The sequence below is a fragment of the Mycetomoellerius zeteki genome, unplaced genomic scaffold, assembly GCF_001594055.1.
Source record: "Mycetomoellerius zeteki isolate Tzet28-1 unplaced genomic scaffold, Tzet1.0 scaffold232, whole genome shotgun sequence".
Taxonomy (NCBI): domain Eukaryota; kingdom Metazoa; phylum Arthropoda; class Insecta; order Hymenoptera; family Formicidae; genus Mycetomoellerius; species Mycetomoellerius zeteki.
This window is the reverse complement of record NW_017257208.1, coordinates 1,359,839-1,504,017: the sequence shown is the minus strand read 5'-3', so window position 1 is coordinate 1,504,017 and position 144,179 is coordinate 1,359,839. Positions and strand designations below refer to the sequence as shown.

Genomic DNA, 144,179 nt, shown 5'->3' with positions numbered 1-144,179 from the left:
CGTGTCTCCAGATATAACAGAGATCCGAAAATTTCGGTGAATTTTTGAAGTTTTACCAGATCAATGCTGAAAACGCCCTTATTCCCTTCGGTTGTGAACCCTCGGCAGATGTTTCACCCCACCATGTAGCGCAGAGAGCCAAGTACGACCCCCGTTGCATTTATGAATCGTTCAAGGATTCTGTACCCGAACACATGTTAGGCGTAGCCACAGCGAGCTATACGGCGTAAAACAACATACGTGATAACAACGCGAACGTTTCATTGTACTTATGACGCACAAAATGTTGATCCTGTCCCTTCAGAAACCCCATCAAAACCGTTTTAATCGATTAAGTCGCGCAAGGGTGACGCCTTTAATGCGTCGGTTAATTGAATGTGCTGTTAATAAAACGTCATACTTATCGATTGATTAAAGCTTTTATTGTTTCATCGATTTCTCGTATTTTCAAAGTTCCCACACAAATTTCATTTACGAAGCTTAACGCCTAAGGATATTGTCTGTCGCAGCAGCCTTATAACAGCAACAATTGGACAACATGATTATTTAAATTATTTAATATATCGCAAATGAAATAGATATATATACCATTGACTTTTAATTACGCCATGTTATGACATCTTAAAAAGTAGGTATTTCAGGATATGCGCTTTATACATTATATATAACAAAAGATTTCAACCCCGTACAGGTGATTTTTCAAATACACGACGTCTGGGAGTGTTGCTTCAGCATTATAACAACAATAATAAGGATAATGTGATTATTTAAATTATTTAATAATCGTAAATGAAATATATACATCGCATACACGGTTTATTTTAATTAAATTGCGCTATGTTGCACATTAAAAGGTATTTCAGGATGCTTTGTGCGTTATATACAACAGGAAAGACTATATAAATTTGCAATCGTACAGGTGATTTTTAAATTTTTACTTTCTTTTCTATTACAGAATACGATACAAGCATGCATATTTATGTTACGTTAGTCGCATGATTTTCTATTCCATTTATGTGGAATAGGATAAAGCCGTTACATTCAACATATAGTTCAACGACGTAAGAGATCCTCAGGTAAGATACTGGGCACCGTTCAGAAATTTTGAAATGTCTCGAATATGGCGGATCAAACGGACAAATTCTTAAGGTAGAATAAGATAGATATCCACGCATCTTATTCTAACTCACGCACCTATCTCATTCTATCATTTTAAACACCGCCCTGAATATGGCGGACTAAACGGACCAATCAAAAATTGTCTAAACGGTGTTCAACCGCTGTCGAGGATCTTCAGTTCAACGGACATTGAAAGGGTGTCCGCAAAAAAAAAACCGGATCCTGTTTTTCTTCTGTTACATACAGAGAGCGTTTTCAACCCTCGGACGCAGATATTCCGTTCACAGCCTCTGTGTGACAAGCGGTCTAGCTATCTACAGGCTCGATATTTCCGCAATAGCACGTTTCCCCCTTTCAATCGTGCAAGTACGACGTCGGCGACGATCTATCGTGTACGTCCCACGCGGAAATCCCGCGCGACACCAAGGCTGCGATAAGACCCGCCGTAACGAGAACGGATCTTTCGTAACCCTTGCATCTCGAATCGAATATCCATGCGTCACCCTTCCGCCCGCGTTCTGCCCTCTTTCCCCTGTCGCCGATCCGCGTCGTTCCCCGTCCGCGTTTTGCGATTCGCGCTTCGAGACAAGGCTCCCCCCCTCCCCGCCCCCCCCCGTCCCGGAGATGTGGCGGCAAAAGCACGTGTGTACCGGCGCGGCGTTGCGGCGCCGCGAAATATGACCGACGGTACGTGCCATTACGTGCGCCTGAATTTCGACGATCGGTCGACCGCTCTGCTTCGCTCCTGTGGAGACAGTCAAGTCAGTCGTTTCGAGGCTGCCGAGTTGACCGGATCGAGAGCCGTGGAAAGCCGCGTCGTTCCGGGCTGTGTGTCTCTTTCTCCCTCTGGAACCATCACTTCTCTATCACGCCTGCCCGTTCCTTCCTTTGTTAGCCACCCCATCGAAATTTCGAGGGCGAGAACCATGGCGAGTACCACGATCCTGACAATTGTACTGCTGGCAGTGATCCGTAAGTTGAATATAACGCAGCCGTTTTATAATATATTTAGAACAGAACTGGATTATCATTCGAACGAGATATTTTTCCGTGAATCTTTAAATAAATGTAATACTGACCAATAAAAAAAGACTGAAAGACAGTAATTAATTATTTATTTTAAGTATTAAAAGCATTATTGTTCAGTACTCCAAATAATTAATTAATTACTGTCTTTCGGTAATAAATCAATATTAAATTTCTGTAAGGGAAGGGGGTAAATGTTATGGTTCATCGTGCTCCAAAAATAAATGACGGATTTTTATTGTGGGACAAAGGTCGTTTTTTCTTGGAGTCAGTTATTAACGAATAATTTAAATTCATATTATTTTATCCGTTAAAAAAATATTGAAAGATATTTGCGATAATATTAAAGTCAGAGATTCGTTTATTATTCTGAATAGAAACACTGTTTTATACGTTATTCCGATAATAAGAAATATTATTGAGATGAATGTTAGTTCGTAGAATATTAGAGACTCGGTCTCAAGCGACATTATACGTGGCACAAACCTAGTTTGTTGACAGTTCGCTTATGTTAGAACATAACAGTCGTTACGTTCAGGCACGAGAACATAAATCACCGTGCGAGAATGGTCTTGGTCGTTGGCAAGCAGTTCGAAACATAGCTCCGCAAAACCGAACGTTGTGTATCGATCCTATTTTAAAGCCGCATCCTGTACGACGGTTACGAGTCTGACACTTAGCAGATCGTGAAATCGAGATCTGGAGTATCTTTCTCGACCGCGGTATCGTAAAACGTGGCCTCGCCTCGTGCATCGAAAAACCAAACGCTCCTCTAATAGACGTATCGATTTTCTTTTTTTGTCGCGCTGCTTCTCCTCGCCTGTCCATCAGAAGAAAGAGCTTCTCGGAGTGTTAAGTCGTGTGAGTAAGGTAAAGTTTACGTTCGAGGGAAGTTGGGTGGAGTTTTCAAAGCCGAGACTTAGTGACGTAGTCCTGCGTTCGGAATTCTTTATTCCAGTGATGCGCAACCTTTCTTCGAGTCATTTTCAAAGGGCCATTTTTTAAGAGTCATTTCCAGAAATAAATAAAATCTTGTAGGTCGCATAATGTTCATTTTGTTTTGCAAAAAATAGAAAATATGATTTTATATTTTCGATTATGAGGCTGGTGGGCCGTAAAAAATTCACAGGCAGGTCGCAGATTGCGCATCACTGCTATGTTCAATTTTACAAGTGGAAATCAAATAAAGTTCGAAAAATTCTCCCGCGACGAAACAATGAAATTAACGTGGATCGTTGTAGACCTGGACGAGCGAATCGGATCATGACTTTACACTGAAAAAAATTTCTGGTTGAAAATGGACGAATCAGAATTTTCTGATTAAATTTATTAGAATTCTAGTTGAGATAACAGGAATTCTGGTTGATACAATATTTCTGGTAAAATCTACTAGAATTCTCATTTTTACCAGAATAATTATATCAATCAGAATTCTAATTATCTCAACTAGAATTCTAATAGATTTAACCAGAAAATTCTGATTCGTCCATTTTCCACCAGAATTACTATTTAATCCAACCAGACCATTTTTCTCAGTGTACGATCGAAGCTTTTTATAGATCACGTCGATTCAAATGTCCTGGCATGTTCGACGTCGTGACGAGCAAATGAATAATTTCGATAGCAAGACATTGCTTCACGCACAACAGAAAGTTTTGCAGTTTTGATTAGTTTGCAATATACAATGTTTCAATTAGAAACGAGCAGGACGAGAGTTTACGGAATACGATAACGAGGTCTGAGATAAAGGAATGGTCGCGGCAACTTCCGTTAAATTGTAATCAATTACAAGGGTCAAATTGAAACTAATAAACAACATTTTTTTTATAAATTGAAATTTTATGTTATTGGAAAGCCAAGTAAACCATTTTAATCCACATTTTGATGTAATTAATTTAATATTCTAATTCCAATTTCTTTATATATATGTTTTTCCCATTCTGGGAATTTGAATATTCCGTTGTAGAAAATTCCCTTTCGTCCTAACCGCTCGAAGACAGTGATGCACTGCTTTGTGGACACGTCGTTAGCCTTTACCAAGAGGAAGATAATCGGAGGATGCCGAAGCAGGACTGTAGGAGGGGTAAGGAAGAATTTCCTACCCCATTTTCTCAGTTTTGTGTGAGGTCAATGAACGAAGTTGGGGCCGAGTATTAGTGCTGCAGGATGATCTTCCTTCAAGAGAAGGTTGGCCAATATTACGAAATGATGGAGGCAATCTATAAAATAGTGCGCCACTGTCTTCAGACAATAAAATGGAGTTCCACCAATGGAACAATGCAACGAAGCAAAGGAAAATTTAAACTTTCAGAATAGTGAGAAAAATATGTACAAGAAAAAGGATTAAGTAAAAAAGTAGATTGTAGATTAAAATGACGTTAGTATTTTAATTTAAAAAATCCTAATTTCTGACAAATTGTTGCTCATTACTTTCGATATATTGAAAATAAATATATAAATATATATTCTAAATTTTAGTAGATCACTTATTTGAGTATTAACTAAATATTTACTAAATATAATGATGTATTCATTTGGTACAAGAACCATTAATTTCATTTAACAATAATTTTTTATTGATTAAATATTGATTTACTGTAAGTAAATGTTTAATTGGCACTCTATTCAAATAAATATTTATTAAAATTTAGTATATTTCTTCTCAGTGTATGATCGTAAATTTTCTTTCACACTCACAGGTCTCTCTCTGCTACTACATCACAACAGGATTTCCTGAGAGATGAATTTAATCTTTGTCATGTTAACTCCTCCAAACTGAGAGAATAGTTTATAGGATTTAAAGGAAATAGAACGATGGCATATAATATATTCTCTTCATCTCGATCCGTCCCTCAATCGATCGCTAATAATAATAATCTCACGTTGACGCACGTCGGTCGACGTATATACCCGCATGCTCGATCAGCCTTTGGCGTCTTACATTAAATTAGTCCTTAATTTTAGCCGTCGCTCAATTGCGCAAGGGGAGCACAATTAATCCCGGGTTAATAACACACATATAGAGGCAATATTTACCGTGAACGACCGACGTGCGTCGCGCGTCGCTTTCTTCCGTCTGTTCCTTCCTGCTTCTGTCTCTGTATACGTAAGTAGGTCACAAGATCTATTACATATTTTTTTTCAATTTCTTCGTTTTGTCTCCGAGAAAATACTTGTCTCTCATTTCTGATATGCAAACAGTGTAAATCGACTGATCCGTCAACGAAACAATTACGTGATCGTTTGCTATTCAAGTGAGAACAAATATTTTTCAAATACATTTTCTCGTTGTGTCAATACCTGTCGCTAGAAGGGAGGGCAATTGGTACTCTCAAAGCATACGATACGATGGCTATGCTAACACGGCTGTTGCTTATAAAGCGTCCGCAAAAATAGATTAACGCCGTGACCATGGCGATGGTGGCATGTAACTTACATACCGTGCAAAAATAGTACGAAAATAAACTGTTTTTAGCACACCTTTGCTTGTCCTGTACGTCCGCGGTTTATGTGGTAAGAGTACAGGAAGATACAAAAATAACAAGGCTGATGTAATTTCTTCTAGTCGGAATTTCGATCGCAAAATTTCAAAACAATACAATAATGAAAAACGTAAGTTGCTGTATAAAGATAGGATGTTTTTCTTTAAGACTGAAGAATATGTATACTTTTTTCGAGGACACTACCGATAAAGATAAAAACAGCCGCGTGACACACGCAAATAATTAGCGTATTATAGTTATCATTTACTGACTAGTTTTGACCTGGTTAGTTTCTAGCTAGCTGTTAGCCGGTTCTTCCTAACCAATATTTTTTGACCACTTGCTGTAGTTATAGTAAATTCAAAATGGTAAAAAGTTTCTGGAGTGAGTTTCATCTAGATATTTTTTTACTTGAGTATACTGTTAAATATCAAAGGAGCCAATGGTAGTCTGAGTTAAATAACAGTTTGTTAATTTTGAACTTATGCGTGTCAAAATGTAAATCAATTCATTTCTGTGTTTTAAAGTAAACAACATCCACATTAACATATGCAATTAGGAAATAATAAATGAAATTTAAATTAAATTTAATATATTTTTTTTAATTAAATAGTTTAATCCTATTATTTTAGTCCATTAAATTAATGATATGTAGATTAGGAGCAATAGTAACTTATAGAAATAATTAAAAATAACTCAAATTATTGGATATAACTTGACATTATGAATTTAATAGTGTAAAAAAGATTAAAACTTTCATGATGTGTTTCTCGATGTAAAAATGAATGATGTAAGCAGAATGAGTAGCTAGGCGGCAATTATAATAGTTTAGCTGTTTATTAATGATCTTGCATATATTTGTGAAATTTACAACTCAAGACAATTGTACATGATTCCGCGATATCAAAACGTCAAAAAATGCTCGTGCAGAAATCTCGTTATGGTCTGTTATTATAGTAAATGTTTCAATATTATAAATAATTTACAAACAATATTGATTTATTACATGTCGCAAGCTATCACGACTATACTTGCGCAAGTATAAACATCAACGTAGAAATGATAGCATTAAATGTTCGCATATTACATTTCGCTGTAACAGCAAAACACATTTACTAACAGTGATGAGAAGCAAAATTGCTTTGGTCATCGATTATACAAACTGAATGGAGGAAGTACAATGACTCGTCGTAAATAATTATATCAAGACGTTAAACGATGAAAAAGAACACAATAAACCTCGGCATTGGATCGCGATGTTATTTTTGCAACACGCAGCGTGTTGCAAAGCAATTTCGCGACGCGGTGTTTAAACGCTTGAATTCTTTGCGAACTAATTATCAAAGATTATCCGAAACAAAGCAGAATCTCTACCACGTGACTACACGTTACAATTTTTTAATAAATATATAAATTAATAACAGGCGATTGAGAGCAAAAAATTACGACGCAGTTACAACTTGATCTTTATTTATTTGTAATTTATTCATTGATTCTTGTTTTTTATCATTTCGATAAAGGAAATATGTTTTATATGCAAAGCTATCTGTAGACATGAAGATAAAATTTCGTTCTTATCTGAAGCAAAAGAACTGGTTGTGAGTCACCGGTCGCGATGTCGTCATTTAACAATTTTACCTACATGGAACTCGCTCGAAATAATAATTCCAGTCTACATGAAATGGAAAAATAAATGCTCTGATAATAACATGTTTATCCATGATAAGCGGAGCAGAGCACTCATCGTTTGGTTGTATGCTGCAGCTGTACTGCAAGTGATACACTTGCACTTCTCCCTGTATCTGGCGAGCGTGTCCGAGCCGACGTGAATTCGACTGAGATATAGATTGGAAATTTTCTCCGACTTCATAAATGCGGTCGTTGACTTTAGCAACAAGAGTGCAACAACGCTAGCGAATCGATTATGTGAATCTATGCTCAAGCGTGAACGATCGAAATCAGGACAAAATCGTCGTTGCGTGAGAACCGGTATGGGCCTATTAATCCGTTGAACAAAAAAATTCTTTAGAGAGAAATATAAAAATATTTTAAATGCTCCTTTTATGCAAGCAAATTCAAACACTGCAGTATGTTATAAAACGATGAAATGAAAATATTCATTCATATAATCGTGCTTTTTTTTCTGTTTTTTGTATACAAGGTAAAAATGAATTAATGTCAAATATCATAATTTGACACTAATTGTGATTCCATACTGCCTCAATTTCTAGTCGCAACCGAAAAAGAATCACCCCTGAATTTATTATTACGCGTGTATAACGTTTGAATTTGTCAGGTAACCATATCTTACATAATTAATCGGTTTGTTCGACAAAGTGAGATTTAATATCAAACACAGTATTAATATCCTACACGTGTCCGAGGTCAAGTTCCAAAATTTTATCAAACTTTTACGCTCGAAATCAACAACAAAAGTTGTTTTTGTTTAATCTTAGTCGATCTTTATAAATACTTCTTATTTTAATATTGTATTATATTAACATTACAATATGATACAAGCATATGAATACAGGACATAGCACGTACTCCGAAAATCAATCGATGTATCTGCAAGTTAAATTAGTATATTCGCCGTGTTACTCCACAACAGTATTGAATACATTTTGCCGCGTAAATTCGCAAAATGAACGAGCGGTCCATTGCATTGAAGTTCATTCTAGCATGCGAATGGTTAACATCTGCTGATGCCAAAGTGCTTCTGACTCTACCAGAATCGTACGCGAGAGAATTCGGTAAATATTGGAATAATTAAATTACGTTCATTTTTATTATTGTAATATACATTAACTTTCATCTCGATTTAACTCATCTTTATCTTTTTCTTATTCTTAGAACTAGAAAAAGATAAACAGTAAAACCGAGATAAAGTCTACATTAATAACAATAGATAATTAGAGAAGGACGCGCAATATATCACACTTTACCTAAAAATATACGCTTGCCAATTTAAGTTTAAACAGCTGGAAGTGTGACAAGTGGCTAATCAAGCCACTATTCATCGAATAGTACGCGTTATTTGTGAATCATCAACTCAATATTATATTTGTGTAGTCTTATGACACACATAAATCATTCTTCAATGCGCACACGGAAAAAAAAGATTGACTGCTGCAGCAAATTAGATGGTAAAATATGGCATAGCATTTTTAATTGGCTGCAGCAACTAATTTTTGATTGCGTTAGCCTATCCGCAATGTCAGTATAGGATTTCGATAGGCTAACACAACCAAAAATTGGCTGCTGCAACCAATTAAAAATGCTATGCCATATTTAACCATCTAATTTGCTGCAGCAGCCAATCTTTTTTTTCAGTGCAGCTTGTGTGTCATGGAATTACACTTGAAAAAAGTCTTGCAATTAGAATTCTTACAGATTTAACCAGACAGATACAAATCAGATATAGTTAAACCTATCAAACATCCAGTCGAGCTAATCATACATTCAATTATAAAACCAGAATTCTGATTCTTATTTGTACGTCTTGTTGATACTAGAACTATATGACTTTTTTCTATTTTTCTTACAAAGATTAGAAATACTGGATACATCAAAAAAGTTTTTTTTTAATTCTCGTGAAAGTTTCAGATAATTTGCGATCTAATCCGTGATTCCCCATAAAGATCTAAACTAGCTGACGCGAAATTCCGTTACGCAAATCCGAGATATCAAACTTTGTTCGAAGTTCCAAATTGCTGTTCTCAACCGGACGATTCTCACCTTAATCGAGACTTAAGTTCCGCGGTAAAACACGGCCATAAGTCACGCTTTGTCAGTCGGCTAACTATAATTGTAAGGCGAAACCCGCTCTCGGGATCCGCCTCGCCGGCGAAACAATTCGAGCCATCGAAAGCGTGTTCTAAATGGAAGAGAGATCGGCAGTAGTCGCGGTTATTTGCAAACTCTACGGGGTGTAGTGACGCGTGAAAGATGCTTTTATCAGCCTACGCGGGGCATCGTATTCTTTTATATCGCAAAGGCGGCCATATCGACGGTACTTGTTCGCGGGGCTGGAAACCCGACTCGATATCCCCGTTGCATCCTCGTCATATCCTTATGATTACGTCGCATCGATGTACAAGCTAAGAAAATATATACCACGATAAAGCGCCGCTCGAAACGTTGCGCAGCTGAAGGACAGCCGATAAACCGTTCATGACATTTGACATCCTCCGATGAGGCGAACACGATAAGACTGGACGTTTGGTTTAGAAATATCGAAAGTCGCTTAAACAAAATTTTACACGGAATAGGAAGGCAAAATTTTATGCTCATTTCATTTCCTACACTCTAAAAAAATATCAATGTGGATTTAACATCCATCCGGTGTCTGTATAATTCTCACTGTGATGGTGTTACCTAATATTAACATCAACATGGTGTAGATTTCAAATTTCTGGTGTTTATATTAACACCATCATGGTGTGAATTTAAAACCCATGGAATTAACACCGATACAATGAGAATTATATAGACACCGCTATTTTTTTAGAATGTGTACACTGAAAAAAAAGATTGGCTGTTGCAGCAAATTAGGTGGTAAAATATGGCATAGCATTTTTAATTGGCTGCAGCAGCCAATTTTTGGTTGCGTTAGCCTATCAGCAATATCAGTATAGGATTTCGATAGGCTAACACAACCAAAAATTGACTGATGCAACCAATTAAAAATGTTATGCCATATTTTACCACCTAATTTGCTGCAGCAGCCAATCTTTTTTTCAGTGTAGTTTTCCATGTTCTTAGGAGAATACACTTATATCACGTTAGGTATATATTAACAAAGATTTTCTCGATTGATTTCCTTGTTGCAATATCGTTTTTTCTTTTCTTTCTAATTTTTCTACGCATAAATATATATCCTCATCACATAAATAAATACGAAGATCATACTGAAAATAACAAGCAATCATTTTTTATAAATTAGGATTCTTTGCTGTTAAAAAAGTATGTCGTCTTAATCTACAGATTTTTTATTAATTTTTTACATAATTCTCACTTCTATGTGCACTTTTCTCCACCATTTTGCAAGCTTGACTATTGCCTTGCGATAAAACTCCATTGCAGTTGCCTGAAGTCAATGATACTGCTACACAAAGCATGTTCTCGCCAATGTTCTCCTAAAGGGAAGATCACCCTACAGCACAATGCTCGACCTTCCTGCGGCCATTTCATCTCGGAAAAATCGAGAAACCGCGGTAGACAATTCTTCTTTTCCCCTTACAATCCTGATCTGGCATTCTCCGATTACTATCATTTTGGTGAAAAACTAGATGCAAGGCCAACGTTACAAGATGACAACCCACTGTCTTCGAATAAGTGGAACGGAGATCTACTGCAAGGAAATATTCAAACATCCAGAATGGTGAAGAAATGTACAAAGAAATGAAGATTATGTAGAAAAGTAAACAAAAGACTGAAGATTAAAATAATGCAGTTTTCATTAACAAAAAATTCTGATTTATAAAAAATGGTTGCTTATTACCTACTTTCTGTACTACCCTCGATTATTCCTCGCCTTAAGGAATTTAGTTTCAAAATTAAAATCAATCAATTAGAATTTATATTTTCAATTTAAACTGATTCGTTTTATTTCACGAACACGTTTTTTTGTAAAAAGCTTTATTGTAGCGCCACGTTACATTACAAACGTGGAAAATGTTGCGATTGTTTTATTGCAATTTGTATATTATGTATCACGGCATTATTTAAAAAGTTGTACATTTCCGGATCAATAAAAATATTTCGAGTGTACACTTGTTGTGACGTAAATACTCTGATACATAAAGTTGCATCAATTTGGGTGTATTCAAGGTGTATGTATCGTATATCATGATTGGTTATTTGAGAAAAGCAGTTTGATCTGACAGCTTGATAGTTTTATGTCCGACATGTGTCGATAAAGCTAAAAGACAAGTAACAGATTATGCAATTCATAAAAAATTATAACCATAGATTCAAGATTTAATTTAATGTTAATTTTGAATTTAATGTCCTCTCTTATTTATATCTTACGCAAATCGCATAAATTATGAAATTATAGTATGATGAATAAGAATCCAGTATGAATGATCGAGAAAAATGTGTAATCGAATATGTGAAAAGTTGAATGTAAAGAGAATGTGAGAAAGTAAAAAGTGTGTATTTTGTAAAACTGAAAATGCCTGACAAAGACAGTTTCAGTAAATTAATTAATAAACAAGTACAGAGCACAAAATCCTATAAGAGGTAATCCTATAAGAGGATTTATTCTATGGCATTTTGCAAGAATTTAATATACCATAAAATTGTAAATTCTTAAAAATCAATAAAGAGACAGGAGAATAATAATTAAAAATTTGAAAATCCATTAGAGTAAACTCGAATAAGATGGCCATACGAGGAAAATAGAATGACAGAGAAAGAAGATAGGCTTTTAGAATGACTACAAAAATGCTCTATTTAGCAATTATTGAAAAACTTGCAATCTATGGCCACACATCTTTTCCGTATGGTCATAATACCCCAGTTTACCTTACATCGAGATATTTATAATGATATCGAAATATAATATTTATAATATCTGATATATGTGTTTATATCGCATTGTGTTTTGAAACAAATGTTTATTTTTATACTATATCGTACTAGAATATTCCTTTTAATATGGAGAAACCTTCGCACGTGAAGATAAAGTTCCCGGAAAACGTAGTGCAGTGACGTATCCTATTATTACAAAACATTGCACCTTGAACGAACAAACAACCAGTTGTCCGACTGAATAATTTACTTCGAAAAACAGTCTGGTTGCATTAATTGAAATTCTAGTGGAAAATAGACAAATACGAATTTTCTGGTTAAATCTATTATAATTCTAGTTGCAATAACCAGACTTCTGATTGATATGATTAGAATTTTCTAATTCGTTTCACTTTCAATAAGAAATGTATGTCAGTGTGAGCTCGGTCGAGGTCAGTTCAATTGCCTCGATTCCATAGCGTTCGGCCGCGTGAGTGAACCTCGACCGCTCGTAACAAAAACGAAGGTTCGCTTGAGATTTTCCCCCATAGTCAGACCGGTTTGAACACAGTATGGTCTCTATGTGAGATCGCCGGGCCGGAAACGTTCGTTCCAAAGACATTGTAGCGGCGATATGTATGTGTGCGATATGTATAGAGGAGAAGGTGGTATTATGGCACCCCAGTTACATTTTACAATAATTCGTTAATAATCAATATTTAAGTTTAAAACTTGATAATTAAATTCATTAAAATGTTGTTGAATCGATTCTGTACTCAAAGTTACGAAATATTTATTACTTAGGATACTATTAATAAAAATGTTGCGACATTGCATAATAACTCTAAGAAAAAAATGGGTGATAATGTGGCCTTCCACAAAAATAGTCTTAAAATATTAGTTTTGTTTAGAAAACAGCATTTGGTTACAAAATTAACAAAAAAGTAAAACATTTTAAAATGTATGCAAATGAATTGTATATACATTCACATAACTTCTGCATATAAACTGCTCAGTATTAAAAATCTCAGCACTAAAAATAGTATACTTAATATAAACAATAGATTAACAGCAAAGTTACAATTGATTATCAAATAATTATTTTGATATGAAAACCTCAAAAAAGAGATCGTGAGTAATCAATATCCATAGAAGGCTACATTAGCAAAATGCCATTGTTTAAATTTGCATAACTCAAAATATATATAGTCAAATAAAATGTTAAATAGCAACACAAATTTATTAACACACTCAAAAATACATAGGATAAGTGGTCCAACAATGAGCCATGTAAATTTCAGAGGCTTATATCTCTCTCAATTATTGAGTTGAAGATCTGAATTTTGGCATACAGTTTACGAATTTAGTTGGCTGCGTACTGTAAATAATAACTCTTAAGTTATTTTTTAAGTTTGGCCACAATTTCGATTATTTCAAAAAACGAGAAGTGGTTCATTGTGTATAAGAGGTGTGTACACAATAAACCATGCTATTTTTAACAATGAACCGCATGTTTTATACTGCGAATTGTTGGGATTATTTTAGTTTTGCTATATTTTAACATATTTATTTAGAAAATAGAAAATTATAAGATGATAAGGATTCTCAAGAAGGCTGACCACCGCGTTTTTCTGCCAGATTCTTTCGTTTTGAGTGAAAATGCGTCGAATGAGTACATTTTTATTAAGATTTTAGATGGGGAAAAGGGCCGTATTCTAATTAATTACCACAATGAATTATTATTTTGAAGGTTATCTGTAAAAAGGTTATGTGCCATGGTTCATTATTCATTACATCAAAATGATTCATTGTAGACCACCTAACCTTTTCCACAATAATCTCCAAAATAATGCGGTAAAATAATACAACAGAAAAAAGTTGCTTACAGAATAATAAAGCCAAATGTGCACACAAAGCTATTGCACAATGAAAAAAATGATAGGTATAACAATAAAAACATAAAAAATGCGTAAAACTTACGGAAAAAATTTATTTTGCAACCCAAAATTCTTAAAATGTGATATTACATGGCCGCCTTTGGCGCAATTTGTCAGCCGACTGAGGAGCCGAGGGGGAGTTCAAATGCAAGTCATTGCATGATAACAGCGCAATCTGGTAACGTCGCATTTACGAAATATCGCAATGGTTCATAGTGTACTATTGGTTCACTGTCGGACCACCTACTCTATATTCGTGTGATAATATGCTCAAGTTTAAGAAAAATGAGGAAGTAAGTGTAACTAAATGCTAAAGTGTACTTCAGAAACGTTTCAAAATACTTGGAAGTAAAAATGCATTATAAGTGCTGGTTATTGAGTATTGGTAATATTAGCGTCATGGTGTAACGGCGAGTTACTGAACTAATAATTCCATAAGTAATCATTAGGATTCGCTATATAATAGCGGAAATATTAAGGGAGGCCACAATATATACATAATACCATCTTCTCCTCTATATGCTGCTGGAATGTATAATAGATGAGAGTTCAAATTTTTGGTAAGGATAAAGTTTACGGGTACTGTAAACAGTAATATTTTTCTTGAACGATTCGGATATCTAAAAAAGATAATATTCGAAAAGTTGCTCTAAATGAAGCACCATAGGTGACGAGGATCAAAATGAGTCATTGCGTGAGCAATACAAGTACTATTTACTGAGTCATTCCCTTAGTATCGTATGTCTAAAACACATAGAGGTATTAACTCTTCGTAGAAATGTCATTACATTAACCCGGGAGTGGCCGCAAAGCTAACTTTATTACGGTGTCATTGCTCAAATGCAATTCACTGTACAACAGTTCTTCCATAAGTAAATTAGGCTCGTTATTGTTATGTAACGCATTCTCTCTATAACTCTTCTCTCTATAATTCTATAACTGTTTTCAAAATTCTTTTTGTTCGTCGCAGTGTAGATTTCATTGAAAGATTAAAAATTTTTATAGATACATAGATAGATAGATAGATAAATCAAGCCTATCCAATTTAACTGCGGAGCCAAAACGCAAAGCTATCAACAAAAATCAATGTGAGTAAGATTTCGGGGACTGTAAAGTGTCTAAGCGACGCTTATCAACATTTTAGAGTCCCCGAAATCTTATTCACATTTATCATTTTTGCATTGATGGCTTTGCGTTTTGGCTTCGCAGCTAAAGTTGCACAGGTTTGAGATAAATACAGATAGATTAGAAAAAGAGAAAGAAAGAGAGGGGATATTCGTAGTACATGAGTATTAACGTAATTAAATAGCGATGATTATTAGCTATAAAACAAAATACAACGGAAATGTACGAACAAAATGTTGCTATTAATATTTAAAAAAAGATCGGTTCAGAGCATGTCTCTATTGCTCAACATGAGTCTAGGTTTATCTCGTGATCGTTGGACCAGAAACGAATCGATCAGAATCATTGGCGCGGCTGCATGATTATTGATTTTTCGTGAGACCTTTTTTTTTTAGAGAAGTCTGTAGAAAATTCCGAGCAACTTAACGAACCTAGTAATATAATCACACCAACCTGCGGGCTATGTAGGAAAAAGCTAAAAAAGGGATCGTCGCGAAGTTTTTATGCTCCAGTTGCAAGCTAGTAGTAGACAAGGAACAAGCACTACCTTCCAATTGTAAGCTGATTAGCCGCTGGAACTTTCTTACTACAGTCAATATCAGTACTAGACTTTAAATGACGCTCTGGCATTGTCAAGTATAATATGTCTGCAAAACTTTTGTTGTTGTAATTCTCTTTCTTGACAATAACAGAAAGAAATTTTTAATTTATACTTGTAAAAGGTATTTATTGCGAAATTTTTCTTATTTTTCTGTGAGAATTTTCGTAAAATTAAAAAAATAATAACATAATCCATTTTCAAACGGACCTCTCCCCACAATGATGCAAGTCGACGATTGTTGATTGTTTATAAAAAATGATGTTGTCAAAAGGACTCTGCAAGAAGACCAATCGCCCTCGGAATCTGCTCGGAGGGATCACTCGGCGTGCGCAAAGTTTGCTCGCCACATGGCCCCTGAGATATACCGGAAATGATCTAATCCACAGGGGAAAAAGAACCGTGGAATTTTCCACAAATGCGCAACGACATAAAATGCAACTCAATTCCATTATTAATTCATTCTAACTAATATGGTCGCGGCTTTGTACATAACCTGCTTCTATTCATATCCAAACTATCAAGCAAATTAAAGCAGAGAACAAAAAAAAAACGAAAGAAATAAGCGTCGTCAGAAGAAACAATAGATCTGTTAGCGTTGCTTGAAATCCCTCAAAATTTTTGCACTTAATATAAAGTAAATATACAGGATGTCGGTAAAGACGTGTAACAACGTTCAGGGTAGATTCCTGAGACGAAAATCCTAACACGAAAATGTCGAAATTACAATAGTTTTTTTAATTATAAACATTTAAAGTTAGCGCATCGTATTGTCTAAAGTTCGCATGTTTAGATGTGATTAGTATTTTGTACCATACCTGAACGCGCGAACTTTAAGCGGTATGATTCGCTAACTTTAAATATTTATAATTAAAAGACTATTATAACTTCGACATTCTGATATATTAGAATTTTCGTCCCAAAATCTTAGGAATCTACTCTTAAGCATTGTTACGGTTTTTATCGGACACCCTGTATATTCGGGCGTTGAAGAGAGAAAAAGTGAAAATGCTAGGGGCAAAAAGTGCAAGCAACGCAAACAGACCTAATATATCTCTCAGCTGCTCTCAGCGAGATGATCTCCTGGATTCGTTCTCACTGATCACGACGATTTCACAAAATACTGTTGGCTCGATGACGGTTGGGAGCCTCTCGGAACGAACGTGACAAATGAACGTGATTATCGATCGAACAGTATAATAGGAGGAGCAGATGGAGGTTCTCGGTCGCCGTGCCGCGCGAGGAATTCTCGAGTTCTCGCTCAATTATGGAGTGAACCATGAGTCGAATATTGAGATCATAGGTCGAGGTGGTTTCAAGAATATCGATAGAGAAGGTCAAGACCGTCTATCGCGCGAATGTGAAACGCGACTCTGATAATAATAGTCAAAGGGTTTCTTATGTTTCAGAGACTGCCATGTGCAAAAACTGCTCGAATTCATGCTATCCAAGTGAATTCTTTCCGAATATCCAAGGCAATCTCACGAAAATCATCTGGGCGCACGGTGTTAACAGCTTGATGGAATTGGACAAAGCACTCGCGTCAGGTAGGTCACTCGACACTGCAACCCACGAAGCGCGACCTGGGTTTCCCTTCGTCCTTCGTTTACTGCATCTCGAGAAATGGAGAGACAAACGACGCTACTCTGGTTACTATCGCGTGTTCAAATATCACGGCTTTACCGAAAACATCGATATCGTCTTGAAGATGTTCTACGCGCGTGACTTCACTAAAACATTCTTTGAATCATAGATAAAAGAGAGTAAAAAAGTACAATTTAGGACAGAATACTATTAATAGGCATTATTATACGTAATTAAAGTACTAGCTTTAAATTAAGCTAACTTCAAATTAAACTACATATACCTTTCTCTTAAAGATATTCGGCGTGACTTTAAAGTAAAACGTTCCTTAAAATTTAGATAAAAAAGGATTTAAAAATTTTGATTCGAGACAGAATACTAATAGACATTATTATCATTAAAGTACTAATTTTAAATCAAGCTAGCTTCTTATCAAATTTCAATTGAATATTTAAATACGGTTCGTTGCATGTCGAGAGTGAACATGTATTGTTAATAGTTGAGCGGACCTACCCGCGGGTGATATACGTTATTTTTTGTCGCTTTTTATTCAATTTTCCGCTCTGTCGACGAAATCTGTAACTTGGGAGATTTCGAATAAAGCAACGTTGCAATCTCATATTAAATGCAAAACGATGTACATATAGGTCGACATTTGAAAGATAATTTCGTGGACATTATTTCAACGAAGTTTGCTTTCAAGACGTAACCACTCAAGAGTTAATATTAACAACGTTATTTACATTAATAAAATTGCAAAAGATAAAGTTGTACAATGATAAAGTTGTGCAACTTTTTAAATGATCACCAACAAACAGTGATATAGTTTAACGGTATCTGACAGAAAAATAATAATAAACTGCGAAGTTACAGTAATATGAAGCAATTTAGATATCTATCTAAAACGAAACTATTTGCAAATGACTCGGGTAAATACCTAATATTGAGATATACAGTCGAAACGTAACTTCGGGGAAAACGTTCGCATTTCGAAAGAACACTAATTTACCGTGAGTTTGCAACTTCCATCGACCGTCAACGTATTATTAGTTAATGAACTACGTGGCATTTTGCACGACTCTAGCCTTCAATGCCGACGCTTGCGTTTGTCACTTTCATGGATATTCCCATATATGAATATCGTCCAATTGTGTGCGCCTTTGTATACACAACCCGCATCCGATGGCGCGTATTTTTATATTGGCGCGCTTTAAATAATAGCGGGATGTCCTTGAAAAGTGTGCATCCAGAAATATCGACAGCGAAGGAAAGAGCTTCACGATGATGTCTACATCCCTCGAGATTTCTTTCAGGCGCTTTCGCGAAGCGCGATTCCGTGTATAAGTCATATCGAGATTAATCTCGCGTTTTTCGACAGCCGTCTTTCCCTCTGACACGCGCACATTTCGTATCACGATTCAGGATGGATGCAGTATATATCAACTACTTTATAATCGGAAATTTCTTTCAACTTCGCACTTGAGAAAAAAAGATCCGAACTCTCGAATTTAAATTTTCTTCCTCTATGTACGACTGGATCTTTCATAGGCAAGTCATTTGTATACAGTCACGTTCGACGCGGAGTTTTCGAAAAGCACATCCGTGCCTCTGTGCTGAATCTCAATGAGACGTCAAAGTAGCCAATGGTCGAAAACGGAAGTTCGACCTTCATTGTTCAATTTAGTGACTAAGTGCGTCGCTCAATGATGAAAACCGTATTAAAAATTCATCACGTTGATTGTACATCCATTGCACGTTTCTAATAAATCTTCCACTGTCTTTTTACTATGTCAGAAGAATGTTCATCCCTCGTTCGAAATCCTTTGCAAACCTCCCTCAAAGCGCGACGGTTGCAAAAAAGGGATACCTGCAAAGGGACGTCGCACGTCCCTTCGTGCTATAAGTCCTGACCTAACGTGAGTCTATCGCCACGCTTTCGATCTTGGAAAAGCTAAAATTTTCGGTCGTTCGAGCGTTAATACTGGCGGATATATGGATCCGACAGTCTCCCAGCCTCTTTAGGCGTGATCGATATTCGCCACACGTGTATGCACATAGCTGGAACCCGCCCAATCGGTCGTCTCAACCACGGCTGCTACCTCACACTCTCACGCGCATACAAACACACGTACTCACAGACAACCGACTTTCCTTTTTAAAGTGGATGTCATGATGCTGGAGGGCGACATCGTGATGGGGAGACATACCGTCAGCAATACCACCACCGATAATATCCCGATAATGGCGCATCCACCAGCTACGGAGAGTGATCTATCGCTCGAGGAGTTCCTCAATATCATTCTCAATAACGGTACCAAAGGCATCAAGCTGGACTTCAAGTCTAATGAAGCTTTCAATAACAGCAAGCCTATCCTTAGAAAGTTCCAACCATCCGTGCGTATACATAAATGCATCGCTTAATTATTTAGTATGTAGGTAATTACAACGTGATAAATAAATAAAAATATATTTATTTGTTCAGGTGATGTGTCCAATTTTCCTCAATGCGGACATTCTTCGTGGACCAATCAATGCTACTGCCCCTGTGATTAATGCAACGTTCGTGAATGAAGCTAGTAAAGTCATGCCGGACTCTATTCTCTCTATTGGTTGGACAACCAGGTAAACAACTATCAACATGCACTATCAACGTGAACAGAGTAGCAGTTTCTAATATGTAACCTTGTAATTAATCAGCTGTATAAGCAAAGAAATATATGTGACCCTCATCGCACAAGATCTCTTATAAAAAAGGGGTTATAAATATAAAATCCCTGAGAGAGGAGATAATTCAACTTAGAGCGCTCTAATGAAATACGTATTGAATGCACGTCAATACTAGAGATGTATATTATAACGAGAATGCTTCAGCTCGGTTCTATGTGAATGTAATGTTAACTTTAATCTTTGTTCAATTTATTCATCACTTTTTTGTAATTTTAGAAAAAGATAAATAGAACTGGGCCTAAAGCTTAATTGGCTGAATAATAAAGAAAAAATTTTTAGATTTAACAGCTAAAAAAATAATTTATACTATTTGCACCTACAAGGTTTTAGTGAAATGTGATGCTTTTACAAACAAATAATGTGCACAAATATTTAGCGCATTTGCTCACTGAGAAAAAAATTGTTCGTTTAAGTGAATTAGTTTAATTCGTATCTTTATCTTTCTTTTGATGAAGAATGTACGTATTTAAATCAAACATATTATATTTGACTTATACATGCATTATTCAAGGAAATAAATAAAGATAACTAAATTAATTTAATCAAATAAACAATTAATTTAATTAAATAAACAATTTTTTATCTCAATACGAAAGAATTTCTTTTTGTTAGATCCATTATACGTTAATTCATTCATTACATATAATATTGTATAATAAAGCAATCAAAAACTAATTTTAATCTAATCGCATGATGTGTGAGAGAAATTCAACAATTCGTCAATATTTTAGGTACGGAAAGGAACACAACATCACCGAGGGTCGATATAACATGAAGCAGCTCAAGAAAATGATCGAGATTGTAACAGAGAATCATATCAAACTGCCGATAACTTATCCAGTACGAGCTGGTCTCGCAACGAACGATATCGATGGTATGAAGGCGTTGTTGAAGAATACAACCGACGCGACCCTAACAATCTGGTCGTTAGAGGACGATTATGTCGATGTCGCGAAGCTTTCGAAACTGATCAAAGAAGTGGGATTCGATAAAGTCTACGTCGATGTGCCGAAAGACTTGAGAAACCAACTCAATCTCTCGAGCGCGTCCACGATGACATCCGCAGTGATGATAAATTTGATCGCGTCGTTGGCGTTTTTGGTCCTGCCGAGGATGCTATAAGAAGATGTAGATAGTAGATATTTGCGACGAGATTCGAGAAAAGGAGGGCTTCGTACCCTTCATTTCGGGGGTCTCTCGATGGAGAAACGAAAGTACGAGCGAACGACGAAATCCGATTATGATCGCACGTCGTGAATATCATTCATATATCATTCATGATCGCCATCGCGACCGTTTAATCGGATCTTCCAATTCGACTACATTTCTTATGACGTATCTCTCACGACGTCGAAGTTGTTGTCGCAGCGAACAATTTCCATAGCGAGATATTTTCCAAGCGAGACTCCCTCTATCCAAGAAAAAAAAACCGTAAAATTGCCGATACAATTTGTACTTAAATGAATCATTCAAATGACACGCAAAATAATCCGATTGTATAAAACACACTTTCTTTTTTAATATATCTGACACAATAATAAAAAAAGATTCATAAAAAAAGAATACCTGCATATGCATAAGTAAACACGTTTCAATTATATCGAGAGTAACTTTAATACCGTTATATCGATAAACAGTAACGCTTTACCTATTGTTAATTAATGTCTAAAAAGTTTCTTAATATTACAGTATACGTATGTTAATAAATCAATCATAAACGTAGCAACTACACATCATACATTCGAAATACTTATTGCATAAAAGACAACAGTTACATATGAAGGACGTGCGTCTAATAAATTGTCCTCAAATTTTTTATTGAAGTACAAACAGCGATATAAAAAGAGTGCGCTTTATTTAATGTAATTTCAAATACCAAACACATTATACGTGCGCGCGCGCGCTCGTGTATTAATATTCCTTCATAATGTTCACCACCCTGTACCTGCGTTAACATATCTCCGATTTAGATGCAGCAAAAATTATATTAGTCTCTATATAAGCTACATATTAAATCCAAAAGATTTAAAAAATTGAAATATGCGGTGCGAGAACGTACTGCGTTTGATAATGAGTCAATAAAACATGTAAAATTATCTAGGAAACTGGACTAAATTTATTTATCCTGAATGTCGAATTAGTATAAAGCTTAATCTGGAAAAAAAACAAATCTTTAAAAAAAAAAACAAATATCTACAGAGGCTCAGCGAATTAAAAATTTTTTAATCATGTAATAATGGACAATATCTTAAATATGTAATAATTATTAAAAAGGGCTTTTTATTTATCAGAAAGGGTAAATGAATCAACACAAGTTAGCGCTAAATAGCAATACATTTTTCTTATATAAAATTGAAATTAGATGACATTCAAATATTTTGATCTGTGAGATTGAAACGTTTGAATATTGTTTAATTTTAATTTTATATAAAAAAAATATATTGTTTATTAGTAGTAACGTTTTGTTTGGCTCATTTGTCCTTCTCAACAAATAAAAATCAGGTTAAATAAAACCAGCTTAAAGTGAACCTAGAAAAATTACACTGTTAAATCTATAGTGTCAAATTTAACCTAACGTGAGTCGCCACTGCTTCTACTAAACATATCGTTATTTTTTACCAAAACAATAGTTATATATGACACTGTATCGTGTCAATTTGACACTATATAGTGTCAACTTGACAAGTGTAACCATTGTTTTAGTATAAAATAACGATATGATTGAGAGCAGTGGCGACTCACGTTAGGTTAAATTTGACGCTATAGATTTAACAGTGTAAAAGATCGCAATCTCATAAGTGTCGTTCTACGTGTCGTGTAATAAATTAGTAGAATAAAATAGCTAGTATTGTTTGCTAATTCAATAGGATACCTGTTTGTCATTGTTATACGTAATTGTCTGTGAAGATGGAATGTGCAAATGCCCGACGCATAGTTGCAGGTAATCTAACAGATTTGTCAGAATAAGCGTATATTGTTACAATGACATTCTCTTTTATGCTGATGCTGCGTTTTTATCTAGCAATGCGGAAGATTTATGTATGACATTGAATACACTAGACTGCGCAATTTATGCATGATAACAATTACCGTTTTTTAAACCTCCATTTTCCATTTTTATGATGCAATAAAGAGTATTACAAAGACCCGCTTTCTTCACAAGCTACTGGCTGCGAGTTGTTCCTGTTAACTATAAGGGGGCTAAAAAGGTTGGAGGAGGTTAAAAGGTTCTCATGAGTGATGTTTGCATTTAAGATACAGGATGTAAGTTATAATAGGGAACGCGCTATTTGCTCTTCTCTGTTTGTTATCTAGTTATCTTCGAAGCGCTTCCGCTTGCGCTACCCGGAAGATGACTATAGCGACGATAAATTCTAGAAATATGTATCATGAGACAAGGGAACGTTTACAAGATTTTCGGATGGTACTTCATAGAGACCAACGACTTGGTCCTTCTTGCGATAAACACCCCACAGCGGAAACGAATGAAGAATCTTGCGGAACGACAAGACCGGACACTTTCCCTCGCACGAGAGATACACGCCTCTGGTATTTCAAGGTAAACGTGGTGAAAGAAGAGGAGTATCCGCGAGAGTATCGCGGGAGGTGTCTCGCCGGTCGAGCGCGGTCGAGGTGTCAAAGGTCGCGCGACGAAGTGCCGGCGGCCTTGGGATTACAGAAGAAGCTATTCCGGTTATCACAATCGGACTCCGACACGCGTTCCTCGTCGCCCATCTCACGTGGCCACTCAGCAGGTGCGCCGTGCAAAATGGGATTTTCTACGTGTGCGAGAAGCGGCGACCATCAGACGAAAATGCATCTCGGAGATTGCAGCCACGGCGGGTGTTCCGCGCTTTTTTTTTCCTTTGAAGCGAGAATCCCAGTCCTCCCATCTCTTCCCTCTCGACTGCTTTTAGCGTGTTGAACGTGATTTATTTCTGTAACGAAGAAAGTCGTGAGTACTTATGGTAAATCTATTTGGGACGCTTGCGCGGCAATCTGCTTTCGGTCGAGCTTTTACGAACGTCGGAACTATCTAAGTGTGTTATATGTCATGTAAAGAATAAAGCAGGTTTTCTGGAAGATTTCTAGAGTTTCTTTATACGTAACACACAAAAGATGAAAATCCAATTGATTGTCGCAGACGGAAAGTGAGATTTCTCGAAATAGCAAAGTAGCCCAAAAAAGCACAATCTTCATCGATAACCCGAATAAACCTGAACGAAAGATGTGAAATTGGAAGAAACGTACGTAAACCATGCCGATAGAGAAATCGCGGAATTATTTTTCGCTTGTAAATTCACCGTTCGATGTGTCAGACCTGCTTTTTTTATGCTAAGCTTGTTTACCGCGAGTTTCATTTTTGTTACATTTTTGTTACATTGGTTATATTTCACATGATCTACGACATTAAATTATCCCATATCCATATCAACGTACGGAATGTCCAAATAATCTGATAAAAGATTAATGTTTCAACGTGTTGACTTCATAAAATCAAGGAAAGCACACATCACACGATATATAACTAGTATAGTAGCTTTGATAATCATTATGAATATGATAAAGCACCTATGATTTATAAATACGTAATACTTCTAAAGATAAATGATTAATCACTCTTTTTCGGATGAATTTTTCAAAAGAAAAAAGTGCATTTTAATGTGTTTTCATTCAGAGAAAAGCGTAATGATAGCAAATAAAGGTAAATTTTAATGTATACATATAGTTCAATAAATTATTTTATATAAAATATTTATTCAACTATGTATATTAACTATGTATATTATCTACGTATAAAATTATATAATTGTTATCTTTATGGTTGCTACCACTGTCTTTTTTCTGAGTGTTCTTTTCACATAATTGTTGATAATAAAAAGTTTTTGATTCTTTTGAGTTTGTTAATTCCATTAAATTTTCAATATTCATAATTAATCAATAGTTTACGCTTATATTTTAAGCAATCCGCGATTATTTCGAGTCACGAATGTCAGCTGTATAAAAACGTAAAAAAATGTTCGTGCACGAGAAATCAATAAAAAGAACGAGACGGAACGAGATAATGTCGGCGACACGGATCTTTAAGTCGACGTACGAAAAACTACATGTGCATTCGGGCTCACGCTACGCTCTGTAAGTAGAACAAATCGGTACCTCGTGTCCGTCTCTCTTCTGGCACGAAAGGCGCGCTCTAATCCGCGTGACTAATCTCGTTTCGTGTTCACGAAAATCTTGATGAAACCCCACATGACCACGCAAGCTGCCTCTGAACGTTCTTTATCTGGACGATCATCGCTCGAGTCCTATCGCCAGAATGAAGTACTTGCAAACGCATACTTATCGTCCGGTCGTATGGAACACGAAATGTGTTTCACGATAGACTATTTGTAATAAAAAGCAAATAGTAAAACGTGAAGAAGAATATTATCGCGCGTTGCACTTTACGATCATGCGTGGCGGGTATTCATTTCATCACTCGCGGCGAAAGTCACGCAACGCGTCTTCGAAATGGCACGCGTATAAAAGATTCTTAAAAAGAGAATTTATCCTCCCAGCCCGCTATTCATTTAACCGGACGGACCTCTCACCTCGTTAATCTACACGGCTCGCGATTACACGCGTTCCACGCAAATTCCGTCAGACGGATGTGATTTAATCGCCGTTTTAACGAGTCGACGTTAACGAGAGCCCGTTTGTTCAGCCCTTTGCTAGTCCCGACAAGTGGATATACAAATTAACGCGGACATGAACGCCGACGGGGCGTGAAAGCGAAATAATTAGAGAAATCCACCGTCGCCGACGCTAAACGCCGCGCCGCCGCGCCGTGACCGATAGATTCCGCGTTGTAAAATCAATTTTTCCGCCTCCGTGCCACGGCCTCCGACGCGTATTACACAACTCACTCCCGACATTTAGGAAAATGAGTGTGGCGCGAATTATTTCAACGAACGTGCGACATAAGAGCAATTTTGACGCTCTGCGTGCATCCGATGTTTCGTAAGATAATGCATGCGCGGGAAAAAAACAATAATAGTTAATTAACAACATATGTTTGGTTAAGCAAATTTTTGTGGCAGTAAACAGAATTTCTGATTATTGTAATCAAATATTTTGATACGCAACATTTAGGTATGATACCAGTTAGAATTTGATTAGTGCATATGTAGTAGGTATATTGGAAAAACAATGGTTAAATTGATTGGATTTTCTAGTTAAAAATGGACAAATCAGAATTTTCTGGTTCGTTCATTTTCAATCAAAAATTTTTCTCAATGTAATACTATCGAAATATCTTATAGTTACTATGATTAAAATACTGAAAGAAAATAGTTATGGCAACTATAAATTTGGGAACATTGAAATTATAATATCTATAACTACTTTTGAATTATTAGTATCAGTGCGACCCTCGCTCTGGTGAAGGCAAGGTTCATAAAACGTTGACATTAGCAATGAATCACGGCGATAACCCACAAACCCTTTGGCACCTCTGAATATCTATAATTAGTTTTATAGAGTATTAGCAGCTATTGTGACATTCAACACTATAAAAACATAGTATAAAATGCTACATTGTTAAATCTATACTATCAAAAACTTAATTTAAGTCATCGCTCTTATTAAATATATCGTTATTGTATACTAAAACAAGGGTTGAATTTAAACTATATAGTGTCAGTCTGACATCATAACGTCAAACTAACACTATATAGTGTTAAATTTAGCTATTGTTTTAGTATAAAATAACGATATATTGAGTAGGAGCAGTGACGACTTAAATTAGGTTAAATTTGACACCACATAGGTTTAATAATGAGTATAGAAAATATAAAAATATACAACGTGTGAGCGTGCAAAGCCAACTCAAAATGTGTCTGGTTGCCGTAATCAGGATATATGCAACCAAATTTGTCTGATCATTTTAACCAAAATTATGGATTGTTCATTTTTCAAAGTCTGTTTTTATTATGTATGTATTTTAAGTTAATTCAACCAATTTTTTTTCAGTGTGTAGAATGCAAATTCCGATTTCCGAAGCGTGTAACGATCGCGCGTAAGATCGTGCATCGTGCATCATGCGTCAATCGTTTCTCAGAAAAAAGGAAACTGAAAAGACTTGATTTCAAATACCGCCTTGCTTTCACCGATCTCTCGTGCACGGCAAGCCGGCAAAACGTATAGCTTGTGAAAACGCACGTGCGGCACAATCAGTTAGGTGACTCTATTTCCTGACAGAGATCTGACGCGGTCTTCAAAGACAATTTCAGATGCAAGAGCACGATCGTTTCCCCTTTTCCAGCTTCCTGGCACGCCGGTAAAGGCCCGGTTGGCATGTTCCGCAGTGACATTTCTTCGCGACAGATCGCGCGTTACAGATCGATCAATTGGATCTGGAATGGGGCGCACAGCGTGACAGCCGCGAGGGGAGGGCCTGCCGTGTTTATTTATCACCGTAAGCACCGCGGCCGGCTTAAAGGGACGACAAAAAGCACCTGCCGACCTCCGTACGCGACGAAAAACCAGTCCTCGTTGTACCGGTTGCAAGATCGGCATCAACGACTGGTGTCTTCCTCCTCTTCGCATTCTCTCTCGCGGCTTCCTCCTCGATACCTCACTCCTCGACATATCACGGCAGGAGTTCTCCTACTCTCTTTTTTATCGGCACGAACTTCTCTTCCTCTCCTTGCGGCTCGGATTTCGCCGCATCGTCCTACTCCGAATCTCATCTCTGAATGGCGGTGCGAAAGTGAATGGGACGCCCGGCGAAAAGGCCAGCCGGTCGACTGTCGTTCGACCTGAACGATCGTAAAATCGAGAGATGCGACAGAAACGTACGTTCCGCGCATTATACATGTCGTGGACGTGGACGAAGAAGATCGTAGCAAGGAGATTTAATCCTGCGAGGGATTAAAATTGCAATGCTCTTCTTAGCGTCGCTCGCCTGATATCTCCTTCAGCTAAAAGCCTTGGCGACTGTTGGATAATCGTTCGCAAAAAAATATTTTTGTGCAAAAGCGCTAAATGGATAGCGGTCCGGTCTCGTTTTTAACATCGATCATCCATTAACTCTAAACCTAACTATATATATCCTTCTGTAAGATACATCTGTGCTTCTGTCATTTAGATTTGTAGTTTCTTCTTTGTTTAAATTTTTATATTTGCATGCAAATATTGTTGCCTCTCTCTCATAATTTATTATAATTTATTATATGAATAATTCATTGGTTTTTATTCAAAAAAGTAAATATAAAACATTTTTAATTTGATATGCAGTCATCATTACGATATGTGTATCTCAACTGTGATTTAATGAAGAGCTTTTAAAAATCAATCAGTGTTTCTATTTCTTAAATAAGACTTTACTAGAAGATAAATATCATTCTTATCTAAATCCACTTCATAATCGCTCGTGATTAAGATATATTCAAATAGAACGACACGCGTACTACGGGCCTCATTCGATATTAAATCAATTTAATGCCTTTTATCGCAGACAAGAAGCAACTTCTATGAGAGTCTAATGTGGATAATGCCGTGTCTATTCGAAATAAATTGAAAACCGGTTTCGACAAATGCGTGACACCAAGGACCACGAAGTCTCGCCACATCAATCTACCTTCGATTTTTTTCCAACTTTCTGCACGGCGCAACATAAATCGTTACTAAAGCCCAATGATCCCTACATTTAAAAAATACACTTAGATCGAAATATCAGTTAGCTCTTACGCCATTTGTACATGCCATTTACATTCTGATGCGTGACCACACCTGTGTTCACAGTTCTCCAACCTCTCTCGGCAAAGCGTGACAAGGCTAAGCACATCGTTTCCTTCTTAGCTGTCGCACTTTATATTAAATTTGTCTTACAATAAATAGAATAACTGAATAAGTTTCAATTTATCTGTTTGTTTAATAAAGAAAACCACTTCCGGAAAGATTTAGCACCAGAGATCCCATACGTATTTAGAAGTGATGGCTTTTAATCCAGAAATAGTCACCTGGGATATTTTGATATCTCAGTAGTAAAAAAGTGTAAATTGTTGCAAAATATTGTTAAGTAAAGATATTGTTTAACATATTTTTTCTCTTTTAAGAATTATTTTTTATGAAAATGTAAATTTTTTATATGCAATATCATTGAAAATCCGCGATAAAAAACCTTATACTAACTAAATCTTTATTTTTTTAGAAATACCGTCATAATAATCTAACGTGCTTATTCCGTTAAATATTTGTTTGAATTCTACTTCTTTCAGAAAATTGTGATTAAATCCATATCCATAATGTTTTCAAATATTAATGAATCGGAACATCAATCAATAATATACGATATGTTGTTGTTAATAATAAATTTTAATTGAGATGTAAAAATACCCCAGATAATCGTTTACGTAAAAAATCAGATGACTATTCCCGGGTTAAGGGGTACGTCTCTCTCGTACCCCTCGAAGTACATCCGGCGGAGATGCGGCCCATCGCGTCCACGAACTTGTCTCGCTTTCTCTCTCCCCTTGCCATACCGATGCCTATTGTTTCACGGTGCATCATCGCGGGGTCCGTGAAACACCGTGCGCGGAGGTTTCTTGCAGAGGTAAAGGCGAAGGACGAAGGGGCGAAGGAGACGACGGCGAGTACCACGGCCGGTGCGGCACAAGGGGGGCAGTGGAGGCGAATATCGCTCGTACGCATGCGCGGTGCGTTCCGCGATCTCTCAGACTACCGGCCAGGCCGCCAGACTCCGGCTGGCCTCAGTCGTCCGCGACATTCTGTCCGCGATACGATTCGGCGAGAACGTGTCGTGTCTTCCTCCGGGTTCCACCGAATCCATCCGTGCCCGGTATAGCAAACTACCCCTTACAAAGAAACTGATGGTGAACGGAAAAGACTCGTAACACTGCCGAAATCATCAGAATCAGATGATACATACGAAGGATATCATTTAGGGGATGTCCTTTTGTGAAAAATATCCTAAGATAATAATCTGGTGAATGAAAAACAATCGCGCAGAAGGTTATTGAATTATCTGGAACGTGGTGAACAAATCGACTTTTAATCAGTCGTGGACTCTTGAATTGCAGAGCTTAAGTACGGACAATACTTAATAATTGTTAAAAGATTAAAAGAATAGATTCTTGTTTGAGACCACCGGCAATTTGCAAAAATGCGAAGCAGTGTGAAATGACACTGTCGACGAATCATTGTTGACGAATCATCTTTACGAACTAATTCCGGTATTTTATGTGACATTTAGGTGATACAAGCGATTAGTGACGGACTCCGTTTTATAGCGGTTTTCATCACCGATTGCACTGGAGTCGCGCCAACAGGAGTCGCCCTCGGGATTGCTCCGTCGTTTCAGGTTCCGCGGTCACCACGTGGTCACTGCAACCACGACGTCGCCGCGACGTGCGGTTAAATTGAGAGGGAGAGATAGAAACGAGCCTGCGGTCAGGGAAAATTGACGGATTGAATTGTCAATTGATCAGCAGAAATCGTTCGGCAGAGCGCGACGCCGCGGCGTCCCGTTTCGGTTCGATCGATGGAATGATCGACGTAACACCGATCATCACGAGTGCTGTTGCTGCTGCTCGACAGTCGAGCGGGCTCGATGCGCCGTTGAGGGGCACGCGACCGGTGAGGTATCGAGAGGTGATCGACAGGTGCGACCGCGCGAAAGCCGCAGTCACGTGGCCCGTGATGATGTAAGGTGACCTGAGAAAAACGGTGCTGACGAAATGACGCGCGACAGGAGGCTGCTGCTGTTGCTGGGTCTGCTGATGGCTTACGGCCTGTTCGTGGTCGAATGCCGGTACCATCAGCACGAGGACGCGACTACAGAGACCAAACACCGACATAGGCATAGACACGAGTCCTCGAATCGAAGAAACCACCACGAGCTCGATAGAAAATCCTGGCAGGAGGTGGATTATGAATACGAAGGAGACTTCGAGGATCCGATCGACGAAGATGATTATGAGACGCGATCGTATTATGATTATCCCAGGTCGCATCATCGATCTGCACAGAAGAGTTATCACAATCGGATGCTCGAGCCGCGCTATCCATCCAGGTATCATAACGATGGATATCACGCTGGAAGCGGCTGGTATGATGAGAATAACGACAGACGCAGGATGCCATCACGGTATAATACGAAGAATCATCGATACAGACCCGGCATAGGGTCTAGTACGAGGACTCACCATAGACCCGCGTATTCGCGCAATCGCGACGTGTCGGACTTCGACGACACGGAGGAAGATTACGACTATGAAAGGCCGTATAGATACGAAAACGACAGGGCAGATAAGCATTACGAACGATGGAGAAATTCCAGGCGATACACGTCTTACAGGAGAGACTGGAGAAATAGAATGAACGGCTATCATGGACCGAAGAGACATCGTTTGGAAGATCGCGAGGACGTCATCGATCGTGGCGACGTGACGAGATGGACGGATAACTGGAAGAGAAAATTGAATTCCTCGGACTCAAAGTCCTATTTTGCGAAGAAAAAAGACGAGCAAAAGACGGAGGAGGACGAAGATTACGAAGACCATGGCGGGCTCGAGGAGGACGATAAAGATGAAGACGACGACGATATCTGGAAAGATATCAATGAGAGAAACGAAGATAATGGGGAAGAAGAATTTGATAACGATTTTTACAAAAACAGGACAAAGCCACTTTTGAAAACCTACGATGATATCATCAAAAGACTCACGTCTGACGATCCGACTACTCCAAAGACCACTGTCAAGAGGGATTATCGGAACATCGAATCGAATAAGCACGTGAAGCGCGATGGTTACAAAAATCTCAAGTACGAACCGAGAAACGTTTCCAAATCGGTAGAACTCTTCACGAATGCGCCTAATGCCACTAATACCACATCCAATTATTTCGTAAATTCGACCGTCAAATCCGTCGGACATAAATCCTCGAAAAACACAATCAGTAGGATGGTCAAGGGTCACGATCGGCAGGAGGCAAAAACCGATACTCAGACTAAAAGCCTCGTACAGGATTACGACGAGTACCTGAACAACCCGGATAACGAGAAGGAAGACGATCTCGTCAAAACTGGAGTTGACGACGATTCGGCCATGCAAGCGGATGTCACTAATACGGTGAGTAATAATCATTGCGAAGAAAATTGATTTTTTAAAAATTTCTTAATAACTGAAGGGGGTAACTAGCGAGATTTTTTAATTGTCGGTATTCCTTATATCGCTAATCATGGCGTAATGAAGAGATTGCGCAACCATGATAATAACAGGAAATTATTTAACAATTATCAGCACAACATGCAACACACGCAATCCACGTGTATTGCATGTTAATTTTAAAATGTAAATATAATTGTTACAAAGTACACAAGTAACATAAAATTATAGCAAATGTATTTCTAGTTGAAGAACAGACTTTCAAGATGCGTTATGTCCAAAATTTGTAATTTTCAGAAAATGGTAAAGAAAGAAACTCCGCACATAAAAAAATTACGCACTCTTTTTACAGAAAATAACAATATATCAATCAGTAAGATGTGAAATATTAAATAAAATTGCTAAGCAATTGCTAAAAATGTTAAACAAATGCATTTTGTTTGTCTCTAGTTAAAAAACGTAATGCACATCGAAATGTCTGTTTTTTTTCAGTATATTAATTAATGATGAAAAAATACTTTTTAAACATCTCAGAGTAGCTTATAATATGAGTCTTTCAACACTAAATACTATGTCATTTCTAACTAAAAAAATAAAATTTTGGACAAAATACATTTTGGAATTCTGCTCTTCAGTTATTCTCACTCAATAAGATTCATGTTTAAAAAAAGGTTGCGTTATTTAATGAACGGTGAATTGACACGGAGAATTGTCATAAATTCAATAAAAAAAATGTTTCTGATTACAGCTAATTCTGATTAGCTGAAATTGCATTAGCTACTATAGCAATGAAATTTGCTAATACAAAGGATTTGCTGCTATAGTTAATATAAGGACGCAAAATATGCATGTCTGTTACAGTCAATTTATTTAGCAACATGAAGTTAGTTATTATAGTTATCAAATATGTCCGTATAAAAGAAAATTGTCTCTACAACAGCTAAATATGGTTTGCTGAAACTATATTTGCTACCAAATTGTCTGCTACACAGAAAATGTTTGCTGCAATGATCAATACATCGACATAATAGCAAAATGTTTATCTGTTACAATGATAATATTGAGGCTTCACAGCTAATAGAAATTAAACCTCCTCGCAGACACGACGTTAGGTGTCCTTACATCACTACTGAATTTAGCTGCCACCTAATTTTTAGCTGTGGCAGCTAATCTTTCTTTTCTGTGTATTGTTATATGTTACGGTGATAGGCCAACTCCAAATCGCGAATAATTCGTTTTCTAGGAAATCACGGAACGAATGAAATAACGTATACGTCCGATCACGCTGTCGTGAGAGCTGAAAGCCGTAAAGTCGGTTACCGTTGAGTTCTCCCTCGGATCGATGATGGAGATTAAAATCGAGTCAAGGGTTCGACTTGGCAAGCCACGTACAATCGTACACGCGAGCTCGAGCTATCGATGCTTTTCCCCTTCGCGAATGTGCCGCTCCGTTTGCATGAAATACCCGAGGAAGAGCACGTGACGCAAGAGACCATTCTGTAACTGTACCCGAAGAACCCTCGCAGATCTATCGACGGCAATTGATGATCGTCTTCCGTATCTTTCCGAATACGTACGGTGATACCGATCGTAATTCTCATCGAATGCAAGATCGGATATTTTGTGATCGCTGCTAATTTACAGGCTATCATTATTACAGACGAACGTTTCTTCGTTACATAGCGATTTGTGTTTTCATTTGGTTGAGATCTCTGATAGAAATGTATACCGTTTTTCTAGACATTCATTGAATTACTGTCTAGTATTACTGTATTCTCATTAGTTGTAATGACATTGCGTATAAGAAATGAATAAGAACTTGATAAAGCTTTATTCAGTGGCCGAAGAAGGTTTTCTGAGAAAAATGCTGTGCAACACTTGTATAAACATCTGTCTAGTTATTGTCTAGTATTAATAGGTTACATTGTTCGACAGAAAATAATTTTTTTTCGAACACTGGAACAAGACTAATTATTTTTCATAGTCTGAATATGAATGCTTTCCGAATTATTTCATCACGTTACAATTTTGAGAAAGTTGCAATTCAATTTGCAAAAGAGGAATGTGAATCCGATGTCAGAATTAACAAATTCAAAATGGTGGGTTCAATATGATGAACGTCAAAACTCGAAAAATGTTCGAATTGTTGCAAAATGTATTGTTAATGATTTTGAATTTGTCAAGTTTGACATCGAATTCGTGTACATAGCAGCCTAAAAAAATCCTATGTTAAACATAATAGAAAGCTATTTGATAAATCGTTAATGAGGGTATATAATTCGCTTTTTCGCAATAGACTCTATATTTAACTATGAATATCTTATTAACCATAGTGGATATTAAAAAAATCTTTTTGAAAATTGAGAGAGAGAGAGTTCTAACAATTTAATACTTAATTTTGATGGCAATTAAATTTCTCTAGCATGACACATATCATAGTTATGATATGATAAAATATGTGAAAATAAAACAATTTGGAAGTGGGATGGAACAATTTGGAAACCGGATTCGTATTCAGCGTCCAAAAAATTACGGGAAATAACTATAGTCTTATTCTGATATTTTTCTACCGAACAGTGTTGTTATTAAAATTACTGCGTCCGTGGTGATTGCATTGATCTGCCTAGGCAGCTTTATTATCAGGAATAATTCTGTTTAATAAGAAGCGGATCAATCGCTAAACGGTATTTGCTACGTACATACCTCTTCTTGAGCAATATTCCAATACAGTTTTGGTGCAGTACCACACGCCAATGCTTGATAAGTGCCATAATATGATCGACATAGATTGCACGGGTAGACAAGCAATATCTAAGTCGTGCTTATAGAAAATTTACTTTAACCTCGAATTCGATCGAAAGACATGACAGGTTGAGCATTAAAAAGGTCATGCAACAATAAGGATTTCATCTATTGACAATATTGACTCACGTAATTATGTACGGACGCATGTAATTAGCGGGCGAATAATAAACATATTGAAATACATTTAAATAAAGTCTTTTTCAATCCTCTGCCGCAACTTACTAAATTCAGCATTTCCTAAACAATTTTATTGTTCTATTTTTGTTCAGTAAATAGAATTAGATTGTACATCCCTTTTGTGTGCAGTAACTGCAGACAAAGCACTGTATCTTGATTAAAATCTAAATAATTTTACTTCTGTTATTAAATTCCTTAATATAATTGTCCAGTACACTGTAAATCTATACTGTTAAATTTAACATAACGTTAGTCGCCATTGCTCCTACTCAATCATATTGTTATTTTATACTAAAACAATGGTTATATTTGACACTATACAGTGTCAATTTGATACTATATAGTGTCAAATTGACACGATATAGAGTCAAATTTAACTCGTTTTGGTAAAAAATAAAGATATATTAAGTAGGAGCAGTGGCGACTCACGTTAGGTTAAATTTGACACTATAGATTTAACAGTATAATTACTCGAAAAATGTATGAAATTTCTACCAAGGATAGACAGAGCAGAATTATAGAACGCAACGTCCTGTAGCTTCTGCCAGCAATTTGTTTCGATAAAATGGAACGTATTTCTGAAAACTTGTCATACCGAAAATAACATTGTAATAAACAGTGATTTACTGTTATGACGAAGGCGGTGAAAAGATTTATTTCCGACACGTTATTTGTACTGGCCTGTTAGTGTTTACCATTAAAACTAATTTTGCCAACGCCGGATTGCGCAATGCCGGCATGCTTGGCGAACGTAAGACAAGGATTACGAATCAATCGCTTCAATATCTACATGTCGACAGAATATAATAAGATCGATGGGATAGCACATTAGATTTGCCCGTCATTCGCGTAATTCACGCGGAACGCGGGCCAAATCACGAGATTGCTCGTTCCGCCCTGCCGAACTTGAGATTAACTTTCAGGAGGAGCATCGACGGCGCTGAAGATAGCACCGACTTGCCTTGAAACATCACTTCGAATCATGACAACAGTCATATTGCACGAAACGACAGAAGACACCTGCCTGTTGTAGGTATAGCTGTAATACTGCCATTCTCGTCAAAAATCATTTTGCTTCGCGGAAGACATTTAATATAACATCTACATTCATGAGAACATCTTTTATTCGTCAATATTTCATTTTATATTACGTTTATAAATTTATAATTGTTGATAACATATATTATAAATTAGGTTTTGTAATAGATACTGAATAATCTATAATAAATATTATATTAATTATTTTAATAATTAAATATGTATAAATAAATTATATTATTTATTAAAAATAATTATTAATATTAATTAAATTATCAGATTAGTCATACATTGAGTTCTAACGTGTGTAAATTCGCAATCAAAGAACAAATTAATAAGACAATCTGTAAATTAAAATCTCTGACCGCAATATTGATTATTCTCATCAGTGTACGTTGCCAAACTCATTTCGCGCTTCTTTAAGATTGTTCAAGTACTGCTTCTGAGAACTGGTTCGGATGCGTTCTATCATGGATGCTCAACGTTATTAATGACCGGCATATCTGCATGCGTCGCGATGTCGGTGATTCCCCTCACCTACACAGAGCCAAGATTAGATTGACCTTGGCAATGAGAACCAACGGCGTCCGGCAAAACTTCTCTTTTCATTCGCGTCAAAACTTTTTGAATTAACGTTCGTAGGATTGACCTCGGAAGTCGCCGCCCGCTAGGCGCCAATCGTCTGCAGACTTCGGTATCACTTATCGTCAAGACCGATGCAATAACGGTCGGAGAATATTTACAGAACGCGAAATGCCACGGGAGAAAAGCTTTCTAAATAATTTTACAAACTATTTGATCATTACATCCAAACAAACAGAGAAATATTATAAATTGTATAGGGACTCTCGATAATGTAAGAATGTAACAATTGACAATAAGAGTACAGCGCGGTAAATGAGGCGCAAATTATTATTATTATTATTTAATTAAATTTAAAATTATATATATAATTTAAACAATTGAACCTTCTGGCTTTGAACCATTCTCAGAGAAACATTGAGCAAAATGTTTGAAAATGGATGAATCCAGAAGACTCTAATTATATCAATAAGAATACTGATTATCTTAACTAGAATTATAGTAAATTTAGTTAAATGTAGTTAATAAGCAGAAATTTCTGATTTGTCCATTTTCAACCAGAATTTCAATTAATCTAGACATTTTTCTTAGTGTATATAAGCAATTTTTCATGAATAAGTACGTTTTTCATGAATAAGTTACAGCATATTCCAAGAAAAAAATCTAGTAAAGTTAATATATAAGCATAAAGATTAATTCGTTACTTTAGAAGAACGAGCTCGTCGCTCCGAGTCTTACGTGCTCCGGAGTCAAACGAGAACGCGATGCGTGTACCTTAATTTCGCGGTATAGCTCGCAGCGACGGCAGCCCAGACGAGCAAAACGACGATGCACGTCCACGGCGGCTGTCGTCGCGATCGTGCTTTGCCCTTTTTGCACCAATTTACAAAGGTAAACTCGCCACGTTCCATCGACTTCTGCATGCCGGCCGGAGCGGAATTGCCGCGCTGGGGTAATTGAGCAATTCCACTGCATGCACGTTGTCCATTCGTGGTTTTCCGTCGTAAATTCACGTGCACCGATGCCGAACGATCAAAGGGAATCCTCCGTCGCTACCGGCCGATCGGGCTATCAGATATTTTCGGTTTAAGCGATCACAAATTTCATCGTATTACTATACGAAAGGGAGATGTATAGTACGTATAGTCAGACTTTGCATATTTAGATGATGATTAATCCCGGTGACCCACATATGTGACGGAATATTCAATTAACGTTCACGCGCGGTAAAATTAAATTAGACGCGAATAACTCGATGCCTTCGCACGGCGGCGACTTAAAAGAACTCCCCAATTTTCTCGTATACTTTTTACTCACGGTTCCGGTTTACTGCGTATCATCAAAAGCCGTACAACTCGCGATTTGTGCGAAACTGACTGGCGTTTAATTTCATTACATTAAATCCTTGAAAGATAAATATAGTTTCAGGGCATTATTTACATGCAATATGCATCTTCAAACATCAAGGGACATAGTGATATATTGGAAGGAGGACCACGTACATTTTATAAATAGAGAACGTAGAGAAGGTAAAGAGATGGTACAGACATTAATATTTGTTATTTTACATCCTAATAGCAATTAGTTCTTATTGATATTGAACTCAAAGAATTAGCTTCCATAATCTTTTCTTATAAACAACACGCGAATGCATCGTTCTTAATCGCTAATCCAGCGTTTCTTTTATCGCTTCGCACGTCTATCTAAACGACACTAGGTTAATCCGCAATTGACCTACCTCTTAGCGAAAACATCTTGTGCAACGCAAAAAGTGTCAATTTTTATCCAGATATTACTAATATGCTGATAAATGCACATTAACTTTATCTCGCTTCTTAAGATTCTTGTTAAAGCTTCAAGAGAATAACGTTCGAGTATTCCTTATCAAATCGGGAAAAACCATAAAGTTGTGCAGAATTTTATGATTATCGTCATACGCTATCTGTTGAGAATGATGAACGCTGGAAGTTAAAGTTCGCGCGAATGGATCGCAAATATGTCGTTCGCCGAATCGAGAGTTCAATTTATCTGCCATATACGTATTATGAAGCGGTTTTTATCGTATTAATGCAGTCTTCGCAAAATAAATGTTTCCTAGTGCGAAAGATATTAAAAATAAGCAAATAATTTTTCGAATTTGAAAGCATTTCAGTACATACAGGGTGACGAAAAAGTACAAGTTTTGTAAGCTGCAAAGTTTTGTGTTTATCAAATCATGAATAACATATTTATAAAAAAACTCTGGAAAATGTGTTAGTTATATCTTATTAACAAAAAAACAATATATAATAATTAACATTCAAAATGGCATCTTTATAACTTTGATACAAGCTTGATGCACTTCGCATCGATTTTTGATCGTACACTTTTCTCCACGAATAAATTCTCCTATCAGACAGCCAATAAAAACGGTTTTCAATTCATCAACTGATGAAAATCTTTGGTAAAGAGTTTCTTTTTGATATTTAATAAAATGTAATAGAATTTGCTTTTTACATTACTATAATCATTTAAACATATAAAATTCTGTGGGCAGACTCTTTTGTTACCCTGCAGTTGTTTAAAAAATACGTCTTTAAGTTAAAAATTAACATTTTATTTTTTTACAATGTATTTTTAGATTTCGATAATTCTATTTACATAAAGTTTGGAGAATTTGTAAATTCTACTTCAACATTTTATATACACGCAAATAAAAAAGAGAATTACATTCTCAGTGATTACAGACTAAACATTGGCATGTTCCCCATAGTTTTTCCAGCGATGTGCAAGCGATGCTCGTATTTTACCTCCGGCACATATTACATCCGGAGAGCTCTATAGATGCATAGCCTCTCAATCCCGAGGGAGAAGCGATACATTTCAACAACCTTCCTCGCTCGATAAACAGTCGATGGACTTCGCGGAAGCGCTGTTTACGCGAAGATCTTTCGGTGTTTTCTTTTTCGATCCATCCGCTCCTTTCGCTTCCAGACCGCCTCTCTATGCGTAAGCCTTCGTCTCGATTACACGCAGCCACATGCCTGCACTCTCTCTCTTTTCTCTCTCGAGTACGCATCGCCGAAACATACCCTCGCTCGATGGTACCGGGCATTAAGAAACGACTTTACCACCTGACCGCGGCGAGGAGCGCTCATAAATCCACCATAAAGCTCACCGCGGAAGCTCGTTACCACGACGCATAAAATGCGGCCGGCGCATCGCGAAAGATCGCATCCGCGAAGGAAGGATTCGGCGAGGGAATCCACACGAGCGTGGATTTACGGGCGACATGTAACGCAACGAGGCATGAATTATAAAGCATCAGGATGTACCCTTTCCACAACCGCGAAAACCGCTTCCCATTTTCGGCGACCGTAAAACGCCGAGGCTATTTTCGTAGGTGGGTAAAATACGCTGATGGCACGATGGTGGTTGCGTGCGCAAGTAGAAGATTATCGCGGATGGATGCATAAATCGGCATGGACCATTTAAGGCTGTAGTCAGTGGATGCGTGAAAAAATTTACCATAACCGAGACGTATCTCGTAAGAAATGGAAGAAGATTAATCGAGAAATAATACTTATTGTTCATGTTTTAGTTTTTCCACTCACAAGTAAAATTTTTAATAATGGATTTTCCAAAAAATATATCATGGATGTTATCCATCTTGTATAGTTGCCGATATTCTTAATTTCGATTTTTAAGATTACAACAAGATTATCTTTCATTAGAATACGCATTTACTATCATCACCTTTCTATTTTTAACGAACAACTCGGACGAATTCAGTCAGAGAACAAAAGTTCGTCAGAACACGCATCCATTGTAACTGTAGATTCCCCCAAAGGAGAATTCGAGGTATCGTTAAATGTGCCTTGGCGAGATCACGAGATTACTTCGTTATCTTCTACGACTTGCAATTAGCCGAACACATAGTTCGTGCAACTGTGTGATTTTAACATAGATATTTTGCTTTCTTCGTGTTATCAGTCACGTGATCTTTTATGAATAATCCGCGCACAATTAAAATCAACTTTCCTTTCTCAGCAACACGATATTACACATCGCGCGATAATCGCACGCTACTTATTATTTCTAAAAATATAACATAGTCATCGATGATTAGTCAAACGATAAATAACAAGCACAAAAAAAATTGACCGGACATCGGTGACAGGTGCCAAAGATCGCCGAACCACTGACCTGCCGAGATAATGATTCATCGTTGTCGGAATTACTTTAGAGTCTGATTTATGCGTGCGGCAGTGCATCTACGTATACCTACTTGATTGGCGAATCGTCGTATACGAGGAAAATTCTGACGAAATCTAACAGTTAAGTCTACTTTCTGCTTTCAACGATACAAGAACAAGCTACAGATATACAGTTTTATTAATTATTCATAGCGACGAGATTTAATATTTCACCATGTGAGATCGCAAGTAAACAAATTACTTATCTGACTTCATATTCTGATAGTGAAAGCACGAAAATTACTACCGTATTACCTGCCACGTGTTTTACGTAAATCAATAAGTTTACAGCTCTCATTTAAACTTGTTGGTCGTACTAGGGGAGACCGGGACCGGTTGTCAGTTTTTGATTAATGATTTTTAGAAAAAAGTGGATGTCTGATTTTGAAATATCAAATACGTTATAATATATCTACATCTTCTAGGTATTAAAAAAAATATTACTCTTAAATTCATCATATCATATTAAAAATAAGTTATTTAATTTTAAATGAAGCTACGAAAATGTGACACTTAGCCCGTGTTCTGGATTGATTCACACGTTCTAGGATTGGCAGTAGCATATTTGTTATGGACATATAAAAAATACAATTTTTATTTTAATGTCAGTTTTATATTTTAAGAAATAATAGTAATTATGGTATTAATATAAATAAAATAGTTATTTTAATCATAAAATACGTAATTTCTTGTACTTTGTTTCTTGTACTGTAGTTTCTATATGCAAAATGAAAAAAACGTATATCTATATGAAATATATTTGTATAAGTATACTCTCTAAGAATGTGTTGATCTACAAATATTAAAATTAATTGTCACTTAACCCCATCTCATTTTAATCAATGTACTCCACATAGCCATTTTAAATAAAAGGGATTGTATTCACAAAACTCTCTCTCTCTTTGTTAGAGTAATGATTAATTAATTGTAGAAAAGATTTTCTGAGACCTCATTTTCTATGAATACAAAGATATTGCGATTAATAATGCCAAAAACTTGTCGGACCACAAAATAGATGATAAGAAAAATTTACTCACCAACTTCATTTTCTTAAAAGTCGTTATAAATAATATATACAATGCTTTTGGTGCAACCATTTTACACAACAAGTTAATATTATATCAGCAACCTGCAGTAAAAAGAGATTTTTTTGCCATGTACTGATTGAGTTATAACTGTTATAAACATTTTGACAATCAACCCCATACAACAACCAGCCCCGATCTCTTCTATATTTCTTTCCCTAATTCAATAGTGAACAACATATGAGGATAACGAATAATTAAAATAAAGTCGTGAAGGGCGCAACTATTATTAAAAACTTGTTTCTAAAATTAATCAGGAATCATGACCCGCTAAGATGACGATTCGTCGTTGTCGCGACGCAGTGATTCAGATAGAAACAGTTAAGTACATATGAAGGATTCTTCTTCAGCCCGAACTTGTACGTTCGGTAGAGACGTATTTTAAGCTTGGCACTTGTGTAGCATCAATTCGTGGTGTGAGGCATACCATTAGTCTCCTTCATTGAGCACTTGTAAAGCGATCTATCAAAGAAGCTCGCGGAATCACAATACAAAAGTCGGAGAACGCTCAAGGAGAACAATCAAGCGCGAAATGAACGAGTGGCGATAAAACTTATCTTCGCAACAAAGTCTCTTGATCTGACAAGGAAAGTTCGACAAATGTAAAAATAAAAAATGCAACTTTGCATGAGAGTTGGTAAAGTAAATAGACCTAATTACGAAACAATTTTGTGAATATCGCTGAAACAATGAGAAATATGAAAAAACGTTTCGAATAGAAATTTATGGTTTCAAAAGCATTTTATATACTGAGAACGAACGATGATCAATAGCATTATTATAATTAAAAATAATTTTATAATTCAATAATATTATTAATGAAACAAAGATGTGATGCTCTTGTTTGGATAAAATTGTATTTATTTTATGAATACTAATACTGTGAATTAACGAGATTATTTTCAATTAAAATATTGCTATTGATATAGCATTATATTTTTCAGTATAACGATGCGATTTGATTTTTTTATATTATATTTTCTCATTATTTCAATGATATTCGCTTAGAAACATAAACTAATTTTTTTAAAGACGGTATTTCCACCCCTAAAAAACTGAACATCTATACTTATGCAAAGTTCCACATTTTTTTTATCTTATACATTTGCTGAACTTTCCTGAAATTTCTTTCGCCCGGAACATCAAACGAACGCAGAAAAACTGAAATCAGAGCGCAACTTCATTTAAACGCAAACATGACTTGATACGACGCATCTGTCGTATAAAAATGTCAGAAAATATCTTCTGTCGTCCTACCTAGTTACCGCGATTTATCAAGAATAAGTCGTTTTGCTGACGTAAGAATAAACATGGACTTTATTGCTAGAGAGAAAGAACGAGCTCGAATCAGAGGCTTTTATTCCTGAATACTTTAGAAAATTATATCGAATTATATGATTTTGCGTTTTCTTTTTCTTTTTTACAATTTACAAATCGCATTATCCTTGCTGAATTTCGTATTGCGCACGTAAGCAGGCTGGTAAAAACGGATAACTACTCGGAATCGTTGTTATTAATAGCGATTGTTTTGGCTCGACTTATGCCTTCGGGAAAACATTCGTAGAATTTTCTACAATATAGTACTTCTATTACTAAAAAGATCGATGATATCAATATTTGATTTATTTCTACTCCATGGTCGTTATTATTCAAATCACGATAAATGTTATAAAAATATATTTTCATTCGTATGTTAAATCGCCTGAGAATGCAATGAATCGCGCAATATCATTTCGCGTGCATTTCACCGCACGTTAATTCGAATTAGACAAGAAGATTGGTGACTCACGAGTTTCGGCAAGTCACTTCATTTCGGCTCGCGGAACACTCGTGCGGCGTACCGACTCGACTAATTAATTCTTGGAACCACATTCGCAACGAGAATTGTCCAACAGACGTGGTATTTGAAGTTGCACACCCGTCTGGATTTACGTCACGGCGATCTCTGGCTGTCCTCCAGAATCAAACGCAGTTAATAAAATCTGAGATATTCATTTAAGCCCTTAATACTCTTGTGCGTACAGTTTATTTTCGGCACATTATCTCAAGATTTAAATTCAAGAACGTCTGCAAGACCCTCCGGAATTTCTTATGGTATCTTCTTGAAAACTGACAGCCAATTACAACGAGTTATCCTATTTAATGAAATAGCACACAAGAGGTCTTTCGAGTTAATTCAAGGTCGACAATTAGAGAAAAGTGCACATAGTAACTTTCACGCCGCCAGCTACTAATTAGAAAGTTAATCCCTGCGATGCTACTTAACGTAAATTAATACGTCGTGTATTTACCTAGGGACATGAAATGTTCCCTTATTATTATGTCAGAAATATTTATCCTCATCTCTTCTAAATCTATTCCGACATTTTTATTGAAAGTCGCTCCTGGCGATTTACCAAATGTACCGAATGCGGTAGGTAGATTTCGTTTTTCTGCAACCAGGTGCAATTCGTCGGGCATATTTTGGCGACTGTCCAGGTCAGATCGAATTCCGATTGAATTACATCGAGCTCGTTCCCGGAGATAAATCGATCCTTATTCATTGCGCAGGACGATACTGTCGATTCCGGATGCGAGACGTGGCGGGTGGGACAACGTCGAATTTTCTAGTTGGGTTTTAGGTCAACCCGCGTACATTTGGAGAACTTCCAAACGCTACGCATCCCCACGAACGCGAGTCGCATCGTAATCCAAAAATATTTCTCCGGCGTAACTAGACGAAACTGTCGTTCGAATCCAAGAGGAATTTAACGCCATCAGAAGTAACAGGTTTAAATAATCGTGTGATTTCTCGCGGACATACATCTCTATCGATTATCGAACAAAATGTAACAGAAGAATTATTTTCATTATTCTTTCATCGCCACATGGAGAAAAAAAATTGTTCATTTGACTAAATTAATTTAATTATTTATAATTTAATTATTCATTTGACTAAATTAATATAATTTGTCTCTGTTTCTTTTAATAAAGAATGTCTGAATTTTAATCAAACATACATATTGTTAAAAATGTAATGAAATTGAGAGAGAGAGAGAGAGAAAGAGAGAGAGAGAGAGAGAGAGAAAGAAAGAGAGAGAGAGAGAGAGAGAGAGAATGTACTTTTAAGTTGCACAAATTGAATTCAATTTCGTAACGTTATATTAAATTTTATGCATCTGTAACTGAAAAGTATATTTGTGTACATGTACATTAAATTTAGTGTACGTTTCATAAAACTTCATAAAATTTAATGTACTTTCCATTAAATTCTATGTGAATTTGCATAAAATTTAATACATGTGAACATTAAATTTAAGTTACTAACTTCATTTTCGTTGACAATATTAAATATTTTTAATGTTCTTGCTTGAAATTTACATGTAACGGAAGCAATTTTTTTTTAACAGTGTATTATATTTGGCTTAAATACATACATCCTCCAACGAAAGAAAAAATATCTAAATTAATTTATTTGAATAAATAATTAATTTATATATATATATATATATAGTCATATAAATATTTTTTTTCTCAGTGCACATATCAGTAATAAAATCGCTTATTACTGATAAACTTTAATTGAGAAGGAAATTACGACTTAATAAATATCACTGAATGTCTCGTGTGAGGTCCGTCAATTACGCGATATATAACATAATCAATAATTTCGACCGCAATTTCGGCCGGCATGGGGCGTGAGACTCGATGTCTTCCTGGGACCAACGATCAGGATACTCATCAGGGTATTAATTCTGTTTACACTGTCGACGTGGGGGACGTACCACGAATCGAGCCGCGCCACACCTCGGTTTCCATTAGACCCTTCAAGGAAACGGGAAGGGAAGGCAATTTTGTTCATCGCTCGAAAGGTGCGATCGGTCAAATAACACGTTACCACCTTCGGTTTAAGTTAATGCTCACACATGGGGATGAAGCCATTATAAAAATTCAATGGATACGAGCCCCGATAAGAAAAACAGAAATCTTGTTTGCTTTACAGTTATCGGACGCGTGTGCTTCGGGCCTTAATAAAGTTTACATTATCAGGATTACCCCATTAAGTTCCGATGAACGCGTATATGGTACTTCCTTGTATTTTTTTTTTTTTTTTTTTCATTTAATAAACTACCCTAGTTTTTATAATAGTCTACCATGTTTTCCTTATCGTCAATCGATCGTAGATAAATCATATTATATATTCTCATAGTCGATTCTCCGAGATCTTATTATCATTGGAAATTAACGCCAAGCTGCATTATATAACGTCGCTTTCAGGCTCAGTTGTAGTAGTCAATATAAATCGACTTTCCAGTTTGATAATAAGAAAACGAGGAACGACTGGTTCTATAATACGTCCGTACGATTTCGCATGGATCGCAGCATCGAAATACAAAGCAGCATCGACGGGGCGCTCGTACAGAAATGAAAAGAAAGAGAGAGGCAGGTAGGACGATTCTTTCTAAGAAAGAAAGAAAGAACGCTCGCTCACGCATAAAGAGATGGGATGTCTCTCACAGAGAGTTCGGCGTGTCCCGCTGCTTCTTGCGCGGATTAGGTGCACAAATGGGAATACGAATTTCCATTTGGATCGAAATCTGCCGTAACGATCGATTCCCGCCGCTTGCAATGCGAAAGATTCGTCGAATTTCTGCGCTGAGATTCTTATGGCGCTCACGTTTTAAATGGCGAGACACGTGAGGCAGCACACGTTCCGCGGATAGCGTGTTAACGCTCACAAAACATACGGCCGTAAAAGACAAATACGCACGAAATTCTGTCGCGGCCTCCCGCGGGTGGTGCATTCTATTAACGGAACGCCTGCGGAATTGGAGATTTAATCAACTGAGTGCCATGCAATATTCATAAGCGACACGACAATGCCGCTGCGACTCGGGGAATTATTGATCCACGAAACGATCTATTTCTATAAATTCATAACTAACCTTACTATTAATAATTTGCGCATGTCGATCTGACTTATAATTCGTCGTTTCTGAAAATATATTTCAAGGAAAAGATATTGCATTGTTAAAAATGCTATTACCATGTCAGACGAAGCGTTGATGGAAATTGATCGCCGAATTAGTGAACGTTACGAGACGGCGGCGCCCGCTTCTCATCGTCATTCATAAAGCCAACAATGCGACTCGTTGCGCAATCAACGGTGTATTACGAAATCGCGCCTCTCGCGCGCGGCGCGTTTGACGAGCGGAATTCTGGCGCCAAGATCTGCGATATGAGCAATCGGCGTGACGTTGCGACGCGAATGTATGCGAACGCGCGCGACGATCGTTAATCGGCAGAGATTCTCGCAATATATAGGAGGACATCGGCGCGGCTCCTTAATGAACGTACCGTCCGTTGAATGAGCGACGATAATCGCTCATTACGCCGCTGCTAAGTTTCCCCAGAAACACCCCGGCCCGATGTAAAACGTCGTAAAACTCACCTCTGATTCGTTTTTACGACCACTCGAGTTCCCCGCGTATTTACTTATGCTATGTGTGTACTTTATTACGTTCCGCCGTTTTATTTCCTTTTTATACAGCAGACGGAGCATTAACTTTTCTCGTTGCCGTAGAATTCCTCGACATTGACGTATCGAACGATATAACCGTAGATCGAGATAACGTACAGTCACATCATACAATACGAATACCTGTCGCGACGAGAATCCAAAGCTCGCGGTAATCACCACGCGAAATTACGAGTGATTCAGTTTTCATACGATTCTCGAGATTCTCCGAAAAATGAAGCGTGCACAGCCGTGATTTGTTCATCAAGGAGATCAGAGAGGCCTCATGTTTAGAACTCTAGATTATAAGAGTATAGCGCAAAAGTTCGCTATGTTGGAACTAATAATCATATCATATTAAAGAATTACTGAGCTTATATTTATTTATTAGCTTATTTACTAAGCTTACTTATTATTTATTACTTACTTGTTGGACGATTGTTGATCAAAGAGATCAGAGCCTTCATTTGTCTACTCCCTAAAATTTTAGAGTGAATTGTCGCTCTAAAAAAAGAATGGAATCTCACTTTTAAAAATTGAAAATTGAGCCACTTTTTCAAGGCTAACTCAATTTTCACTCTTTAGAGTGAGATTCTATTCCATAAAATTTAGACGGTAGCGCTCTAGATTATAACCGCCATGTTTGACCTAATACCCATATCATATTAAAGAATTACTAAGATTATTTATTATTTATTACTCACTTATTGAATGATAAACTCATCAAATCAAAATAGCGGTCGAAATAGCCAATAGAAAAATTGTCGGCATTCGGCTCAGATAAAAGGACTGCGTTACTTTTATAATCTAGAGCTCATATCACATTGAAGCATATAATTACAAAATATTCCTATGTGATACCGCACCGCACTTAGAGTGCGTTCCGAGTTACGCATGAAGCGCATGATGCATTATTTGTTTTTGTTGTTTATCAATTAATAAAGAAGGATACAACGATACATCATTCGCTTCATGCGTGACTCGGAACGCACCCTTAGATAAAACGCAACCGATTAATTGTGACTTTTTACGTAATTTATCCCGATCACGTAAAATCAATCGCGTAGTTAATGCATCACTAAAATATATTAATGATCAAGACACGCCTCCATCTTTAGTCATGATCCCAATACAATGATTGCGCCAGTAAAACAAATTGATCTTACATATTCGATAGATTAATGCACTGAGAAAAAAATATCTTAATTTCAAAGAAATATTTCTTTGCTCGTATTCAAACAAATTATTATTTCGGATTAATGAAAATTTCTTTGAAATTAAAGCATTTTTTTCTCAATATGTTACATAACACGTTCGTCAATGATCACGTAAAAGCGTAACTAATTAATCTCTTTTTCAAACATGTAAACGCGATCGCTGTGCTGATAGAATTAATATTATTAATCAGTGCCAGAGCGAGTCTTTGTGCATCCTGCGGCCGATTTATCCTCGAGTCGACTGCGATCTTGGGTGGCCTAAAAAGATGCACTCGAGGCATGAAAGCTCGCTCTTCCCGCATACACCGGTCATAAAAGAAGCTCTATGCTGGCATAGGGTTCGCTAGAGCAATGCGGCACGACCGTGAGAGACGCTCGTTTTGGACATTACCATAAAATTAATCGCCCATCTAATTTATCCCGATAAGGAAGACCGACTATTCGCACTCGATTATGACGTGTGATTCATTACAATTTCGTCTATATATCATATGTCAACGACATGCATTTCGCATGGTGAAGTGAGACTTCTTTGATCACGTTACGAAGACGTGTTAGTTTAGTTGAAATATGTTTCGCGAAACGCGCGCGTTATACATTCGCTCCCGAGACGTCCTGCGCAACTAAACTGATTAATGTATCGCTTTAGACATGCTTAGAACGAGTAATTCGACCGGAAAGAATGCAAAGAATACTTCATCGAGCGAATCGCCGCGGTTGATGTTCCCGCTTTGTGAATTGACGAAGTTCGAGGCTGAGAACCGTGAGAGTGAACCGTTTCGTGCGTTGCCACAAGATCGGTCCGCATAATTTGCCTGGATCGCTTTTGATCTCGCGATGTCATGACCCCAGAAAAACGCTGCTCGAGTTGATTCACGCAAGGCGCGTACGTGGGTGTCCCCCTAAAATTTACGATCATTTTCATTGGCCCTCGTTGTTGCGTGCGGACCCAGAGAAGACTCGACGCATTTAAATCGTCGTCGTTTACTAAAATTTTAATAGCCACCAGCTTTCAACGTCGCTCTCAGATTGACGCTTGTTTCAACGCAACGCACTGCTTTCAAAAAATTACAGGGTGGCACACGAAATGTTATACCACACCGAAGGAATGATTTTGCTGAAATATTCAAAAATTTAATTAGATACAAATCTGAACATAATTTTGGTAGAAATAATTACAGAGCCGGTCAAAGTAATTACGAAGGAATCTCAAGTATGATGAGCAATGCTGCAAAAAGTTTTGATATTCCAGCAGCCAGTTCGAGCGTTCATAATTATTTCGATGGTCTAACAAAATTATTTTCAGATCTGTATCTATAATATAATTTTTAGATACTTCAGCAAAATCATCCTTTCCATGCATTTAATTATCCAATTTTCGGGCTCTGATAATTAATTCTATAGCACTTCTACCAATTTTGTTAAAATTAAATATGTTGTATATAAACGAAATGATATGGGCAAATTAGTACACAACTGTGTATACAATTAATTATACCAGTTCGAAAATTCGATCATAATTAAATGGTATGACATTTTGTACGTCACTCTGTATATGTCGATGCGATGCCGACATAAATATTATCCGTCTCTCATTGTAGTTACCTGATTTTTTCTTGTACGGTGATTATGCCACTCTGGGAGTATAATAGTTACAAGAGTACTTAAGTTGAGCTATAATACCGTTCTTCTTGCGCAATGACAAAGAGTTCCGAGCGAGAACAGCAGGTGATCGCTCGAAGCATTTATTTTAAATTTCGATGCGTAGGAAGATACGACGGACAATCAAAAACCCATTCCATTGTGACGCAACCAATACGAAAAACTGGAATCGAAACGGCATGGATAGATTCGTCGCGTTCATAGTTTGCACGCAAATAACCGGCGAGAGATTCGCGGTAATATCATCGACATCATTCCGCAGCTAAAAGAGACGTCGTCAGCGCCTAATTTACAGAATGCTGTCCGTTGTTGCGGAAAGCTTTTTATGCACGTCGCGCGTTTAATAATATACGCCACGCGAAAACGCGTACACCCGCCTCGTAAAGTATGATTTATTCCGCTCGCTCATCATCGGACTCGTCGTCGGTAATTATCCTGGATAGCGCGCTATATAAGCCAATTTATCTAATGCGACTGGCGAAGCGAAGTGCGCTCGTTCGCTGTAATTCGCATTTGCGATTCGCGCCGGTCTAATTAGCCATGCCTTTTGTCGTTAATACGAACAATCTGTAATAATCACGCCGATTCAGTCGATCAATAAACGTTACTGACTAGATATCGTAGCTGCGAGCGCTTACCCGAGAGAACAGTACGAGAACGACGTATCGGTAATAAATAATTCCGTGTAATTCAGATGCTTCTCGACAGCGTAAATCAGCTGCCTCTAATTTTCTCTAACGGGAGAACGATTCTCCTTAAAAATCATCTGCAACTACGCCGCATTCACAAGAGTCCGCGATCAATTAACATACGTACTTAATGTGCGAGCCGTTGATTGCACGCCCGACAAGCCTACGCTTCATTCCAGCGGCTAGTAATTAATATGTCCAGCTGAGAGAATTTGCATGATCAAATAAGCAGTAACGCAAATATCCCGCAGATATATCAAAGTATATTCATCTATTTACAGGTCTACACATGTACAATGTGCTGTCAGCGGTATTAGAATTGATAACTCGATTAGTTTTCTTTACAGTTCATTAGACAGCATTTGTTAAACTATCATATTCTTAAATGTGTAGAAAATTGTTATATTCTATTGAAACTTGAAAAAAAAATGTAAATGACAGATAATTATTATGCCACATTGCATACTTACGTCGTCAAGTGAATGTCAACGACAGACCGCTCGATTTCAGATTGATTGATCGCGCGATTTATCGAAACTTCTGATTAACGTATCACTATCGACACGCCTCGGCGATACATAAATAATTAATGCATCGCACGGACGCATCGAAGAGCGTATATTTTCGTAACGCTGTTTCACCGCTCAACGTCACGCTCGAGTCATGTGGCGAACTTAATTAACATTTAATCAACCTGGTCACATATCACCAATCTTTTACATGTACTGCTTAACATAACCGTCAGCGGCGATTTGTACAAAGACTATCTGCGAATTCTTTCGTATCTTAAAAGTATTCGCAACGCGTAATGAACAAGCGATAATGATCTACGAACACACGATCGTTCGCACTTTTGGTGCAAAAAAAATGTATTTTCACATTCTTGACTATGATCATAAGCTAGGAAACGTGTGATTTGGAATATATGAATATTATGGAGTCTCTCTCTCTCTCTCTCTCTCTCTCTCTGATTTATATTATTATTATTATCTTTGTTTTTTCTTTTTACATTTTATGAAGCTCTGGCCTTTCAATGCTACTTTTTGTTATATATATTAATTTTTATTATATATATTATATATTAATTTTTATTATATATATTATATATATATATATTATATATATTAATTTCCGAGCATTCTAATTGTTATGATTCTACATATATATATTCAGCGCTTGAGGGGAGACTACCCCAGAACGCATAATAAGTAACGATTGTATCCCTTTTCTTCCTTTTATATTCGTATATTGTTTCTTTCTATAAATTATTTTCTTTGTTCTCTGTATGGTAGCTATTATTTATATATTCTTAGAATTCTCGTCCTAAAACGACAATAAACGCTTTATCTACTTATTCTCTCCTTTTCTCTTTCTCTGATGCAAACCATGATGCAAGTCGTACCGACGCGACGTGACTGTCAGGGATGCGATACTGTGGCTGTACCGTGCCAAGTGCATAAAGCCTTTGGCCACCACGGACTTTTGAACTCGTGCGCGGCGTTCCAGAAAACATGTGCTTCTTTTACTCGGTAGGCCTCCGACATGTTTGCATAGATGTTCCAACGTGTGTTTACCCGACGTATCCCTCGCCTCTGCTTTATGATACTTGTACGCTATATGCTCCCATGCTCTCACGTACAACCAATATTTACAGCGCCCGGCCATACACCTCGCCGTGTGGTTCCACGTTACACCGTGGACAGGAAAAAGTGACCTAATAACTCTACAACAATGAATGGCCTGTTTGCCTCCACGTTCGTCACGCTCGTTTCTTTCGTTCTGTCAACTAATTATCCGTTACTAAGAAATCTAGCGGTTGTTACGGGTAATGAGTCGTTCCATTAATATCCGTGCATTTCGTTCGTAGCAATGTCTCTATATACGATTAATTGTATGCAGCCTTTCACAGTCATTACTGATAAACTAAAGTGAAATAAATTATGTAATTTTTGATTATCTTTATAAACTATTTACGGCTACGGTCTTTATCAAAAGGGTACCAACTACGCCTGGTGAAATAATTTAATACTAACTAAACAAGCACAACAGGATAATACAATTGTAGCACTGTGTGTTATGCAAAAAATGCATCTATTTATCTATTTATGTTCTGGAAGACGTGTTACGACATGTGGGCGTCTCGAGGGGATAATCACTAGCTGAAATATTGTCTCACAGATTACATGATTTCATATGATTTCTTCTGATTACAAATAATTTTTTTCACTGCATATGAAGTCATTTGCTAAAATATACGATTTTATTTAATATTATACAATTATTTCTCGTAGTTGCATATGTAATTATCGGATTATACATAGACATTTCATATGAATTTTATAATGATTTCGAGAACTCTGTCCCACGATTACATTAAATAGTTATCCCCTCGGAGCGCTCGATGCACTAATTGTATTCTACAAACGACACGCATGCATTATATCTCAGGATTTCATAATACGAACTATATAATAATTTATGTAAATATGTTCATATTATAGCAATTATACAAAATTGTTCACGCCCAATAATCGCGGAGAATTTATTTGATTTCCGGAATCGAGGATTGATCGGTATGATGAATCATTTATTACCAAGGAACAAATTACAACTCATACGTTTCAATCATTCCTATAATTGATTTAAAGTATCCGTTTTTACGCACAATTTTTACGTTGTAATTACTTCTTGACTGCACAATCTACGCGCCGCCGCTCGTTTAGAGGAATTCCGCAATATCACTTTGTAATGGGTCAGTACGCAGATCGCACCTTGACTACGTCCTGCTTCTTTCCAAAGGATAATTAAATGCGCGTTGAGGAAAAAGATCGATCGGTCGGTCGGTCACGACAATCGTGTGAAATACGACGACATGGGGACTCGCGACGGCGCCGATGGAAGGTTACCGCGAATCTCCTCCCGAGCTTTCGCAACGGAAATTAAATTCCTGCGCGGTAACATAAAGGCTTAGGGCTATTACACACAAAATGACATACACTGCTTTCCATTTGATGACACAAATCGACATAAGCGTCGTTATTGATATTCAGAGAGTGATAAAGATAGAACGACACTTGAGTCGACTGTATCTCCTAAAAGGAAAACAGCCATAAGCTGCATAATCATAGCATAAGGCTGCTGGACTAATGAGCATCTTATGCAAATCGATATGACGTTTTTATGTTGGACGCTCATTGGTCTAGCGGCTTTGCTTATGCAGCTTATGTCATTTTGTGTGTGATAGCCCTTAAGGTAACTGAGAGTAGGATTGCCATATCTAAATCACAAGAAAAGGGAATACATATGAATATAACTTTTTAAAAAAAATTATGATCTGGGGGCGAAAAGAGGGATATAATTTTTTTATGCGTTAAATGTAGACATTTAATAAAATAAAATAAAATTTCTATAATATAATTTTTAATTCAAATAAAATAATCTATATATAATAAATAAATATTATATATAATAAAGATAAAATAATTTTTAATATCAATTCCTATTAATAAAATTTTATAAATATAAAATTTTAATTAATGACCAAAAAGTTTTCGATCTCAAAAAGAATACAACTTGTAACCCTAACCGAGAGGGAAATGTGCGACGAGATTATTAGTCGGCTGTGAACGTTACTCAGAAAGGTAATTAAGCGGTGCACGAAGGTACGCGAGTTTTTTTTCACGTGAGGCGATCTGTATTTAGCGGCTAAGATTAATCGCGCAGAATGCGACCTTATTGCAGTGAAATCTGACTTATTTTTTGCAACCACTAAAAAATAGCAACTTGTTCTCTCATAATTATTTTCCAAATGATTAATCGCAATTAGTAATTTTCTAGTCGCTTATCGTCTGTAACAGATGTGCTATCAATTTCCTCGTCAAATAGTAATTGCAATAAATGTTAATAAATACATGTTGTATGTACGATAAATATTTTGTGATGTTATGTAATCGACTGATATTTCACATGCGAAATGTATGAGTTATCCAAAACGCTCGTGTTTTAACACAATTGATTTACCAAACACAAAGAGTCGCTTTTCAATTTGATTTTATATTAACTTTCTATCTTCGACATAAACAAATTTTCTACATTAAAATAAAATGCTTCCTCATTCTCGAAAGATGTTCATCCAACTGAGGACCAAAAGAAATTGAAAGATACTCCGTCGAGATGCAACGTCGATAAAATTTAATATGCAGTTATCTCTGCATGGCGTAGGGCTCACTGAATCATCCATGGTGCCCTCGTGGATCTCTGCCTGTGTGACTCACGAAGAAATAATGATGCAGACGATTGCGCGCGAGACTCGTTCCGAGCCATTGTTGCGCTCAATTAAAATGCAGGCGAAGAATCATGAAACTCGATATACCTAAGCATGCGCCGTTCGTAAAGATTTAAATTTGCTCGTTACGTGACAATCAGCCGTGCACGCTCATCTTCGGAGACATCTTGTTCTTCCCACGCGCTCATTACGTTCATAAATATGCTCTCGGTCTCACGGGATAGACTCGCTCTATGACCCACCCTATGGAAATTAATTCTCGGCTGCCTTCGTCGCACATAGATCAGCTACTGTAATGCTTTCTCTTCAGAAGGATGCGAAACATTGACAAAATATCCCCGCGCTAATTCGAGAAACGCGAGATATGTACATGACATTCCACGATATTTATCATGCGACAGCTGCCAAGTAAAATCCAATTTTTTTTTTTTCCCCCGACAGCGTAATGCGGCGTGAAATTAATTTTCTCGGCTTACATAGTTAAGTTTCGCTACGTTCGCGAACTACTTCGCAGCAGAATTATTATTAGCGACAGCGGACAAAAAGTCGATTGCCGCCAATGGACCATATGATATTTCTAATATCTTGCAACAATTCTCGCGATATTACCCCACATATTTCGTGTACTTTTTCTTCATAAAATTGCTATCTGCTTTTTATATTCTTTATTACCGATATCGTAACACATTGCAAATATTATTTTCAATAATTACTCATGTTAGCCGCGTATGATAACAAAACCAGTTACAAGTTGACCATTAAGATAATTTAATGCGAATAAAATTTCAATAATTTTATATTTAATAAATAAATTTCGAAGACTAACAATTCATAAGTTAGCAAAATTAATTTTTATTACTTATGATCCATCTAGCTTGTATATGAAGCAAACTACCTAGTAGTTTAGTAGTGCATCGTAATTTGTTCATATTATAGACATTCCATTGCACGATGGAACGCATTTACTCGAATTTGCGATGCATAATTCGCGACATTCCCAAGTTCTCGCGTGTCTGCAACCCGAGGGATTTACAGAGATCGCTTTATGCAAATAATAATTGTCGTAATAATTCTACGCGGGCTTCTAGGTGTTCGCGTGTCACCTTGAATTTACCACGGTTGCATTAAGCACGCATATATGACAGATCGAGCATCGCGAAACGATGTTTTAGCACAGTGTTTCCCAACTGTTATTGCTTGACGACATTCCTGTCATGCAATGTAATTTAACCAGCAATTGTATTTTAAGTGAATAATAAATGCTCATTAAATCAAGGCTTCTTTCTGTGACAACGTAACCTCATACATTATATTATCAATTATTCAATTATTTCAAGACAGATTCACGTAGAACATTGGATGGGCAACATTACATTACCGCACTGTGTTAACATAGGTAGTTTAAAGTTATTGGCAAGTAGGTGAAATGCTCAGAATATCCCAAAAAATTATAATTAATATCAAAATAGAGAAATATGGTAGAGAAAGAGAAGTGGGATTTTGCATGGTAGAGATTTCATTGAAGTTACGCGAACGCAGTTACGACAAACCATGCATGCGTTATCTTATAATAAATTCTCGTTTGCGAAGCATCAATTTCGTTTAAAACACGTGTTGAACATGTCGAAAATCATCAGTATCATGTCAAGAATAATTACGTTTACGATCATTATCGAGCCGATGTATAATTATCATATGTTGTTTACATAAATAAAGAGTCGATACGGATACCATGAACGTCGCAGAATATCCAGTATGGTCATACAGTATTATGGTAAAGATCGAAGATACTATTTAAAAAGAGTGATCTCCTTCTGAATTTAAATGACGTTAACATTTAACATGTCGCCGAAGGATATTTATAATGACATAATAATGACACGAAAGATTTAATAAATATTATCTACGCTTCCATAATGTTATTTTCAATTATGTTTCATGTTATTAAAATTTAAATTTATTCCTAAGATTGAAAGGTTGATACACTTGGTACAACGATTCAGCGTAATAGTTAATATTTTATAAATTGGTATTTTCATCACTGGGTACATATCGATTTACTGATTTTGTGATATAAATTTGGTTAATGTACGTATATCGGATTTCTCGTTACTTAGCAATCACGGGTGAATAATAATTTTATTAAACTCTATTAATACATATAGCAATTGAGAGATCGTTGCTGGGTGGAAAGTTTCGGCGGGATTTGCGTCGCGAATAACGTGACCGTGTTGGAAAATCTACACCGATTTTCGCGGAAAAGTCAACGGACCTGAACGGGAGCTTGGCAAAAGCTTCACGTGCAAAACGATCCGAACCGAGCCGAGTTTATCATAGACGCAGGCACGCGTACGTGCGTACGTGCGTTTAATGCGCCTCTCCGTGGCGCGCGTATTGCTATAATGTTACACACTTCTCGGAAGAACATTACCATTCAATTGCATCTAGCACGGCGCAAAATGATTCGTATCATCCAAGTGCATTTACATTTTTACTCTTCCTTTTTGGTGCGATTATTAGCTACGACGTAACGCATGCGTGATTATGGAGGGGAAAAAAGCCAATCTCGAGATACAGGCGTTATTATGGAACATTTTATTAACGAAGACTGTCGCTAAAGCATTGTCAAAATATATATCCGAGATTCTGAGCACCATGAAGATATTTGCTGGACAAAGTTAAATTCGTACTTATCATGAAGTACTATAATCGTACGACAGTAATAATGTAGTATCTAAATAATGACAGGAATATCAGCGATATACCGGTACTATCGAAAAAAATGATACACTCAACGTGGCTGCCGAGTGCACGTGTGGGAGACTGTGTAGAAAGTAGGAAACTATGCGGTCCAATTTATAGCCACGCATGAGAATTATCGCGGTGCCACAGCCAGGATGTGTCTACTAATTACGCATCGGCCTCTCACGGGAGAAATATGGGCTCGCTAATCTAGATCGTTCCGTTTTGCTTCCTGAGCGTTTTTCACTCGGCGAAGGCTACCGCGTCCAATCCAACTTCCTGCGAACGTCAGCGAATTTTTATGAACATCGCTCTCTAAATTTAACATTTTAATCAGCTGTCTTGACATTTTAATTCTGACATTTTAATGATATTATCGGGCAAAAACCAAACTTCTTCTTCCACCGATTTGGTCCATTGACTAGAGATCGCAATCGTGAGATTTGCCGTTTGCAAAATCAAGTGGAGTAAAGTCGCATCAGAAATATTACACTCGAGACACGTAAATTTAAATGAAATGGCGCCTTCGTTGAGAGCACCATGCATCACTAACATTTTCATCTCGCTGTGTCGTGAACTGTGAATATTACAGAGTCGGTTTTCCCACATTTATAAATAAAATAACTTCGCGACGTCATCGAGGTCTCTCACATTAGCAGAGTTGGTATTCATACGTGCAGATAATAATTTCGCAACGATTTATCAGATGTGTATCTCTCAGTACCGAGTACTGTCACGTAAACATTAATGGAGAGTCAATGTGAATTTGCGTACTTCTAATTGATTTCAAAACGGCACATTGATAGAATTTCGCCTAGTCATATATGCGCTCACAATTCAGTCGCCATTCTCACAGTGGTCTAAATCAGTTGCGTAGCGCGAAAAAAGTCCAAAATAAAAAGAATTTAATTTGAGTACTTTGATCGCTTTATATTGTTGTAAACATTCCAAAATATTAAAAACTATAAATTTTCGTCGATAATATTAATTTACAATGACGTATATAGTAAAGTAATTTTGTTTATGCTCCTGACTATTAACATATCGTCGCGATGGCTTTGACGACGCGTTGTGAATCGTTGCTATTTACATAAGATATGTTGTTGTTTATGATTTTATCGTATTGACTGACTCCTAGTTAAGTAATTTCTTTATAGGTTTTTATATTTGGTGCTAAATTTAATATTGATTACTGCAATTATACATTAATAGTTCAATATTCATAACATTAAATTTTTCAGAGTCCGACAAAAAATTGCAGACGTTTGCAGATGTTGAATTTAGATTAAATCTCTCTCATCATTTTTTATCAAGGAATTTGTGTTGTAAAATAAAATGCGCACATGTGCGACTTGTAAAATTATTATAATTTTTAGGAGTAGGGGAGACCGAGTTGTTACACGGGATAAGTTGTCACGATTAGTTTTTTTAGTTGTCACAGTTGACAGCACGTTTTCATGAATTTGTATATGTGATCATTATGACACTCTACAACTCTTCACTTGTTAGTTTAGCCGCTATATTTGTACTCTAGAAATAATAACTTACGTGTGTTGTATTACTTTATTTGTTAGCTTATACTGTTACTGTATCACTTTTTTATTATTTATTATTAATAAACTAGTTACTATATCACTTTTTTATTACATACTTATTATTTATTATTAATAATAGTTCTATATTACAAATTATTTATATTATTGTTTAATATCGCCGTTATTATTTATCAAATATATATATATGTTAACTGATCATATGCAATAATTAATAGCTTTTATTATGTTCTGAGAGAAATAAGAATCCAAAATTAACAATAAATTATATATGTAGAATAGATATATTAACAACAAATTTGTAATTTTTTCGCGCTACGAACTGCGATTAGACCACTGTGCGACGATAGAAATACATACGCATGAAGTGATCTATCATCGCATCTGCAAATTAACACTAATGCAAAATAGTACTTAGCTTCGTTTCGTACACATCGTTCTAATCTTAATCGCGCGCATTAAGATAAAACTTTCGACTGCTTCATTTGCATGAATAAGAATTCGTGTTCACACGTGCTACTGTATGTGTGTATTACTCCGAATATCAATTATATCGCTTATTTACGATGGCATTTATGGACTAACCACGTAATAAAATTAACATAGAAAATTTAGCGACCACGATGAATCGCTTCTGCCATTATTTCTACATCCACTGAGCATCGCAAGTATTACTGTAAAAATAAGCTACTAATTGTTAAAACATCGACCAGTGCGAACAGGGTTGTCACTAATTCATTCTTTTATAACTTCTTCCCGATTTCCAGACAAGATTTCATGATTTTTCCTGACTTTCAATAATATTTTGAAATTTATATTTTGTCTTGATTTGAAAATTAAATTATTTTTTTGAGAGAGCAATTTAACATAGCAATGTAAATTACTATTAAGTTGTTAACGCTGCTTACATTTTTAATTGAAAAGTTAGAATGTTCCAAAAAAGGTGTGATGTATGTGTATCAAATTTCTTTAAAGCTAAGAATTTTAATTTTCCAGAAAATTCTGCAAAATTCCCTGATTTTTCCTTGTTTTCCTGACCGTTTTCAATTTTCAATTTTCCTGGTTCCCTGACTTTCTTTTTTTGTGGCAACCCTGGTTTTGTACGAAGCTTTGTACGACGCGACGGCGCGGTATGATCACAATGTCTCAGTTATCGCAGGCGGGTCATTCTAAAACGGAGTCGCGAGTATAGGTTCTGTTCCGCCTCCTGTCCAGAGAAGAGCAACGACCCGCTCGCGGCACAGACTCCAACGCGGTGTGCTAACGTTCGCCGGCTAGACAGACACCGGCGCGTGAGAGTCGTTCATCTTCAGTCATTGCTATTTCGGCCAGCGACGTGCCTTTTCTCGCGGTGTAAAGTCGCATACTTTGTGCTCAGGGCACGCGATATAATGTCGAACGATCTAGTGATATACGAACGCGAATTCTTGACGAGAAAGCTTTCAGAGCGCGCATAAAAGAGAGAGACAGAGAGAGAAAGACAGAGCCTTATACGTGGGTGGCGAAGCTCGTTGGCATTAAAACATCGGAACGATTTGTCGGTTTGAAGAACGGGCCCTCGTAGCAAAGTTAATCAGAGTTTCACCAGCGGCGAACTGTGGAACTTCGCGCCTCGTAGATTCTCCGATTACAGAATTATAGAGATAAATCGGAGTAAAATATGAATTAGTCGCGTCCCGCGAGACGATATCCAATCGGTGAAAGGGTTGTATCCCATTTTAGAAACCGGTCCTGAGATGCTTATACGTTTGCGTGTACAAGCGAACGTTGCAAGCAGGTATTCTGTTTATTTGCTCGGCTGAAATCGACGGCCGGCGATACCTCGTGAGTAGGCGAAGCGCACTGTCATCACAATTGCCTTGCAGGAAGCGGCTCTTGTCGGGACGATGATCGAGATACGTCTCGCGCTGGCCGATAACGGTGCATCGAAGACGACGCACCGAATGCCTTCGGGAAGCGTGTTTCCATTAGCGGTAAAGGACTAATTGCGTCCGGCTCCACTGTCCTCCTCTACTATAATACTTTTCTTCGAGGTGGCCATGTGAGTCGTTCTAATCACTTTCCAATCTGTCTGCAAATGAAGGTTGAGTGCAACGTGCCGTTGTGCGATTGGGCTCTCAATATATAGCCTTTCTTATATTGAAAGAATGAAAGAAAGCGCGTCGTCATTGTCCTCTCATATTACTTTAGACAGCAACGCCTACGTTTACAATTGTACAATTGATGCCCATCGACATAGTGAACACGGGAATGTAATTATTTTTTGAATTTCTAAAAAAAATCTCATAGCCTAAAACGAAGATACTCATCGTGATAAATCATTAACCTTTAAGTAGGTAGGTGGTTTAACCTTTACATGACAGGAAAGCCATTACAGTGGGTGCTTTCCATTTAGTGACACAAGTCGACATAAAACATCATTCTATTTTTCTTGACAATGAATAACAAAGACAGAATTACACTTGTGATCAACTTATGTCATCAAATAGAAAGCACTCAATGACGCTAAAAAAGTGACGTATTCTGAAGCAAGAAATTCAATGAAATAATAAATTATAATCTTTCTCAAGGAAAAGCTGTAAGATTTTAAAAATATTGTAGATTCTCATTTTCTAAAGATTAATGATATGCAAGTTGGAATGTTCAGAACCTCCTCTCTAACTCTCTCTCTCTCTCTCTCTAAAAAATTGTAATTTTATAATTATATTTTTACAAGTATATTATGTTATAATTATATTTTATATTAGTTATACTCTCTTGAAAGATTTCTGAGCAGCTGGGCAATACTTTTTAATTTCCTTTTCCAGAACAAAGTTTTAAAGAAAACTATACCTGAAGTGTTAGGCCATCCCTTTAAAGATTAAGTTTCACATTTTTATTCATCGATCCATCAATCGAGAAGCAACCACGGAATAAACTGGAGAATTACCGCATTCTCGAGATATTATCTCTCGATTAATGACGGAAGACTAATTAGTCCGCGTCTGTCGATCGTCTAGATGGAGACGCAACCGGAGACCTTGACTGAGCGTTTTGTCATCGTGACGTTTTAACGAGTGACGCCTTTAAACCATATTTTGTTGCGTCACGGTTTCACACTCGCGATTAGTCACGGGACATCTCCGTGCTGTTGAAAATCGGTTGTTTGTGTCAGTGGGATCGGGTTAAGGCCGACGAGGTCTTGCACGCTTTCAAGCACGATAGTAATGGTCACGGTATTTACACAAAGACGGTGGTCAAGTGCCCCTCTAAGTATAACTGGAAGCTCGTAGGCAGAGTATCTTCGGATCTCTAAGTATAATAAACTCGACACGGAAAATCAGCTTTAAAGTGAGTGTCAAGCACGAGGTGTCGGATAGAAACTATGAGAACATGGAACTTGTTTTACACTTTAAATAAGGATCAGCAATAATTATCGTATTTGAATACGGCGACTATTAAATAAAGAACAGTGTAAGACATGAAGTGTGTAAAAAATCGAAGATGATTGGATTTTGTTGATTCTCCACGAAGAAAACTGATGGACCGCTTTCTCCGAGAAAGCTTAATGTTCCAAGTATTTCATAATTCTAAACTCTCTAATGCAATAGAAAAAACGGAAGAAAGAAAGCTGCGTGCGTATCCAACGCACAGTCTCATTAGTAGTATCGTAAACACTACCGAATCGTTATGGATGATTTACTTCGCCGTGGCGCAACGTTCTTCAAACTCTCGTGCCCTCGATTCTGGAAACTTTGCGACTCGCAGTTAATTGAAAATACCTGACCGTCCATTGTCGCGAAGTTTAAGACTCGACGATGATGAGAACGTTTGTGCAAACGGCTACAAATCAATCTTTTTCTTCATACAATGTGTTGTAAAAAAAGTCAGCATTTTTACACATAAAAAAAGGCAGAGGGAAGCAGGCAATACAAGAGGAAACCTGGGGAAACCCCATTGGTAATAGGACGTAACGCCCCTGACATTTCGAGGGATTGTTTTCACAGGATATCTCGGCGACATTAATCGTAAGTGGTCTGTAATGGGCTCGTAAGTGTCGCCCGAGGTGTCGCCGATGATTGAAGAAAGCGGCAATTATGTGCGTACGTCTCGCTTCTCGCGCGAGCGCCGTAAAGCACGCGCCTGAAAAGGTGCGTGTAAATGTACATATGTGCTGCTTGTGGTAACAATGCGCTTTACCATCGGCTAATTATCTTAATTGCCGCCCTTCCCGTCACAATGCAGACTTTAGGAGCCTTATTAACACCTTCTTGGAGACTTCACGTGTTTAACGACGATAAGCGATAGATTATAAACATAGAAAACAGCGCAAATATCTCCAGCAACACAATAACATGACATTTCGTAAAGAAGTCACGCATACTATGCGTATTTGTCGGGTATTAATAAGTAGTGTGAGTCAAACAGGCCGTTAATAATGCGCTTTTCTCTCTTTCACGAAAATGTGTCCGACTGTGAACGAGTGTGATGAATAATTTACGCGACCGAATGAATAATTTACCGCATACGTGCGGGTGTATCCGATCCCCGTTATCCTTCGGACTTGAAAACATTCTCAAAAGGAGAACGTAAATAATCTCGAAACTCGTGCGTGGCGAGTGCGCAGCGTTGCAGAATCGCGAACTGTATACGAAACGTGATCGATGTGTGCATTCTGTTTTTGCGAGCAATTAAAAATTCAAATACGCTAAATCCTCGCCTGAATAGTCAATTAAGCGGAGCGAATGATCTATCGACATTCCTAGGGCACAGCGATCGCGATAATGTTAGTGTCGCGCGAGTAAGACTATAAATGCCATTAACGCATTATACTGCAAGATACTGTTTATCTATAAATCGACCGTGATCGATTACCCACGGTTGCTGGGATTTGTACGTATCTCTATGCCTGTATCGTCGACGTATGACAAATGTCAATAAATTACATCTTCCAGCATCGAGCGCAACGGGCTGGTTTAACCGCTAATTCGAAACTGGTTTAGTGATATAAAATGTAAAACGCGTAGAACATGCAACGGCTAATAATGTAATAACCTAATGACAACCGTCGAACATCATTGCCAAGGAAGTCGTGTAGTCAATGATGTCCCATCAACCAAAAGCAAGTCTTGCATGAAAATTTATATATATGTATCTTTAGATAACGAATCTTTAAAATGTTCATTTTTATCAAATATTGATGCATTCCTCTTCCTATAGTGTTATCATTAAATAATATATACTACGATATTATCACTTGAGAATATAATATTATTGCAGTGCATTAGATTCTTTCTAATAAAGTCCAAACACATCTGAATATTTAGTTATCTAACGCGTTTTTACTCGGCCTGCTAATGACTTATGCATAGCTGACTGGAAACTGGTCCATAAGTTATAAGGCGCTTTGAAGGTAAGCGAAGAGGACATCGCGTGGATAACGGGAAATAACGCGTGTATGCCGCATGTTGTCTATGCATCGTTTGACATTGTCTTACAGCTACAACGACACACGCGAGAAATGTAACGTTCCGTCATTTATTAACAATAGAGCCACACGCGGTATTACTCTTGTACATCATAACGTTGAGAGAGCCTGGTGCATATTTGAATCGTACGTCCAACGGAGTTCTTGATGAAATGTATATCCTTATACGCGTGTAACCAATATACGAGTACGTCTAAAACACGTACCTTGTACAAACGAAATTCTGTTCTATATTCCATGCTTTTGAAAATAAGTGATATAAAGTAAAATTATAAAAAAATTATTATTAATATTAATTTTTTTATGATTTTTTTATTTTGTATCATTTATTTTCCCTTTTTCATATTATTTAATTTTCTTACTGAAGCATTACTTTAGTTCTCTCAAGCACAATTTAGAAATGTAGTAGCAAGAAATAATTACAATCTACATAAGAAATAAGTACAGAATTAATAATTCATATCAGGTAGATGAGTTAAATCACTGTCTTTCTCTTTCTTTCTCATCTGAATAAAGAAATAATCAAAATGCAAGCATGACGTTCCATAATAAATTACGACTTATGGGTTATTACACACCTACATTTACTCATTGATCACGCTTTCGTATTATTTTTACCACACTCAACTCCGTTAACTACTGCGAGGCGAAGTTCAGAAGAGACAAGAAACTCAGATGATTATGGGTCCGAGGTCAAATGATAGTATCGATGACGCGTACCGCGATTAAATCTCACTAATTACTTGCTCCTCCGTGATAGGCTATCCATAAATAACCAGTAGCTCTGATTACTAATCAGTGATATTATTCGACAGTATCGAAACATCGGAAGATGTTTGCGATGTTTTTTGTTTGCAGAGTTGTGTAATTATGTACTGGCTAAAATTATTCAGAATCTTTAACTTGCAACGCGAATATGTTTTGTGTATAGTCACAAATCCTACGCATGACGTTTATAAAGTGCATCATATGCAAAAATCGCGATTCTAAGCAATAATATTATTCATGAATTTTCTTAATGATTCATCGATATATTTTTGAATCGACGTGATTTATTATTCACATATTTGTATAAATGTCACTTTCTTTTACCACAAATTCGTCTGAGATCCGTCAATTTATGCTGCAATTCTTACATTGCACACAAATCCAAGAGTGTAATCCTTCATATCTGTGTGAAAAATTTAATTTTCCGTGTAAAAATAACACATTATACTGCACAAAAAATAAATTTACACGTTTTATAGTGTAGTATAGTATTTTTTACAGAGAAAATTAATGTCTATTTCTATCAATGTACATTAATTTTAATCTCGGTTAAACTCACTCTTTATCTTTTCTTCTTGTTCTAAAAGTTAAAAAAAGATAAAGTGTAAGTTGATACAAAATTAAAGTTAATCTACATTGGTAGAAAATTACACATATATATAAAGATATTACATAATTGAATTTGGAATGTCTTCAAGATTATCCTTCACATTTTGCAAAAAAATCGCATGTAAGCCTGCATATAATTAGCCCGCTCTTAACTAAGAAATGCGCTCGTGACACAAGGCGATCCGCTCTATCCGACACGACTGAGTCCAATGTTAATATTCATCCGTGGAATAATGTGGACACCCGCGCCATCAACTGCAAGGCGTGCGCGAATGTAACAACAGATCTGATTACCGTCGCGACGCCGTCTGACATGCACAGCGTGCGTTAAATGAAGACACTCAACGCTCATTTTCATGCAGGTCAACTATTTTTATCCCATCGCAACACTGCCCGGCCGTTGTCCATTCGACGTCTTTCTCTTTCTCTCTCTCTCTTCTCTCCGGCGCACGACTGGCTTCTGCACGCGAGAGCGAGTCTGCATATTTTGAGGCCCGAAGTAGAACGATTAAATCAGAATCCACCCCGTCCCATTGTTCCCCGACGCGAAATAAACGCTGGCCGTAAATTAAGGCCTTTGACGCACTGCACGTTTAACACATGTGATTCTTTCCATTAATTTCTCGCGGCACTATCTTCGCAATATCTGCGAAGACAACCGTTAGGTCGTTACTAATAACAGCTGGCCCATCTCGTTCCAGGTAGTATCGATTACCCCGTTGAACCCATTATCAGCCAATTAGCGTGGCAGGTAACGGATCTACCGAGAGGGTGGATTTTACCTGGAAGATGAAACGATCACGCCCAAGGCGAGTCGTTAGCGTATGCGGTTTGATACCCCCTCGTGCGTGTGGGATGAACCACGCCTAAAGCTGACCGAATGCAGTTCCGTAACATCACCGTTCTAGCATTACGTACTCCCACAAGTATTTATGAATGACAGATTCGCGAGAATAAGTTTATTCACCCTATAATTTCAACAGAGATTCTTTTTCATAATATGCAAACGAGAATTTAATACAGAAAGAACGATTTTGTTGAAGTATTTAAAATTTTAAATAGAGACGCAGATCTGAAAATAATGTTGTTAAATTATTAAAATAATTATGGGAAACTCAAACATATATATATGATGAGCAGTGCTGTAAAAAATTTTGATATTTTAGTTTGAGTGTTCTACATTTTGATAGTTCAAAATTATTTTCTGTATCTACACTGAAAAAATTTTTGGTTGAAAATGGACGAATCAGAATTTTTTAGTTAAATTTATTAGAATTCTAGTTGAAATAACAAGAATTCTGTTTGATATTTCTGATAAAATCTACTGAAATTCTTATTTTTACTAGAATAATTATATCAATCAGAATTTTAGTTAACTGAACTAAAATTCTAGTTGATTTAACCAGAAAATTCTGATTCGTCCGTTTTCCACCAGAATTACTATTTAATCCAACCAGATCATTTTTCTCAGTGTAGTTAAATTTTTAGATACTTCAGCAAACCTATTCTTTCCATCTATTTGTCTAATAAGACAAATAGATTTCATAAGACTTCTCCCAATCTTTTGCGGCTTTCGAAATAAGCATTGTACAGATTTCTTACTTTCATTGTAAAAAAAACTGTACAATGGACAAGTCGCTATATGAACTACTTGCCCACGAATGCAAATGAGGGCGATTAATTAAGTTTACACGAACGAATAACCAATCCACGCCATTGTTATCGCTTACGACGTGTCAGTAGGTAATGTCAAGTCATCGATACATTGCACGGTTCACTTGTTGTGGTAGCAATTTAAATCCGTTTGATAAAGCAGTTGCCGGATCATTTCAATTGTTATCCTACTTAATATGACACGGAACTTATTACATTCACGTGCAGAAGACTGATACTTACAGGTACATACTTACTAGTATAATACTAATAGCTTATGTATCTGCGCAACACAAAGATTGTATGTTTAGCAAATAATATTTCGATAACTTTAAACTCGCGTTTCAGAATAATTTAAATAATCATTAGAAATATCTAATAATACACTGACTGATTATGTCAATTAAAAGTAGCTTTAAAAACAACATCCACATTTCCTAGTAAAAATAAACCGATTAAGAGAAATGATAAATGATCTCCGTTTGATGAATGACTTTATATAAACGTTCCACGATGGAAATATTATTTTCAAATTCGCTTAACTAGATTGTTAATCTTTCGCAATCTCTTCAACTACATCGTACGACGCTCGCAACAAGCAAGGGTACGAGAGATTTATCGTTTCCATCGGTGGTCTAAGCAAATGCGAATAAATAAATTTCACGGCGTTTGTTTACCCTAAAGACTTTCTAAGGAGTGTCTAACGTTGTACATTGCCGCGTTCTCTTAGGCGTGAATACGAGGTGATGTCATACATAAGCGTTGCACCTTCTCCCTATTTAGCGGCCAACAACTCGCGTTAAGGAACTTCTGGATGATCTCATTGGATACTGGCGCGGACGCGCGATGTCAAAGGCCATGCCACTTGATTCATGTTAATCCAACGCTGGCACAGATAAAACGCGGAACTCTGTTCCCTCGCCATGGGTGCTTGCTCGATGTTATTAAGTATTATTAAAGTATTATTTTAAATATGCAAATGTCTCTACGTATGAAGAACACACGATACATTTCGTAAGTGCAAAGCTAAAAATGTGGAACATCCGTATTATTACAAATTGCCGTGCGGTAAGAAGAACATGGATAAGAGACCATTAACATTCAAATGAAAGAAAAAAAAATTGCTCAGAGTTTCGGATCGGACAGAAGATCTATGAGCGCACTTCGCCGGTCGGGGAATGTCGGCCGGAGACATCGTTGCATACGAAATGTCTCCTCAGGGTGTACGACCTAAGACCTGTCGCACGAGTTTCGAATAGCTCGAGGGACCATCGTTTCTCAAAGGTTTCTAAAAGTTGCAGCCGAGCTTTTGAATAATTTCGAACGCTTCAGTTGTAGCCCGGTCAAGTCACCGAATCTACGATGCATTCACCATTCGTGTAGCTTTCGAGTTACATCCTTGTTAACTCTATTGATTCTGAAACTATTTTGTTCGTTGTAAATCGATTAACCACTAAATCGTCACTGGAGACAGCCGGGCGTCGAGAATCATTGAATGAATGAATCATCGGAAGTAGTTCGGTTTCACTCGTAAGTTATTCTGCAGTCTGGTATGGACCACTCATGAAAAGGCGAGCAGTCGGGGGGATAACTCAAAAAAAATCTGGTCGTGTTGATTCAGCGGTTCTAAAATGTTTATACTGTATATACGAAAGAACAACGGTGTCGTAATCGATCGCAGATATGTGAACTCACAAACGACATGGGCGTCTGCGGATTCTCTCAACAAAACGCCCCACTGTTCAAAAATCTAAAGGGCTCTAAATAATCAGTAAACGCCTCATAAAATCGGTAACGGAGCACGCCTTTCTCCGATAGTCAACCGAAGCTGCATGTGACGGGCATGTCGTACGTGCTTGCAGTGACATGTTATTCGAAACGTAAAAGAGATCCGAGTGACAAGCGCATCCGACCGCCGCAGCCTTTGGGATATCACGTTTCGCCGTTTATCCTTTTTCACTTTGTCCAATATGTGCACTCCTATTCTTCATATTCTCCTTTATTGAATATTTTATTTAATATCTATTTTTATACCAAATATAGGCCTTCTATCAGATTAAACGAAATTGACAAAGAGCTTTTTTCCAATGACATACAACATGAACTGTTCCATCCGTATGTAAAATTGGTTTACAAAAACGAGAGAGATAAAATGCGAAGAGTAGGTCAGTCTCTATCTCTTTCTATTCAACCAATCACATATTTTAGAAAGAGAGAGAAATTGAAGAAATCTTCGCGCTTCCTCTTTCATTTTTGTTAATCATATTTGATATACTTTTTAGATATTTGGATGGCGCAGTCTATGCTTTATATCTTTGCCTTTTTCCTAACAAAAATCTCAAGTTTGATATAAATATTTAATAACATTAGGTTCTCCTATTAGCTCTACGAGTTATGCGAATTACCAAACGCGAGTCACTTACAATCTCGGTTACGATTCAAGGATAGAAGCCACAATGTCCACAAATTTCGAGATCACGTCACGGGACTGTAAACAGGAATGTGACTCATGATGTTATCGCGTGATATTAACAGGAAGCTTGTTATAAATCTGGCGGCCTTGGATCTCACGGATGAAATGAACCTGTTGTCGCTAGACTTATATCCGTTTCTATTTCAATGTAGATTAACTTTAATTCATCTGCATCGCTGTTTCACTAACGTCGTTTATACCGTGGGTCTTTTTTACGCCAGTACCAAATTTCTCCTACTAAATCAGATATGAAAAATTAGAAAAAAAGGTTTTTTTTATTGTTTTACATCTCTCTTTGTATCTTAAACGTTTTCGAACTCACAATCAGATATTATCATTATATTGGTTTTTTTATATAGCAAAATACATAGGGAAACTTTGATAGTTAAAATTTTGGCTGTTCTTAAAAAACCCACGATACAGAGGTGGAGGGTTAATCTCGATTCAACTAACTCTTCATCTTTTTCTAATTTTTAGAATTAGAAAAAGATGAAGAGTTAGTTGAATCGAGATTAAAATTAAATTACATTGGTAGAAACAGACATTAGACAATTAATTTGAGAAGAAACACACAAACGTGTTATTAATGTGTAAGCGTAGGGAAGTTCTTTCATAGTACGTCGTTCTCAGCAGGCCTAATTTCTATTCTCAGGGTCACGCGTCGTGTGCAGGGTTAGACAGCTTTCAAATGATAGTCGGGTCTACATATGTCATGCGAATTGGAGCTATTAAGCCAACGAGCTCCTAGATTTATGTTTTAACATATGCGACGAGTCAGACGAATAATAGATGCTTCGACAGAGTCAACGGTCAAAGATGTCAAGCTATATACGAGTATCGACCAATTATCTTCTGCCACCATCGACGCTTAAGCGATTTCAGCCTGGAGTTTATTTCAAGCGCCATTACTGACATACTGCGCTTTATCAGTTTAAAGATGACATTTTCAGTAAAGTTACAGCATAATAAATTATTATTCGCGCAATTAAAACCTAGATTTTGAAAATTAACTTGTGCAATATCATACAAAATATATTGCATAAGTAATAGCGATTTTATCGCGAAAGGGTTAATTTAAATATGAGAAATTTTCAGCGTAAGCTTCACGATATACAGTACCGGTCAAAATTATATCACCTTTCGATTTTTTGAGCATAACTTTTGTCAAAGTGAAAAATTAGTAAAAAATTAAAAAAATCGTGGTGTACATTGTCAAATCTCATTATACTTTACGTACAAGATACAGCTGCCACCAAGTGTCTACTGCATAAATTTGAGCGCGTTCGATTCACTTTGACAAAAGTTATGCTCAAAAAATCGAAAGGTGATATAATTTTGACCGATACTACATGTATGATGGCGACGTTATTTATAAAACGCTTCAGCCAGAACTTCATTTTACAATGTTTCGACCGCGAAACACGTCGACGTCTCTTACGAGACGGACAGGCACTCTTTTGAGTACTTTCATCTTGAGAATCCCCTTTGGATCGTTGCCAATTTCTGGGATAGAAAGAACTCTATTTTCGGTACCCACACCTCGATAAAAATACTCTTAAAATCTCCACGGCGAGGCAATATTAATAATATTACGGCCAAACTAGAACTTTGGCTTTGATCGTCAATCAAATACCATCAAATTGAATTCATATCTAATAAAAATAAAGCTGTATTTCAATATAAACGGCGTAAATATCGTGTTTGATAGAGAAAGCGGTCAGAACGTTAATAAATCGTTCGATTCGAAAAGGCCAAGAAATTATTACTTGAACGGACTTTTAACCAATATGACTTCTATAACCCGATAGCAATAAATATATAGGCAATTAATATGTCATACGTGAAAGGTAAAATATTAATTGCAGATATTATTGATTTCGTTTGTTTTTTCATTTCTCTTTTTATCGAATACGCAGAAATAAGTATATAAAATAGTAATCATGTAGGTTATAGAAATGACTACTTATAATATTAGATACTATATGTACCGTAAGACATATGTCACATTATTCAATCTATTTTTAACATAACTATGTTAAGTAACAAATCTATTTAACTAACCTGTTATCAAGATATTTACGATCTTGCAACTTGGAAATTTATTAACACATACCATATTGCTTCATTCTGTAAAACTAATTTATAGTATTACATTGTCAAAGATAGTATTGTTTTAATATTGTCTTTGACAATAATGGTTCTATAAATAAAATAGATACGATAAATCAACGCTCCCACTATTTCAAGTGATCGGCATTCAAGTCAATTGAACCGGTGGGTGTACAGTCGTTCTCGGAAATAGCGTTGACCCATTGCGATGGGAATCGTGATTCGTCTATGGCCTTCCACGTCTAATGCCACGGACTCATGGTAGACAGCCTGGCAGCGACTCGATTCCTTTCTCGGAACGTAGCTGCATTTCGTATGGCAAACACACAACATCAACCTATCATTCCCTCCCCTTACCGCAGTTTATTCTGCATTTTCATCGCGTCGGATGTCATGCCACATTCAAGAATAGTCACATAGAGAAACAGCAAGAATAATTAATCTTATAACAGTTAATAGATTCAGGATATAAAATATCTAAATTTTCATATCGTGACTCTAACATCAAAGTGTTCTAGTTGAACAGATATAAAAAAAAGCACTAGTTATAATTATTTAAAATTTTTAACTGTTTTAAAAATTACATCATTATTTTATATTATATCTAATTATATATAATTGATTATATATAATAGATTATATATAAACAAATATAATCTGTCGCAGTTAAGGATTATTGTCTCGTCGCTCTGAGTTATGACTCTAATAAACGGATGAAATTGGATGCTTTATCAACACGAACGAAACAAAATATCTCTTGGTTTTAAAATCGTACTCAATATATCTATGTAACCGCTTTTGACTCGATGGGTGGTCGTATCAATGTGTTTTATTAATTTATTTATTTAACACGGAGATCAGTTATCTGAAACGTGATCGATTTGCCTTGGGTCTTGCACCATTGTCTTCCGACGCGTTCTATCTGATACACGAATATTAATTCAATCGGATACGTGCTCCAGGCACGTTACACCCTTGAAGAGAAGTACAGAAAGAAAAAGAAACACGAGCATTCGAAACTTCTTCCATTGGGCTTCGAGGCTACGAAACATTGCCGTAATTATTGTAAACCGCGAGATTATAAAAAACTGGGTCAAGCGACTGTATTATATGAGTAATAATATTAATTTTTTATAAAACTGTATTATCATAGTAACTGCTTCATTAAAAAGTCACGCGTGGTTATGACTGTTTTATAGAATTTATGATGAAAAAAATATCGTAACGTTATAAAAAATATTATATATATAAAAAATATCACAAAATATAAAAATTTCACATTGTTATTAATGTACTTACTATTATATATTTATATATTTTTATACAAATATGTTCGTATGAATATATGTATTATGTTTTTAACTATTACCTTTGCAAGTTCTTTTCCTCGCAGAAATCCGCAGAAATCATAATGCAAATCGATTTAAACTGAATAGCGGAGCACAAGTTATGCAAACTCGACATATGAAACGAAGCAATCCACTCTAAACTACATTTCCATAAAGGGAATTCTTGCAATGGGAAATGCAATAGGAAATGTACTCGTCCGTTGGACTACACTGAGAGAAAAAAATGCAACTACCATAATTTAACTATAATTTATAGTCATTTTTGAGACAACTATATTTGTAGTTGTTTCAACCATGCAAATGTAGGCACTTACGCTATTAATAATAGTTATACACACTGCTTGAAAATCTTTAATTTTTTAAACATATTTTTTAACTATTATTACCACATAAATAGTAAATGAACTTAAGAAAATAGTTATATTAATTATAATAATTATCAATTGCATTTACTAAATAATTATAATGTCTATTTTATTTACCATTTATATCTTGATATTTTACTATTTTAATATTTGAAAATTCTCATAATTTATAGTATAATTTTTTCATGTTTAAAAGAACTATATATGGTTATCGTTACTAACATCATAGCAGTAATAATCATAAAAATGAAGCTCCTAATCACAATTATTTTGCCATACAATTATAGTCACAAATACTAAACACTTTTCTCTCAGTATACCATGTAAATTTTGGGTGGTCTCATGAAGTCGCATACGATGGAGCGAACCCAATATTTAATAACAGGAGGTGCCCCCGAATTTGCACTAATATTTTTTAAATGCCCGGCGCGTTGCCGCGAGCTGCATTTTTCATGGGCGCTCGAACCGCCTTCTCGTCCCTCCCCCACTAACCTCGACTTTTACACTTCTCCAGCCATTCCTTGCCCGATCTAATTTGTAACTGCATTCGTCGTACGGACTGGTTGGAAATTACTAGCGCTCCGTAAAAAATGATCGGTTTTTTTTTATTGCCAGTGTTTCCTCGCCAACTCGGTAAACCCGCTCTCCAGCCCGCGGCCACGCAAATATTGTGGCAGGCACTTCGTGCTACCTGATCGCCGTCGCGGTGTGCACAACATTGGAATAATTAACACGTAATAACGTAATGGGCAGTGCGGTAAAAGTAAAACGCGAGTTGCGTGGGTTTACGAGTACTTCGTAATACAAACGTAAAGCGAGTTACATCTGAATTCCTCTTGACACATTTAGCCGTTTCTAATTAAAGCTCAATTTGAGATTTTTTTTACGTTCCAAACTCTTTTGACAGATATCTCTCCATCTTGCAATATCGTCTATGTAAAAACATAAAAGGAAAGGCGCACTGATAGAAGTTTCATTTAAATTCCAATAAATTTCCAATGATTTATGCCGCTGTATTTTTCTCTTCCATGCGCACATAAACCGGAATATAAAATACGACCGAGTGAAAATCCATATTGCATACCAGCTTATATACATATTCAATCGCGAATAGCCTCGTAAAGTTACATAGGGTGTCGAAAACATCGTTAATGTAACGACCTCCAAATAACGTATATGTTGAAGACTCATTCAATCTTTTCGACGAGCTTTTCAGTCCGGAATATCATTCCATCCGTCCGCGTAAACAGCGTCGAATTTCATCGTACTTTTTATTGCAATAAGAGCGACAACGCACGATAATATAACGAGTGTTCAGACGTAGTTCTACGATGTAAAAAAATTTTATCTTGCAACGAATAGTGTTTTACTTATAACGTATTATATGCAATTACATACAAATATTTACAACGTAATGGAATTACGAAATAAACGAAAATCGTGAGATTATTTAATATTGCACTGAAGAACAAAAGGTTAATAAATATTCGATTCTGAAAAGGTTGCATCATTATGCATTATCGAGTAATTCGCAGAAATGACACAATATGGGACAGATATGTATATAAAATTCAATTATTCGTCGCGTAAGTAGAGCAATTACTCGCCGGCGTGGTGAAATGAGAAAAATTTCCCTACGTTATCGCAAAAGTGGTCTAGTTTACAATAGCTGAGCCATCGGTTATCGGCTTATGAGCGTGTTACCAACGAAATCTTTGAGTACGCTTGAAAATAGAATAAACAACGATGCCGACGACCTCGGAGGCTTTTATCACGGAATTTTCGCAATCTCGTTACTCGCAGACGCGGACAGACGAATTCTCGGCGACGATCAGAGATGCCGGCGATCTTTGACCTGTCGCTCGTAAAACCCGAACACTCAATTCCGAGAATTATCGAGGGCGATCGTGCATGTTCCGTACGTGTAACAAATATCCCTCTAACATCCTGCCCAAGGTTATGTTCATCACGTCGTGAATACGATCTGTGCACTTCAATGCAGAATACTAATGGTCGTAATGAGTAATCGCAATTGGATGATCCTCCAATTATAAAAATTAATGCCTTCAGGTACATCTGCAATTTCGACAATCGCAGATAATTTCAGATGCATAAAATTTAAGTAACTATTAAATAAATAAATGTATCGAAACATATATAGATAAGACTAGGGATTCTATAACAAAAACGCAAGTAATTTTGTCAAAATCCTACGAAAGAAAAAGGTATATATATTCTATCTCATTCTATAACCTTAATTAAAGTTACAAAGTAGGACAGTATAAGTTAAAATTAAATAGCATATATACTTATAGGAAGACTATATATATAAATATATATCTTTCTCTCCAGATAAGGATTTTGACAAAATCGCTCGTGGTCAGATTCTGTTGTAGAGTTTTCAGATAAGACTAAAATACTATATTAAAAACAAAAAGCTACAAAGAATAAACGGTAAATATTCTGACAAGAGATTTAAAAATTAAAGACTTGATTTCGCAGATGGCACCAGTGTCATATCTAAAGGTGAGATTCAGAGGAACCGCGAGCCCATTTTTAAACCGAGGACCGGCTGACCTTTCGCCGACCCTGATTCCTGCGGGATCGTTAACGATAGCGTGGCACACACATCGGGATAAACCTGATATATTTAAATTTATCGACGGTCTAATCCGCTTTCTGCGAGCTGAGATCAAAGCGTCTGGCAGACCTTTAAGGTAAATCTTCGAGTCCCCACGCAGTTTCTATTCTGATGTCTCATAAAACCCAAGTTGAAATAAGCTACCATCGCCCGGCTGCACGATTGCTCTTTGAATAACCAAGTAGAATAAATTTTTCCTTTAGTATAATTTCATATTCCACTTTTACCATTTTAAATTAACGAAGACATTCAACTAGAATACTTAGTGATAAATCTTCATGACATCCTGAAGATTTTTTAGAAATTAATCAATAATGATATGATTGTAATATATCACAATAAAGTATTGTACATCATTTTACGTGTTAATTTTCAACGATATTTGCACTAGTTTCAAAACTTTTTAAATAAAAAGATATAAATAAAAAATGAGTTTTTTACCTTCTGATATTTTATTCTATTTATCAAATATACATATAATATATCTAATTTTTATTTTTATTCTTCTTAAAATTGAACAATTCATGACATTCTCCACATTTTTTTTTAAAATTAATCAATAACGGTATCAAATATAATCATCGTACGTCATAATACGTCATAATAAAAATATCCACGCTATTCACGTATATCGTTTTATGTATTAATTTTCTTCAGTATATTTTCAACGGTATAGATATGCAACAGAAATTTTGAAATTTTTTAAAAATTTCTGTTAAAAATTTGATTAACTAAGGGTCGATTCTTCGGATAAACTACATATATAGTAATTTACCTACTGGATAAAAGAGTAAAAGAGCAAGAGTTAAGAGAATAAGGTTTTACGAGACAGTGAGCTGAAGTTTACCGAAAGGTGGAATAACTCAGCCTAAATGATATAAACAAAAAATGAGTTTGTTTCTGATATTTTACTCTTTCTATCAAATATATATATATCTACATAATACATATATGGATCTAATTCTTATTTTTATTTTTCTTAAAATTAAATAATCTTCCTGGCAGCTTAAAGATTTTTTTTTAAATTAGTCAGCAACAATATTATATTTAATGATAGATGCACCATAAATTTCCGAACCTTTTTTTAAACTATAAAGAGACATAAATAAAAAATAGGTTTTGCTTTCCTACTCCATCTATCAGATACATATGGATCTAATTTTTATTTTTTTTTTAAATTAGAATGCATCTTCTTTCTTTTTCTTCTTTAATTTATTGTATGTTATTCACAATACACATGTATGTGAACGTATGCAACATGTGTAAATGTATTTGGATATAGAAAAGTATTGAGTTCGGGTTCGATAATCCCAAATGACTATGCAGATCATTTATCTCTAAAGAAAACTTTAAAATGGATGATCTTTCATTGTAAGAGCCATATGTTGCGCAACCCGAAGGTTGCTAGTAACAAAGGAGCGTTTGTAAAATCCTGAACTTACTGTCCGCTGCAGGTTCAGTAACTCAAGTACGGTGCAAAGCGCCTTCGACAATCACAGAAACTGTGTGTGTTCTCCATTAGCGAAATAAATCCCTTTATAGAAGTCGACATCTCAATCGATAGGAACGGCTCAATCGCGATTGAAACATGATAAACACGATAAACGTTTGCGTAACGTTCAATTCATCAGTTATCGAGTAATAGGTTGCTTTGTACACGCTATTCATTCAAGAGACAGATTAATTCATTCGCGTTAAATTCTCATCTCGTTTCGCATAATTTCTTACTATAATAGGAATCGAAACCTTTAGCAATCGGAAACACGAATGAAACATTTCTCTCTTAAAAAAAAAATAATAATAAATCTAAAATAATTAAGTTATGAAAAGATATTTTACTAATACACTGTTAAAAATAAAATGTTAATTTTAACTTTAAAACGTATGAAGTTTTTGAAACATGCAAACATGTTAAATTAACATTTTTATAATACAAAAAATGTTGATTTTACCATTTTTGCATATCTCAGAAAGTCCACTATACCTAAGTTTTTAAGTTAAAATTTTTATTTTTAATGTATTGCTCATAATTTTTTAAATTTCATATGGCCTAACAATAAGTAAATTGAATTCTATTCTCATTTTCTAAGTTTTCCATTTCGTCAACGCGGTTCACGTCCAAATTTCTGGGACGCTCGAGCGATCCACCGATAAAACGGAAGACGCGTGCGGAATCGAAACCTCTGCAAAATAAAATACTTCCTAGATTCAGGGCACGCGTTCGCGAGGATTGTTTCTGCTACGCGGCGCGACATCAAAGACTCCAGATGTTGCAGACGGCGATTAAGTAGATTCCCGTTCTCTTTGAGTTCGCGGATCGGCCAAGATGAGGCGGGAGAAGGTGCACACGCGACGCGGAGAGATGCAAATTTGCCTATAAAACTTATCTCCGAGAAAAAATCTGCCGAAGATTCACGAGGGCGTGTTGACCACCCACGAGCAAAAACGAGATCATCTCTCTGATGAATTTTTATATAAACTGTCGATGCTTCCCTTTTGCTTTATATAAAATATTCATTTTTTTCTCATCATATTGATATCGATCTCGTAGTATTTCATTTTCTTCTTCGATCACCTTAGATCTGAATTATAATAATTTCATTAGGCAGTCAAAGTAATTATGTAGGAAATTCAAACATGATGAGCAATGTTGCAAGAAATTTTGATCTACCAGGTCTAGCTTACTAATTTGAGCGTTCTACATAATAATTAATAACCTAATAAAATTATTTTCAGATTTTTATTTAATTAAAGTTTTAAATACTTCAGCAAACTCATTCTTTCCCTGTAATAATCTAAACCTATGCGTTAACGAGAATTCTTTTAATTAACAAGATTAAATTTAAATGTCATATATTTATTATGTTCATCTATAATTTGTTTCTTATATTATATTTACAGTTATGAATATTTATATATATTGTAATTAATTTGTATTTAGGCTGGGTTGTTCCATCTTTGGTAAATTCTTCAGCTCATTGTCTTACTCTCTTATTCTCTTACGTTCTTACTTTTTTACTATTTTATTTATCCAGTAGGTAAATTACCATATAGTTTATCTGAAGATGGAACAACTGGCTCTTAGTTCCCTAAATCACGTTGAACTATTACATGCGCAGGATTACACCGATGACGACAATGGCGAAGAGGATGAAACCGATACCTTCACCACGTCGACTACTACAACAACTACGACGACGCCGAAGCCGTCGCTCAACCAGCATTACGATTACAAAGACCCGAGGGCCTACGACAGCGGTACTGGAGCTCAATATAACGGGTACCAAGCGAAAAACGATTATCCGCCAATGTCTGCTCACAGCGTTCACAAGTGGCAGTCACTCGGTACTCGCGAGGGCGTCAAAGAGACCAGAAGCAACATGCAGCAGTACAACAAAAACGGAAAGAGTAAGTACGCTTCAGAATGTCGAGTGCATCTCAACGACTGTCACGACGTTTTTCTTCCTACGACATCTTTATCGATGGAAAAAATGTGCGGGCGGTGAAGCGTATTAAAAGAGTAGTTTATAAGCGATCGCGATTGCGATTGCGATTCCCCGTAATCGGTTTATGCAAATGCGCGTAATGCCGTTCTACATTTTCGTCTGCTAACCTCAATTAATTTTAACAGCCCGCCGGATGCGCGCGTTCCGAAATAGTTATTAATCGTTATTGAAACCACGCCGGTGGTCCTTTCCTGGTGGCGGTGTTCGATCAACGTTAATAACACAGTAATATTTCACGTACGTCGGAGATGCCACGGTAATTATCGACGTACCTTTCATCGCGCGTGCGTGCGTCATACGCAAATGTTTGTGCAAAACCGCAGCGCGCTTATCCACCTATCTAATACGTTACACGGGATGTACGCGGACGTGTTCGCGGCAATCAAGTTGCCTACACATGTAACAGGGATCTGCCGCAATTATGAAACCGAAGCAGCGCGCATAAATCAATTGGTAACCATGATCGTGATCAAACAACATGCATATCCGCGATTCGACGCGAAGGAGAGAGCATATTTTAAGCTCGGCAATGTTACATTGTAATAGGAACGTAATATATCGTGTCACTTTGACCGTCTGGTTGGTGTAACGATGGTTTTTATAATTACCCACCGCAACACGCAATATAAATTTGCCCGCGCTATATTACGATTGCGATACGACTTCCAGGCGCACGCCTCTATTTATGCCTCGAGGCATTGCACCTTCTCTATCGATGCGATTGCACAAGCGCCATTCACATCTACATCCGAGAGGACAAGAGAAAGAGAGAGAGAGCCGATAAGATGACTCTTCCTTCTCTCATCGGCTTCTCTTATTAGCGAGCGGATGACAGACATATATCATAAAAACAGCCACCATAAAACGCGATGTTTACGTTCGAAAAAATACAGTATATTCTTGTAATGTTTTTCTTATATTTCTCTTACTAATCCTGTTTTTTTCTCCTAATTCTGTTTCTTTATCATTACGTGCGCCTCATAAACCTATCACGAGGTTAAAGTCTTCTCAAGGCCCTATTTATCCTTCACTGCTTTTTGTCGCTAATTACATCCGATTGCGCGATCGTCTCTTCCCTCGCGATCGCCTTTCGAATAAAATTCTCATGTTCAACGCGCGACAGGGGGCAACGCTCGGTAGTGGAGAACGGAGTTTCTGCGAGAAAGGCGTAATGGAGTTTGCAGGCTATTAATATGTAAATTAATAATGACGATTGTGCACCCCGACTGAGTGCTCGTGGCGGTTGCGGCAACCGCAGCGTGAACTCCCGTGTGCATCAATGCGGGCACGTGCGTGCCGCGAGATTGTTGGGCCTTGATTCATATATAGCCCCCGTGGATTGAAATCAATCTATTATCACTCACCGAACGACAGGAACTCCGACCTTCTCTTATCCGACAAAATTCCTCGTCCTTTCTGCACGACGTCGTCTCTTCTCCCGTCTTTCGTCTGGATATCTGCCAAATTTTAATGTGCATGCTAAATAAAATTTCACTTCAATTTTTAAAAATTTTATTTCATTTTTAATTTTTCGTCGACAATGTATAATTTTGTACCTTCCGACCCAGTAACCTGGATCTTCGAACTTTAATGTAAATTTTAATATCGTTCCAGACTATATAAAAATCTGAAAAAATTCTTGCATGCTTGTGAAAGTTTTAGAGTTTTTATTATCATCAGAGGTCGGATGGATATTTTATTATTTTTAAATTTATCTATCAGTATTGACAATTGACTGTACGTTCAAAATTCTACATTGTCGGTGGAAAGTTAAAATTAAATTTTATAGTTTTAACAAGAAAATTATAATTATGATATGCGTGATAAGATAAATGCAGAGTGCGTAAAGCTTTCGTGGAAATCTTAGCGTCATATATCACATTGATGACATCACATTCCGTTGACTCGCATAATCCTGCATATTTACGAGATGATATATACCCATTGGATATGCTACTGTGCCTTTCGTGGCACCGGTTGATCAAATACTTTCATGATGAGTCAGAGTTTAAATTTATACAAAACTAACCGAACCGACCGCAGAAGGAAAGAATAAATAATCGATAAACTCGATTTTGTAATTTTCTATTCTTTCTTGCATTATATAATAATAAATATGCATGTACTAAAAAAGTCGATTAAATTAATCTCAAAGACACATATATAAATAACCAGACTGCTTGGTGAAATATAAACGATCCACAATTTTGAAATAACCAGACAGGCTGCATATATTTTCGTTAACCAAATACATTTGGTTGTATGAATTCCAGTAAAAACAATACAAATTTTGATTGAAACATTAGATAATTTAATTATGATAATCAGAAATTATGTTTAGATCTACCGAAAACTCCTTTAATTTAATCATATACGTCCACATTAATACGGCTGTGCTCTTTTTCTCTTGTAGTTATAATAACTAGAGAGATACTTGGATATTATTACTACATATATATACTAACCAAACTCTTGTAACTGATATCATACCTAAATGTTTTGGTTGCATAATCAAAATATTCGATTATAATAATTAGACATTCTGTTTACTTTCATCAAAATTTGCTTAATCAAACATATCTTGTTAATTCAACTATAATTGTTCTTTTCGTGTGATATCGTACATCGACTTTCACGAAAAATTAGAGAATAGCAGATGATTGAATTTAATCTTTTTCTTTCGTAATATATTCCGGAATACGTTTGAATATCGGATGTAGCGAGAGCACTTCAGAATTCCTTATGGCCGTGCCTCCATTCTGTACGCGCCGATGTGATCTTGTGGCGAAAGTAACGCCTATGTTGGAAATTAGCATATCATGATCGCCCCTAAAGATTAGGTGGGCGAGAAATTCCATAAAAGTACACTTCCGAAATCTCCACGGAAATCATCTCTTATATAGCTGGAGTTCTCGTGAGCGAATAAAACGAATGTTACTTCGAGAAAGTTATTCAAGCCAGCAAATCTATCATCTAACTTATATATTTCTCTCTAAATACATGTAATACACTAAGAGCGATGTTTTGTATGAATAACCATAATTTGGTTGATATGTGAATTACAAAAACTTTCTTATTTTTTAATTAAAAAATTGTTATTCTAACCAAATTTTTATTACATATAAAACATTTCTTTCAGTGTATCTAAAATCAGTTTCTTCTTGTTAAAACAATATCTCTTTTTCTATACTTTTTGTTAAAATAATATCTTTTTTTATTTCTTCTCTACTGCCTGCGATAGGCCGAAGATCATAACATATAGTTTCTCAATGGCAAAAACAATGTAGTTTTCCAAAGTGATTGCAAGCTCTAGCATACCCATATCGCAACCTTCCACATGATCAATTCTGCAATGGCTAATAAATTAATCCGACATGACGAACGGCATTTTAATAGGCGATAAGTCGTCATCGAGCATAAACAGTTGGTATTTGCTGCATCGCAATAATTTTCGATTAAAAACGCTTCAATTCATCCACGGTATACCCATAAAACGTGCGACCGGCGAACTTGATCCGATTAACACCGTCGCCCGTGCACAATCGAGCTGCGTTTCATCGCACACGGTCGTAAATCCGTAATTCAGAGTTATATCTCGCTCTAAAAATATCTCGTATTTCGTCATCATCTCGAGACTTCTTCATTTCACAATAATCCTGGAAGTGAGACGACTACAGAAATAAGTGTTAAACGACGCGGAGAACGTTATGTGGACGTGCGTGAATAACAAATGTGCTTTCTCTCCTTTTTATCATTTAGCGAGCGATCTCGTGACCCGCGACCTCGCGAACGGTGAATCGTTTCCTTAAGTGGCTCAACACCGCTTTTGAATTCCTTCCCGTACCATTGACGTTTCCCCGCTGTTATTATTTGCGCTAGAATTTACCGATTTTCTGCTACAATGCAGTTTCTCCGTGCGCTGAAGCGAATTATGCGGAGTGACGATGTCGCCGTAATTATCGACAGCGCGTGAAACGCGCGTAGAAAGCGATTAGCTATCTCTGTGCTGAATCAATAGAAAGCTCTCGTAACTTATGTCACTTGATGCAGAAGATGCATCCGAGCTCGTCGATCAAACTAGCCTCACGTCTTGATCTCGAATTCTCGTTTCTCTTCCCGGTGTATTATCAGAAATCGAGAATACCAAACGGATCAGAGGACTTACGGAAGATCCGTTTCGATAAGACGGGCTTCTCTTTAATCTGACTTATCCGCTCTCGCCTTCCGTTTTATCGAGACAGTAATTAATGAGTTACATGAAGAAATGATATTACTTGTGGTTCGTTACAACATATAAGAGAATACCGCTTTAACGCAATCTCTAAGGCCACTTACGAAAGCTAATAACTTAACGTCATGAGAATGAAAAAGTTTGAAGGTTTCAAAATTCGAAGATTTACGATCCGGAAAGCCGCAAGTTCGAAAGAACCGTAAAGAAACATGTCGCAAATCAAATATCACCGCCACAAGTAGGTGTAGCTATAGCTTTCTAAGAGATAAAACACAATTATCACGTACTTGAAACGAGGACTATAACGTGAGTCTTATTTTTTTTATTGGACTTGCGAAAGCGAGTTAGTTAATTTCGTTTTGTCATTCTCACGGTTATGATCCCATGGGATTGTACTTTACAGGCGAATGTTTGCCGTAGGTGCTGAAATTCGAGAGGCTCTTCAGCATGCAATTAAAGTCAACAAGGAAGGCAGCTGCCAGTGGCCACGCGCGAGAGTCATTCCGGTTCGTGATGTCTATCCGAGCCCATCGACCACCTACATTCCACACTGCGCCATATTACATAGGTGCTCGGATGACACCGGATGCTGCAGATCGGAAGCGCTTACTTGTGTGCCGAAACATTCTCACCGCGTCGAGCTTTCCTTCTATGTAAGTCCGTCATAATTTTTTTTTATTAACCTTTACAGAACGGGAAAGCCACACCATAGTGTTGCTAAAATAGTCATATTTTGAAGCAAAGATATAATGATATATAATAAATTATAACAAATCTTAAGGAAAAGCTGTGATAAAAACTAGATTTTAAAAATAGATCCCCGTTCTCTAAAGATTTAAACTCATTTTTTTTAGCTTTTCTTTCTTTTTCGCTGCAGTTTTTACATCCAGAGAAAAGTTTCTCCGATAAAAAAAATTGTTTGAATCAAAGAAATTTGTGCATTGTTATACGGTTGAAGAAAAGTTTCTTTGATTTGAACGTCATTTCTTGAAATCAAATAAATTTTTCTTTGATTTGAAACCTTTGATTTAACTTCAAAAACATCAACAAAAGAAACGATTTCCTTATAACTTTTCTCTGGGTATATGATTTAATTTTGATATCTAGATTCGAAAAGTTAAAATGTTTTATAAATCAATTTAACTTGCACATAAAAATTGTTTGTTTTTAATTAAATTAAGCAAAAGCCAACAAAATTAATTCTTGTAAATTCCTTTAATGAGAATATCATTAAAAAAACATACAAATTTGTTCGATCATTTGCGATTCAACATGGGTACATCGGAGGCATATGAGGCCGCAATAATTATTTACTACCGCGACGCATAATTTGCCAAGATAACGTATTAAGCGAATTAACGGCGCGGCCGTTAGCTGCGGACCGAATCGATTGAACGATAAATGATCTCGTAAATGTAGGCTCCCGCCGCATGCCAGATAAATTGCCAGTAGAAAGAGGCGCACTGGTGCCTCACCGGAACAAGATGGATGCATCGACGTAAGGAGGAAGACGTTATCCGACGGGAGAAAGTACCATTAATCGTGTAAACTGAATTGCGGACAATTTATTAGCGAGATGTCTCGAGAAAGAGCTAACAATATGCGGGCACGATTTACGGATCGTTGCCAAGATATCGAGCCGTGCAAATCCGCGTAAATTATCTCGGCTTTGGTCATAACAATATTTTATATACACAAGCGTAAGTTTATATATGTATAAACTAAAGTATGCATCGTAATAAACGACAACAACCGTTTCTTTTCTTTTTCTATGCACGCGGTCGCAGCGAACACGTTATCGCACTCCTGGAATTGGATGCCCGCGCGAAATGGTCTCTCGCATAGAAATAATCGTGGTAATTGGTCCGGTTTTAAGTGGACGCATTAGTGTCATGGAAAACAAGTAGCATTATAGGGCGACCCAACGTATATTGGCTAATTGAATTATTTTTGTCTTTATCTGGCTATATGCGCAATCAGACACCATAGTTGATCCGCGACGTAATAAACGATCTCGAGTTCGACGTTCGTGATAACGGTAAAATAATTTACATGTCATGAAAATTTTTTTCGAAGCTCCTGTCAGTAACGTTATATATACATAAAAAGCAATAAAATATTACAACCATAAAGTATCAATCTTATAAGGTACCTATATCATTTACGTAAAAAAATTTAAAGTCATAGTTTATAACAATAATAATTCGTGTATAACAGTAAGGATTTTTTTAAAGCTCCTGCCGGCGACGTTACGTATATAAAAGCAGTAAAATATTGAAACCATAATTTATAAAGTATCTATATCACTTCAAAAAAATTAAATCTTGTCAGCGTAGGAATTGCAACACGTTTCTTCCTCTTTCATTTTTTATCTTACATGCCGTCACGGCATAATTAAGACCGCGAAAAAACGGATAAATATGAATGTAGCGTGTCTGGCTGTGGGTTGTCAATAACGTCGACTTTCGAACGCCGTCAGCTTAAGGACGCTTAAGTCGTTCGTAATTTGACGGATGACACGCGCCGTCGTGCTTGGTGGTCCGCATCACTTTAATGGAACACTATACTTGCTCGCGAGTTTATATTGCACAACGATAATATCTCGGAAAATTATTAGATTTCCAATCGCAATGAGTGTCATCGTCGATTTACAACGTTAATATCCACAATGATTAGTGATTGCCTCTCGATATTGCCAATGAGGAATGGTCGCAATGTACAAATGAGATTTCTAGCGAGAACTGTCTTTACCTATTTGTGTGAAGTCGAGTTTCTATTAGAAGTCAGTACTCTTTAAATTTTTCAAAGTAAAATCTCACTAAAAGCAAGTAAAAATTCAATTGAATTGATAGTGAAAATACTGTCATTCAAAATAGAGTAACATTTCACTTTTCATAAAGGTATTTAAATCCAACTGCACGTGAAAAACGATTTTGCTGAAGTATTTAAAAATTTAGCCAGATACAGATCTGAAAATAATGTGGAGCATCTATAAATAATTACATAAGAATCTCAAACGTGAGCAATGCTGCATTTAAAAGAAAATTTTGCCACTCGAATAACCAGTTTAAGCATCCAACAAAATTATTTTCAGATCTGTATCTAGCTAAATTTTTAAATACTTTAGCAAAGCTGTTCTTTTCGTAGTGAATGTTTCATTCGTTCAAAGTGAAACATCAGTCAACGTGATTTCAGTATAAGATTAGGAGTTTTAAGCCGGTTTATAGAAAATTTTTATATTTGAGACTGTCTTCAGTACAGTCTTAAGATGTCATAAGCCAATCAAAGGACTGGTATTAGCATTACTTAAGACATTACTTAAGATTCTTAAAATAAGAACGGACTATAAATACCGGCCTTAACCTATTTAAACTCAGTATACATACATTCTTATTAGCGTTTTATTTCTATACTCTCTAAATCTGAATCAGTGAATAGTCAATATTACCCAGTGGCATACTTGGCACTGATAATCAGTGAAGTTCAACTAAAACAAAAAAGAATATTTGATCACATTATATGACTAAAATAATGATATATAAAAAAAATAATATTATTTATAACGTTAATTTCAATCTTCCAATACCATATTCATTGAATTTAACCACCACATTTAACCAAAACAAGATTAGATAGATCACACACACACATAATAAAGATCAGCTAGATTAGGAGTCTCACATTTAATTCACTAATTACCAATGGCATACTTGGCACTAATATCAGTGATTACCCACTGATTAAGATTTAGAGAGTAAACGTTCACTCCACGACACAAAGTGTAAAGTCACTTCATATGAATAAAAAGTTATTTCAATTTGGTATAGAGCGATTTGGTATATAATTACTCCATTTTTTAATGGAATTGCATTCTAAGAAATTTAGAGAATATAATTTGGCAAAACAAGATTTCTCCAGAATTTTTCTTTTTTTTCATCGTAATGTGCAGTCGAACGTTGAAAACTGGCAACTGTATATGTACGAGGAGGTACGAAAAAGGCGTCGACAGGCGAGCCTTTTATATTCTCAACCCTAGACCTTCATTTGGCGAACGGTAGTCGTGATTATGCAACTGATCGCGTTTACAGGTTAAGATTAAACCCGCTGTTTCTCTCGCAACCCGATACTTTGCGCAGCGTCGTTTTATCGCGCGATTACGGAGGACCCTGCGATCAACTTCCACTTCGCAACATGCACACCATCATTTTCGCAGCCGGTTTGACCTAACCCAATTTCGGTTGCACCGGGAGAAATTTCGCGATGCAATTGATTTTTAACCCTCTAATGGTCGGGGTCAAATGTGACTCCACAGCTTCGTCATCAGTTAAGACGATTTTTATATTGAATTATTTAACGTCAATAAACTTTATTGTATATTTTGTTTAAACTAAAAATTATAAGGTTCACTCAAAAATATAAAACGTAACCATAATTATCAGTAATCATCGCCTTCTAAATTAGAAATTATGTCCGAAACGTAAATACCATTAACAAGTTTGATTACTTTGGCTAATAATTACATCCATATATTGTGTAAATTCATCACTTTTTCACGAATTCAATTAAACATGAGATGCACGTACATGCAAACACTATTTCGCGGTGCGGTAACCGTAAAGTATTCGCGTCATAAATATGCAATTAAAAGCAAATATAACGAATCTGTTCCTCTCTCATTATACGCCCCCAACGCCATCCAAGTTGGATTAATTACTCACCGAAGCTTTCGTCGTGGTTCAGCATCGGTGTATTATTATCTTCGCGTAATGAATACGTAATGTTATAACTGCACGCGTATTGAGTGTACCATAAGTCACCTCTGCCAAGTCGAACGAATTGAGAAAGGAGGAGAAGCAAGCAATTAAGGGTTTATGGTATTTTCATTAAAAATTAACAAAACGTCTCCCAATGAAAACCCACGCGTCCGACCATGCAATAAGAACGATAAAATATCGCAGAGAGTAAAACGGTCTTTAAGATCTGTGTGTTTCACTTGTACGTATCGAAGATTAATCTATCTCTTTTTTGTACGCGTATCGTATCGCGGTGCGAGGCGCGCTTAATTAATTGCGCTCCAACACCCGTACGAACCGTGAACGACAAATTGGAATGCAAAAGAAAATCGAAAGTGAATGAGAGATTCCTACTCACGGAAGAATATTGACCTTTGATCTCTCTTTTCGATTAATTGCGAGCAGATTTCCCCATTCCTCTGACTTTCTCTAGAACCTAGTGATTTGTAAATATGTTAATGGCGTACATATTAAGTTGTTGCGTGAGAGTAATTCATGGTCCACGACTGTAATGTCATGTTTCCATTCGATGTACATTGATTATCGGCGGTCCTCCGATGATTATAGGATATAATCGTTATATCCACACGATTTATCTCGGATCCTCATCTCGCATGTCAACGTTTCAATGACCCCCTCATGGGGAATTCAAATCCTCTGCTACTGCAGGATTTAACGAATCAATTAATCCGATGCGCGGTGATAAATGTGCTCCATTTAGACCGCAGAATGGACGAACAAGTGCAGCACCATGGGATATTAATCGCTTCTTATCTGTGTGCGACAGATATTTGACACTTAAAAAAAGAGACATCTGTCCAATGGAACACGGAGGATGATTGTACTTTAAAAAGATTTATGGAGAGACAGAGAACGAAGAAATCAATTCCTAACTATATCTTATCGCACAGATATATAACTTTATATCGCAATATCTTGATAGTTTTCCACTCTGAACATATTGGTATTCACTTACGTACTTATATATATAGTATATAAAGTCTTCTATCAAAATGGTAGAGAATTTTTCGAATCAGCTTTTAATAAGCGAATAGTACTATGATTCGTGGACGGATCTTAAGAAACACACTGTATATATATATATATATATATGTATATGTACATATTATTTCGAGTGATATAAAATATGTATTGATAAGACTAATGTAATTCCTTTAGAAAATATTCTTTTGAAACAAGAAACACAAATTTTTGTGGCAGTGTATTGTTGATCGGGTTATTACTAAAGAAAAAATTTTAATAATCTTAATAATTTCATTCGCTTATCGATTCTACACGCAATGATGTGCGACCGTTATTTTACGGTCGACAATTAGTCTCGTCTTTTAGTTACCTCTCGCGCCCGTCAAGCAACAATAGCCACGTAAAACGTTCTGAGGACGACGACGAGGGTTGTGGTCAATTGCCATCGACCATTGCTTCAAAGGCGTTTAAAGTCTTTAACGGTCGCCACAGCCCATACTAATTTCCTCCTCGTAAAAATTAAGCTGTGAAACGATCGTGAGAAATTACATGGGTTGGTCGGTTAAAGCGAAAGCTAGTCGCATGATTTTACGAATTTTAACTAAATGCAGCAAATTAAAACTGAAAAAACTAATCTGATAAATCTTGTCAATTTTCATTAAAAATTTTCGATCTTAAAAACTAGAACAATATAGATCAATACATTTCAGTCTAACGGCAAAATTATAAAAAAGATATTTTTAATGTGAACAAAGCAGCATTAATAAAATGGACAATGTTTGTTTTACAAAAATCGGATATCTTTTATCAGAGGTGAGTTCGGTTTTTTGATGATGCTCTCGTTTGAGAGTAAAAATCAACGCAATATAAATTCCAATAAGCGTCCGCGTAATTGCCGATATCGAGGTGCAATAACGCCACGGGTATAATTTGCATTTCACTGCAATCACCATCCAGTTTTGCCATGTAACATTAGCATAAGTTCTTGCCGAACGGTTGTGAGAAACGGTAGTGGGTTAAAAATGCGGAAATGCTTATTAGGGGAGCAGTTATATCACGCGTTTCTCACAAGAATATTTAATTGATAGGAATTTCAAGTAATTTAGCTGATTAAAAAATTCAATTGAAGATAAGGAGAGTCAGTTAAACTCTGCTTGTTTAATTCAATCATATTTCTTTATCGACTGACTTCTGTTCCTTGTATCTAGTCGTATGTTTCATGTCTCTCGGAAATTCTATTACTCATTTCCGTCGATCAATCGACACTTTCATCATAGTGACATGTCCAATCGCATCATTCGTAAAAGTGCATCCTGTTCGAACTGCGGGAGTCTGTTGCTCTCGAGGGTCGCAGACCTCGTAACAAAGTCTACAAAAAAGTCGCAATTACGAGGAATGAAAGGCGGAGGAGCAAATGTTGCGACGAGTGACAAGAGACGACGGGATAAATTTACGGTGGGACGTTACGAGATCGACAAGCACGAATATATCCGCTCTCACGAGCAGGATTAAGAGTGTCGAGAGAGGCTGTCGCGCTTCGAGGGAATGAGGAAGAAGAAAAGCACGACGAATACCTTGTCCTTAAATGAGCAAAAACCACTTGACTTCAATCTTTATTTAAAGCCGCATGAGGTGAATTGATGGAGTCATAAAACTATGTTTCCAGCTTGGGATTACATGATCATGTATAATTCGCATGTTCTTTCATAAAAGTAGTGTGTACTACTGGCTATAATAATTTGTGCCAATGCCTATAAAGCAAAAAAATGAATATGTATGCGAACAATAAAACCAATTATGCTTAGTGATATCGTATCTAATGACACATTTGTATGGCAGGTAACGCAATTGCGTTACCTGCAATCGAGGCTAGAATATTACAAGACGCGAAAATATTCACTTATGCGACTAAGCAATAGGCGCATGTACTTTCCTTCGTATCCTTTATCTCGCTAGAGATTGCTCACTAGATATCGCACCCACGCTCGATAGCCGACCAATCGAGACCATTGATTGTAATAAATATACAGGTTCAGAAAACCAGGGGTCACAACTGAGAATGAGATAAATTTAATGGGATATGTCGCCTTCTTTTATCCGCAAACTGATAAAGAATGCGCGCAATTCCATTGCCGGTTACGACATCGAAAACGCAATACGTCCACCATAAATTCTCGAGTGTATGTTTCTGTCAATATATTATCAGACGAATTAATATCCGAGACACCGAACGCCTGCTGATAGCACGTACAAAGTGAAAACTTGTCGTTATCTTCTATAATTTATCGAGTACAAACGAACGTTGTAAGAAAGTGCGCTGATATTTATGCCGTAATGCGATCCGGTGATTAAACGGTTCGATCAGTTTAATAGTACGGAGCATCGCTAACGTTAATATTTATTAATACGTGTTGGCGTTTATAAAACGACGTATTCGATTTCTACGGAGAATAATGAATATAGCGGGGATTTAAAATTTCTTTCTACTCTTAATGTTTACGGGAATTCCATCAGGGAATACTTTAATTTATTGGTAACAATTTTATATTCGTAACCTATATACAGCTAAGATGTTAAATAAAAGTTTACGATATTAAACTTATAATCTGTAATATAAAACTTTTCTCGAGCTAAAGAGGCAACTCTACTTCTTGCGAGTTCCGTGACGCCAATAAACAACATCAAAAATATCGTATAAGTTTAGACACAAGACGTTTCACAAGAAACGTTTCTTGTCCTACTGACGAGAATGACGACGTGCAACCTCCCTCGCTTTACATCAAGAACAGCCGTCGCGACGCTTCGCTCCAGTTATCCTCTATTATTATACAATGCAACCCCTTTTGATATTCAACTGTCGATGCAAAATCAAATCGCATCCATTAGAGAACAATATATAAAAAATACGGACATAAGATATCTTGAAGACGTCATTAAAATATCTATAGTCGATTTTTATATTTAAGACTGTCTTAAGTACAATCTTAAGATGTCATAAGTCAATTAGAGAGCTGGATTAGACAGTATCTAATAAAGATATTATTTAAGATCTTGAAATAAGAATGGATTATGAATACCATTCTAAGACAACTTTTAGACATCATATTATAAGACGTCATAAAGATTAATCCTTAAAACGTATTTAAGACGTTTAGGTCCACATTTTGAACATATTGTTCTCTGAGACTTATTTGTATTCCCTACGGTACGAGTTTCCTCTGGATGGACTCGCTTGATTCTAGACGGTCTGATACTTCTAACTTGGTCCATAACACTTCGAGTGAGTCAGTTCGCATCCGAGCCACACTTGGCCGGGTATCAAATTCGTCGTAGACGCTGCACGACAGGCAGTCGCGAGCATCACGACGAGCGTGTACGCTTGATGTACCGACACTCGGATACAAAGTGCGATGCCGTAGGTGCGCGAACCTACGTTATATAAATATCGCGGCTTCCGCAATACCGAAATATCTCTGATTTATGGAGTGCCGCTGGATCATCAAGTCGCGTACGCGCATCACGCCTGAGCAACTGGGTTAACGCCCGTCGATCGTTAAAGTTCTTTACGAAGATTCGTTTGATGAATGATGGGCTCGTCAACAGGATCTTTATGAGCGCAAGGCAGCCGAAAGCACCAGAGTAGCTAATCGCTAATGGTTGTTTCCATTCTCGTCGCACACGATGATATTATAATATAACAAGAAGCTCATAAAATTTAATATATTTCTAAATGCGTTACTTACATTACTTACATTTTTTACAAAAATTCTATATCGTCAACAACACAAACAATGTTTTCATTCGAATTGAAATCCTACCCTTCCGCCAAACCCTTCTTCCGTTCTTTCTTTGGTAAACGAGAAAAAAAATTCGGAATGGTCGTTAATGGGTACCTACGTGATGGTCGGCGCACACGAAATTAAAGAAGCAGTCCGGCGCAACTAAGATCCCTCACATTTCACGACGTTTAATAACGCCAGTACTCGACCGGCTCGCACAATCTTTACAATTCGCGACTGGCTGAACAACAACGTTACTCGCACAAAGATAAAAGCACTTTCCTAAAGTTGGGGGTAACCGAGTGCACTTTCTATCAGGCTACTCCCACGTTAATGTGCCTTTTTTTCCTGGAATCGCTCGTTCGGCAGAAAAAGGGACAGATCGTTGCCGTTGCAAACGTTTCGCTCACTATTTCAGAAGAAATGCGAACGCAAATAGTAAATTGAGTACATGATGATACATTATACATGAAAATAATGCGGTATTTCATCGAATTCCATTTGCGTTCGACATACGGTATATGGTACAAATGCTAAGAGAAATAAAAAATATCGAGGTCGGAGAATAAGTAACGCAATCAGCAGTAAAGTTAGAAATTACTAGAAAATTATATACCGTGCTCACAGTGATTCTTCTTTAACGATCTATTAGAAAGAAACGTTAAAAGGAAAAGATTGTTTCGAAATACGAAGCTTGAATAAGATGAAAAAAATAATACTTTTTTAGGTTCTTATCATAATAAGCTAAAATAACATGATAAGACGTCTCTTCATCCTATTGTAAATAGATGAACGCGGTGAAATGTGTGAATACTGCATTAGATAGACCATAGATAGAACCTAATGTAAAGTCAATCGGCCGCATATACCGTCGCGTCAGCGACTGTGTTTGCAGAACTCGATTCTTATCTTGCTTTCCACGATTTGCGTAAATTAATTTCGCTACATAAACGATAACAACACAGAATATCTCATTCTAGGAAAGATGTTTGCCCCTTTATCATTATTAAAATATTCATAGTTGCTTCATCATAAAGTTGGTAAATCGAACAAAATTTACTTAATGTGATTGCAGTTTTCTATTTATTGAAGAAAATTAAAGACTACATTTTTATTCCATTTTTTTTCACTTACGTATTCTGCAATGATACTCTCCTGTTTAACAAATTGTATGGTAATTTAAAATGAAATAGTGGACGGATCTTAAAAGGCGCTTTTAGAGATGTGAAATAAGTTGAATCTTTCGATACCGGTCCACCTATTTATGCATCTATGCCATTAGTTATCGCAAAAGGGCTCAAAGTGCTGCATAGAATCGAGATGGCTTTTCATAGAAACCTTTCCTCAGAGTGTTCTAAAATGTTGCCGCATCAAAGAAAGAGGCAAGCGGGCCGAAGCTATCTTTAGTAATCCCGGATTACCAGGCTAAGCGTATTTCTGAGCCTAATATTCAACTGTGCAACTACTTCTACCGTGCAAACACAGACGCCAGAACTTTCCGGCTTTAATGCATATGTCAGCAAAGACAGTTAAACTATCATCGGTAACAAGCGCAAATAGAGGTTTCATGGTTTCCACGAGTACCTACGAGCATACGAAGGGACAGATAATATCGGGTAGACTTTGATGAAGGTGGCAGCTGCACCGAGTCTCTGCCAAGAATTATACCGTTGGCCGATGACGAGGCATACGTCGGAGCGAGCAACAAGAAGAGAACAAACGCATTTTCACCATTGTTTTATCCGTCTTGTATTCGCAAATGCGTTTACGCGTTTCGGGCGGTTGTTGGGTGACGTGGTGTCGGCAAAAATTACACGTGCAACAGCATGAAACCGAGTAAAGATAGATTGATCGAATGCGTCCACAACACGCGCGAATATAAATAATAAAGTAAGCAAACAGAAGTGGCAACAAAATGACTACGCGAGTGTGATACAGGCACATTGTGGCAAGATTCTAAAATCCTGCGTTTTCCAGATCGAGAAAGCGACACCGTGTTTAGCACAGCAAAGAGACTATCGTGACTGACACACTTGAGTCATGCATATCATATGTTGCATACAACTGAGGCGTGAACCGTGCCTAATTATTATGGATTAAAGCGTACGCTGTACAAATATACAAGAACATTTAACTTCACGCAAGCGGAACTTTAAGAACGATATTATTGAATATATAAGGCACGAAATTAAATCAGTTTTGCAATTCAGAAAATTTCAATGAATAAAAAGAACTGTGAAAAAAAACTGCAAGTCTCATTGTACTCCTGATTTTTTTCTAAAGATGAAACGACGTTTTGTCTGGAAATCTGAAGCGCGGGAGATGACGCACCTGCGGCAATTCATGGTGGTAAGACGTTGCGATGAGAAAAGGCAAGAAGAAGACGGATGTTACATTCTCACGGAATGTGGTAGATCCCAATCGGGAGCAGTAGAGAGTCGCAGTTATCGTTTTTAATGGTTTTCTCAAGTCGCACCGTCACCGGAATCGCCCGGCCACCCTCGTTACGTTTCTGAGTAGCCTGGAAGGAGACCCCACACAAGATTAACGATGCCCCCAGTCTGCAAGGTGAATGGGACGTTGCGTCAGCGTCCGTACATGCCCATCATTTTAATGGGACCATCACGTCGACGTGGGTCCTGTCTCGGGGATTACACTTGACTGAGTGGCCTGTCCCGCTCTGACAGGTGTCGGCAAAAATATCAGTTCACCGACGGGATATGCGCTCTTATCGCGCTAAGCCTCTCAATGAAATTACCTGAAAAACTATTTAAGTGCTCGAGCAATTAACGCAATCTTGAATAAAACTATCGTATTAAGTAGGAAAGTAAAACAATCATTACGAGCGTGATGCGTTCTACGGAAACCTTGTATCGCAATTTGCCGAATAATGATTGTAATTAAAATCTTTCAAGATATATGCAACGGCACTAGACTCTCGATACGAGATACTTTCACGCGGTAACAACTATAATCGCAACTTTGATCGAGCGCCGCGTTGTAATTACTTGTGTTATGTTATTCATTAACGTATAAACCTGCTTTAATCGTATAAGCCTAGTAATACTAGTATAATTTTAGTAATAAGTATGGACTAAATACGATTAAATATATTATTATATATTGTATATCTCTATTAAGCTAGCAGAATCAAATCAGTAAAATCAAATCGGATTGTTGGAGTATATTTTATTTTAAAAATAAACTTTCGAAAGGTCTTTGAAGTTGCATCTCTAAATACGAATTTTTACAAAATTGATATGGCATTTGATTGTCCACAATTTGTCCACATTATGGACAATCGAATTTCGTACATAATTAAAAAAACACTTATACTCACTTCAACTTTATGTTTATAAATTTTTTACAAGATGGACAATTTTATAAAAATTTGCATTTAGGGATGCCAACTTCACAGATCTACTTTCGAACTTCGTTGTTATCTTGTAATATCTGTATCTGTATCTTGATCGCGGTTGCCAGGTCGCCAGATTTCGACTGGAGACTCCAGTTTTCGGGACTAATCTCCAGTAGACGGGAAAAATCTCCAGTTTTTCGCTCGCGTGGGGTATTTATTAATTGCATATTTAAGTTACGTAGAAAGTAATAAGAAAATCTGTGATTATATTCGCAGTTCATGTTATTTTACGAATAATAAAAAGTTCGTAATTGTGTTCACACTGTATGTAATCTTCTAATAATAATAAAAAGGTCTCTGTGATTGTGCTGACACTTTGTGTCAAATGTTGGTCAAATATTAATAACAAAAAGAAAGTCTGTAACAGTGCTCGCAAAACACGAATTAACTTTTTTTTTTTTTAATGAAACAATCGGCCGGCCTCCAGTCGAAACATGAAATCTCCAGTGCACGAACCTTTAGGTCCCAACCGTATAGTGTTCGGGACCCGGCAACCATGATTTTGATTAAATCGCTCTAAAATAATGCGTGCCTGAGAGAATATCGATCTCTATAGAGGTCGCGTGATGAAAAGCGAGCAAAAGATAGATGGGAGAAAGAAGGAATCGAGTCACGACTTCCTTTTCCGTTGGGCCGTAGGGCCTCGCCTACTCGCGCTGACCCTGCGGGGTCAGCTGTCAGATATCGATAGTCCCGCCTCGTACATGCCAGACATGCTCTCTCATGCTAAGCACCGTGTTATTTCTATTTTTGCATCGGGACGTATATAGAGAGTACGTGCGCACGTCTACCGCCTTCGTCACCGTTGTATACGCGTGTGCGTGTGTACTACGTGCACATTCTCCTCCGTAGAAAACGATGCATCTTTTAGATAGTGAACAAACGCAATGGCGCTGGTCCCATCAGATATTCACCAGTCAATGAAAACGATCGCTCTCTATGGTGTACCGCCGGGAGAGAGGTAACTGGCGATAGAGGCAACTTGGCACGTGTTAACTCGATAAATGCGTACAAAACATCAACGTGATACATTAACCATTCAAATGTACTTTTCATGTCTAACATAGATGCGATATGAATACTTAAAGGATATAATTTCGATTACAAAAGTAATAAAATGGTAGCGGTTTCGTGCAAGACGATCACTGCTTCATGTCGGCAGTCATCTTCCTCGTTTCTGACTTAAATAGATAATATAGGGTCGACGTCATACGAGCATCATTGTCGTGCAACCTTCACGCAATACGCAATATTCGTTTCAAGGGTCAAGTACAAGACTGTATTCCGTAATTGGCATCGATAAGTTTATGTCGACGTTAAAACGATCGGAACGAATTCTGTGAATTAAATCTCGAGAAATTAATTCTAGGCCTATCTAATCTACGCAACGATCAATATCTGTTCTTCGCATAAAGTGAAGCTTCTTCTGCAAATTTATTATATTAAACTTTCCTATTCATTATTCCTATTCCTATTCATAAATTTGTGACAAAAATTTACTTCTCTTATGTCGTTTTTATCAATGCAGTTAAATTTAATCTGGATTCAACTAATTCTTCAATTTTTTCTAGTTCTAACAATTAGAAAAAGATGGAGAATAAATTAAACTGAGATTAAAGTTAATCTACATCTAGAAACGAGTATCAGTTTGTTTAAAATTATCAATATCATGAAAATAACCTATAGAAAACCTATACTTTATAATATGTACATATTATCACGAGATGAAATTTTTCCTGGGAAGAAACAGTAGCTTTAGTAAAAAGAGTGGACACGGGGCAAGATAAATTATTTTATCAGATAAAATATAAAAAAGCGCTCTACCAAGCACGAGCTAAAAAGCGCTCGATACAGGGTACATAATTTTAAAATTTAATCCCTTTTAATACACCCCTTGTACGACAAACGGAGATTAATAGAAGAATATTTTTAGCAGGGAAAAAGATAATTTTTTTAGAGCTTACATAAATATTATAAAATATAATAATTAAAGAGTGTAGCACAGAAACACAAGATATTTATGGAAACATTTTTAAACGTACAAGAAAAAATTAAAAGGACTCGAGGGAATTTTTTTCTTTATTAGGGAATCTTTGACTTTCAAATTTTTAAACATGTTTACAATTTTTAAAACATTATATGGTTGTTTTAAAATGGATAATTTATTTTTATTGTTCGTGCTCAATATTCCTATAATTTAATGTTCTAAGGTAAATAGAAAGAATTTAAAATATGCGTTTTATGAACGCATCATTCAATCGCAATGAACTCAGTTGTTGAAGAATCTCAACTGGAAATCACATCGCTGGATCGAGCCATCTATTAACCCTAATAGCAACAGAGGCGCCTCGCGTCTAACACTTTTTCAAGGCGTTTTTGCTTACGAAACGGGAAATCGCACGGCTCGATCGCAGCTTCACAGTACCAGATGCAAAATGTACTCACAATCAGATTCAGATGTATAAACTCAACCTCTTTGGATCAATAGCAAAACAAATATGCCAGCCGTTTCTTATTTGCAGAAGACACGGCGATACTTCAAGTGTAGAAACTCCTTAGAGTCGTTAACATCTTGTGGCACATAAAAATTTAGTAGCGACTATCGACTTTCACATTACGTGTCAGTTAGTGCATCCCGCGTGAATTATGTTAGTTTAATCTTATATACCGAGATGAACCGCACGCAGCTTTGCGGATAATCTTTCATACATCGTCAATCGTGACTAGTTTGCGCAAAAGTAATACAGCCACTCGAGCACAGCTGACACAGATCGGCTGTTTCTTGACCGGCCACTTCAGAATTCGTTATCGAAACGAGAGAAAAATTGACTGATTGTCTCTTGTAATTTCCTCGCGTACATCCCTTTCGCGAACATCCGACCGTTGCGTCGGCCGACCACCTGCGCAGATTGGACATCCTGTGTAGGTACCCGTGTAGCTCATAATTTACCGTCAGATTCCTACCTTACAGCGGTTCTCAGCACGCGCGCATCACGCACGTGCGGTTTACGATTTGCATTTTACGATTCGATTGTTAATAGCACGAGCCGAGAGTGCAGCAGTCACAACGTCCGTGATGTCGCGCGTGCGTAAAATTTTTTACGCGGTCAAAAATAAGTCATCCTTGAAAACGATATATAAAATCCCACACGTTTATAACACAAACGTCCATACGTTTTCTCAAACAGAGAGAAAATATTTAGTTACGTAAAATGGCAAATGGCACGGCTCTTGAAAAGAGATTCCTAAGGTGGACGCGCTTGTAAAATCGTCGTAACAGTCGCTCCCTTAAAGGCGTGAGCACGCGGAGCATTTTATGAATAAACCATAACGAATGGAGACCTATGAGTAGCCGATCATATAAATATTCTTGGATGCACTAAACAGTCATTCCAACGTAACCTCTGCCCAGTCACATTATTTATATGAGTTAAGGTACATCAATGAAGCACCGTAAATCTCGTCGACGATCATTGGGAAACGTATTCCAAATGATCGACTGATCGTACCTCATCGATTGGCCACTCCTACGAGAACCCTTTCGTCTCTCGAGTGAGTTCTTCGAACGATGGCTCGGCCCCTCTTTTGTACTTGCAGAATATATATTTCGAAGCAGAGGCATATACGATCTTCCTCATATAATTTCAGAATCGCTTGGCAATCTTACGTACACCGTTCAATGAGAAATGTAACTTGACTCTAAGAGCCCATTAAAGTCGCATTACGGTCGCATTATGATCACGACGGAAAATATGTTTAAACCTGCGTACAATATTTCACTTATATCTTTCGTCGTCGTACTTTGAGCTTTCGGCGTGCATCCCATTACTATATAACAATAAGACACGCTGCATTATGCAGACGGTTGAACTTTTACCGTATTACGGGAACGCATCTACGAAACGCGCGTGGGAAGAACATTTTATTTCAGGTTCACCGAAAATATCCCTAGATTATTACGAGACGTATTCATGAAATTTCCCGAAGTACAAAGTGTCGCGAAAGCGAATAAAGAGGGCACGTGGTTACATAGCAGAAGTTCTAGACGTGAATCTGCATACAATGCAGGAGGAAGAGTATTCGTGCGCTGTCATCTTGCCAGAGAATACGCGAAAGCAGATAATATAGGAGGACAATAAATTTTGCGAGCATTTTAAAACGTACGCGCCGTTTATTTCGTGCGATCGTCTGGTGCTCGAAACAAAAGGCAGCACGTCCAGGCAACTTCGTTCGGGGTGCATTCATAATTCAGGGGGAATGTCTGCAGCGTAATTCGAGTGTCATACCTTACGAGAACCGAAGACAGCGGATCTCCGTTCCGTAAACCAGCCGTTTAGAAGCCGGACGAGCTCCTCGGGGCGAGTTAAATTGGGATCTCTAGCTAACGTGCAAGTGGTTGCAACTTTTAGGACCGGTTATACCAACGTTGTTTAAATCTACTGGTCTGTTCAAATTTATTATACGATTATGTCGTTTGGATCAACATGATTAAATGATCTAAGAATAAAAAATAAAAAATTTGCACAGAAAAAAGATTTTACATTAACAAACAAAAGTCATCGAATATCAGAATCAGAAAAAAGTTTTTAACTATCCGCCGTTGGACTTTAAAGGCACAGTTGATTTTTTTGTGAATTCAGTAGATAAATTTAACTCTAAAAAATAGCAAAATAAAGTTTAATCGAATTTTTCTATGATGATAAAAACTTATTAAAATTTTCACAAATATATAAGAACTTTTCAGATCTTTATACCGCCTGGAACAATATAAAAATCTGAATTAAAGTTCGAAGACCCAGGAACAAAGGATGAAAATTTCATACTGCCGACGGAAAGTTAAATAAAATATTAATAAGAAAATAAATTACATTTTGGGTTAAGTAGATCCGAGCAGACCAACAAGGTTAAAGTTATCTTTGGCTCAATATGATTAAATTGGCTCAGCGAAATAAACTTTTCCTATCTATATCGCAAACATACGAGGTCAGCTTATATTTAATTCATCAATCGAACAAATCTCTTGATTGGTTGCTTAAACTCAGTCTTGGTCTATCGAAAGAAAAACGGAAAGAAACGTGGAGGGAATTCCGTCGAGACTAATCAATAAAGCGGACACGAGATATAGGTATATTTAGTTGAGGTATATCAGGTGCTTCCTAGCAAAAGCACTTGAGGGTACGACCCTTAAGCTCGGGGCTCGTATATATCAGGTTTATATGTAACGTGCAACTAATTACCGGCCAATAAGAGGAGCTAACCTCGAATAACCTTCGTTTACGTTAAACTTACCACGTATTCGTTAAGACTTGATTATTCCTTGAGTTAAGTTAATGCCACTCGAGCGATTGCATTATAGACTTGCCGATGTACAGCCGAGATCTTTTTCTTTCATATCGACAATACAATATTCAATCCAACACACGCGTGTGTTAAGTGATAATGAAATAACAATAGTGATAATAATGTATAATTGACAATGTAAACTCGTAAAATGTAACTCGTAGAAGAAATTTTGCAATATAACACTTTTTTATGATTTTTATAATTTTTATGAAAAAATCTTAACCTCTCGGCCATGTGAAATTTTGCACCTTCCATCAGCAACCTGGGTCTTTGAGCTTCAATGTAGATTTTTATATTGTTCTAAACTGTATAAAAATCTGAAAAAATTCTTGCATGCTTGAAAAAGTTTTAATAATAACGTGTTTTTACTGTCATATACATAAGTTGGATTTATTTTATTATTTTTTTACAAATTTAATATCTACCAGAATTCACAATCAAAAAATCAACTGTGCCTTCAAAGTCCAATTTGGTCAGAGGATTAATTATGCAATTACATGCTTAGTTATATAGTAAAACTATTTTAAATGTCATAAAACATTTTCTCAGAAAAAAAAAACACAAATGGAAACACTCATTTGCATAAAAACATTACGTGGATGACAAAGTAGTTAAGAGATATGTCTCGCAATACAATGCGGATTATATGTAAGCTTATCCGACGAGAAAGCTCGACGGTAAGAGGTCGTTTTACCAGACACAGATGAAAATTGCAAATGGTAAAACTTTCATGCCGACAACTCACGTAATGTCGCGTGCATTGCAATCTTAAGCTCTGCGCCAGTGCATCGGTGTGCCACCGTGTGCATACAAACATGCCAAACGCGTCCTCAAAGGAGGAAGTCGTAGCTTCGTTTCGCCACGTCACCCAGACCGATACGCTTCTTTACCTTACGTCATTCTTCATTGGTGAACTTTCGCAAAGACGGTCGACGCAGTTTTCGCATTCTAAACACCCTGTCAGTGTTCACTGAAAAACACACTTCCGCTTCGACGTCTGCATATTTATCTATCGTATTACTACACGTCTATATCTATACATTTCAACTACCGTCTTAGAAAAAGGAAAACTGCCGAAACTTCCGGTACGTTAACAGTCTCTTTTCTTTCTCACTCTCTTTCTCTCTTTTTTATAAAAAGAGCCTTTTTCCTTTTTTCTCTCTCGAGATATCGCTGTCGATAAAAATTTCCTGGTAGAAATGTATTTACTTAGACAAAACTATCCAGTTACAATCTAGTGTTACTGTGTTCTTATCAATAACAATCAGAGTAACAATATTACGTAGGAAACGGACTTGATAAGAATTTAATTTAGTCTGTTTATTGTCCTGTTTTTATTCAGCATGAAATGAGTTCAGATTTTGCATACCTTTGGTACGCAATAATATCAGGCAAAATGTTACATCTTGACTAGAATTCTAAGTAAAGTAGCTTTACTTTTCAGAGTTACTAGATAGAATTAATATAACTGTCCAGTAGAGTAGAACGGAGTAATTTGGATAGGTTAACAATTTGAAATTTTCATATATTGTACCTATAAAAGATTAAGGTCGCATAATGTATTTAATCAAACATACAAAACATACACTATTACATCAAACTATTGCATTATTATATATTTTGTATGTTTGATTAAATACACTATGCGATCTCGATGTTTTATACAATTTGAAAATTTCTGTTAACCTAACCTATCCAAATTATCCGCTTCAAAATCCCTTTTCAAAAAATGAAATTTCTACCAGGATTTCCCGCGTTTCTTGCATCATAAAAACGATCTACGTATATATCGTTGTCCTACTCTCGGATAATCACTGTCAATTTTTTCTAATGGAATGATGTATTATTTATCGTACCGCATACACAAGAAGCAGACGCGTGCAATACGTATCTATCAAATTGAGATGATTGAATCGCTGACCCGGCAATTATCCAGTAGCGCCAACGGCTTACGTAAGCCGCAACGACCGCTCAATCTAATCCCCAATGAATTAGCTCTAATTCGACTGTGCGATCGAGCGATACTAAACCCACCGCGTTGGAGCTAATTAGATCGTTGCAGAGCAGTTTATATCGGCTCCTCAATTAGATTCTCGTTTCCAGCTAATTGCCGGCCCCTCAGAGCCGCTGCTGATCGGCATTCTTAATCAGGAACGATCCGAATGTTAATGGACTCGCGGAAGTCGGTTTCAGACGGCCGTCCGCTTCCCTCGTTTCTTTATTGGTCTTTTGCTCTCGTATTAACGCGAAACCAACCGGTCGACTGATGCTCGCGATCCTGTCTTACGTTCGCTCAAAACGCACACCTCTTATGTTTTCTTTCCTCCCCCTATGGCCTTTCAACACCGCACAATTAAAAAATCTCATTTATCTTTTTATCTCCTCGAAAAATTAAATTCACTTTTGTTCGACGTCCGCCTTATAAATTTCTATCGTCACCGCCGTTATTCTTCCGTTCGTCATTAGTACGCCTCTTTGTCCGACCTAATTTTTTTTCACGATGAGACCAATTCGTTAACGAATCTGTCGATCCATCTGACAGATTCATCAGTGTTCCTATTAAGGATTTTCTATCGTTGATCGTCTTGAATTATAATGATGAATTTTGCAAGGAAAAAATAATTAATAGGTCAAACAATGATTAACGGCATCACGAAACTTAATATTGAAAATCGATCGCCTGGAGTTCTTTAGAAAAATGACTTCAAGACAAGGTGCATCGCAGCAGAGCAATTGTGGTAATGATACTTGCGCCTTAAATATCACGCTTGAATTCTCGTTTATCCTCAATGTCGGGCTCGCTTTGAGGATGGAACGCCGTTCATTACTTAAGCTGTCATTTTATGCGAACGCATGATTGCCCCTTCTACGATTAGCCGGCTTTTTCCACAAATTGTTTGTCTCAAAGGAACCTGTCGCCGCAACTGATCAAGATGATAAAAATCTGCAGTAACATTGCAATATATGATCATCATCGAGCGGAAAGCGTTGACAAGACATCTAGATCGGTTTCGATGATAGAACGTTGTTAAGATGATTTCTCTCATTTTTTTGAAGATTTTTGGTTGTTTTGTTTTTTTTTTTTTTTTAAAAGATTAGAATTGTAGGAAAAACGAAATGCCAATTGGATCTGTGAAGCTAGCACATTTTATTAATATTTAAAAATGAAGACAGTTTCAGTAGCATCTCTCTCTCTCTCTCTCTCTCTCTCTCTCTCTCTCTCTCTCTCCCTCCTCATAATTCTACAATTCCTTATAAAAATAAAAAAAAAGTTTTGCAGTTTTTATTGAGAAAAATGGTCTAATTGAATTAAACAGTAATTAGAAAATGAACGAATCAGAATCTTCTGGTTAAATCTACTGGAATTTTAATTGAGATAACTAGAATTCTGATTGAGAGATATATAATTCTGGTAAAAATAAGAATTCTAGTAGATTTTACCAGAAATATATCAACCAGAATTCCGGTTATCTCAACTAGAATGCTAATAAATTTAACCAGAAAATTCTGTCTTCGTCCATTTTCAAATAGAAAATTTTTTCAGTGTATACTTAAAAAACCAAAATTAAATATATATATTGCGTCCTAATTTCATAGATCCATCCCAATAGGTCTGTTCGCGTTGCTTGCACTTTTTGCACTCAGCTTTTTCGCTTTCTCTCTCTTCAACGTCCTAATAATAATATTTATTAAGTGCAAAATTTTTTGGAGATTCCAAGCAACTCCAACAGACCTATTGTGCGCGTGACCGTGGTTTGCGATACGCTATGCAGATGAGCGAGGACAACGCGCAGAGAACCGGCTAATTTATAGCGACGTTCACCATAAAATTATTCACTTGTCGCCGTATAATGATGTCTGCATCCGTGTCATGTTGCCATGCACGCTACTTTCGGATTCTTTTCTTGTTTATTTCTATAGTGAATTTCTCGGACAAGTTGAGAAGTGAATCCGAGAACATTTTTTCGTTGAACCTCTATGTGTATCTATTACGTGCGAAAAGAACGTATACACAGACGTCACGTATCGATTACGTAAGTTGCTAAAATAATATTCGTGTTGGAATAATTTAAATAGCGAAAATTTCCATAAATTGAAAACGATATCAAGTAATCTCTGGCGTTAAAAAATATTTGAGAGAATCTGTACTTTGAATTATGCATCGACATTATTCTGCAAAAATATAATAATAAAAAAGAAATCTTTCATGAAGTATATTCGCATAAACGTGATTATTCTTCCAGTTAATGCATTAATTAATTAAAAGTTATAATAGTCATAATACAGAATAATTAAACGCATATTGTCTTTTTAGTTACTAAAGGTTGGCTTTAAACTATTAATCACTCTTGTCAAGAAAGGTATCACTTGAGATAACTTTTTTCACCCAGAAAGTGGATCAAGGAGTACTCGCGTTCTCGTAATGTTCAACTTGACAGGTTAATGTTCACAGATACGAGCGAAGAATGTAGTTCACTTCGAAATGATAGATGTTTCACGAATGGAACATGCATGGTGCCAGTATTTGCATACTTCTACTATTTTATCCTCGCAATTTGTAGAAATAGAAAAGCGTATTATTTGCGTTTGAACAATAGTGATAACATTAATTCTTTTAATTAAATTCAATTAAATTCATTTAGTTTGATTGTTACTTAATTTTGAATTATATATATTGCCATAAAAAAATAATGCTTGCTAGTGCGTTTAAGAATAGCGTTGTCAAAAGAAACATTACGTCTTCAGGTCTGATAGCAATTAAGATCGTCGTGTATGCAAACGAACATCGACAGAATATCATTAATTTTCGAGGAACATTCACTGACATCGAAGATATGAGTGAAGAACTGGGATTCGAGTTATCTTATCTTGACGTCGAACAATAGTAATATCAGCAGTGAAAGTTTAACAGCTGCGTGGAGCAATTTAAAAGAGTGACGTTGCTGAATAAGGACAATAGTCCGCGTCGTGACACTAAACAAAATAGTATCGAGAATAAAGTGTCGACGAACGCTGGACATCAAATGCAAAACGAGAGTCACGAATCATTCAGGGCTCAACAGTTTCGATTGTCCACGATTGTTTACGTTTTTGGCGTATCGACTGATAACCACTTATCACCGAGTTTGAAATTTCTATGCGTATCTACGTAAGTTACAAAAGCACTGTCAACGTTATCTAACTCGCAAACACAATGTTATCTAACTTGCAAACACAATGTAGTTGTTCATTACTCCGGATCATCGTCCTCATACCTGATTAAAAAGCTTATTCAATTAACCTCGAACCTATTCTGATCAAACGATACTCAATGAAACCATTAATCGGAACCGATCGCCTCGATAGATCTTCCTCAGGGTCGTTAACATGGGCACGTAGAAAGGCAAAATGCGATTCACACCTTGCTAGACAGCGGTGACGATTTGTTACAGTCAATTAATAGTACTATATCACCCTGGCTAGAAGTTACCATTGTTACGTAGCGCGTAAATCAAAAGGTCCACCACGCAGTCGTGTTAATAACAACGTAAACATAACGGTATATGCCTAGCATCCAGCCATTATGTAAATGACACACGACGATAGAAAAAGAATGAAAGCCGAATTTCGTAATTTAATGGGCCAGAAGAAATATCGGCGTTTATATGAACATCGATGTGGCAATGTATTACAAGGCATCATTTTCCAGTTACGTCACGGCGATTAGATTCTTACTCGTCTCGGCGAGTAACATAAAACGAAGACGGTCGGATAAGCAAAGGGATAAGGGAGATTGTCGACGGCTACATAACATTGTTCTAAATTTTGTAATCAATGACCTCCGATCCGGTCGGTCCGGTCGTGGACTAACGCCCACGCCGATTTTATCCAACGGCGCTCTTCTTCCTTTTCCCACTACCGATTCCTCGGAACTCGCGCGAGCTTGTCGTGGTGTCAGGTACATAATGGCAGAAACGCCTACCCTTTTGCCTTACAGTATCTTCTCAAGACACGTACGCACATATGCGTCTACTTTGCATTTTACCGCGCGTGAACTTAGTTCTTGAACTACGCGACTCGGAAAAAGGAGAATAAGTCTTGTTTAACTTCGGCAAATGTCAAGAATAATCATGCATACCGCTAGTGGTTGTACTTCTCAAAGAGAAAAAAAAAGATTATCATCAGTTTGCGATTCATTCTAAACTTTTAGTTTATCATCTTGTGAAACAGTTGGATTGACATATGTACGTCTGTATATACTTCTGCTAATGATGAGTGTCGCATCGATTATGATCAAGGATGTATATAATTTCTAAGTAAACAAGTATGACGTGATTGACGAGACAAGATGCACGCGAGTCTCTCTGACGTGTATCCGGGTTTCCCGGAATTTATATTTTTTCCTGTAGGTTCTACGATTAACTTTTGCCATTGGGAAAGGATGAGTCACGAATAGAGTTCGAGGATAACGGAATCATCGGTAGCACGATCATCGCGAGGCTACTGCGCTTTCCGGATATTCCAGTTTAAATTATAGCTCACATTCTTCATCTCTATCTTGATAAGATAGAAAACCAACGTTTAACTCACGCTTTGTATTGACCGATACTTGATAATGTAAACGTTAACATCGCAAAAGAGCATCGTATATTTCTTCTTTACGTACGTTACAAAAATTCTTTGTAAAAAGTTTCTATAAAAATATTAAAAGATATATTGATCCAATAATAAATTCGCCTAAGAGTCCTAGAAAACCCAGAGATGCGATATCAAGATCCGATTTTTCATTTTCTAGTTAACTTGTGTGTGGTTTAAACTTGATTAACTTAAGAATAATGTAAAAATTATTTTTCTAGGTATAATTAATCATTGAACTAGTAGTTTTGTAGTAAAAGTTAAAAGTTAAAAGTTACTGACTATATACAAAACCATCAGTTTAATGATTAATCATAAAAGAGAAAAATACAATATATAAGCTTGTTACAAGTCTAATTACAAATTAACTAAAAAAGCTAGATTTGAATCGGTTAGATTAGTTCGCTATTTTTTCCTAATATGTACTGATTGACTGTCTCAATCATGTAATCACAGCCATTTTCTGTTCTTACTATGACAGACCATATCCTTCTATGACGAATCTCTAGTTTTTTAAGATAGCCTAAAGTTTTAAACAATAAATAAAAGAATAAATGAAAGATTTAAAACAATTACTTCAAATGTTTTACACTCTGCCTTAACTCCAAAATGAATTAAGATACTTCTTCAATTTTCAAAAAAGCAGGCTATTTTTTGAGCTTGAACATCAATAACTCAGCTTTCAATTTTTCTACCAAATACGGACAGGCTTGATATATCGTTCCACGTTAAAGGACAATCCTAATTGTGGGCGAGTTCAGCATTGTCGTCACCGAATGAGCGGGACCCAGGACGTAAGAAAGATTCAATTGCGCGTACAGTTAGTATACGTGGGCGATAATAACGCCGCGAAGAAACGCCGACGCCCCTTCAGGTCCCTTTTGCCATAATCTCCCTTCGCGTGCATCGAGCCGTGCCCATTCGACCTCCGACGAGTCTCCTCCTCGCCGCTCACTTACTTAGCTACGAAGGGCAGCACTTTTCCGCACGATCCATTGTCGCGAAGAAAAATGGAGGCCTGAAATGAGGTCAGTTGCTTGCATATTGGCGACCAAGAATACGATTGGCCGATAGGTAACGTCGATCGCGCGTTTCATAATAATCAGGATCGTTTGTCTTGCGAGGGCACGTGAGAAATTACAACGTGAGACTTTTCCTGCGCGCACACTTGGCGACATCATGATTAGAAAGTAAAATCAAACGTGTAGAGATTTATTATCCATCATTTAATCGATTGTATCGAGCCTAGCTGTCATTGAAATAAATTAAGTAACAAACAAATAATGTCTTTAATATAACTATTCACCTTTTTACCTATTTCTGATCTATACAAAAATCATCAAGCGCGTTATACATAATTATCTGTCGGTGCAGATTTATCCTATTAACGTTACATAAATTCTCAAAATTAGTATTAGGATGCAACCGATTGCCGCAACCGAATCTAAAGATTCCCTCGGAAAGTGAATGTCACTTTCATTATGCGGATTGATCGCTGGTCATTATTACATCTCCTCGGTTTCTTGAACCGTCTTTTCTTCGCCTCTCACGTCCATTCATGCGATTTCACTTATGCCACTTAACTTGCACGTCATCACACTCACCTGTCTCGTTTATTAAGCCACTTGGATTCGCGTGCGCGCACGATCGCATGTAATTTATCATCCGTATTGTATTCCTTTGTCGCTATTTTACATTTTTACACCTTTACATTTTGTCCTGTCTCGTCTACAGATTCGATAATTCCACGACGAAAAGCACAACGGGACACATCGATATATCTCGAGACTAGCGATATTATTGAATCGGGAATTCTTCGATTCAATGAAGCAGAAAGGAAACCACTAAGTGCCAGTAACGCGAAAATTAATTAGCTCTACTTTCTAAGCGCAAGGGAAACTCTGGACCGTTAAGAGTAATTCGAGCAAAACCCTATCACTGGAATTTGCGGAACGATCCATCGAGCACCGTGAATAGAATCCCGAAGTGAATTAATTGGATTCGTTATCGAGCAATTAGCGAGCGGTTCGTTTCATGTTTTGTACGTTTCTAGATTCGTTTTATTATCTAATAGAACGGAATACTGAGCGCAACGATGAATACAATTTCACTATCTCTGCAAGGAAAGAAAGGTTTTGCTGAGGTATCTAAAAATTTAACGAAATATAAATTTGAAACAAAAATTTTGTTCATTATGCTTGAGTCCCTACATAACTATTTTAAGTTCTTACATGATTATTTTGACTGAATGGATATTCCTTTTGAATCATTCTCTGAAGCTAGGTGCAAATAAATGATCATATAAGATCTCTTCCTTTGGTTTCAAAAGAGAATGCATTATAATGTTTTATTACTGTTATTATGTTTTAATATTGTCATTATTATAAATTATTGTTACTATTATTATAAAAAGTTAAGAAAATTTTAGTATATATCATTTTTAATTCAAAACTAATAATATACACACTACGCCAAAAAATTAAGTGAAGATCATCTATTCTACTCTCTAAAAATAAGCAATTTTCAAGAGAATGTTAAACATCGTCAAAAATGATCATAATGAAATAATCCAAAAAGCATTTTAAAGCTTAAAATCTTTATTTTTCAGATATGATAAAATTATTTTCAGATCTGCATCTACTAAATCTTTTAAATACTTTATCAAAATCATTCTTTCCATATAATATTCATACTTAGAGATGACAACGTTAGATAATAAAGGAGCAATAGTAACCCAATCTATTAAGTTAAATAACATTTTTACTTCTTTTTTAAAAAATAATTGTACATAATAATGAAGTCGATAACATTCTATGTCGGTTTTTATCGACTTCATTATTATATTTTATAAATGATATTTTATTATTTTCAACTTCCATCTATGTCAAAATGTAAATCCATTTCTATGATTAGTTTCAAAGCAAACAACATTCATATTAACACGAGCACTTAGTAAATAATAAACTAAATTTGAGTTAAATCGATCTTCTTAAGAAATTGTTTGATCTCATTATTTTAGTTAAACGACATATTGAATAGGAGCAGTAGCGACCTATAGAAATGATTAAAAACTCAAATTGGATATAATTTAATATTATAAATTTAAGAATGTATTTTTCGACATATATTTATAATAAAATATTCTTTAAAACAGATGCTCAAACATAAATCATTTGAAAATAAAAAATACTAAAGTAGCAAATCCTCATACCTTGTAAAAATTGAATAAAGAAAATCTCTGCTATATACATTCAAACCAATTTGACTAAAACGGTACAAAAAACAGAAATTCGTGCCTGTTCAATATGCTGAAATCGGAAGCGAAACCCGACCTAATGTCACGTCGGGCATTTCAAGCTTCGCCTGCTCATCTTCGAGACCTAAACAACCCAGTCGACCCAGCCGTAGTCTTGAAAGTCGACGTGCCCCGAGGTCGACGTTAAAGATCTTCGCGCCGCGGGATGTCAAGAGCGCGAGGATCCGCCAACGAAAAATACAGCAAGGGGGGCGGTAACTATTTTGCAACCGTGCCAGTTTCTACGTAACCTTCCGCTGTCTTTCAGCCCTTGAGCCTGAAGAAATCCAAAAGCGGTTATCGGTTACGCGTAAGAGTTCGTCCTGAAGTATCATTCACATCATGAAGGTTTCATTAACTTTAATCATAGTTTAAATCTTTAATGCCGACGCTTTGTTAATTTTCAGAATTAAAATAAGATAGAGAAAAGGGCGAGTTGCATGACTCTTCGATTATAGTAAATGTTAATTAACGTTCGTAAGAGGTAAAAGGTCTGTGAGGACGAGCATTGAAGCTCCATGTGAACGGTACCTGAGGATTGGCTTAAGCATGAAACAACTCGACGTTATCGGACGTTTAATCTCCGTTCTCGTGCGGCTGCATCTTTTTGCGCCGTTCGCGGAACACGCGGCCACGGAAATTGGAGGCAGACGAAGACGCCGCGGCCGAGAAAACCACAAAGTGACGACTGAAGAATGGAGCAGTATGCAGCACGCGCGCTTGAAATGTAGTTAGCCGAAGGATCTCTAGGATATCCGATCGTTATCGCGGTTTATTACGGGATGTTTTGATTATCGCGGACGAGGCATGCTGCTACATGCTGCTGCAGCGCGCTTCATTCTCTTTGTGTCTAACATGAGAAGGGTTAACGAGAGTGTCATCGTCGTAAGTGCAGGCGCGAAGTAACGGCGCAAGACGTTGGTTAAACTCCCACCGCGCGTCCGTACGCAAATGAGGTTCCTCTTTTGGTTTTATTCGCACGTTCCAGGGGCGAAAGAGACGAAGCAAAGCAAACGATTCATTTACGTCTATTTCTTTTTATCCTGACAGCACTGCTGTAACGTTAAAATAGTCCATCCAATTGCGCGTTTACGAGATTACTTGGAAATTTGACAATTTATGTCAGGCAGTCTACAAACGACAGTAGACTAGAAATGACGTTTGCTCGAGAATTTCGTTGAGCATCGCGCTGATATATTTTACGTCCGCTCAAAGGTTCACAAAAGACATTAAATCGTTAACATTCAGATCAAGACGCTAGATCGGATTACGAGCATATTTTACGACGATCGTAGTTCATATCGTAGTGTTACAAATGCGCGGTTAAATACGCGCAATGCGTTCATCGTCCAGACGCGTTTTACATACTGCGCGATCGTGATCTTTCTTTTTCTTTCTACTCGGGGGCCGTACAACTTCTCACCTTGCGACAGGATCGCGAAGATTAACGAGTGCGACGACGCCGAGAGAGGCGATCGCTCGCCGATCCGGCCGGTCGGTCACAGCAACCGGGCGATGCACGCGTGATAGATCATCACGTTTAACAATGCGGATAAATATCGTAATGCGCGCGGACGGTTACGTAATGATCGATGACACGAACTGATAGTACGACGTGTTCATCCAACGGACGTGGCACTTTTTACTCGCAGGTGACGGGTATGTGTGTTAACGGCGCTTTGTTCAATTGATCGCGACGATCGGTTAACAATGCGCTCGCGTGAGAACATCAATTTCAGTTCTAATACTGTTATTTACAATATCATTACATTACAATTACATAATCGAACGCAATCAATCATTGAAATTTCTATACAGAAATTATTTGTAAATTAACATTAGAGAATCGAATTAGAGAAATAAATTCTTTTTTTATTTAAATGTATCAATTAAGGATATATTAGGTAGATAGTATTTATAAAAAAAATGACTAGAATTGGAAATTTGTATTTTCCGTGTAAAAATGAATATTATTATATACATATGAAACAGTTTAATAAGGTCAATATTTATATTGAACAATACAATTTAAAAATCTGAATTTAAGTTTTCTTATATTTTATTTTAATTATTCTTTAGAAAAACACGTCTATTTTTTATTGAAATAATTTTCCAAGTTTTAAAAACTTCTAAATTACCGCTAAACTTTTTTTATTACTTTCAAATATAATATTAAAAAATATCTATAATTTTGAAATTTTTTATTTTGTTAAAAAATACATGTAATACATATCCTTAAATATTATTAGTCTTTTTTATATTAACTCTATATTTCTCTATTGAATTATAAGGACTCTTCTAAGGATTACGGATCCGACAAAAAATTACATTTATAAATATATATTATCTTTTAAAGATGGTTATTTCAGGAATAAATTTATTGTAAGCTTCCTTTTATAGAACGGAATAATTAGATATAGTCATAAAGTAAACCATGTAGTATTCCTGTCGCGAACACCAACCATACAAGATTCTGCGAAAGGGTTGCTTGACTCTAAAGTCCGACGCAGGAGCGCATCTCTTTATACAGCCTGTACAAGACAATGAGGCCATTGTCGCTCGTCCAAGGAACGAAGTTGACCGGAAACTCATTGTTCCCGTCTCGTATTTCAAACGATCGGCCCTGGCAGGATTCCGACGCCGCTAATATTAACACCATGTTACTAGCCGACCGAAGATCAAACCGGCTACTTTCCAAGTGAAGTATCCACTCTCGAGGATGCATGCGTATCTTTCTCAAGTTCGCAAGAATGATCCGTGGAAGAGGGTATTTATAATCGAATTTACGAGTGGTTCTTTGGAAATCCTTTCTTCCAACCTCTCAATCGCTCTTCCCGGGAGTCAATGCGAAAGATTCAATCATTCATTCACGATGAAAATTAAAACTTTAAGGACTCTTATAAGATTGTAGTATTAATAAATAGTTCACGGTGAAACGACGTGAAAGAAGAGCTACGTTTTGTAGAAGATGCTATAACCAAGATACAAAGGCAAGCAAAGCCCTTGCCGAGCGGGTGAGCGAACGCGGAGGCGAGCGCTGCAGTTCAACATAAATCTTCCGGGTCGTACCGATTAATTACTGCAGGAAGCAGGGCCCACTGTAATTAGATCTCCCTTGATACGGTGCACGACCACTCGCACGGACAGTCTTTGACCTGGCTCATCTTCGCCAAGAAGAAGATGCCACATCGTCGGGAGAAAACCTACCGGGAGCGAAATACGATCAGGTTGTTTCCGTTATAGCGGATTATCGATCGATATATCCAATCAATTAATGTTGCTTTAACCTTCCACTAATTGTAAGAGCATTTCAGCTTCATTTTTATCCGCGTAATTCTTGTTTACGGCTCTCGTCACGATCTTTTTACTTTCGTGTGGACCATGATAGCCTCTGCTTCCCTGCGGCAATTATTTTCAATACTTAGGGACGGCTACTCAGCGATAATTTCTGGACATGCGAATCTGGTCAGCTCGGTGAACTTCCGAAAGAACCTTTCACGATGCAACCTCGTAACCGATTTTTTTCTGGACTTTTCAGTCTCCAATTACGACGTCATTATACGCGATTACGAGAGAAAACACTACAGTTTAACGATGATTCAAATTAAATTCATGAGCCTTATTGATTTCACTCTACTTTAAATTTATAAAATATTATCCGCCGATAACTGCCATAATTAAGAAATTGTATATATTTTGCATAGAAAAATGTTTAAAAAAGTGTGACTAAATTTTATGTCTCACAATCAGTAACAATATCGTTCTCGTATATCAATGATTTTCGTATTAAAATCATACATATTTTCTCTAACTTTGTAATATATATTTAACTTCCGTCTTCAATCATATTTTTACTCTCTCCGTCTGCTATCTGAATCTTTTATCTAATTCAAGTTTTTTTTTATTATTCTAGGATTTCAAAAAATATGGAAAAATTCAAAATTATTTTTCAACATCTCTATTATATTACCAAACATGTTTTTAACTTAAATATTCAAACCTTTATTTAATAAAAATTGAAAAATGAAGAAAAATTTTAGCGTGAAACTTCGCTTGTGCCAAAAAAAACTCAGATTACAGATGAAGGATTAAATTACAATACGCGGAATAGATTACCATAAGTAACAGCGTCTTGACTTATTCGATCGTTTAATATATGAATCGATAAAATTAATAAATTGCGCGATTAATAACCGATTATTAATTCGGAATTGAGATTGATTACACCACGTGTAGGCATACTCATTGCTTCATAGATATAATGGCTCACGCTTAATAGAACCATTTGCAATTAGACGGGCATACAAATGAAACGTATCAGAGGGGGAGATCCAATTATCTCACGTTCGTGCGAATGCATGTTCCTGCCAGGCATCGTTCCTCCCAGTCGCATAAATAAGCGCAAAAATCCAACGTGGATAATAGAGAGCTTGAAACCGTTTTCCGAGCAAACGTGCCGGTGCCGACGGCGTGCTATCGGTTAAGTAAAAACGTGAAACACCCGTGAGAAAGTAACAGCCGGAGTCCATCGTGGGCGTTCATATACATATATATATATATATAGATTTATCGTTGCGCGCATATTCACAGAAATTGCGATCAATCTTGTTCGAATCGATCGGACACCCAAGTTCGCCGAGTTTCACCTGAAAACCAGCACCTGTAACCCCCCAGGCGCGCTCATAAACTTTTCACCATAATCTCGGAGGTGGATCCGTGATATTAAGCTGACTTTATCCGCCGTCCGTTGGTATTAAGGTAAATTTATCGACAGTACGCAGCAGCACCCGATTCGGCTACTTTAAAATCCGCTCGTAGCTACTAATCCGTCGAAAGTTAATACGCGGCCTCCGTGTATGCACGCCTACTTCAGTAATACGTGAAAGATGATACCGATGGAATATCGGATCAGAGACTGAGGTAAATCTTGTTGAGAATGAGAAAGTAAAAGAGCTCTAAGCATTAGCAAATAGAGATATAAAAAATTACACGGAAAAAAATAGATTGGATACACCGAAAAAAATGCATGTAATTTTACATGGAAATTACATGTCTATGACCGGAAAATTACCTAAATATGATTGGAAATTTCCAGTAAATTTTAAATCATATTTATGTAATTTAAGTAATTTTGCAGTTATAAACATGTAATTTCCATGTAAAATTATATGCATTTCTTTTCAGTGTAATTCAGCAAAGCTTGCTATGCGAGTTCAATATCTATAATTAAAAAGATTTAATGATTCAACAAAGACATTATGTCTATAAATTATCAATATGCTAATTCAGCTACATAATTCTTTACTACAATAAAAATTGCTAATATAACAAATTTTCTTTATTACAGTAGCAAAAGTATGCGCCTAGCATGTTTTGTTAAAATTTTTGATCTATATATTGGATTGATTTTCATAAAAAGTTATCTTTATTGTATTAACAAATTTGCTATGCTATTACAAATATAATTATTTATAATCGCTAATTTTATTCAGCTGTACACTTTTGCTAATTTAAAATAAAAAACTGACTGTATCCGTATATACGAATGTAGATTTGTTGAATCAATGAAGTTTTTAGTTGTTTTAATAAATCTTTCTCTTCCATGTATACGATTGTTTAAATACGACAAAGATTAGTTTCCAAAGATAAGAGAACGAGAGATCATAAAACAGAATCGAGGCAAACGAGTGAAGTTAATAATCCTTGTGGTAGCAACATAAATTGGAAATCTAAGCCGAGATTAGTTAGCTGTCAAGTAGCCATGGACCACGCTTTGACGCGTAAAGCCGAATGACACTCACGCAATGCACTCAGCGTCAACCAAAATTTACATCGGCACTTAATTTTCCTGGCGCTTTGACTCACAGATGAGACACGCGGAAGAAATCCCCCGACACTTTTAGACATCGAAAGTAATTCTACGTGATATCTGTATGACATTCGAAACATCATAGTACCCTTTAACCGAACATACTAAATCGTCTATAAATCATGGTGAAGCTACCGATGGATAAGTTATGCGACTCTGTTAGGAAACGGCGCTTAAACAACTTCCTTCTTCGAGTTTTAATCTATCATCTTGTTGACCCTCGGCTGGACGATCGTCGACCATACTACGCGCGTAACACCGATTTATTCCGATCCATTCACTAAGAGGACCATCGGAGGCTGTTTCTTCGCCGGTTCCGTTCTTTCTTTCGCCTCCCTCGTTTGTCCACCTTCAATCTTCGTGAATCTTATCTGTGCTCGATGCAAGAACTGGTTCCGCTGCCGACACGTCGATTGACTTTTAAATTTGTACTCCACGTGTCGCCATTATCGATTTCGGAGACAAGTTGGCCGATCGAATGGAATTGCGAAACATAATCGCGACACTTTTATAATTCCTCTATCTGTTACACGCTTTCGTTTCTCTCCATCTTCTCGTTCGCGTTTTTTTTTTTCGTCCGAAGTGCTGTGCGGTGGTGTGTTCTTAACCCTTCATTTGCAATCTGGGTTTTTTTGGCATAAGCAAAATTTCACTCTCAGATTTCTTCGAAATAAAGAGAAGGTTCAGTTCTCCCTCCCAAATCAAGAAAATATTTGGTAATATAATAGAGATGTTGAAAAATAATCCTGAATTTTTTCATATTTTTTGAAAGCCTAGAACAGTAAAAAAATCTTTGACCAAAAAGAACCAGATTGCAAATAGACGGAGTAAAAATATGATTGCAGACCGAAGATTAAGTCTACGAAATGCTTTGCAGGTCAAATATTATTTCACTCAAAATCCAGCAATTCAGTATACGATCGAAAGAACGATTTTGCTGAAGTATTTAAAAATTTAGCTAAATATATAGTCCTGAAAATAATTTTATTGGGCTATTAAAATATTTGTGTAGAAAACTTCTGATGAGCAATTAATGCTGCCAAAAATCTTAACATTCTAGCAATCAATTTAGCTTTCTACATAATTATTTTAATGATCCAACAAAATTTATTTTCAGATATGTATCTAGCTAAATTTTTTAATATTTCAACAAAACCATTCTTTTCATATACGAGATACAAGAAATGGATGCTACATTATACGTGCCGGATTTATACTGAATATTCGCATCAGCAGTCAGCGGATGTCGGCAGTAATTCATTTCTTTCATTTCCTCTCGCAATTCCACGATTCTTCAACCGGCTCTTCACCCGGCAGGCACCGACTTTGTAGTTGCGAAGCTTCGGTAAACGATCGAGGTCGGGAGATCGAGTGACTCGTCTTCAGAATCTCTCGACCTCTCTTGCGAATAAAACGCGAACACGCTGGTCGTCGTTAATTTCCACGCTTTTTACTGGACGGCCGGCTGGCGTTACACGTGCGCGGTTGTGTATCGCATCCCATCGCATCACATCGCCGCTGCATCATGCGCGTCTGGCCGCACATTCCGCACGGAACACGAGAGCAAAAAGAGTGAAATGCTCCCGCACTTAGCTTCCTCCCGTTGCACGTTACGCGCATCCTGATCAACGGCGGAGAAGCTTTACGACATTCCGCGGCCGCTCGTGCCGCAGAGATGAATTAACTGGCTGCATTATAACGCGTTATGCTAATCAAGCGCGCGGTCAACCTGATTTCGTATTATTGCTCGCGCCTAATTTCGTATGCGATCGTAAGAGTTCGTTTAACGTTATGGCTTCAGATATAGTGACAGTAAGATAAGTCTTCTCGTAAATGCATGTCTCTTCTCGAAGATAAATCTTAACTGTCTCATGGATTTTATAATATATAACAGGGTGTCAAAAGCAACTTCTTGTCATTTTATTGCTACCCAAGTATTCACCTTGCTTAATCATTTATGGGATATTTCAAATTACATTTAATGGAGCTTAATAGATTCTTACACATTTTTGTTTTATTTTTTCTTCCAAATTAAATTAAAAATTTGTTCAAAGGTTACTAAGGCACGTACATACGTCTGCTTAACGTGTCGACAGCACGTATATGCCACCGGCAACAGAGGAACAAACCGGTCGGCCTTATAACGTTAATTAATACGCGCCGCAGAACTACAGAACCGGCATGACTCGGACCGATCGTTATCCGGTGCGAGACGCGGGAAGTAGGCATCGTTAATCAATATTCCAAGAACTTTCGTTGGAATTAAACCTCTGTTTCGTACATACAAACGTATTATCGGAAAAAGTTATCCAAACCGGCAGTGTTAGCGTTTAACATAAACTATTTACGCGATAACTATTTACAGAGAAAGAATTTTTTGCTGAAGTATCTGAAAAATTTAGCTAATCTGAAAAAATTTACTAAATTTCAATAAATATTTATTTGAACAGTACTAATTATTACTTACAGTAAATAAATATTTACAATAAAAAAATGATATTTAAATCAAATTAAGATTCTTGTACCAAATAAATATATGTTTACATTTAATAAATATTTAATTAGTATTACTCAAATAAATATTTATTAAAATTTAGTAAACCTTTTTAGTATGAATTTAGATCTGAAAATAATTTGGTAATAATTTTAGACCATCAAAATAATAATAGGATATTCTAACTGATTGCTAGAATGTTAAACTTTTGCAGTATTGTTATCAATGCTATACATAATTATTTATCTCCAGCAAAATTATTTTCAGATCTATATCTAACTAAGTTTTCAGATACATTAGCAAAACTGTCTTTTCGTGTACGGAAAAATGCTAATCGTTTAAAACATTCACATGAAGACAAGCAGTGCCATTAAAACGTTAATCGATCCTTCGAATAACTGCAAGCGTAATAATGATCCCCGTGCATTGCTATTAATTACATTTGAATAAAGCAGATTATTTTAACGATAGGATAATACTTATGAGAGGAAAATTGCATTTAATCCTGTAACCGCAAAGCGTGGAATATAAGATCGGCAAGGTCAATAACATCTACCGATACTCTGATAACGCAGTAGGAACGTTTATCAAATGAATAGGAATTGCGGAACTTGATAGAAACCTATACTTAACGGTGCGGGGGGACAACACGCTCTCAATGACAGAGCTATTTAGCTGCCACCACATCGCCGCTGTTTTGCCAACGGCGACTCTGAGAATCTGGTTCGGAGCAGGTTGAACGCGAGCTGTGCTGACCCAGACACACCGTTGATTTATGACGGTTTTATCGCGAAAGCACCGAAATTACCGGAGTTACGTACGACCCACGTCGCTGCGCGCGGCTTAAGTCAATGAAGACGTTCAGGGATGTGATAAATTTCTGTAAAAATACATCCTGCTCTTCGCGAAGCGAAGCACAATTGCAATTAATTACGGCCGTGTTGAACTTTCTCGTTGTCTCTCAAACGAATTTATGATGCGTATTTACAGAGCAAGAGTCACTTAAGTAATTGGTAAGATATCGATCTACATCGATAGCACGTGCATCGAACACGGACGTTGAAGCTTATCCCAATGCTTGATCGCGTATAAACTCAATTTTCCATCCATGTGGCAATTAAAAATCGATGCGCGCTCTGATTCCGATAGCTGCCATAGCTAATTCCCATGTAATCTCTTTGCAAAAGGGAATCTCACAGTTACAGTAACGTGATAAAGATTTCAATCGTCGATGTAGAAACGCCCACCAATAATCACATGCAAATCGGTCTTAGCATTTACGGTCTTAGCATTTATGGAGCGCGTGCCCATGAAAATCCGACACAAGTGAATCGAATGCGCACTCAAAACACGTATTATTTGTCTCAGGTGGAAAAATCTCACCGGAAAAATCCAGTGAGTGAAGAAAATAATAAATTCCGGGTTTTACCGCCCCGGATTTTATCCAATGAAATAAACTGGCAAAAACTATGAAAATACTAAAATATATTTATATATCTATTTTATGCAAAAAGATATTTTTATTCATGATTAATTAGTAAATCATTATACTAATCGCGCGATAATTTCAAGAAAAACAAAACGAATCAATAATAATAAAATATCTTAAACAATAAAATTTTTTTTTTATTCACATTTATATGTGAAATATATTTTTAAAATAAAAACTTTGGAGATAATATAAATGTTATTAAATTCAATATTTTTAGTTTCATGAGACAAAAATATAACAGCAACCAAATTAAAATTTTTTATCAATATAGCTCTGCCATCCAGTTTATTAGTCGGCGTCTTGCAAAAAACTAATTTGCTTGTTGCACTCGATTCCTAATTTTACGGATATTATTTTAGATAAAGTTTAAATTGGAACACGCGCGCGCGCTTCCAATTAGCGCTGAATCAGAATAGTGATATTAGAATTAGAATACCAAATTAGAATGTCGATAACAAAATTTCGTATTTTATTGCTTTTAATAGAAAAGATCAATCTCTTTGCTGTTTTCTCTAAAAATATCGGTTTTTACTATTGGTATAAACTGTATTTAAAAAATATAGAATTCTGCCAACCCTAAATTTACTACGACAAAGAGAATGAAAATAAAAATTAATATGAAAAGATTATACCGTTCTTATCTTAATTCGTTCATTAAAAATAATACAATCTTTGTTTTACCGCCGAAGCATTGGAGGCATCGCGCGGTAAAAGTTTTTTAATAAAACAACAGCGAGATCGAAAGATATAAATCTGTAGGGAGTTTCTATAGCTTTGAACTCCGAAAGGGAAGGCAGAGATGAAGAAAGTGCTGATAAATACGAACGAGCTTCAGCGTAAGATGATATCGCTCAAAGACACCATGTATCAAAGATTGAGTGGTTGACGGACATTGGATACACCGTATCTTCCGTCTCTCATCTGCCCATGAAATAGCAATCCTACTAGCGAGCGAAAGCTGATTTGCATTCTGAATTCATCTACGTTTGACTATGTTAACAAAAATTATGCTAACGAAGCACATCCGCGGACAAATGCACAATGGAAATTAACTAACAAGTTTAGCTTGATTTTTTATATTTTCGAGAAACAGACACGAATGTCTTTCAGATATCTCTATCTAATATCAACTAAGGAAAATAATACGATTTATGCAATCGTTCTCCTAATGGCTCGTATTTTCTGGGATAAACCAATATACGATAATGGTACTTAACGGATTAATATGTATACAAGCTATCTATAAAAACTGATTCTCTTTATGAGAAACGGATTTCTTTGCTCTAAGAATATTGTATGTTAATTACGTACAAGCGTGAGCAGCACAAAGCCACATTGTAATCCCGCATACTCACGCATGTCTTTTTTCCAACGCCGACCGTGTGGGTGCGATGACGAAGCGACTCGTCTTTTAATTACCGTCGGACGCCGAGAATTAATTATTGTTACCGGGAGGCCACCGTGTTCCTCTACCTACCCGAACGAGTCGATTGATTGACGATTCGTTAGGTTTTTCGGGAAGAGATTTCATTTTAACTGTCAGACGTGTGTGTGTGTGTGTGTGTGTGTGTGTGTTTTATACAAAAAATCGTTGCACAATCTACCGATGTATTAATCACATCAATATGAATCTTAAAGTGAGTAGGTGGGGTAGCTATGGCACTTAAAGTATAGTTTCCTTTAAAACTTTGTTCCTTATTAAAAAGAAAATAAAAAGTAATGCTCAGTTGCTCAGAAGTTTTAAAGTCCATTATTTTTACGTTCCTCTATCATATAAAGGATATAATTATTAATGTAGATTTAACACAAGTCTAGTAAAAAATTTATATTTTATAGTTATATTATAATTAAATTATAACTATATAATTTTTATAGTTATTAATTATTAATTATTTTATAACTTTATCTTATAGTTATATTTTTTACTAATACATTATGTTAAATTTACATTTCTCATACCAACTTGCGTAGATATCTTTAAACTATCTCCTTAAAAGTTAAATTTTATCTGAAAGCGAATCCGTAGAGATCGTCATCATCAAACGCTGACTCGAAGAACGTTGAAATATATCTATTCAAATATAAAAAAAAATTGTGCACATTAATATCCGGATATTATTTCTAATATAGTATATCAAAGTACTAAAACAAGAAGTGTGTTGACGATTGTTTAGTCTGCACTTTTTAAGATGTAACAATCCTTTACGATACTTGAGACATCTGATAACTTTGTATATGAGACAGTCATATGATATGAGACGTCTGTTGCTGTCGTCTGCTCGATAGACACTTTTATTATAATGACAAGTCTCTTCGACTTGCAAAAGCAAACGGTACTTAACGGGATTCGAGTCAACGTTCTCCCCGACAAGATTTACAGCGCATGAAGTAATAATATCTTTGAAAGCAGTAGTGAAAAACATTATCTGTTGCGCAATATTATGGAAAGTGGCATAAGTAGCATAAGCATAACGTTCACGGTTTATTTTGCTCTCGTGATGCGAGTATCCAGCTAATTTTGCACACCAGGTTCTCCTAACATTTGATGAAACCGTCGATTCGCGAAAAGGTCGCTCTCGAGTAAAGCGAGGTCTAGAAAGGTCTCGGAAGATTACACCTGTGAATGCGTCTTCCCGTATCCCAGCGCGCGTGCCTACGCGTGTCAGCGATATTTTAATCGATGAAATACAGAAGAGATAAATACCTTCTACAATTTTTATAAAAAATTTATTGCATTCTATCTATAATATTTTAATTATTTTTATATTTTCAATATTAATTAATATAGAGTATTTTAATAAAAAAAAGGTCAAAATTTCGATGGGTCTCAAATTAATCAAAGTTGGCGATTCGGATCATATGGAATTTTCAAATTTACTAATTATAATAAATATTTATTAAATTTCACGTCATTATGTCTTTCATTAATAGTATATTAATAATACAATTCTATGAATAAATATAGATCAATAAACTATAAAATATTAACAAAAAATTGCCAATTATATTATTCAATGCTAAAAATATTATTTTAATATTTCATAGCCATTATTATTATTATTATTATTTTAATGGATTTATGGAATGTTTTACTCTACACTGTATTTTACGATATTAACTTGAGACATAAATATATTTACGTACTTTTTATGTGTATGTGTAATACAGTTTTCACAGATCCATTACTTTCAATTAAATATGTAATTTATCACTCACCAAAACGCAGCGGCGGATATGAACTACGTGAACTGTGCGTTGAACTGTAAAACACAAATATATCAAAATTATAACAATATTTCAAACAAATGCTTCAACAAGTAATTGTAAAGCATATAAAATAATTATAAATATAAATTCTGCAAATAATAAATAGAATAATAAATAATTATTTACCCCATGGCTGCTCCGCCGTTGCCCGATGCCTCCCAGGCCTCCTCCTCTTTCAGTCTCCATCGTTTCTATGCACACATTCAACACTCGCGAAAACACGACGGCACGATATTTTGCATTTCCGACATTAACTGCGCGTCATATGTACACCTAAGGACTTCTATTCTTTCCCTTGGAAATTTTCACAAACTGAGAAATGACCACCTTTTTACATTAATGCTCGTAGTCCGTGCGCGATTAACGGCACGACTAAACCTTACGTCTGCTTACAACTAAATTTGACGTAAAGACGAGATAAGACTGATTTTTGGAAGTTTCAAAAAAGTAACCGAGGGAAAGAATCGAAGTCCTTGGATATATTTTATTATATCACGATAATAAGGAAAAGTACACGAACGCGAAAAAAAATAAAATTAAACAAAAAACAAAGAGACGATAGTGAAAAAAAAATATAATGAGTTATACACACACACACACACGAAACCGAAATGTTTTATTACAAATTAGCGGAAATGATGAATTTTGAGTATAGCAAAAGACATCGATATATGATTGCTGAATTTTGTCTTGATGCTGTGTGATGCAAGTTGAATAGATCGCACGATCGATCGCCTGGAAATACGCAATCTAAATTCACTATACCGTAACATATTTCGAATGAATCTGGCAATATACACGTATAAGTGTTCGATATATCACGGACTTCCGTTACTTAAATCATTCAAGCTTATGGATTCGCGTATTTTACTGCATGTCCTCGATTTGAGAGCTCCATTAGAACCAGTGAAGATTTCGACATGTGATACGGACGTATTAAAATCAAATCGTTAAAAATATAACCGTCGCCATTAAGTAGGCAACTGAACTCATGACCCCAAACGCCTGTCGCTCTTTGATACTTTGGATAAATCACGTGAGACATTCATTTCGGTAGAATTTAATACGTTTTATTGTTAACCTTTCTATCAATGCATACCGTATCGAATTTTAAACAGTAAAAATTTTTATTTTTTGTGAATTTTTTGTGAATTTTGTTATAACGCCTCAAAAATCCTACTCTTCAAACAACAAAGAATAGTTTTGCATAGAGAATAGTTTTGCTACGTATATACAGGTTTGCCACAGACCTGGAAAACCAGAAAAATCAGGGAAATTGAAATTGGTCATGGAAAATAGGGAAAAGTTATAAGAAAATATAAAAGTCTAGAATTTTGAACTTCGCTCACAATTCCTTCAAACTGCTCCTATTTTAAATAATTGTTACTTTGTTATAATTATAAGATACATATTTTATTAAATATATTTTGTACTTAATGCTGTAAAATTAAAATTAAAATGATCAAAACAATTTTAATGAAATAATTAAAATTTATATTTTATTCAGTATTTTTATTTAATTATATCATCCTTTTCCGTTATAGTAACATTCTTTTTTCCAATACCCATTTATTTCTTGTTGGCCCGAATTTGCATCCAAAATTTCATTATACTGCTAAGAGTGTTAAGCTTTTAAAATTTTAAATGTGTTATTTTTAATAATATAGGATAGTTTTGTTACAATCTCTGTTTCTAAATGTTAAAATTTATATATTTTAAATTTTTCATGGAAAATTTTTCACTTTTATCTAAAAAAAAGCTTTATTACTATTCCAGCTTCGGTTTAAGATTGTGCTTCAAGACCCGACAAATAATCGACGCACAACTTATACTGGAAATTAACAAGAAATATTATTAGACACAAAGAATTGTCTTTGCCAAATATGGCGTTTTTCACTCATGTGTATATTTGTTTCACTTCAATTTATTGTCATTTCAGAGGGTTCATCGATAAAGGACAGATATAATATAAATTACGGAAACAACCAGGACTATTTTTTCCATAAACAGCAAAATAAATCGACAAAGAATTCGACGTCATTTGTAAAATTGCGACGCAAGTTCGATGCAACACTAACTCGATAAAAAAAACAAAACGGATCATGGAATATTCATCTAAGAGACGTGCCTTCGACATGGTTCACCGATCTTCTGAGATCAGCGTGCACGTGATTTCGTGCCGGGTTCCTGTGTTTCATTCACGAACAAACGCCCGGGGCGAGATACAGCGAATGTTAATGAGGCGACCGGTCAGCTGCTCCGATCCCGCGAGAGGGATAATCCTCGTGAAAATTAAATTCCGGAATTCCCGTGATTCACGGGAGAGAGATTCACAGTGATCCTTCGAAGAAGCCCTCTTGCAAATCGCTCATCTCTATAGCATTATGGAAATCGTCCGTCCCTTGAAACGTTCCGCTTCCTACGCTCAATATTACAATTATACGGCACGATCGTCATAACTGTGTGCGAAATACCATGGTATTAAAAAACACAAAGTTAAATATGTTTCGCAGCAATCTCCTCTGAGTTGTCTTGTTTCTACACTAATAATAAATATCATGTTGTCAGTATATCGTGTAATTTTCATCGATCTTGTCGCGATTCGTTGCCATAAATTACTCCGTGTCATTTCTAGAACTTAACGAACATAAGTGAGGAATGATCGAATACTGTTCACGCTGCGAAACCCGCACAATCGCCATAGGCGACAAGTCCTTAAGCTGACTTTATACTATGGGCGTGGAGTCATATGAGCGCACTAGCTGCACTCCATAAACATACCTACGTTATTCCACGCCGTCGCTTCTAAATAAAAATTCTGAAACACGAGACCGACGGAACCTCTGCCACGCTACTACCTTTCTACTGACTAGATGCATCCCTTAGGAAATGCATTCTCGTCCGATTATTGATGTTGAGTGCACGCAAAGAGAAACATGAAACTCGCAATGAAACGTTCAATCTGATTAAGAAACAAACAACAATACAAATGTTAATAATTTTCTGATATTATATTAAAACACGATATTTGCATTAAAAGTCACTAAAAAAATTTTTAAAGATGTTCACAGTAGTGAGACAGAAGTCAATTTAAAATGTACCATTGTGATGCGTTTTGAGAGATATAACTATTGACGAATTGCTTGATATTCTGTATTATTTATTGCTTTCATTGCACGGAAAATATTCGAGATTGGCTACGTTCAGCGGAGAAAGCAGCTTTGCAACTGTTGTAAAATTCTTCAATACGATTGATTTGTACGTTTAGATCCATAAGGAACCAAAAGAAAGAACCAACTGAATTGAAGAATTTTACAATAGTTGCAAAGCTGCTTTCTCCGCTGAACGTAGCCAATCTCGAATATTTTCCGTGCAATGAAAGCAGTAAATAATACAGAATATCAAGCAATTCCGCAAGAATGCGTTTCTCGCAGAACATGCTACGTACTAAGACATGAAATTTATGACCACGATCCGTCGACCAAGCCATCCGTCAGAGACGATCGCGAATCTCAATCCTCTTGTACTTGACGGATCTTGTCTCGGAGAAAGACGGAGAACGTCCCGTGGATGCAGCTCGTATTACATAGGGTCAAAGAGATCCGCGCACTTTATCAAGACAGAAAAAAATCTCACACAATACTTGGACGCAATTTGTCGTATACGGATTCGTATCCCGTTTCACAGAGCTTTACTGATGCATTAGAATGATCTCAATAGGAAACGTCGACATCTTCAATCAGACAAATTCAATTTTTTCAATCAAGCTAATTCAATCTTTTCAATCAAACTAATTCAATTTTCATTTGTGATGGAATTTTTCTACGGAACTTTCAAGATACGATGAACACAAAAGTAACAATTGATCGACGGCTGACATAATCATTTGTAGAAATATATCGCCTCCGGCCTTTTCCGCTACCTTGAAAGACACCGCGAGAAACGACTGTCGTAATCCTGCCTTCTTAATGACATCGCGAGAAACGATTGTCGTAATTATGCCCTTGCACTGCCTCACATAGCGAAAGGGCATTAATTGAGCGACTCGTAATGTCGTGATTACGCGCGACTACGGAATCGAATAAATAAAATCTTAACTGTGATTGATTGTCCAACACCGTTGATCAGACACAAATGTGTCGTTCCGCTCGCTCATTGTCATCGATCTCGGTGATTGAGTATCATTATAAGTACCACGACCTATTTAAAGGAATTTTATTTTAGTCACGTTTTTTAATATATAGCCGATATAGAGACGTCTAGCGCAACAAGATTAATGTCGGCTTCTACCAATATAAATTAACTTTAATCTCAGTTTAATTTACTCTTCATCTATTTCTAGCATTAAGAAATAGAAAAAAATGAAGATTAAATTGAACCGAAATTAAATTATATCAGTAAAAAAACCGGCATTAATCTTTAAATCCCATATATAAAATTCATAAGGATCGTCAGAAGATATTTTTACGAGATAGAAATTCGAAGATAATCTGAATCTGATCGAATATTGTTCGATGAAATTAAGAAAGGACAAATGATTACAGACATGAATGTTCGAACATCGCGTTCGCTGTTCGTTTACTAATTGTTTACCTTTAAAAAAGCTGCTTCTCTTTTTATCACTCCACACTTAAGCTAATTACATTACGTTCACGTCACTTTATATTTTCAAGTCATCATATATTTTTCATTCATCAAACATCACGTTTTCTAATCAGTTTGTAAATGTAAAGTCTCTACTCATGTATATCATTTTTCATTTTTCGTAATTGTAATTTGATCAAATGTGTACCTACTTGATTCCATATGATAACTAATTATAATAAGGTTTAGGCTCATGAATAGCAGTATTGCTGACATCTTATCTTTTAGAGTGCTTTAATTTATACTGTCTTCATAATTATAAATTTATGAATTCATATTTCGTATATCAATAAAGATTATTATTATTACTATTATACTCAGCTTTATATAAACGTAAGAAGCTCTTTAATGCACCCGTTCTGCAGCATGTCGCAGCGTACGCTTTAATTTTTAAACGCATAGTACTATACATGATCAAATTTTCTTTCATGTAATACACAACGGTACACAGTAATACCCAAGCTTTCACAACGCGCATCAATTAACCCGTTGGCAACGGAAAAGCGAAAATGGTGTAATTACGAACGCGACATGTTACTTGCGATGTGACGTGTGTCACAGAAAATTTCTCTTACAATTTTCTATTTTCTAACTTTCAATTAACCGCTTTCCATCAATCGAATTCTTATTTCTTTCGCTTGAACGAATTAACAATTTAACGAGAAGGAAGAAAATCGATCGCCGACCTCGTCTATTTGTCCGTGAAAGAAGTAGTAAAAAAGACGATAATAAATATCCATTAGGAGCATAAAGGGAATTAAATTTATTTATATATATTTTAATATTTATAAGACGTTTCCTAAAAAGTATGGATAATATTTTAGTACAGGCAAGAAATTCTCAAATGAGATTAAAAAATTATAATTATCGTGAAAAAGACTTGCGTATGCCTGCTTAAAAATTATGGTTTTGTTCAAGTATCTAAAAATTCAGTTAAATATGGATTTTAAAATAATCTCGTTTCGAGCATCAAAATAATTATGTAGAACGTTCAAATTGGTTATTAGATTGTCAGAACTTTTTACAGCATTGTCATCAACGCTTCGTGTTCTACATAATTATTTTGAGGGTTCGACAAAATTATTTTCAGATTTTCAGATACCTAATTAAATTTTTAGATACTTTAGCAAAACTGTTCTTTCCGAAACAGAAACTGCTGCCGGGTGTTCGATGTCATATCGAGTGGTTGCGCGCCTATTTATATCGAACATCAATTCCACTTAATTGGTTAAAACAACGACCGATCGGATCGCGTCAGATGCGAGCGGAAATCGGTACGTGCGAGCAGTGATGCAGGGCAATTAGAACCCATTAAAAGTAGGCTAAATGCGGCTCGACGATACGGACAGCTTCTGTGTCGGCAGCGTGTCAGTCTGTAAAATGCTCAGTTTGTTGTACGGTAGAGAGCACAAAAGTGAGCTGGGTTAATTGAACCCAATTAGAACCGGGTCGGCCGTGTACGAGCCGATAGTCTAGTTTTTAAGCATAATGTTATGCAGTCTCATAGTCTCGTTGCTCTCGTCAGTCCGACGCGACGTCGCCGATGTGACGAGAATGCTCATCCGTTATGTTCAAAGGTTCACTTGCGCATTTACAATCAATGTCAATCCGGTTATCGGTTTCGATAAAAATGCGAAAAGGCAATATAAAGTTTCGAACTATCACTTTTTTTCCGAGGAAAAAATCCGAGGAAAAACCCTCAAATTGACTTAAGGGAGCTGTGATTCTCGTTTTAAGGCTTATTCTCATTTTCAGTTTTCATTTTTATTTCGATCGGATTAAAATTGCGCGAGTTATCGTGGAAATAATGAGTCAATATTTTTTTAACTTACCACACAGATTTACAAATAATTGCCAAAAAATTTTTTATGTTTGAGAAAAAATATTGTAAAGAATTATGTATCAAAGAATAAATGTATCAAGTTTCCAATTTATATTTTTTCAAAAAAATCCTTGAAAAAGGATACTAAAAGCAAGAGAGAAAAGATATTAAATTCCTGAAAAAGAATACTGAAAGCGAGAGAGAAAAGATATTCCCTTGTAAAGAGCTTTATGCGAAAGGAAGACCAATTCCGCGATACCGTGTATAGTTATAACAAAAAGATGAAGCTAGATTAGTTTCCTGTATACAGTGTAACATTATTTACAAAATTGCTTACGTGTATCATCTACAGGCTTAACGTGACGATATTTACTCCTGGCTATATTGCGAAACCACCGTGTAACCATTTTCCGCACTGCGGCATAAGTAAATATTTAGCGAATAAACGACGGTATAGGAGAACCTACCGGCGAGTTTCTCGGACATGCTTTTCGACTCTCGCATATAATATATCGTTTACCGACATTAATTATACGTATCGCGCATGCATTCAAACGTTCTCACAATGTTTATTCCTGATTTTATTGCAGACCACAAGCGTGGGTGGTGCCAGCGTAGTGGAGAAGCTATCGTTCTACAATCACACGGAATGCGAATGCAGAGAGAGGTCCGAGTACGATACGACAAACGAGAAACCCGCAGACCAGAGAGTTTATCGACATCAATCCTCGCCGCCCCCTCAAAACATGAAAAAATCGCCAGCGAGAAAACCGTAAGTTTGCGAAAGGGCATATCTTTTAAGTTCCGCAACGATAGAAAATAAAATATTGGAATTACTTTAACCTATCTATTTGCATTGTATTCGTACACATTAAATTTATATCAAAATGTACCCAATTTGAATTATTTTTAATCATTTTTATAAATCGCCACTGTGCTCCTATATTCAAATTGTCGTCAATTTAAAATAATAGAATTAAACAATTTAATTCAAGAAAATGTATTAAATTTGACTTAAATTTAATTTATTATTTATTATATATAAGTGCGTACGTTAATGTGGACGTTGCTTACATTGAAATTAACCACACAAATGCACTGTTAAATTCATAATGTCAAATTATACGCAACTTATTCTTAATCATTTCTGTAGGTCGCAATTTTGCTCCTATTCAATATGTTCTTAATTTAAAAATGAAATTAAATAATTTAACTCAAGAAAATGTATTAAATTCAACTCAAATTTAGTTTATAATTTACTAAATGCGTATGCTCTCTAATATAAACGTTGTTTTTGAAACTAACACCAGAAATGATTTACATTTTAACATACACGGAAATTAAAAATAACAAAATATTATTTTAACTCAAAGAATAACTATTTCCACACAGCAGAAATATCCCGTATATATTATACAGATATCTTACAAACATTACGATATCTCTAAGCTATTCCTACGATACATTTCTGCTGTATGGGTTGCTTCTTTGACATCTAACAGTGTGCATTGATCTACATTTTGACACGCCTCTCTTAAAAATAACAAAATATTATTTTAACTCAAAGGATTACCATTGTTCCTTCAATGTCTAACAGTGTAGCTTAACGTAATAGCATTTATAAACAGAGAAATGGTTCAGAAAGTTTCTCATTAGCCTATAACTGTTGCTAAACATTTAACTTATTAATTAATCTTATAATTGTTAAAAAAATTTACTCCAGATGTCGTTGTCCATCGGAATTCACGCCAAGAATTACAGAAGGCGTTTGTCAATGTAACTGCTTCGAGAGCAACGAAAATTGTATAAAGACCAGACGCGGGAAGGGATACTTCTCCCTCGCGGACAGAATGTGAGTATGCCTACGCGTTCTTTGCGACTACAATTTCACGACATACTTCGCCGCCGAAGTATTTCAGTACGCGGGCACGAGCTTAAAAGTGCGACAGTAAAACACTGCAGCACCTACATACTAATTACCGCAGCATTTACAAGACAAAATAATGCGAGCTCCGTTTGTATGCTGTACCGTAAAATTTCACCATAACCGCGCTTTGTGAGCGTGGAACTTTCAAGTTCAATTTAGTTCCAACTGTACATTGTCAAACATTTGCATGTAATGAATACATTTGCAGTGACCTCATTTTATTCCAAAAATATTACTGAATAAATATCTGTTCCTCAAATAAGAATTTGATTTTGCATATGAAAAAGTACTTTGATATTTGTAGAACGATATTTTTAAAAAATACGCACATGGAAAGAATGGTTTTGATGAAGTATCTAAAAGTTTAATTAGATACATACCTAAAAATAATGTTGTTAGACCATAACAACATTATCAAAATAACTATGTAGGACAAGGTGGTTGCTAAAATGTCAAAAACTTTTCTAGTGGCATTGCTCGTTATGCTTGAGCGTCCTACATAATTATTTTGATGGTCCAACAAAATTATTTTCAGATCTGTATCACTGAAAAAAATAGTCTTGCAGTTATAGCAAAAAATTATCTTATAGATACGAAAAATTAGTTAAATAGATAAATGACAAGCAAATACTGCGATATTGCATACGTTTTGTATCTAATCAATATAGATAACAGAATTTATCTCCGTTTGTAAAATTTGTCAAGAGAAAGTCTCTCTGTAATGTTCAATCCAGAGTTGGTAAAAAACATGTTTTAAACGTGTTTTAAACAGTTTAAAACATGCTAAATTGATGTTTTTAATATGTTTTAAATATGTTTTTTTTATAGTACTGTTTAAAACATATTTGAAACATTAAAAACATATTTAAGAAGAAACACAGTAAATTAAAAAAAAAAAAAAAACATTTACTAACCCTGGTTTAATCAGATGACTGCGACTGTAATTCATATTTAGCAGTGTTTCATATTTGATTATGAGACCCAAATTTTCTTGCATATATTGATAGAATATTGCGCTATAAATTCTACATATGATACATAATTTTCTATCAGATACAAAAAACAGCGATGATTCTAGCTGGAGCATCAAAATATTTCTTTCCGCGATCTGGCTAAATTTTTAGCATGCGGAGTTCAGCAAAATCATTCTTTCCGTACAAGAACATTCCGATCGACCAGACTCGGTCTACGGTATCATATGAAACTTTTTAACTCGTAGATGCATTCAGAACAACGAATGCGCGATGCCCAACTGCGAGTTCGGCGAGTACATAAAGTGGCAAGGCAAGTGTCCGCGGAAAAGGGATACTTTCGACGCGATGACGAGCTATCGTACGAATCTGAGTCATCGATTCAGAAGTTAAACGGCAGCGGATAGCGAAGAGGACGAAGATGATCGCATTGAAATGCGATCCTAGTGCCAATGAAGATGGAGAGATAGCACACGACGAAGCGCACGAGAAACCGACGGTGCCATTTTCTTTCATTTTTTTTTTTAAGTACCTTCGTCAGAAAGACTCGCAACATGTAGGTACATGTATGCGTACGTTTGTATAAAAATGTACGTCATCAGTCGTTATCTAGGCACGCGTATGTATCGTCGTCGCTTCTTTGTTTTTCTTTCTTGCCGCGATCGGCGAAGATACGAAGTGATAATGGTCGATTTTTGGTACCAATGATTGTCTTGCGGGGACAGTAAAATAGTATTTCAATGTTTAATTGATGAAGTATCTAATTTTGTAGCGCTCGATGTTCATAGCGGTTCTCCATCACGAGAGAAAATAAGTTGATATACAATTACAAGATTTCGAGTCGTTAAGATAAGAAGATAACATTCTATATAACTGAAGCGATTTTTCTAGGATAAGAACGATATATGCATAAATTGATGATAGCGCAAAAAATTACCAGTGACGAGATGAAGTGCTTCTAGTAATAAATTTTCGAGGAAGAAAGTGACTGCTTTTTGAGTAGAAATTTCATCGGTGAGAGGAAGTCTCGCCAAGGGAAATGGCGATTCGCCAAAATTATACATGTAGATCTGAGAGAGTGCGATAACGTCTCTTAAGTGGTAACTTTATGCGATAAGCGATACCTCGGGTATCATAGTTTACGCTGAGAAGAAGACCTCGGACGCGAGCCTAGTCTGAGATCCTGTTTCCGTTCTGCACGAGGGAACTCTCGGTTCGTTGGATCACGCTTGTGGACGAACCGAATTTGTCGAGCCTGAATCCCTCCCAATGTCCCCTAATTTCCACTTCTTCAATTAGACTATGCGAAATGTAATTATACAATGATACTCCAATTATAATGTGCTTATTATAATAGCTTTATCCGAAATTTACACGATAGTGATACGCGACGAGTAGGAAATACCAAAGCACGCAAAAACACGCGTACGAGCGGTCGCGCAGAATCGAAATAGATCGTTAATGTAGCCACATTTTGTATGTTACACGATTACAGAATATCTCTATTGTATTTAATCGAATATTGATGTACCCCACGTTCGTTAATTTAATATTTAATCAACAGACAGAGAGAGAAAGAGAGAACTGGCCCGATTGGCCTCTATTCATGCACTTCTATGTAGATGATGTAACATGAAGGTAATAGTTGCGTTCAGTAGAGAAAACTGACTTCAGTGAGACTCAGTCATTCTTTAATGCGATTGGTTTCTATCCTTAGATCCAGCAAAGAACTAAAAGCAAGAACCAATCATATTAAAAATCAAAGAATCACTGAACACTCATTAATCAGTTTTCTCTGCTGAACGCAGCCAATCCCATCCTAACGCTGCTCCCAACGGACAGCTACACGTTTGTAACTTTGTATTTTCTATGTTATTAATAAAACAGCAAAATCACAAAGAACCACGGTAGACCAATTGTATGCGTCCGAAATGTAAATGCGAACTTGGACGACGCGACTGTCTGCGAGAAGGTGTAGTCGTTGTATTGTTAATACCGCCGCTTCTTTATTACGTGATTATAATATAATCTGAGAATATAAAATATAATACTGTACGATTTTATTTTGTATCTCATTTTCCCTTTTCCATTCTCAATTCTCGAAAAGTTGTCTCCTAATATTTTCATAATATATCTTCGATAAATATATTATTATATTAAAAAAATATATTATATTAAAAATAAATTAATGTTTCTAAAATATTAATTTATCTTTAATATATCTTAACGGTTTACAAGCTTCTAAACTTATTTATGAAATACCACCGTTATTTCGACACTTTTATGAACGCAACTCTATTCTATGTTTAATAAAAAATCGAATGACTATTGTTTGAACATAGAAAAGTAACGTGTTGTTTTTTTTCAACAAAAAAACGGGAAAAAATCGTAAACTACAGTTTTTTTTACATAAAAAATTGTTTGAAATCGCTGGAAGAAGCGCATATCTGCCTCGTGTTATTTTTCAACCTAAATGGAAAAGCATTTTTACCAACTGCCCTGCACATGTTTCTACATACATTTTTCATTTATATTTAATTATGCATGTTATATAAATATATATTATATTGTGTATATATTAAATATCTACAATTTTAAATATAATAATGCTGCAAAATATATGTTAGATTGATTATGTTAAATATATGATTTCGTTTTACGTTTGAATTACAAATATCAATTTCTGCTTCAAAATTTATATAATTATAAATATAATATTCGAGCATAAATCGGTCCTTGTGATCGTGAGAGAACTATGGAAAATCATGAAAGTTACGGTTTATGGATTCGAAGTTCTAAGGATCACCTAATAAAATGCGAACGAGAATTAATTTCGTACCTATCAAAAATTCAACATAAGATTCGAAATTTCGCTCCTGCACACATAAGTTTTCCGCATTTAATCTTGATTTGTTCATAATTATGATTTGTTCATGCAAATTGTGGCCATAAATGCATGCTAGATGAAGACAAAGGAGAAGGATTGTGGGTTGCCACCTTTGGACTAATTCTTCTGGAGGTCGACAACCCTCTAACTGAAGATCGCAGTATTCTGCCAAAATTGACGAAATTTTGATCTTCTTTCTAATCTAAAAGAATAAAAAAAGGTTACGAGATGTTGCCTTCTTGCTGGAGATTACTACTTTGTCGGAGATCGCTTGTTATTATCGACATTAAGATAAGAGCACAGATTCTTACATAACACATAAGAGGCTTTCTACGATGAGCCTAAAATTACCTAAACTTTAAGTCTTAAGCCATACAAAATCAATCAATCACAATCAAATATGAGAAGAATAATCGACTATGATTGGTTAATTTCTTACAGTTTACGACTTGAAACTTAGATAACGACTTATTGTAGAAAACCTATAAAGCGGCGCCTTCAATGAGATCTTAAAACGTAAAACTTAAACTTTAAGGTCCGGTTGCACCAATGTTACTTTGATTTTAAGCGAGGCTTAAAACTCTCTCTATCTCTTCCTCTCTTTTGGCTTTAAAGAGAGGAAATGAGAGTTTTAAGCCTCGAGAGTTAAAGTCAAAGTACGTTGGTGCAATCGAGCCTAAGCCTCAAAAAAGCTGTAAGAAATTCAATTATAGTCAATTATTCTCCTCACATTCGACTGTGATTGTCATTTTTTTACGGCTTAAAGCTTAGATAATGTAGAATTACCTTAATGTAGAAAATCCATATATAAGGTTGCACCAACTTACTACTTACTTTGACTTTTAACTCTCTGTCTCGTTTTAAAACGAAAGAGACAGAGACAAAGAGAGTTTTAAGTCTTACTTAAAGTCAAAAGGTCTGTTTTTTATTGCTGCATTCTCTGAACTGGTGCAATAATTATTAATACAAACGTATATTTATTTCACTTCAACTTATTGCACCATGTGCACCAGTTTAGAGAGTGCAGCAATAAAAAACAAATCTAAAGTAACGTTGGTGGAATCAGGCCTTAAGATGGCCAATTAACGAATCAGTCTTTTATTTTATAGAAAGGAAGGAAATGAAGGTCTTTGATTCATTTCCTTAAGCATTACGCATTGTACATTATGCAAGACTCTGTGCTTCCGTCCTTTTGTAGTGCTTTCTCTAAAGAAAAAAAAAAAAAAAAAAACAAGAGAGAGAGAGGCCATCAAATGTAACTCTCTGCTGGAGATTTTTCCTCGAAACCGGAGGAAATGGACACGCATATTTAAAAAAGGACCATCTAAATTTTAAATGGTTAGCCGGAGATTTTTTCCATTAGCCGGAAAGCTGAAGATTCGTATAATTACAAAAAACCGGAGTGCCGGAGATTCGTGCAAAAAGTCGGAGTCTCCGGTTGAAAATGGTGGCAACCGTAATTGCAGGGCACTCACCAACCGCAGGAAGAACGTAAATCAACGTGTATATCACGTAGAATGTAGATAGAAACAGATAATAACAATAAATGTTTCAATAAGTACCGAAATCATGTCTCAGTGCGTATCCGCGGTTAATCCATTCTAAAAATTCGGATCGATCGGCAATCTATATATACACCGCTTTCCATTTGATGACACAAATCGACACAAGCGTCGTTCTATCCTTCTCGACATTCAGAGAGTGACAAAGATAGAACGACATTTGTGTCGCCTTGGTGTCGACCGTGTTTCCTAGGCCGCGGTCCGATTCACGCTCACGACGCTTAAAAATCATTCCATCTTTGTTTTGTCAAATGTTGAACGAAGACAAATAATGCCGATGAACGTCGTCAGCATGAATCGGACCACGGCCCTAAAAGGAAAGCAGCCATACTTACGTACATACACATACATACGCAAATAGTTGAGCAATTTTATATCTAGATTTAGTTGAGGAAAGGACGGGGAATACCTTAACTCAAAATGTATCGTCAAATCTGCACGAGGATCCGGAGGGAACAGGACAGAAGGAATCGCGACAAAAACGTAAATACGCAAACGTACACTCGCAAAAACTGCCGCGAAATTGACGCGAATTACGTTCAGCCGGTCTAGCGGTGGGTAATGGCAATCAATGGCAATGGCGGGTAACTGCCGTTTGAAATCGAGTAGCGCAGCAGGATTAGTGGCGCCATCTGACGGAGAGAACGAAAGTAGGGCTACGCAACACAGTCGGTTCGATCGGTTCCACAGATAATGCAGACAGAAACCTGAGAGCGATCATTCGGCCTTTTTCGGAACCGAAATAACTATTATCAGCTGACCCAAATTTGTGTGCATTACATATTTCCGAGATTCGTCAACAGATGGCGCGAGCTGTTAGCGAAATCACGAAATGTCAAATGCGTCTTTCTAACCTCAAACGGTCTGTCTAGTGTATTTTCAGCGAAAGGATTATTCGAATTCATCAAGGAAGGTTACTAGGCCAAAGTCAGAATTATTTAAAAGTATTATATTAAGAAATTAGGGAAAATAATTTAAGAATCATAACATATATCATATTCAGAATTTTAACATTCAGGTATCCTTAAGGAAAGGTTGAAGACAAAACTCATCAACCGGTGGAAGTACTCCAAAAATTCTCTCAAATACATTCTAGTCTAAAATTACATTTGATTACAAGAATCTTCTGTCAACTGAATGTCGCGAGATGCAACGTAATTATGACATTTTGTGCAGTTATGAGATTTTGTAGAATTTAAATTCTAATCTGCTTTCACGTTGATACTGTCGATGAAAGAGGAGCACACGTTGAAAAAAACGATGGAGAGTACTCAGTCGCTGTACATCAGCCTCTTCAGTGAGGAAAAGAGCGACGTCTTAAAGGAGGTTTGTAATACGTTGTGTGTGTCTTTACTTTTGTCTGACATCATGTAACAATTTCATTTTGTATTAAGCTGTTACATGCATGCGTTGATGAGATCTGCGGTCGTCCAGGACCATCATATCGCAAATTTGCCAACAGTATGGATTGGAGTAGAGCGGAGTACGAAGGAGTTTACAAGCTGATATCGTCGCTATTACGAAATCCTGCCTCTCTCTATATGATAGAGGAGAAGGTATATCTGCTGAGAAATACCTTCTAACTAGTTATCATGTCAATCAAACTAAAGATACTTTCCTGCAAGACGTATTACTTAAAGTAACGCAGTGAATCATTTCATTTCTGAATGCTTTCCATTTGGTGACACAAAGTTGATATAAATGTCCTTTTATCTTTGTTACTTACTGACTGCCAACAGAGATAGAATGTTTATGTTGACTTGTAAGATTAACTTTGTCAATCAAACTAAGGATACTTTCCTGCAAGACATATTACTTGAAGTAACGCAGTGAATCATTTCATTTCTGGATGCTTTCTATTTGGTGACACAAAGATAATATAAGTGTCGTTTTATCTTTGTTACTTACTGAATGTCAACAGAGATAGAATGTTTATGTCGACTTGTAAGATTAACTTTAATCTCAGTTCAATTCACTCTTAATCTTTTTCTACTTCTGAGAATTAGAAAAAGATCAACAGTAAGTTAAACGAGATCAAAGTTAATCTCTTATATTGATGGAACCAGGCCTAAAGGAATGGTCGATGTGATGCTACAAATGCTTTGAAGCATTCTTTGATTGGTCAATTAATAAAATTCTTTTTTCTGATTAGTCAATCAAATGCTTCAAAGCATTTATAGTGAGACTTGGACCTTAACATTGACAAACAACAAAGATATGATTACTGTATTATACTGAGTCATGTGTGACTATTTTCCTTTCAGGAGTGTTAGTCGATATCTTCTTGACATTTATTGAATAACAAAGATCGAACGACACTTGTCTCGACTATATTTTCCTTAAAAGGAAAATAGACTGTGTAGCTTGTTGGAAAATATCTTCTGCCTTTGTTGTTGTGTATCATGTCTGGAGACACGGTAGTGTCTCGGCGCTAAGCCAAGCGTTAAATTTACTTGAAGTAAAAGAGTTCAAATGTAGAATCATAATAGATTTATAGTCTAATTTATTTTATTTTATATTTTATTTATAAATCTATTATAATTCTATATTTGAACTCCTTTGTACTTCAAGTAAATTTTATTGGAAAATGTTTTCCAGATGCCACAAGAATATCACGAGTTACCCGAGCAAGTGCAACAGAACATTCTTACTTGCTTGAAAGTACGCAGGGAACAACTTACTGACGCTTTATTGAGGGAACATTACAAAAGAAAATTGCCAACCGTGATCGATCACGATTGGAGATTGAAGGTATCATGCTTGATAATAATCATTCTATCTGCATATATTCTTGGCTTGTGTCATTACGTTTCTTTACAGTTGATAATGGGTTCGAGCAAGATGGCCTCGTTAAGAGAATATCTACTTCAGTTAGATCTCATAATAGAAGATAAGAAATCTCGGCGTATCATAAATTTGGAACTGAATAAAGATGAGTTAGATACGATAATAAATAGTTTAGAGAAGATAGTATGATGTTTTGACATTTTTACAAAGAAAAAAGAAATGTGTATATAATTCTTATATGTATGTATTAGAGCGTGTACTAATTGTAAGTTGTGATAGCGTGCAGGACACGGGTTCTGTGATGAAATAAATACTCACTGCTCTTACACTTTGTTTCACAGTTTATTATAGGTTATAGATAAATGTAGAATAGTTTAGTTACTATTATAATTGCTGATCGAAGATATTGGAGACTGTATTTTCGCATCTGAGGCGATCTCGATTCAAAGATCTCATTCACAATTTTGTAGTCTCCGGCGCAAAATAAATAAACGAGCGAGGTTTGTCTCGACGGCGCCTCAGAGTGATAACAATCACTAGAGAAATGGTATGGGTGCACGGATATTATCAGTCTCGATTCGCTCGTGAAGAATTTCGATAAAAAGTTCGCTCTCGTCGCCAAAACGTGTCGTCCTATTAAGAAGACAATGAACCTTTTTTTTTCTTTTCGTTGTAAAGATCATTTTTTACGGACAGATATATTTAATGAATGGTTTTACTATACAACTTTTAACTTTACTTCTTTCCCGCCCTTATACGTAAATATGTATGTAACCGCTTAGAAATTAATGCCGGACACGAGTGAAGACTCGATCCTTTACCTCTCTATCGCTCGGCGATATTACCGGATATCGGAGCGTCTCACACGTGTATAATGCGCTTCTCGTTTACAACTTTATGATCTATGCTACGCGATCTTAATAAAAAAAGCTTCTCGTAAGATAATTACTCTTTTATTTCTGGAGATCCGTATAAACGTAGAAACGTAGAAACATCCGTATGAAAACTTGACAAAGGTACCGTTCCGGAGTGGTAAATTGTGCATGTCTCGTAAATTGTAATTAGGCGATACTTTTTTAATGATTATCATAAAAATTACGATAGGCTTCGTCATAAGTGTTTCTCTCTCGTATGGAGAAGTAGCAATATTTCGAACAAACGCCGAATTTACACAAACGCATTCTCTCTATAATCTAGATTAATATATC

General features: G+C 36.4%; 3 protein-coding genes across 6 annotated transcripts in view; all 3 read left to right on the top strand.

The window, feature by feature from the left end:
- LOC108723421 (protein FAM151B) overlaps nucleotides 1-22,219 on the top strand; it is a 29,767-nt gene extending 7,548 nt beyond the window's left edge. The window contains exons 1-5 of one of the 3 annotated variants that reach the window (XM_018449183.1): nucleotides 1,820-2,091; nucleotides 17,213-17,350; nucleotides 19,549-19,781; nucleotides 19,870-20,009; nucleotides 20,846-22,219. In XM_018449183.1, the coding sequence (XP_018304685.1) occupies nucleotides 2,046-2,091; nucleotides 17,213-17,350; nucleotides 19,549-19,781; nucleotides 19,870-20,009; nucleotides 20,846-21,236 (948 nt within the window). In that variant the 5' untranslated portion in view covers nucleotides 1,820-2,045 and the 3' untranslated portion in view covers nucleotides 21,237-22,219. Of the gene's footprint in view, nucleotides 1-1,819; nucleotides 2,092-14,230; nucleotides 14,374-17,212; nucleotides 17,351-19,548; nucleotides 19,782-19,869; nucleotides 20,010-20,845 lie in introns of those variants that run through there. The other 2 variants (XM_018449186.1, XM_018449185.1) reach the window with 2 other exon arrangements.
- Nucleotides 22,220-29,882: 7,663 nt separating this feature from the next.
- Nucleotides 29,883-137,780, top strand: LOC108723412 (uncharacterized protein DDB_G0283697). The gene is made up of 6 exons (XM_018449169.1): nucleotides 29,883-32,248; nucleotides 80,405-80,693; nucleotides 85,443-85,675; nucleotides 133,428-133,609; nucleotides 134,561-134,689; nucleotides 135,984-137,780. The coding sequence occupies exons 1-6, from the start codon at nucleotides 30,854-30,856 to the stop codon at nucleotides 136,126-136,128; spliced, it is 2,373 nt and encodes a 790-aa protein (XP_018304671.1). The 5' UTR covers nucleotides 29,883-30,853; the 3' UTR covers nucleotides 136,129-137,780.
- Nucleotides 137,781-141,052: 3,272 nt separating this feature from the next.
- LOC108723369 (COMM domain-containing protein 8) lies at nucleotides 141,053-143,188 on the top strand. 2 transcript variants are annotated; one of them, XM_018449077.1, is made up of 5 exons: nucleotides 141,053-141,111; nucleotides 141,203-141,510; nucleotides 141,579-141,740; nucleotides 142,783-142,935; nucleotides 143,005-143,188. In XM_018449077.1, exons 2-5 carry the CDS (start codon nucleotides 141,415-141,417, stop codon nucleotides 143,158-143,160), a joined length of 567 nt encoding a protein of 188 aa, XP_018304579.1. In that variant the 5' UTR covers nucleotides 141,053-141,111; nucleotides 141,203-141,414; the 3' UTR covers nucleotides 143,161-143,188. The 2 variants fall into 2 exon arrangements, with proteins under 2 accessions (XP_018304579.1, XP_018304580.1); XM_018449078.1 differs by having other exon boundaries at nucleotides 141,077-141,097.
- Nucleotides 143,189-144,179: the final 991 nt, after the last annotated feature.

Bases quoted from the DNA above. Each gene is read 5' to 3' on its own strand.
- LOC108723369 (XM_018449077.1), top strand. From the start codon at position 141,415: ATGAAAGAGGAGCACACGTTGAAAAAAACGATGGAGAGTACTCAGTCG. The intron at 141,741-142,782 runs GTATATCTGCTG...AATGTTTTCCAG, and splicing joins TCTATATGATAGAGGAGAAG to ATGCCACAAGAATATCACGA. The intron at 142,936-143,004 runs GTATCATGCTTG...GTTTCTTTACAG, and splicing joins ATCACGATTGGAGATTGAAG to TTGATAATGGGTTCGAGCAA.
- LOC108723412 (XM_018449169.1), top strand. From the start codon at position 30,854: ATGACGCGCGACAGGAGGCTGCTGCTGTTGCTGGGTCTGCTGATGGCT. The intron at 32,249-80,404 runs GTGAGTAATAAT...TTACATGCGCAG, and splicing joins AAGCGGATGTCACTAATACG to GATTACACCGATGACGACAA. The intron at 133,610-134,560 runs GTAAGTTTGCGA...AATTTACTCCAG, and splicing joins AAATCGCCAGCGAGAAAACC to ATGTCGTTGTCCATCGGAAT.